Genomic DNA, 127,500 nt, shown 5'->3' with positions numbered 1-127,500 from the left:
CTCTTAATGTGTGACTCAAACGAGAGAGTTGTTTTAGTAACACTCTTAATGTGTGACTCAAAGGAGAGAGTTGTTTTAGTAACACTCTTAATGTGTGACTCAAACGAGAGAGTTGTTTTAGTAACACTCTTAATGTGTGACTCAAACGAGAGAGTTGTTTTAGTAACACTCGTAATGTGTGACTCAAATGAGAGAGTTGTTTTAGTAACACTCTTAATGTGTGACTCAAACGAGAGAGTTGTTTTAGTAACACTCTTAATGTGTGACTCAAACGAGAGAGTTGTTTTAGTAACACTCGTAATGTGTGACTCAAACGAGAGAGTTGTTTTAGTAACACTCTTAATGTGTGACTCAAACGAGAGAGTTGTTTTAGTAACACTCGTAATGTGTGACTCAAACGAGAGAGTTGTTTTAGTAACACTCGTAATGTGTGACTCAAATGAGAGAGTTGTTTTAGTAACACTCTTAATGTGTGACTCAAACGAGAGAGTTGTTTTAGTAACACTCTTAATGTGTGACTCAAACGAGAGAGTTGTTTTAGTAACACTCTTAATGTGTGACTCAAAGGAGAGAGTTGTTTTAGTAACACTCTTAATGTGTGACTCAAACGAGAGAGTTCTTTTAGTAACACTCTTAATGTGTGACTCAAACGAGAGAGTTCTTTTAGTAACACTCTTAATGTGTGACTCAAACGAGAGAGTTGTTTTGGTAACACTCTTAATGTGTGACTCAAACGAGAGAGTTGTTTTAGTAACACTCGTAATGTGTGACTCAAAGGAGAGAGTTGTTTTAGTAACACTCTTAATGTGTGACTCAAACGAGAGAGTTGTTTTAGTAGCACTCTTAATGTGTGACTCAAACGAGAGAGTTGTTTTAGTAACACTCGTAATGTGTGACTCAAACGAGAGAGTTGTTTTAGTAACACTCTTAATGTGTGACTCAAACGAGAGAGTTGTTTTAGTAACACTCTTAATGTGTGACTCAAACGAGAGAGTTGTTTTAGTAACACTCTTAATGTGTGACTCAAACGAGAGAGTTCTTTTAGTAACACTCTTAATGTGTGACTCAAACGAGAGAGTTCTTTTAGTAACACTCTTAATGTGTGACTCAAACGAGAGAGTTCTTTTAGTAACACTCTTAATGTGTGACTCAAACGAGAGAGTTGTTTTAGTAACACTCTTAATGTGTGACTCAAACGAGAGAGTTGTTTTAGTAACACTCTTAATGTGTGACTCAAACGAGAGAGTTCTTTTAGTAACACTCTTAATGTGTGACTCAAACGAGAGAGTTCTTTTAGTAACACTCTTAATGTGTGACTCAAACGAGAGAGTTCTTTTAGTAACACTCTTAATGTGTGACTCAAACGAGAGAGTTCTTTTAGTAACACTCTTAATGTGTGACTCAAACGAGAGAGTTCTTTTAGTAACACTCTTAATGTGTGACTCAAACGAGGGAGTTGGGTGGAAGATGATACCCAGATTCTTCAGTCGCCTTGTGTAATTGTTTGGTTGTCAAATGTTAAGGTGGTATTATTAAATAGGTGTATAATTGTTTGGTTGTCAAATGTTAAGGTGGTATTATTAAATAGGTGTGTAATTGTTTGGTTGTCAAATGTTAAGGTGGTATTATTAAATAGGTGTTTAATTGTTTGGTTGTCAAATGTTAAGGTGGTATTATTAAATAGGTGTGTAATTGTTTGGTTGTCAAATGTTAAGGTGGTATTATTAAATAGGTGTGTAATTGTTTGGTTGTCAAATGTTAAGGTGGTATTATTAAATAAGTGTATAATTGTTTGGTTGTCAAATGTTAAGGTGGTATTATTAAATAGATGTATAATTGTTTGGTTGTCAAATGTTAAGGTGGTATTATTAAATAGATGTATAATTGTTTGGTTGTCAAATGTTAAGGTGGTATTATTAAATAAGTGTATAATTGTTTGGTTGTCAAATGTTAAGGTGGTATTATTAAATAAGTGTATAATTGTTTGGTTGTCAAATGTTAAGGTGGTATTATTAAATAAGTGTATAATTGTTTGGTTGTCAAATGTTAAGGTGGTATTATTAAATAAGTGTATAATTGTTTGGTTGTCAAATGTTAAGGTGGTATTATTAAATAGATGTATAATTGTTTGGTTGTCAAATGTTAAGGTGGTATTATTAAATAGATGTATAATTGTTTGGTTGTCAAATGTTAAGGTGGTATTATTAAATAGGTGTGTAATTGTTTGGTTGTCAAATGTTAAAGTGGTATTATTAAATAGGTGTGTAATTGTTTGGTTGTCAAATGTTAAGGTGGTATTATTAAATAGATGTATAATTGTTTGGTTGTCAAATGTTAAGGTGGTATTATTAAATAGGTGTGTAATTGTTTGGTTGTCAAATGTTAAGGTGGTATTATTAAATAAATGTATAATTGTTTGGTTGTCAAATGTTAAGGTGGTATTATTAAATAGGTGTATAATTGTTTGGTTGTCAAATGTTAAGGTGGTATTATTAAATAGGTGTGTAATTGTTTGGTTGTCAAATGTTAAGGTGGTATTATTAAATAAATGTATAATTGTTTGGTTGTCAAATGTTAAGGTGGTATTATTAAATAGGTGTATAATTGTTTGGTTGTCAAATGTTAAGGTGGTATTATTAAATAGGTGTGTAATTGTTTGGTTGTCAAATGTTAAAGTGGTATTATTAAATAGGTGTGTAATTGTTTGGTTGTCAAATGTTAAGGTGGTATTATTAAATAGATGTATAATTGTTTGGTTGTCAAATGTTAAGGTGGTATTATTAAATAGGTGTGTAATTGTTTGGTTGTCAAATGTTAAGGTGGTATTATTAAATAAATGTATAATTGTTTGGTTGTCAAATGTTAAGGTGGTATTATTAAATAGGTGTGTAATTGTTTGGTTGTCAAATGTTAAGGTGGTATTATTAAATAGGTGTGTAATTGTTTGGTTGTCAAATGTTAAAGTGGTATTATTAAATAGGTGTGTAATTGTTTGGTTGTCAAATGTTAAGGTGGTATTATTAAATAGATGTATAATTGTTTGGTTGTCAAATGTTAAGGTGGTATTATTAAATAGGTGTGTAATTGTTTGGTTGTCAAATGTTAAGGTGGTATTATTAAATAAATGTATAATTGTTTGGTTGTCAAATGTTAAGGTGGTATTATTAAATAGGTGTGTAATTGTTTGGTTGTCAAATGTTAAAGTGGTATTATTAAATAGGTGTGTAATTGTTTGGTTGTCAAATGTTAAGGTGGTATTATTAAATAGATGTATAATTGTTTGGTTGTCAAATGTTAAGGTGGTATTATTAAATAGGTGTGTAATTGTTTGGTTGTCAAATGTTAAGGTGGTATTATTAAATAAATGTATAATTGTTTGGTTGTCAAATGTTAAGGTGGTATTATTAAATAGGTGTATAATTGTTTGGTTGTCAAATGTTAAGGTGGTATTATTAAATAGGTGTGTAATTGTTTGGTTGTCAAATGTTAAGGTGGTATTATTAAATAGGTGTGTAATTGTTTGGTTGTCAAATGTTAAGGTGGTATTATTAAATAGGTGTGTAATTGTTTGGTTGTCAAATGTTAAGGTGGTATTATTAAATAGGTGTGTAATTGTTTGGTTGTCAAATGTTAAGGTGGTATTATTAAATAGGTGTGTAATTGTTTGGTTGTCAAATGTTAAGGTGGTATTATTAAATAGGTGTATAATTGTTTGGTTGTCAAATGTTAAGGTGGTATTATTAAATAGGTGTTTAATTGTTTTGTTGTCAAATGTTAAGGTGGTATTATTAAATAGGTGTGTAATTGTTTGGTTGTCAAATGTTAAGGTGGTATTATTAAATAGGTGTGTAATTGTTTGGTTGTCAAATGTTAAGGTGGTATTATTAAATAGGTGTGTAATTGTTTGGTTGTCAAATGTTAAGGTGGTATTATTAAATAGATGTATAATTGTTTGGTTGTCAAATGTTAAGGTGGTATTATTAAATAGGTGTATAATTGTTTGGTTGTCAAATGTTAAGGTGGTATTATTAAATAGATGTATAATTGTTTGGTTGTCAAATGTTAAGGTGGTATTATTAAATAGGTGTTTAATTGTTTGGTTGTCAAATGTTAAGGTGGTATTATTAAATAGGTGTTTAATTGTTTGGTTGTCAAATGTTAAGGTGGTATTATTAAATAAATGTCGGTGTCTAGCAGGACCGATAATCAGCATTTCCGTTTTCTTGGCGTTGAGTTGCAAGAAGTTAGCGGACATCCATTGTTTGATGTCATTAAGACACGCCTCCAGCTGACTACAATCCGGCGTGTTGGTCATGTTTAGGGGCATGTAGAGTTGGCTGTCATCAGCATAACAATGAAAGCTAACACGTATGATGTCACCTATACCCGGATGAAATGACGGACTATACCCACTTGTCCTTGTTAATGTCATGTCTGTGTAATCATGTTTTGTTTTAAGTCATGTTTTGTTTAGTTTCTGGCTTTTCACTCCCTTGTCTTGTTTGCATGATTACCCATTAGTTTCACCTGTTCCACGTTTGGACTCATTGTGCACTCTTGATTGTCACCATAGCAACCCATTAGTTTTCACCTGTCACGTCACGCACCTGTTTCACGTTTTGAGTCACGCACCTGCTTTCACTAATCATGTCCATAGTATTTAAGTTCATTCATTTTCTGTTGTTCGTCCTGACGACATCCCCGCATTTATGCCCCCTGTCACACTCTGTCCACCGTTGCGCACTTCATGTCCATGCCAAGTAGTGACGGGTTGTTGAGGCGTCATGAAGCGTTTCGACACATTGCAAAACTGTATTGATACTGTGTCGATACTGTGTCACTAAATACTGACATCTGCTGGACATTAAAAATCCCTACAGGCAACCTATGGACCGACTCAACTGACACTGATTTGATGCCCTAGTACAGGGGTCACCAACCTTTTTGAAACCAAAAACTACTTCTTGGGTACTGATTAATGCGAAGGGCTACCAGTTTGATACACACTTAAATAAATAAATATATTGTCATTTGTAAGTTACACGTAAGTGTGATTTAAACAAGAATAGCTAAATAAATACATTTATATATATAAAAAAATGGGTATTTCTGTCTGTCATTTTTTTTCCCCTTTTACGGAAGGTTTTTTGTAGAGAATAAATGCTGAAAAAAAACACTTAATTGAACGGTTTAAAAGAGGAGAAAACACGAAAAAAAATTAAAATAAAATTTAGAAACATAGTTTATCTTCAATTTCGACTCTTTAAAATTCAAAATTCAACCGACAAAAAGAAGAGAAAAACTAGCTTATTTGAATCTTTTTGAAAAAAATTAAAAAAATAATTTATGGAACATCATTAGTAATTTTTCCTGATTAAGATACATTTTAGAATTTTGATGACATGTTTTAAATTGGTTCAAATCCAATCTGCACTTTGTCAGAATATTTAACAAATTGGACCAAGCTATATTTCTAACAAAGACAAATCAGTATTTCTTCTAGATTTTCCAGAACAAAAATGTTAAAAGAAATTCAAAATACTTTGAAATAAGATTTAAATTTGATTTTACAGATTTTCTAGATTTGCCAGAATAATTTTTTTTGAATTTTAATCATAGTAAGTTTGAAGAAATATTTCACAAATATTCTTCGTCGAAAAAACAGAAGCTAAAATATTTATTATTCTTTACAATAAAAAAATTAATAAATTTACTTGAACATTGATTTAAATTGTCAGGAAAGAAGAGGAAGACATTTAAAAGGTAAAAAGGTATATTTGTTTAAAAATCCTAAAATCATTTTTAAGGTTGTATTTTTTCTCTAAAATTGTATTTCTAAAAGTAATAAGAAGCAAAGTAAAAAAATAAATGAATTTATTTAAACAAGTGAAGACCCATCCATCCATCCATTTTCTACCGCTTATTCCAAGTCTTTAAAATATTTTCTTGGATTTTCAAATTCTATTTGAGTTTTGTCTCTTTTAGAATTAAAAATGACGAGCAAAGCGAGACCAGCTTGCTAGTAAATAAATACAATTTAAAAAATAGAGGCAGCTCACTGGTAAGTGCTGCTCTTTGAGCTATTTTTAGAACAGGCCAGCGGGCGACTGATCTGGTCCTTACGGGCTACCTGGTGACCGCGGGCACCGCGTTGGTGACCCCTGCCCTAGTATATACAATAATATAAACCAAGTCACTTAGGATTATTTCATATCTTCATTTAAATACAAATATATTTGTATCTTTTTTAGATACAGTCAATAAATAATGTGAACATGTATCATAACATGGAAATCTAAGAGAACGTGTTGTGGATGATTGTGGACTGGGAATTTTTTTAATATTATTTTTTTACACATTTTTATAAATTAAAAAAAAAAAGTTTTTCCGACGTATTACATTTTAGACAATTTCTCTTCTTAGTTATTATTTCTCCGGCTGTAGAAAAGAGCCGCTCACAGGGCACAGAGGAGGCGACACAGTTCGCGTATCGGTCACGTGACCAAAACAGCTCATGATCGGTCACGTGACTTTCTAAAACCGACACAGGGTTTCGCTCTATGAGCTCGACGCATGCGCCGATGCATCGGTGTTGCCGGACCCATCACTAATGCCAAGTAAGTTTGTTTATTAAGCCACAGTTAGTGTTTTGTTTCATTGTTCATAGTTTCTGCCAATGTGCAAGTTTTGTGTTTATAGTCTAGTTTTGTACCTCCGCCCCTGTGAGCGCTTTTTGTTTGATCCTTTCTTTGTAGTTATAGTGTTGAATAAATCATGTACCCACCTTCAAGCCTTGACCAGTCCAATTCACTTGCACCTCGGGAGAACAAACCAAGTAGAGACGCGCGGTTTGCGGGCACAACCGCGGAGTCCGCGGATTATCCGCGGATCGGGCGGATGAAATTAAAAAAAATAAGATTTTATCCGCGCGCGGGTCGGGTCGGGCGGATTAATTAGATTTTTTTTTTTTTTTTTTTTTTTGCGGGTGGCAGTTAAACCAATTGGGAAATATATACACATAGTTAAATGTTGTTACCCACATACGAAAAACGAGCAGGCACCTGCAGCATATGCCACAACAGAAGAAAAAAAAAGAAAAGAGATGGACACTTTTACGGAGCGGAGAAGGGACGCCTCGCCGGGGTCCGGGACCGAGGCCCCTTCCCCCGAGAGGGCCCCACCGGGAGCCGTAGCTGAGGCGATCCGCGAGAAGGGCCCGACGCACGTCCAGGGTCACCACCGCGCCCACCGCACCGACACCCCGCCTCGTCCGCCTTCGCCGCGGCCGGCGTCACGCGCAGCAGGTAAGCAGCTTACCTGCCCGCCACCCCCGTGGCCGGGGGCTCGTAACAGGGGTCACTCCGCGCGCTCCGCCCGCGCAGCTTACCTGCCCGCCACCCCTGTTGCCGGGGGCGCGTAACAGGGGTCACTCCGCGCGCAGTGCGCTCACGAAAGGGGTGGGGCTCACCCTGGTTTATATAGAGAGCAGGACGGTGGCCATGGAAGTCGGAACCCGCTAAGGAGTGTGTAACAACCCACCTGCCGAATCAACTAGCCCTGAAAATGGATGGCGCTGGAGCGTGGGCCCATACCTGGCCGTCGCCGGCAGCGAGACGCGCTTGGAGGTGCGCTCAGCGCGGCTCCCATATGATTGCGCACTGGTGTGCGTCTGGGTCGTGACAGCGTGGCACGCGAAAGTCTGTGCTGCATTGGATCAGTCTCCTTTCTTTAACAGGCAAAAGCTTTATAACCTCACCATACCTGCCAACTTTTGAAATCAGAAAAACCTAGTAGCCAGGGTCCAGGGGCCGCAGGCCCCGGTAGGTCCAGGACAAAGTCCTGGTGGAGGGTTCAGGCTTCGCCCCCCGACGCAAAATGATTATTAGCATTCAGACAGGTTAAAATGTTGCTAAAACCATCACTTTTCTATCAGTCACAGTGACTTTTCAAAAGAAAAATATTACAGCAAAAATCATATGGGTTGATTGACATGTTTATTCTGTAAGCTAACTTCAATAGTTTGAAATTATTTTGACAGTTAATGCCAGTTATCCTGTCAACCTTTCACAAGACTTCAATTTGTTAATTGAAAGTATAAACAGTATAAACACTTTTTACAGTAAACAAATGGTAAAACAGTACTAAACAATTCCATTGGTGTCATTAACTTTCTGTCCAAGCTTGTATAATCTACTGCCTTGTTCAATTGTAAAAAATATTCTGTGCCTAAAATTCACATTTCTATCACAATTATCATACTGTAAACATGGTAAGCTAACTTCATTAAAATTAATAGTCCTGTCAATAGCATGGAATTACAATTCAAATGTAGTTTTTTTGTAAGCCTTTCAAAAGAATTCAAAATATGAAAAATTAATGAAAATTAATTGAAGCCATCAGACACTTGAAAAGTGGCACATCACATCTCTAATGTAATCATTTGAACTTTTCAACAGAAATAGCACTGCAAAAATATTAAGGACATACTTCTGTATTTTGGTAGTTATGCTGTCAACATTTAACAAGATTTCTTCAACTTGGACTTGAAAGCATAAATAGTATAAACACTTTTAACAGTATGTCGTGCTGTGAAATACAGCCGACAGGATTGCGCACCAAACACGAAGCAAGGCCAAAGCGCACGCGCGCATGGTGCAGGAGACATTTAAGGTTTGTGATTAAACCATCAAACTCATTCGTTAAAAGGACTCTATAGTAATATAAAGCGAATTTTTCTGGACATTATCATGCAAGAAAAGTTTATTTTTGGGACCGCGATCACCGCGTAATGATTTTTAAAGGTTGCATTACAAACATTTAACTGTCCCATGTGATCAGCCAGTGCGATTGGAAGTCCATGCTCAATTATTGCCTCCGTAAATAAAACTTCGGCATTTATCACATCCAAAGAATCTGTTTGGGCGACGAAAAACGTTGAAAGTTTTCCACTTGTATCGCTAGCAACGGCATTAGACTTGTGTTTTTTTGTCCCAACGTGGTCTTTTACATCGCTAATTCCTCCGTGTCCGATCGAAAAATCTTGTCTGCACAAGGTGCAATTCGCGTAGTTTTCACCCTTTTTTTTTTTTTTAATTAATGAAAAACCGTATTTTTTATCACTGCAACCGTAACCCGGAATAGGTTGATGAAAACCGTACGAATTACGGGGAAACCGGAGTAGTTGGCAGGTATGCCTCACTAATGCCTTGCATCGTCTATATTAGATATATAACAACGGGCGGATGGCGGGCGGGTGCAGTTCTGATCAAACGTTACATCGGGTGGATGGCGGGTGGTTGACGACTTTCTGACGCGGTTGCGGATGAAATAAATTGCCTATCCGCGCATCTCTAAAACCAAGCCAAAGTCCAAGTCATGACAGTTGAAAAGTGCCCAGAAGAAGACCAGTGAGGCATGTTGAAGTCAAACAAGTACAACTTTATTGAAGTGTAAACAAAAAAACTGCATAGGAAATGTTTAAAGTCAAAAAGAGCGCGGCGCGAGCAGAAAGTGGCCAACGATATTTTCGTCTCCTTTGCCTCATTTAGACTGAAGACCTGACATCTGCACTTGACACACACACACACACACACACACACAAGTACACGCAGGTACACACAAGCACACACTCTCACGCGCAGGCCTGACTCGTCTAAAGTCAGCAGGCCACGCCCACCGCGCCGCCTCCTGGACTGTTGGGAGGTTTTGTTGTTGTTGTTGATTTTTGTTTACATTCAGTGGATTCTGCTTGCCGGACCAACACGGACGCTAAATATTGCTGGCGTGACGACACTTGGTGTTGCGTCCGGCAGCAGGCCACGGACAAGACGCCGCCGTACCCTCCTCTTCACAAAATACATTCTAGAAGGGCAAACGAGGCCTCCAGCCACGTGTTCTACTTGTCGGGGGAAGCTAACTATTTCACACACAAGGGAACTACTTCTCTCTAGGGGACACATTTGGATGAGACTACTACCTGAGATATATCTACCTCTTCACCGAGCATTTCTTTACAGCACACAATCATTCCAAAGGACGTTTACAACCGTGCACGCTTGACTTTTTCTTTGCCGCGTAAATGGGAGGAGGATGATGAGTCACGTGCTGGGCAGCAAACAGGAAGTGCTCCTGCTGGTCACGTGACACAAGGCGCGTCAACTTAAAGCCAGGGTGTCCAAACTCAAATCTAAGAATGTCAAGTTAAAAGATGGCAAAAAGACAGAAAAATGCAAGCCCGTGGGACTTGCTAACATGGCCACAGTTTGAACTATAATAACTATTTATATATTTTTGACATTGTTTTCCTTCCATTTGTGCATGTTTTCTCAATGCAGACTGTGCAGTCTATTGCGTGTGCTGCAATCAATCAATATGATGCTCTTATTCTTGCCTACAATGGATTGCTTTGAACAAAATGAGTGCTATGCTTTTATTTTGAAGACTATTTTTGCACTTAAAGAGGACGTTCATATTCTGCATCCCCGGACATGAGTTATTGGCACAACGCATGACGGACAATTTGTGGTAGAAAGGACTCGATGTGAATTTTGAAGGATTTGGACATCTTTGACAACAGTACCATCCTCTCGTAAAGGACAAAAAGACGTTATTTAGGGTTACAATTGAACAATATAGGTCATCGGGTCATGTGAAGATGCTGAAGAGCAAGTGCCACAAGGCATTCTGGGAGCACTTTGGCTTTCAATAAATCATAAGTGTCATGTGAAAGATGGATTTGAAATGACAAATCTAACATGATTTACATGCTTTTCATTGAGGGCCACATGGCGGCCCTCAGTGAGGAATACAAACTGCCTCATGATAGTACTACACCATTATTAAACTGCCTCATGATAGTACTACACCATTATTAAACTGCCTCATGATAGCACTACACCATTATTAAACTGCCTCATGATAGTACTACACCATTATTAAACTGCCTCATGATAGTACTACACCATTATTAAACTGCCTCATAGTACTACACCATTATTAAACTGCCTCATGATACTACTACACCATTATTAAACTGCCTCATGATAGTACTACACCATTATTAAACTGCCTCATGATACTACTACACCATTATTAAACTGCCTCATAGTACTACACCAATATTAAACTGCCTCATGATAGTACTACACCATTATTAAACTGCCTTACCATTATTAAACTGCCTCATGATAGTACTACACCATTATTAAACTGCCTCATGATAGTACTACACCATTATTAAACTGCCTTACCATTATTAAACTGCCTCATGATAGTACTACACCATTATTAAACTGCCTCATGATAGTACTACACCATTATTAAACTGCCTCATAGTACTACTACACCATTATTAAACTGCCTCATGATAGCACTACACCATTATTAAACTGCCTCATGATAGCACTACACCATTATTAAACTGCCTCATAGTACTACACCATTATTAAACTGCCTCATGATACTACTACACCATTATTAAACTGCCTCATGATAGTACTACACCATTATTAAACTGCCTCATGATAGTACTACACCATTATTAAACTGCCTCATGATAGTACTACACCATTATTAAACTGCCTCATGATAGTACTACACCATTATTAAACTGCCTTACCATTATTAAACTGCCTCATGATAGTACTACACCATTATTAAACTGCCTCATGATAGTACTACACCATTATTAAACTGCCTTACCATTATTAAACTGCCTCATGATACTACTACACCATTATTAAACTGCCTCATGATAGTACTACACCATTATTAAACTGCCTCATAGTACTACACCATTATTAAACTGCCTCATAGTACTACACCATTATTAAACTGCCTCATGATACTACTACACCATTATTAAACTGCCTCATGATAGTACTACACCATTATTAAGCTGCCTCATGATAGTAGTACACCATTATTAAACTGCCTCATGATAGTACTACACCATTATTAAGCTGCCTCATGATAGTACTACACCATTATTAAACTGCCTCATGATAGTACTACACCATTATTAAAAATGCATTGTTTACGTAAACTGTAAAAATTATGTAACAAAAAAAAATGTAGCTTTTACAATAAAAAAAACTGACAGCTTAGTTGCCAAAATCTGACCGGTATATTCATTTTTATACAGTATATCAGTGAAAAACGGAAAACCAGTACCATCATTTTTACTGTAAAATCTATGGTGTATTACTGTGTAGCAACATTAACTACCACTTTTTACTGTAAAATCATTTTTACTGTGCTCATTTTTATAGATCATTTGCTTTAAAATCAAGAGTCAATCCGATATTTAAGTTTAGCCCAAAAATGTTTGGAATTTAATGTGCTTCAGGGTCCGTGACACCTGTGCTTCAGGGTCCATGACACCTGTGCTTCAGGGTACGTGACACCTGTGCTTCAGGTAACGATTGAACTCCCGTGAAAGATTTACAGGACTTTTCGTCCTCTCTATGATTCACAGCCATGTTGTCTAAATGGTCCCCGGGCCACACTTTGGACACCAATGCTTTAGTTTTGCGACAATTGAGAGGCGTGGCCGACAATTGAGAGGCGTGGCCGACAATTGAGAGGCGTGGCCGACAAGGTCAAAGGTCAGTTGCCGTCGGGGTTAATATCCAAAGCGGCCAAAAAGTCAAGCTGCTCGCTCGTGTCTTCTTTCTTTCTTTCTTTCTTTCAAAGAAAAGAGGCCAGACCTTTTAAAGCATGCAAGAAAAGTAAAGTTCCTCTTAAAGAGTGAAGGAGTTAATACTAACAACGACACTGCTGCAGCCTCCATCATGAAGGATGAAGGAGTTAATATTAACAACAACACTGCTGCAGCCTCCATCATGAAGAATGAAGGAGTTAATACTAACCATCATGAAGGATGAAGGAGTTAATACTAACCATCATGAAAGATGAAGGAGTTAATACTAACCATCATGAAAGATGAAGGAGTTAATACTAACCATCATGAAAGATGAAGGAGTTAATACTAACCATCATGCAGGATGAAGGAGTTAATATTAACAACAACACTGCTGCAGCCTCCATCATGCAAGATGAAGGAGTTAATACTAACCATCATGAAGGATGAAGGAGTTAATACTAACCATCATGAAAGATGAAGGAGTTAATACTAACCATCATGAAAGATGAAGGAGTTAATACTAACCATCATGCAGGATGAAGGAGTTAATATTAACAACAACACTGCTGCAGCCTCCATCATGCAAGATGAAGGAGTTAATACTAACCATCATGAAGGATGAAGGAGTTAATATTAACAACAACACTGCTGCAGCCTCCATCATGAAGGATGAAGGAGTTAATACTAACCATCATGCAGGATGAAGGAGTTAATACTAACCATCATGCAGGATGAAGGAGTTAATATTAACCATCATGCAGGATGAAGGAGTTAATACTAACCATCATGCAGGATGAAGGAGTTAATACTAACCATCATGCAGGATGAAGGAGTTAATATTAACAACAACACTGCTGCAGCCTCCATCATGAAGGATGAAGGAGTTAATACTAACCATCATGAAGGATGAAGGGGTTAATATTAACAACAACACTGCTGCAGCCTCCATCATGAAGGATGAAGGAGTTAATATTAACAACAACACTGCTGCAGCCTCCATCATGAAGGATGAAGGAGTTAATACTAACCATCATGAAGGATGAAGGGGTTAATATTAACAACAACACTGCTGCAGCCTCCATCATGCAGGATGAAGGAGTTAATATTAACAACAACACTGCTGCAGCCTCCATCATGAAGGATGAAGGAGTTAATATTAACAACAACACTGCTGCAGCCTCCATCATGCAGGATGAAGGAGTTAATATTAACAACAACACTGCTGCAGCCTCCATCATGAAGGATGAAGGAGTTAATATTAACAACAACACTGCTGCAGCCTCCATCATGCAGGATGAAGGAGTTAATATTAACAACAACACTGCTGCAGCCTCCATCATGAAGGATGAAGGAGTTAATACTAACCATCATGAAGGATGAAGGAGTTAATATTAACAACAACACTGCTGCAGCCTCCATCATGAAGGATGAAGGAGTTAATACTAACCATCATGAAAGATGAAGGAGTTAATACTAACCATCATGAAGTATGAAGGAGTTAATACTAACCATCATGAAGGATGAAGGAGTTAATACTACAAATATGAGGTGATAGTTGCCAGGTGGGCTCAGTAAGTGCATCATCACCCCTCCCAGCTGCAGCACATGACAACATTTGGCACTCGCTAATATTTCACTATTCTTCTTCAAACAACAACAAAAAAAACACACACAAAAAAACAAGGCAATTAATGGCGGGGGATCAAAAAAAAAACTGCTGATGGACCACAACACCGCCTTTTTAAAACGCTGCCACCATCTTTGGTCCTGCACGGTGAAAAGAATGAGGTATATCAACTTGTGATGTATGATGTAATGAGGTATATCAACTTATGTATGATGTAATGAGGTATATCAACTTGTGATGTATGATGTAATGAGGTATATCAACTTATGTATGATGTAATGAGGTATATCAACTTGTGATGTATGATGTAATGAGGTATATCAACTTATGTATGATGTAATGAGGTATATCAACTTATGTATGATGAAATGAGGTATATCAACTTATGTATGATGTAATGAGGTATATCAACTTATGTATGATGTAATGAGGTATATCAACTTATGTATGATGTAATGAGGTATATCAACTTATGTATGATGTAATGAGGTATATCTGTGATGTGTAAACATCCGATGAGGTATGTGAACATAGGAAACAACACTCAAGTCAAAATGAGGTATTCGAAAGTGGTTTGAGGTAAATGTTGAGGTAATTTGAGGTGAAGACCCACTGATCAGGTGAAGGTAAAAATTGAGGTAAAGACCCGCTGATCAGGTGAAGGTAAATGTTGAGGTAAAGACCCACTGATCAGGTGAAGGTAAAAGTTGAGGTAAAGACCCACTGATCAGGTGAAGGTAAATGTTGAGGTAAAGACCCACTGATCAGGTGAAGGTAAATGTTGAGGTAAAGACCCGCTGATCAGGTGAAGGTAAAAGTTGAGGTAAAGACCCACTGATCAGGTGAAGGTAAAAGTTGAGGTAAAGACCCACTGATCAGGTGAAGGTAAAAGTTGAGGTAAAGACCCACTGATCAGGCGAAGGTAAATGTTGAGGTAAAGACCCACTGATCGGGTGGACACTATTGGAGTGGCCTTCAAAGGTGAACTCTCAAATGGAGAAAGTGGGCCGCATGAGAGGACACACCTCCAAGAGGCAGAGGAAGGGTGAGCACCTGTGTGGTGTCCTCAGGCAGCAGTCATGTGACCACAGAGGTAGTGGAAGATACACTGAAGGAAGTGCTAGGTAACACTGCTGCAGAGACACTGAAGGCAGTGCTAGGTAACACTACTGCAGATACACTGAAGGCAGTGCTAGGTAACACTACTGCAGAGACACTGAAGGCAGTGCTAGGTAACACTACTGCAGTGATACTGAAGGCAGTGCTAGGTAACACTACTGCAGAGACACTGAAGGCAGTGCTAGGTAACAGTTTCATTCCTAGCTGATGGAGAATGTAGGTCCAGATGGTTCCTTCTCGGAGGAGAGGAATATTTCCACATTTTCTTTTGCTGGAACTTCACTTGTCCAGTGCCTTCAAGTGGGGTGCAGATTGAAGCCCACGTTTATGGGCTACTACAATTATGGGCTACTGCTGTTTAAGGGGCTACTACAATTATGGGCTACTACAATTATGAGCTACTACAATTATGGGTTACAACAGTTATTGGCTACTTTAATTATGGGCTACTACAATTATGGGCTACTACAATTATGGGCTACTACAGTTATTGGCTACTTTAATTATGGGCTACTACAATTATGGGCTACTACAATTATGGGCTACTGCTGTTAAGGGGCTACTACAGTTATGGGCTACTACAGTTATGGATTACTGCTGTTAAGGGGTTACTACAATTATGGGCCACTACAATTATGGGCTACTACAATTATGGGCTACTACAGTTATGGGCTACTACAGTTTTGGGCTACTACAGTTTTGGGCTACTACAGTTTTGGGTTACTACAGTTATGGGTTGCTACAGTTTTGGGTTGCTAAAGCCATTCTGGGCTACTGCCGTTCTGGGTTACAGTTCTGGATTGTTGTACAAAAGACGGGGCAGTGAGCTCGGCGGATACTGCAATGGGCTTCTCTTTGGTTCTCTAGGTGGAGAGAAAAAAGGATCTTATTTTCTCCAACAGCACTATCAACTCCATGAGTTATGCCAGCAATGATTATTTAACTACCTGACTTTTCTCTTTAGATATATATTCATATATATATATAGTTGGCCTGTGCAGATATTCTAACTTTGGTTGACTCTATAGACCTCCATCTTTAGAGGATCGGTCTACTAGCGCCGGGTGCGATAACCCGAGCGTTTATAATAAATTGGGGTGGGCGTGGCTTTGCGGTCAGGTCCAATCGCCCTATAGGGGTGGCTATTCCACCACGCCATCCAAAGGATTGCAAAGTGGTGGTGTTCTTTTTGTCCTCCGGACCGTGGACTTGAGGCTTTTGTCACACAGCATGCCTCAGGGGGGACATGGACTCTACGATTAAATCTCTACGTTAAGATCACTAATAGATCTCCACAAATGCATCACATGGCTCCTCACTTTTCCGAGGAGACCCTTGCATACTAATCTTTGCATCCTTGTGGTTCAGAACTGCATCTTTAGGCCTCATGGGTCCAGTCTGACCAGATGCAACGGGGTGGTGAGGACAATAAAAGTGATTGGTCCTCCAAGAACGCATCTAATCAGCGAGGCGGTAAAGCTAAATAGGAGGGCCTGAAAAGCCTTCCTCGGTTCTTATCAGCCCAACTATAACCTGAGCTATGGATTTTTCTGGCTGGGCAACAACAAGAAAAGGACGAGTGTACGTGTCCGAGCAAAGCCTTCTACTGAGAATGAATAATGCAGCGGTCTCAGCAACAACATTCAGGAGGTTCACTTAACTCAGAGTCAAACAATAGCACAGCAAGAATTCCATTAATCCTGTGCAAGAAGAAAAAACAAAGAATCTTTTTGTGTCTCTCTTAAATAAAGTATAGAGGTAGACTTCTTGACTAATAAACCTCTGCTCAGTGACATTCATAAAGAGCTACATGAGGTAGGTGTGGAGCAGAGAGCTTACCAGCGTTCAAGAAAAGTGAGAAATTCCCTGAGAAGGATTCTTGAGGAGAGCTTCCAGAGAATTGAGAGCAGCTGAGAAAGAGGAAAGGAAAATGTTATGGTAGATTCCCTTTGGTCAATCAATCAGAATGTGAGCTCATTTCCTTCTCATCGACCTGCTCTCAAGTCCTCCTTCAGCTCTCCTCCAGTTTTCTGATTCATTCTCTGGCCTCCGTTTCCTTCAGAAAACGGTGAAACAGAGGGAGAGAACCTTGGGTTTGTTCCCCCTAGAATTTGAGGATCCGATTGTTCCCAAAGTCAACAACCACGATGACTCCGTCCGGCGTCACGGCTACGCCAGAAGGGCGGTCCATCTGTCCAAAGCCACTCCCCTGCGTTCCAAATTTGCATAAAAAGTTGCCATTGGGCTCAAAGACTTGCACGCGGTGATTGCGCGAGTCTGCCACAATGATGCGGTTCTCCTGGTCCACAGCCACGCCCTGAGGCCTCAGGAACTGACCGCTACCAATGCCCTCGGAGCCCAGAAAGCGAGCCGATTGGCAGTCCGGCCGGATGACCAGAAGCCGGTGGTTGTTGAAGTCGGTCACCACCAGGTGGTCCTCGTGGTTGAAGGCCACGCCTCTCGGGGAGTCAAAGTGTTTCCACAGAGCCCCCTCAAAGCCGTACTTGTTGAGGAAAGAGCCGTCGGGGGAAAAGAGCTGCACGCGGTGGTTCCTGGTGTCTGAGACCAAGATCTTACCCTCAGAGTTGACAGCCACGTCCCAGGGGTAGTTGAACTGCCCGTTCTTGGTCCCCTTCTCCCCAAACTTTAGAAGGAACTGGCCCTCAAACGTAAACACCTGTCAGGGAAAGCAAATGGCTGTTTATACGCAGCAAGATGTTTAGATGTCAGTCCAGAAGTACCTGCACACGGTGATTGTCCTTGTCGGCCACAATGACTCGTCTCTGGCTGTCACATGCCACCCCGGCCGGGCGGTCAAACTGACCCGGTCGGGACCCCAGCGAGCCAAACTTGTAGTGGAATGCGCCACAGGGCTTGAATATCTGAGCAGAGAAGTGGAAAACATGTCATTTATTCATCCATAGACGGAACACAAACCCAATAATGAAGTTCACTTTTACTACAATAAACCAGAGACTGTCCAGATATTTCAGACTTTAGCGCCATAATGACTGCAAGACTCGCTGCTACATAAATATTTCTCTTCACCTCTGCTGTTCATCTGTCAGGCTCTTCAGAAGACCTGTGAGGAGCATTTATGTAAAGAATTAAGCTTTTAAAAGACCTGGGCACCACAGAGGATCAAGTAACTCCATGCCTCCAGTCTTCAATGTGAGTCAACATCAACACGTTTGAAATAACCATACAGCACTTCACTTTGAACACTGTCTTATGTCACAGCCTTAACAACATTCATGGTTGTCCTTCTACTGCAGAGATGCTTCTTCTTCTGGAATGTTCTCCTCTCTCCACAGAGGAATGCTGTAGTTCAGTTCTGACAGAGTGACCATCCAGTTCTTGGTCACCTCCCTGACTAGGGCCCTTCCCCCCGGATCACTCAGTTCAGACGGCCGACCAGTTGGAGGAAGAGTCCTGGTGGTTCCAAACTTCTTCCACTAATGATGATGTAGGCCACTGTGCTCATTGGGACCTTCAAGTCAGCACATATTTGTCTGTACCTTCTCCACATTTCTACCTGAAGATCATCCTGTCTCAAAGGTCTAACAACAGTTCTTTCCACTTCATTCTTGCTTTGTGCTCTGCCATGCACTGTCAAGTGTGGACCTTCTATACATAGACGGGTGTGGACCTTCTATATATAGACGGGTGTGGACCTTCTATATATAGACGGATGTGGACCTTCTATATATAGACAGGTGTGGACCTTCTATATAGACAGGTGTGGACCTACTATATAAGGACAGGTGTGGACTTACTATATATAGACAGGTGTGGACCTTGTATACATAACGGGTGTGGACCTTCTATATATAGACAGGTGTGGACCTTCTATATATAGACGGGTGTGGACCTTCTATATATAGACAGGTGTGGACCTTCTATATAGACAGGTGTGGACCTTCTATATAGACAGGTGTGGACCTTCTATATAGACAGGTGTGGACCTTCTATATAGACAGGTGTTGACCTACTATATATAGACAGGTGTTGACCTTCTATATATAGACAGGTGTTGACCTTCTATATAGACAGGTGTGGACCTATATAAAGACAGGCGTGGACCTATTATATATAGACAGGTGTTGACCTTTATATATAGACAGGTGTTTACCTTCTATATATAGACAGGTGTTGACCTATATATAGACAGGCGTGGACCTATTATATATAGACAGGTGTTGACCTATATATAGACAGGTGTGGACCTTCTATATAGACAGGTGTTGACCTTCTATATAGACGGATGTGGACCTTCTATATAGACGGATGTGGACCTTCTATATAGACAGGTGTGGACCTATATATAGACAGTTGTGGACCTTCTATATATAGACAGGTGTGGACCTTCTATATAGACAGGTGTGGACCTATTATATATAGACAGGTGTGGACCTACTATATATAGACAGGTGTGGACCTATTATATATAGACAGGTGTGGACCTATTATATATAGACAGGTGTGGACCTATTATATATAGACAGGTGTGGACCTATTATATATAGACAGGTGTGGACCTACTATATATAGACAGGTGTGGACCTTCTATATATAGACAGGTGTGGACCTTCTATATAGACAGGTGTGGACCTTCTATATATAGACAGGTGTGGACCTACTATATATAGACAGGTGTGGACCTACTATATATAGACAGGTGTGGACCTACTATATATAGACAGGTGTGGACCTACTGTATATAGACAGGTGTGGACCTTCTATATAGACAGGTGTGGACCTTCTATATAGACAGGTGTGGACCTTCTATATAGACAGGTGTGGACCTTCTATATAGACAGGTGTGGACCTTCTATATAGACAGGTGTGGACCTTCTATATAGACAGGTGTGGACCTACTATATATAGACAGGTGTGGACCTACTATATATAGACAGGTGTGGACCTACTATATATAGACAGGTGTGGACCTACTATATATAGACAGGTGTGGACCTACTATATATAGACAGGTGTGGACCTTCTATATATAGACAGGTGTGGACCTATTATATATAGACAGGTGTGGACCTATTATATATAGACAGGTGTGGACCTATTATATATAGACAGGTGTGGACCTATAATATATAGACAGGTGTGGACCTATTATATATAGACAGGTGTGGACCTACTATATATAGACAGGTGTGGACCTTCTATATATAGACAGGTGTGGACCTTCTATATATAGACAGGTGTGGACCTTCTATATATAGACAGGTGTGGACCTACTATATATAGACAGGTGTGGACCTACTATATATAGACAGGTGTGGACCTACTATATATAGACAGGTGTGGACCTACTGTATATAGACAGGTGTGGACCTTCTATATAGACAGGTGTGGACCTTCTATATAGACAGGTGTGGACCTTCTATATAGACAGGTGTGGACCTTCTATATAGACAGGTGTGGACCTTCTATATAGACAGGTGTGGACCTACTATATATAGACAGGTGTGGACCTACTATATATAGACAGGTGTGGACCTACTATATATAGACAGGTGTGGACCTACTATATATAGACAGGTGTGGACCTACTATATATAGACAGGTGTGGACCTACTATATATAGACAGGTGTGGACCTACTATATATAGACAGGTGTGGACCTTCTATATAGACAGGTGTGGACCTTCCATATATAGACAGGTGTGGACCTTCTATATAGACAGGTGTGGACCTACTATATATAGACAGGTGTGGACCTACTATATATAGACAGGTGTGGACCTTCTATATAGACAGGTGTGGACCTACTATATATAGACAGGTGTGGACCTACTATATATAGACAGGTGTGGACCTACTATATATAGACAGGTGTGGACCTTCTATATATAGACAGGTGTGGACCTTCTATATAGACAGGTGTGGACCTTCTATATAGACAGGTGTGGACCTACTATATATAGACAGGTGTGGACCTATTATATATAGACAGGTGTGGACCTACTATATATAGACAGGTGTGGACCTACTATATATAACAGGTGTGGACCTTCTATATAGACAGGTGTGGACCTTCTATATATAGACAGGTGTGGACCTTCTATATATAGACAGGTGTGGACCTACTATATATAGACAGATGTGGACCTTCTATATAGACAGGTGTGGACCTACTATATATAGACAGGTGTGGACCTTCTATATATAGACAGGTGTGGACCTTCTATATAGACAGGTGTCGACCTATTATATATAGACAGGTGTGGACCTACTATATATAGACAGGTGTGGACCTACTATATATAGACAGGTGTGGACCTACTATATATAGACAGGTGTGGACCTACTATATATAGACAGGTGTGGACCTATTATATATAGACAGGTGTGGACCTATTATATATAGACAGGTGTGGACCTACTATATATAGACAGGTGTGGACCTACTATATATAACAGGTGTGGACCTTCTATATAGACAGGTGTGGACCTTCTATATATAGACAGTTGTGGACCTTCTATATATAGACAGGTGTGGACCTACTATATATAGACAGGTGTGGACCTTCTATATAGACAGGTGTGGACCTACTATATATAGACAGGTGTGGACCTACTATATATAGACAGGTGTGGACCTACTATATATAGACAGGTGTGGACCTTCTATATATAGACAGGTGTGGACCTTCTATATAGACAGGTGTGGACCTTCTATATAGACAGGTGTGGACCTACTATATATAGACAGGTGTGGACCTATTATATATAGACAGGTGTGGACCTACTATATATAGACAGGTGTGGACCTACTATATATAACAGGTGTGGACCTTCTATATAGACAGGTGTGGACCTTCTATATATAGACAGGTGTGGACCTTCTATATATAGACAGGTGTGGACCTACTATATATAGACAGATGTGGACCTTCTATATAGACAGGTGTGGACCTACTATATATAGACAGGTGTGGACCTTCTATATATAGACAGGTGTGGACCTTCTATATAGACAGGTGTCGACCTATTATATATAGACAGGTGTGGACCTACTATATATAGACAGGTGTGGACCTACTATATATAGACAGGTGTGGACCTACTATATATAGACAGGTGTGGACCTACTATATATAGACAGGTGTGGACCTATTATATATAGACAGGTGTGGACCTATTATATATAGACAGGTGTGGACCTACTATATATAGACAGGTGTGGACCTACTATATATAACAGGTGTGGACCTTCTATATAGACAGGTGTGGACCTTCTATATATAGACAGTTGTGGACCTTCTATATATAGACAGGTGTGGACCTACTATATATAGACAGATGTGGACCTTCTATATAGACAGGTGTGGACCTACTATATATAGACAGGTGTGGACCTTCTATATATAGACAGGTGTGGACCTTCTATATATAGACAGGTGTGGACCTATTATATATAGACAGGTGTTGTATGTTTGAAATAAACACCCTAACTATACCTGTATGTTTGAAATAAACATAAATACACCTGTATGTTTGAAATAAATACACACCATAACCATACCTGTATGTTTGATATAAATACACTATAACCATACCTGTATGTTTGATATAAATACACTATAACCATACCTGTATGTTTGATATAAATACACTATAACCATACCTGTATGTGTGATATAAATACACTATAACCATACCTGTATGTGTGATATAAATACACTATAACCATACCTGTATGTGTGATATAAATACACTATAACCATACCTGTATGCGGTTGTTGCTGCGGTCCGCCACCACCACATAACCCTCCTTGTCCACGCTGATTCCCCAGGGACGACACAGCTGACCGTCGCCTTCGCCCTCGGCGCCGAAGGAGGACACCTGTGCGCCGAGGGATCCGTAGCTGCGTCCTGACTTGACAAACACCTTGAAGGGGCTGCCCTGGATGTGCTGGTTGCACACCAGCACGGACACCAGGTGCTCGCCCTCACATTTGGCCACGTAGCTGACGGTGTACGAGCCGTTGTGGTGGTCGCTGATGTCGACGGTGGACACGGTGCTGTCGGAGACGGACATGACGACGGCGGACACGACGTCACCGCCGGACAGACGCGGCTCCCCGTCGTGGTCGTACCCCATCACAGTAAAGGAGGCGTGCTTGCCCTGAAGCGCACTTTTCAGACCGTCGCCGTGGGCTTTGGTGACCGGGGCGAAGGCGCCACTGCTGATCAGGCCCATGGACTGGATGGCTATGTAGAGCGCCTGTGGCAGAGGAAGCAACATAAGCATCTTTGCAGCAGGCACAGTGCTCACCTGAGAGGTCCTACCTGGTCCGGAGGTGTGAACATGAAGCGGTCGTCCTCCTGCGGCTGCATCAGGGCCCTCAGGGCCTTCAGCTCATGGATCTGAGTCAGCATTCTCTCCCGCGCCAGCAGCACGTCGATGTGGCGTCCCTCGTCCAGAACCTGGCTGACGGCGGCGATGGTGCTGTCCAACTTGCTGAGACTCTGGTGCAGTTTCTCCACCTGAAGATACAGCGACTTGGCCTTCACCTGCCGGATCTTCTCCAACTGCAGATGGACAATTATGCAACACTTTGAGAGCTTTGATCAGGGAAAACATCCTTCCTCGTGGACTGATCTAGCAGCCACCAAAAAGGGCTTCGCTACAGTAAAGCCTGAACTATCCGTCAATGTACCGTATTTTCCGCACTATTAGCCGCACCTAAAAACCACAAATTTTCTCAAAAGCTGACAGTGCGCCTTTTAACCCGGTGCGCTTTATATATGGATAAATATTAAGATTCATTTTCATAAAGTTTCCATCTCGCAACTTCGGTAAACAGCCGCCATCTTTTTTCCCGGTAGAACAGGAAGCGCTTCTTCTTCTACGCAAGCAACCGCCAAGGTAAGCACCCGCCCCCATAGAACAGGAAGCGCTTCTTCTTCTACTGTAAGCAACCACCCGCCCGCGTAGAAGAAGAAAAAGGGCGCGGATATCACCGTACGTTTCATTTCCTTTGTGTGTTTACATCTGTAAAGACCACAAAATGGCTCCTACTAAGCGTCAGGGATCCGGTTCATGAAAAGACGCAATCTCTCCATCCACACACGGATTACTATTTCACAGCAACTGATATTCCTGTGAACCGCACTGTGGATACAACGGGAGCACGTACGGTGAATATTCGCACCACAGGGAATGAGAAGTCATCCTTCACTGTGGTTCTAGCTTGCCATACTAATGGCCAGAAACTTCCACCCATGGTGATATTCAAAAGGAAGACCTTGCCAAAAGAGACCTTTCCAGCCGGCGTCATCATAAAAAGCTAACTCGAAGGGATGGATGAAGAAAAGATGAGCGAGTGGTTAAGGTAAGTTTAAGTTTACGCGAAGAGGCCGGGTGGCTTTTTTCACGCAGCTCTGTCCATGTTGATATACGTATGTTTGTGATTGCACATTTGCGTACATTTTGGGAGTGAACAGAGTTGTTAGAACGCTGGTTTTTAATATATTATTAAAGTTTGACTGACCTATCTGACTGTTTTTTTGACATTCCTTTAGCGCAGTTAGATGCGGCTTACAACACGGGGCGGCTTATAGGTGGACAAAGTTTTGAAATATGCCGTTCATTGAAGGCGCGGCTTTTAACCCAGGGCGCCTTATGGTGCGGAAAATACGGTAAGTTTGATCTTTTTTTGTTTAGCTGATAGGCTAAGCTAGCGTGTTGTTGCTGTAAAATGTGATTGTAATCAGAGGTGGGTAGTAACGCGCTACATTTACTCCGTTACATCTACTTGAGTAACTTTTGGGATACATTGTACTTCTAAGAGTAGTTTTAATGCAACATACTTTTACTTGAGTATATTTATAGAGAAGAAACGCTACTTTTACTCCGCTACTTTTATCTACATTCAGCTCGCTACTCGCTACTAATTTTTATCAATCTGTTAATGCACGCTTTGTTTGTTTTGGTCTGTCAGACAGACCTTCATAGTGTTTCAACAAATACAGTCGCTGGTGACGTTCACTCCGTTCCACCAATCAGATGCAGTCACTGGTGACGTTGGACCAATCAAACAGAGCCAGGCGGTCACATGACCCGACTTAAACAAGTTGAAAAACTTATTGGGGTGTTACCATTTAGTGGTCAATTGTACGGAATATGTACTGTACTGTGCAATCTACTAATAAAAGTTTCAATCAATCAATCAAAAGTGTGAAGGAAAAAAGACCCTTTTTTATTTCAACCGTACATCCCGTCAAAAGCCTAAAGACTGACTGCACAGTTCCTGTCTTCACAATAAAAGTGCCGCTCCATCGCGCCTGCGCTTTCAAAACAAGAGTCTCCGAAAGCCAAGGCCAACAAGCTAGCAAGCTACAGAGTTTGCCGCCAATGTATTTCTTGTAAAGTGTATAAAAACGAATATGGAAGCTGGACAAATAAGATGCCAAAAACCAACCACTTTCATGTGGTATTAGACAGAAAGGAGGAACTTTTTTTCTCCTCCATTTGAAAACGTGGACGCTATCATCACTACTGTCTGATTACAATCAATGCAAGTCATCAGAATCAGGTAATACACCAACTTATATTCTTGTCTTCATGAAAGAAAGGAATCTATATGTGTTAAACATGCATGTATATTCATTAAAACACCTTTAACATGTAAACAAAAACGGCAAAATAAATAAATATAAATTATATACTGTATATATATATATGTGTATATATATATATATATATATATATATATATATATATATATATATATATATGTATATATATATATATACATGTGTGTGTATATGTATATATATATATATGTGTGTGTATATATATAGATATGTGTGTATATATATATATATATATATATATATATATATATATATATATATATATATATGTATATATATATATATACATGTGTGTGTATATGTATATATATATATATGTGTGTGTATATATATAGATATGTGTGTATATATATATATATATATATATATATATATATATATATATATATATATATATATGTGTGTGTGTATATATATATATATATATATATATATATATAATAATAATAATAATAATAACTTGGATTTATATAGCGCTTTTCTAAGTACCCAAAGTCGCTTTACATGTAGAACCCATCATTCGTTCACACCTGGTGGTGGTAAGCTACTTTCATAGCCACAGCTGCCCTGGGGTAGACTGACGGAAGCGTGGCTGCAATTTGCGCCAACGGCCCCTCCGACCACCACCTATCATTCATCATTCAATTCACCGGTGTGAGTGGCACCGGGGGCAAAGGGTGAAGTGTCCCGCCCAAGAACACAACGGCAGCGATTTTTGGATGGTAAGAAGCGGGGAGCGAACCTGCAACCCTCAGGTTTCCGGCACGGTTGCTCTACCCACTACGCCATGCCGCCCTATATATATATATATATATATATATATATATATATATATATATATATATATATATATATATATATATATATATATATATATATATATATATATATATATATATATATATATGATATGTGTGTGTATGTTACTCATCAGTTACTCAGTACTTGAGTAGTTTTTTCACAACATACTTTTTACTTTTACTCAAGTAAATATTTGGGTGACTACTCCTTACTTTTACTTGAGTAATAAATCTCTAAAGTAACAGTACTCTTACTTGAGTACAATTTCTGGCTACTCTACCCACCTCTGATTGTAATGCATATAGCTATGCTAGTGTGGCTAGCTCATTAGCATAGAAAAGCATCTTTACATTTTCTAAATTCCAGCATCAAGGCTACATTTTGGCCAAGACTTCCCGATCTAGCCATTTCTCGCCACGGCACGCTACGGCTTCAATACTTAACACATTTTCTTAAAAGCATATTCTGTATATTTCGGTTAAAATGAGCTTTGATTTATTTCCTATGTGTGTAAGTGAAAGTAGCAATGATTGTCACACACACACACACACACACACACACACACTAGGTGTGGTGAAATGTGACCCATCACCCTTGATCAGGTGAGGGGAGCAGTGGGCAGTATTTGTCCTTTTTTCTTTGAATATTATGTTGTGTTATTATACTGGAGCCGTGGACAGATATTCATCAAGCAGGGCTTACACTTCCAGGGTTAAGGGTAAATAATGCTAACGACACAGCAGCTAATTTTCAGAATCAGAATCAGCAATATTTTTAAAATCCCCGAGGGGAAATTCAACAATCCCATTCAAGAGCAGAGAAACATTACAGGAGACTAGGGATGTCTGATAATGGCTTTTTTGCCGAAATCCCGATATTGTCCAACTCTTAATTACCGATACAAATATCAACCGATACCGATATATACAGTTGTGGAATTAACACATTATTATTACCAGAGGTGGGTAGTAACGCGCTACATTTACTCCGTTACATCTACTTGAGTAACTTTTGGGATAAATTGTACTTCTAAGAGTAGTTTTAATGCAACATACTTTTACTTTTACTTAAGTATATTTATAGAGAAGGAACGCTACTTTTACTCCGCTACTTTTATCTACATTCAGCTCGCTACTAATTTTTATCGATCTGTTAATGCACGCTTTGTTTGTTTTGGTCTGTCAGACAGACCTTCAAAGTGCCTGCCTTACTGGTGACGTTTCACTTCGTTCCACCAATCAGATGCAGTCACTGGTGACGTTGGACCAATCAAACAGAGCCAGGTGGTCACATGACCTGACTTAAACAAGTTGAAAAACTTATTCGGGTGTTACCATTTAGTGGTCAATTGTACGGAATGTGTACTGTACTGTGCAATCTACTAATAAAAGTTTCAATCAATCAATCAAAAGTGTGAAGGAAAAAAGATACTTTTTTATTTCAACCGTACATCCCGTCAAAAGCCTAAAGACTGACCGCACATGAGGACGTTCCTGTCTTCACAATAAAAGTGCCGCTCCATCGCGCCTGCGCTTTCAAAACAAGAGTCTCCGAAAGCCAGCGCCAACAAGCTAGCAAGCTACAGAGTTTGCCGCTAATGTATTTCTTGTAAAGTGTATAAAAACGAATATGGAAGCTGGACAAATAAGATGCCAAAAACCAACCACTTTCATGTGGTATTAGACAGAAAGGAGGAACTTTTTTTCTCCTCCATTTGAAAACGTGGACGCTATCAGCACTACTGTCTGATTACAATCAATGCAAGTCATCAGAATCAGGTAATACACCAACTTATATTCTTGTTTTCATGAAATAAAGGAATCTATATGTGTTAAACATGCATGTATATTCATTAAAACACCTTTAACATGTAAACAAAAACGGCAAAATAAATAAATATAAATTATATACTGTATATATATATATATGTGTGTATATATATATATATATATATATATATATATATATATATATATATATATACATGTGTGTGTATATGTATATATATATATATGTGTGTGTGTATATATATATATGTGTGTATGTATATACAGGTAAAAGCCAGTAAATTAGAATATTTTGAAAAACTTGGTTTATTTCAGTAATTGCATTCAAAAGGTGTAACTTGTACATTATATTTATTCATTGCACACAGACTGATGCATTCAAATGTTTATTTCATTTAATTTTGATGATTTGAAGTGGCAACAAATGAAAATCCAAAATTCCGTGTGTCACAAAATTAGAATATTACTTAAGGCTAATACAAAAAAGGGATTTTTAGAAATGTTGGCCAACTGAAAAGTATGAAAATGAAAAATATGAGCATGTACAATACTCAATACTTGGTTGGAGCTCCTTTTGCCTCAATTACTGCGTTAATGCGGCGTGGCATGGAGTCGATGAGTTTCTGGCACTGCTCAGGTGTTATGAGAGCCCAGGTTGCTCTGATAGTGGCCTTCAACTCTTCTGCGTTTTTGGGTCTGGCATTGTGCATCTTCTTTTTCACAATACCCCACAGATTTTCTATGGGGCTAAGGTCAGGGGAGTTGGCGGGCCAATTTAGAACAGAAATACCATGATCCGTAAACCAGGCACGGGTAGATTTTGCGCTGTGTGCAGGCGCCAAGTCCTGTTGGAACTTGAAATCTCCATCTCCATAGAGCAGGTCAGCAGCAGGAAGCATGAAGTGCTCTAAAACTTGCTGGTAGACGGCTGCGTTGACCCTGGATCTCAGGAAACAGAGTGGACCGACACCAGCAGATGACATGGCACCCCAAACCATCACTGATGGTGGAAACTTTACACTAGACTTCAGGCAACGTGGATCCTGTGCCTCTCCTGTCTTCCTCCAGACTCTGGGACCTCGATTTCCAAAGGAAATGCAAAATTTGCATGGTTGGGTGATGGTTTGGGGTGCCATGTCATCTGCTGGTGTCGGTCCACTCTGTTTCCTGAGATCCAGGGTCAACGCAGCAGTCTACCAGCAAGTTTTAGAGCACTTCATGCTTCCTGCTGCTGACCTGCTCTATGGAGATGGAGATTTCAAGTTCCAACAGGACTTGGCGCCTGCACACAGCGCAAAATCTACCCGTGCCTGGTTTACGGACCATGGTATTTCTGTTCTAAATTGGCCCGCCAACTCCCCTGACCTTAGCCCCATAGAAAATCTGTGGGGTATTGTGAAAAGGAAGACGCAGAATGGCAGACCCAAAAACGCAGAAGAGTTGAAGGCCACTATCAGAGCAACCTGGGCTCTCATAACACCTGAGCAGTGCCAGAAACTCATCGACTCCATGCCACGCCGCATTAACGCAGTAATTGAGGCAAAAGGAGCTCCAACCAAGTATTGAGTATTGTACATGCTCATATTTTTCATTTTCATACTTTTCAGTTGGCCAACATTTCTAAAAATCCCTTTTTTGTATTAGCCTTAAGTAATATTCTAATTTTGTGACACACGGAATTTTGGATTTTCATTTGTTGCCACTTCAAATCATCAAAATTAAATGAAATAAACATTTGAATGCATCAGTCTGTGTGCAATGAATAAATATAATGTACAAGTTACACCTTTTGAATGCAATTACTGAAATAAATCAAGTTTTTCAAAATATTCTAATTTACTGGCTTTTACCTGTATATATACACACACACACACACACACACACACGTATATATATATATATATATATATATATATATATATATATATATATATATATATATATATATATATATATATATATATATATATATATATATATATATATAACATTGATTGACATTGATTGATCCCATGATAGTTGGAACACACCCTCCGGTTCCCCTTCTTAAAGAGAGGAACCACCAACATGGTCTGCCAATCCAGAGGTACCGCCCCCGATGTCCAGGCGCTGCTGCAGAGTCCTGTCAACCAAGACAGCCCCACAACATCCAGAGCCTTAAGGAACTCAATGATTGTCTCACACACACACACACACACACACACACACACACACACACACACACACACACACACACACACACACACACACACACACACACTAGGTGTGGGGAAATGATTGTAAGGAAATGTCAATAAAAGTACAACACATAGGGGGCGCTACACATGCCATGTGCCCTCACTTCTTTTCAAGAGATTGTAAATGTGAACAAAGCTAATGTTGTTGTGTGGACTCTCGTTTCAAGTCCCAAATAGAAGACAGAACATCGACTAATAGAAAAGTCATCTTGAACACATCAGCAGAGCTCTCAGGTTTCACACACACTCACCACATTCCTCTCTTCTTTGGGAGAATATCTGAGAATTTACAGCGCCAAAGTGCCGCCTGACATCTTTTTCATGGCTAAAAGATGAAATTGAATTAAAAGTGACATTTACAGCCAGGGTGAAGACCATCAATACATCCATGTATCCAAATCTCTGCTTCACTGGATACTTCCAAACAACTAATCATCAGCATTATTAAAGAAGTACAAATGATGAGGATTATTAAAGAAGTACAAATGATGAGGATTATTAACGAAGTACAAATGATGAGGATTATTAAAGAAGTACAAATGATGAGGATTATTAAAGGCCTACTGAAAGCCACAACTAGCGACCACGCAGTCTGATAGTTTATGTATCAATGATGAAATCTTAACATTGCAACACATGCCAATACGGCCGGGTTAGTTTACTAAAGTGCAATTTTAAATTTCGCGCGACATATCCTGCTGAAAACGTCTCGGTATGATGACGTCAGCGCGTGACGTCACAGATTGTAGAGGACATTTTGGGACAGCATGGTGGCCAGCTATTAAGTCATACTTGCCAACCTTGAGACCTCCGATTTCGGGAGGTGGGGGGTGGGGGGCGTGGTCGGGGGTGGGGCGGGGCGTGGTTGGGGGCGTGGTTAAGAGGGGAGGAGTATATTGACAGCTAGAATTCACCAAGTCAAGTATTTAATACATATATATATATATATATATATATATATATATATATATATATATATATATATATATATATATATATATCTGTATTAAATGATGAAATCTTAACATTGCAACACATGCCAATACGGCCGGGTTAGTTTACTAAAGTGCAATTTTAAATTTCGCGCGACATATCCTGCTGAAAACGTCTCGGTATGATGACGTCAGCGCGTGACGTCACAGATTGTAGAGGACATTTTGGGACTTGCATATTTATTTATGCAAGTTTGAAGTATCAATTATCTAAACACAGTTTTGTTTGCATATTTTCAGGATATATATATATATATATATATATATATATATATATATATATATATATGTATGTGTGGGAAAAAAATCACAAGACTACTTCAAAATTACTTCAAAATTATCTCAAACCACAACAAAACAATTGCAAATGAGCCGCCGGCCCCCGGACAGAGCGACCCCAAAACCAACAAAGGCTGCAACTGCCGCAAGAAACCTGATTGCCCTCTCAACGGGGGGTGCTTACAAACATCAGTTGTTTACCAATCTAAGGTAACACGCAAGGACATTAACACATCCGACACATATGTAGGATTAACCGAGGGAGAGTTTAAAACCAGATGGAACAATCACAAGGCTTCTTTCAGGAACCAAAACCTGCGGAATACCACAGAACTCAGCAAACACATTTGGGACCTCAAAGACAATAATGTTGAATATTCAATAACATGGCAAATTCTTGCATCCAGCACACCTTACAATAGTGGTAATAAAAGATGCAACCTATGCTTGAAAGAGAAACTGTTTATTATATACCGTCCAGACCTGTCATCCCTCAACAAGCGCAGCGAAATTGTATCAGCATGCCGCCACAGACGGAAACACCTCCTAGGTAACACATGAGCCAATCACCACGCCCCTACGCCAGCCTGTACCCACCCACTCTGTGCCCTATATAAACCATGGTATGTGAATGCTCCCATTAAAATCTCCTGATGATTGAGGGAACCCCTCATGAAACAGGCCTGTAGAGATGAAGTAATCTTGTGATTTTTTTCCCACACATACATATATTGTGCTCTACTACGGTATCGAGCACTATTTTTTGGATAACCTTATTAAGACATATATATATATATATATATATATATATATATATATATATATATATATATATATATATATATATATATATATATATATATATCCTGAAAATATGCAAACAAAACTGTGTTTACATAATTGATACTTCAAACTTGCATAAATAAATATTAAGGAATATAACATAACATGTTTCTGAGAGCTTCAAAATGTAATGAATAAAATGCTAAAGTTGTTGATAAACAAGCAATTATTTTAATAATTAAATATGGTCATTTTAAATGAATTATTATGATAATTTAAAATTAATTATTTCAAATATGTTTATTTTAATGTATAATTCTATGGCTGGATGTAATAAGGAGTCATAAAAAATAAAAATAAAAATACAATTAATTTGGATGTTTTTAACAAAATATAGTAAAAATGTATTTAGTTATTTTTTTTAAAATTAATAAATATATTTATTTTTAGGTAAGATAAACATAATAATACAATTTGTCTCTAGTCTGGATGATTTAGTTCTTGTCACCCTGTTGTCCTCCCGTCATGAAAAAAGGCTGTCCTCACTCAGGTCCTCATGGAGCTGGAGGGGGCGTGGCCTCCAGCTCCGGCTGAAAATCGGGAGATTTTCGGGAGAATATTTGTCCCAGGAGGTTTTCGGGAGAGGCGCTGAATTTCGGGAGTCTCCCGGAAAATTCGGGAGGGTTGGCAAGTATGTATTAAGTCATCTGTTTCATCGCAAAATGCCACAGTATTCTGGACATCTGTGTTGGTGAATCTTTTGCAATTTGTTCAATGAACAATGGAGACAGCAAAGAAGAAAGCTGTAGGTGGGAAGCGGTGTATTGCGGCCGACTTCAGCAACACAAACACAGCCAGTGTTTCATTGTTTACATTCCCGAAAGATGACAGTCAATCTTTACCATTGGTCTGTGGAGAACTGGGACAACAGAGACTCTTACCAGGAGGACTTTGAGTTGGATACGCAGACGCGGTACCGTGAGTACGCATGCATGCAGCTGCGGCTTCCAAACATTTGATCGCTTGCCCGTACGTGCGTGCCGCTATGTGCATGTCACGTACGTAACTTTGGGGACTTTGGGGAAATATATGTGCTGTATGAACTTTGGGGAGGTGAACGGTACTTTGGGCTGTGGGATTGAGTGTGTTGTGCAGGTGTTTGAGTTGTATTGGCGGGTTATATGGACGGGAGGGGGGGAGGTGTTTGTTATGCGGGATTAATTTGTGGCATATTAAATATAAGCCTGGTTGTGTTGTGGCTAATAGAGTGTACAGGTAAAAGCCAGTAAATTAGAATATTTTGAAAAACTTGATTTATTTCAGTCATTGCATTCAAAAGGTGTAACTTGTACATTATATTTATTCATTGCACACAGACTGATGCATTCAAATGTTTATTTCATTTAATTTTGATGATTTGAAGTGGCAACAAATGAAAATCCAAAATTCCGTGTGTCACAAAATTAGAATATTACTTAAGGCTAATACAAAAAAGGGATTTTTAGAAATGTTGGCCAACTGAAAAGTATGAAAATGAAAAATATGAGCATGTACAATACTCAATACTTGGTTGGAGCTCTTTTTGCCTCAATTACTGCGTTAATGCGGCGTGGCATGGAGTCGATGAGTTTCTGGCACTGCTCAGGTGTTATGAGAGCCCAGGTTGCTCTGATAGTGGCCTTCAACTCTTCTGCGTTTTTGGGTCTGGCATTCTGCATCTTCCTTTTCACAATACCCCACAGATTTTCTATGGGGCTAAGGTCAGGGGAGTTGGCGGGCCAATTTAGAACAGAAATCACATGGTCCGTAAACCAGGCACGGGTAGATTTTGCGCTGTGTGCAGGCGCCAAGTCCTGTTGGAACTTGAAATCTCCATCTCCATAGAGCAGGTCAGCAGCAGGAAGCATGAAGTGCTCTAAAACTTGCCGGTAGACGGCTGCGTTGACCCTGGATCTCAGGAAACAGAGTGGATCGACACCAGCAGATGACATGGCACCCCAAACCATCACTGATGGTGGAAACTTTACACTAGACTTCAGGCAACGTGGATCCTGTGCCTCTCCTGTCTTCCTCCAGACTCTGGGACCTCGATTTCCAAAGGAAATGCAAAATTTGCATGGTTGGGTGATGGTTTGGGGTGCCATGTCATCTGCTGGTGTCGGTCCACTCTGTTTCCTGAGATCCAGGGTCAACGCAGCCGTCTACCAGCAAGTTTTAGAGCACTTCATGCTTCCTGCTGCTGACCTGCTCTATGGAGATGGAGATTTCAAGTTCCAACAGGACTTGGCGCCTGCACACAGCGCAAAATCTACCCGTGCCTGGTTTACGGACCATGGTATTTCTGTTCTAAATTGGCCCGCCAACTCCCCTGACCTTAGCCCCATAGAAAATCTGTGGGGTATTGTGAAAAGAAAGATGCAGAATGCCAGACCCAAAAACGCAGAAGAGTTGAAGGCCACTATCAGAGCAACCTGGGCTCTCATAACACCTGAGCAGTGCCAGAAACTCATCGACTCCATGCCACGCCGCATTAACGCAGTAATTGAGGCAAAAGGAGCTCCAACCAAGTATTGAGTATTGTACATGCTCATATTTTTCATTTTCATACTTTTCAGTTGGCCAACATTTCTAAAAATCCCTTTTTTTGTATTAGCCTTAAGTAATATTCTAATTTTGTGACACACGGAATTTTGGATTTTCATTTGTTGCCACTTCAAATCATCAAAATTAAATGAAATAAACATTTGAATGCATCAGTCTGTGTGCAATGAATAAATATAATGTACAAGTTACACCTTTTGAATGCAATTACTGAAATAAATCAAGTTTTTCAAAATATTCTAATTTACTGGCTTTTACCTGTATGTGCTGTATGAACTTTGGGGAGGTGAACGGTACTTTGGGCTGTGGGATTGAGTGTGTTGTGCAGGTGTTTGAGTTGTATTGGCGGGTTATATGGACGGGAGGGGGGAGGTGTTTGTTATGCGGGATTAATTTGTGGCATATTAAATATAAGCCTGGTTGTGTTGTGGCTAATAGAGTATATATATGTCTTGTGTTTATTTACTGTTTTAGTCATTCCCAGCTGAATATCAGGTCCCACCCGCCTCTCACAGCATCTTCCCTATCTGAATCGCTCCCACTGCCCTCTAGTCCTTATTAAAGAAGTACAAATCATGAGGGTTATTGAAGTACAAATCATGAGGATTATTAAAGAAGTACAAATGATGAGGATTATTGAAGGTTATTAAAGAAGTACAAACCATGAGGATTATTAAGGGTTATTAAGGAAACGATGTAATCTACCACAGAGTTACTGAGGTCCTCATCTACACCTTTCTGCTTTGCATCTGGCCTGACTGGTTGGTGTTCTCACCGCCATTCCTCAAAGTTGAGTAAGCATCACAAATCTCCCCTGACAGATGCAAAGTTGACAATCACTTCCACTCCTGTCACAGTCACCTCAGTGGATGATGATGATGATGCCAAGAAGAGTGGGGGGGGGGGGAATCAACTCATGAAAGAAAGAGTGAAAGGCTGTGAGATTGAAGAGGAGACATGGCAGCGTGAGAAAATGTCACTCAATATTCCACTTCCACATTCAAACTACCATCTGCTGCTGGATTAACACTTTTCTTTCCTCAAGGACACAAAGGAGTCTCCTATCTGGACCTCAGAACATGTGTGCTGTTTCTCTCTGCACACAAACAAGATCTGGACCTCTAATCCTCAGAACCTGTGTGGTGTTTCTCTCTGCACACAAACAAGATCTGGACCTCTAATCCTCAGAACCTGTGTGGTGTTTCTCTCTGCACACAAACAAGATCTGGACCTCTAATCCTCAGAACCTGTGTGGTGTTTCTCTCTGCACACAAACAAGATCTGGACCTCTAATCCTCAGAACCTGTGTGCTGTTTCTCTCTGCATACAAACAAGATCTGGACTTCTAATCCTCAGAACCTGTGTGGTGTTTCTCTCTGCACACAAACAAGATCTGGACCTCTAATCCTCAGAACCTGTGTGCTGTTTCTCTCTGCACACAAACAAGATCTGGACCTCTAATCCTCAGAACCTGTGTGGTGTTTCTCTCTGCACACAAACAAGATCTGGACCTCTAATCCTCAGAACCTGTGTGCTGTTTCTCTCTGCATACAAACAAGATCTGGACCTCTAATCCTCAGAACCTGTGTGGTGTTTCTCTCTGCATACAAACAAGATCTGGACCTCTGCACACAAACAAGATCTGGACCTCTAATCCTCAGAACCTGTGTGGTGTTTCTCTCTGCACACAAACAAGATCTGGACTTCTAATCCTCAGAACCTGTGTGCTGTTTCTCTCTGCACACAAACAAGATCTGGACCTCTAATCCTCAGAACCTGTGTGGTGTTTCTCTCTGCACACAAACAAGATCTGGACCTCTAATCCTCAGAACCTGTGTGCTGTTTCTCTCTGCACACAAACAAGATCTGGACCTCTAATCCTCAGAACCTGTGTGCTGTTTCTCTCTGCACACAAACAAGATCTGGACCTCTAATCCTCAGAACCTGTGTGCTGTTTCTCTCTGCACACAAACAAGATCTGGACCTCTAATCCTCAGAACCTGTGTGCTGTTTCTCTCTGCACACAAACAAGATCTGGACCTCTAATCCTCAGAACCTGTGTCCTGTTTCTCTCTGCACACAAACAAGATCTGGACCTCTAATCCTCAGAACCTGTGTGATGTTTCTCTCTGCACACAAACAAGATCTGGACCTCCATGCTCAGGTATGCAGATTTGATTGGACTCAAACAGCAAGACAACAAACTACTTTGTAGGCCCACATTCACATCATCACTTCTGAACCACCTCCATCACACATTCCTGCCCACTCAAATCTCCCATGGAAACTCCACCCTGATCACATCTCATACCTGCCAACTTTTGAAATCAGAAAAACCTAGTAGCCAGGGTCCAGGGGCCGCAGGCCCTGGTAGGTCCAGGACAAAGTCCTGGTGGGGGGTTCACTTCGCCCCCCGACGCAAAATGATTATTAGCATTCAGACAGGTTAAAATGTTGCTAAAACCATCACTTTTCTATCAGTCACAGTGACTTTTCAAAACAAAAATCATATGGGTTGATTGACATGTTTATTCTGTAAGCTAACTTCAATAGTTTGAAATTATTTTGACAGTTAATGCCAGTTATCCTGTCAACCTTTCACAAGACTTCAATTTGTTAATTGAAAGTATAAACACTTTTTACAGTAAACAAATGGTAAAACAGTACTAAACAATTCCATTAAAAAAAAAATTGGTGTCATTATTAACTTTCTGTCCAAGCTTGTATAATCTACTGCCTTGTTCAATTGTAAGGCTGAAACGACGCGTCGACGTAGTCGACGTCATCGGTTACGTAAATACGTCGACGCCGTTTTTGTGCGTCGGCGCGTCGCATATTTACGTCACACTACTGTCATGGCGGAGCGCAAAGCAGACGATGCGAGCGAGGGGGAAAAAGCACGCCAAAAGTCGTCAAAAGTGTCGGAGTATTTCAATAAACGGCCTAATAATGTTGTTGTATGCACACTGTGTCGAGCGGAAATGGCCTATCATAGCAGCACAACGGCTATGAACGAACATTTGAAAAGAAAACCCCCGACAGCGTTCTTGCCATCACCATCAACAAGTCAATCGTCCGCGTGCGTATACGTTGTCATTATTACACAAAAACATGAATGTGTCATTTGCATCTGCGTTGTAAATTCATAAACTAAAGCACCGTTTGCTCTGAGAGGCGCGTTTGGCGTGCCTGTTCAGTGTTTACAAAGACGCGCTCCTCTTTAACGCTGTGGAGAGGCGGGGCCGGCGAGCGAGCGGCGAGGCGGGGCGCGCCGGGAGCGACGCCGCAAGAGACAGGGGACGACGAGCGAGCGAGCAAGAGGAGCTGAAAAGCGAGGAAAGAAAGAGAAAAGAGTTGGAAGAGAAAAGACTTTGTGTAAAATTAAAAGATTGTAAACCTGGCAAAGCCGTCTGGCGTTCAGTCTGTCGGTCCTGAAAGAACCCCACGGCACAAGACGTGTCACAAACGCTAACGTTAATTAGTTGTGCAAATACCTTTTACAACATTAACAGTTACATATACTATGTACAAACCAACAATTAACTTTCACTTTAATCATACTATCATTGTTGTGTTATTAAGCAAAATAAGCAATACTTTTACTTTTGTTGAAATGTTTACACTGTACACTTTTTTGTATTGGATGTTTAGCTTTATTTTTGCACATTTTAGCAAATAAGCAATACTTTTACTTTTGTTGAAATGTTTACACTTGTTACAGAATATTTCCGTTTTGCACTTTTTTGTATTGGATGTTTACCTTTATTTTTGCACATTTTAAAGCAAAATAAGCAATACTTTTACTTTTGAAATGCTTATACTATTCCAGAATATTAAGATTTGCACTGGATGTTTACTTTTATATTTGCACATTAAAAAGCAAATAAGCTACTTTTAATTTTGTTAAATGTTAAAAGTTTTAAATGTTTACATTGTTACAGAATATTTTGTCATGTTGTTGTCAATGTTGACTGAGTGGCCATACTTTTTTTTTTGTAAATAAAAGCCATGCCTTTTGAAAAAATTGGCCTACATTTATTTTTTCCTCTTCATTTTAAATAAAAAAAATAATCGGTAAAAGGAAAAATAATCTATAGATTAATCGAAAAAAATAATCTATAGATTAACCGATTAATCGAAAAAATAATCTATAGATTAATCGATAGAAAAATAATCGTTAGCTGCAGCCCTATTCAATTGTAAAAAATATTCTGTGCCTAAAATTCACATTACTATCACAATGATCATACTGTAAACATGGTAAGCTAACTTCATTAAAATTAATAGTCCTGTCAATAGCATGGAATTACAATTCAAATGTAGTTTTTTTGTAAGCCTTTCAAAAGAATTCAAAATATGAAAAATTAATGACAATTAATTTAAGCCATCAGACACTTGAAAAGTGGCACATCACATCTCTAATGTAATCATTTGAACTTTTCAACAGAAATAGCACTGCAAAAATATTAAGGACATACTTCTGTATTTTGGTAGTTATGCTGTCAACATTTAACAAGATTTCTTCAACTTGGACTTGAAAGCATAAATAGTATAAACACTTTTAACAGTATGTCGTGCTGTGAAATACAGCCGACAGGATTGCGCACCAAACACGAAGCAAGGCCAAAGTGCACGCGCGCATGGTGCAGGAGAACAAAGGACTTCTTTCATTTAAGGTTTGTGATAAACCATCAAACTCATTCGTTAAAAGGACTCTATAGTAATATAAAGCGAATTTTTCTGGACATTATCATGCAAGAAAAGTTTATTTTTGGGACCGCGATCACCGTGTAATGATTTTTAAAGGTTGCATTACAAACATTTAACTGTCCCATGTGATCAGCCAGTGCGATTGGAAGTCCATGCTCAATTATTGCCTCCGTAAATAAAACTTCGGCATTTATCACATCCAAAGAATCTGTTTGGGCGACGAAAAACGTTGAAAGTTTTCCACTTGTATCGCTAGCAACGGCATTAGACTTGTGTTTTTTTGTCCCAACGTGGTCTTTTACATCGCTAATTCCTCCGTGTCCGATCGAAAAAATCTTGTCTGCACAAGGTGCAATTCGCGTAGTTTTCACCCTTTTTGGAACGGATAATTATTCCCGGATAGGCTTTTGAATATTCTTCACGGAATGACTGCAGTTTTCTTTTCGGTTTAAGACTCGTTTGCCATTTTTCTGCGGCTGATTCCATGATCGTTCGCTCGTTTGGAAACAATGGCAACTGCTTGGCAGCGGTGCTATAAATAGCCTCGCTCATGGCATACGGAATGGCTCGATAGGAAGTTACGGGAAGCAGTGTCGATTGTCATTGTTACGCGATTTCGTGAATAAAACTTTAAAAAAATTTAAAAAATAATTAATGAAAAACCGTATTTTTTATCACTGCAACCGTAACCCGGAATAGGTTGATGAAAACCGTACTAATTACGGGAAAACCGGAGTAGTTGGCAGGTATGACATCTACAAAAAAGCTCATCAGCGGCTATTTTTCCTTTGCCAGCTCAGAAAAAGTCAGACCCGACCTCCTGTAGACCTTCTCAAGAACTTTTTTGCTTTGGTCATTTGGACTCACATTCTGGCTAAAAACTACAGTTGATAAATGCAGATGTATCAAGCCCTATGTACCAATACAGCATCACCCAAAGATGACCTCTGACCCCCTGAGCTACGTCCAGATGCTCTCTGTGGACTATAGCTCTGCCTTCAATACAATAATCCCGGACAGACTCTGCAATAAACTGGACACTCTTGGCCTCCCCCCTCTCACAAACGCCTGGATAAGGGACTTCCTAACGGACCGACCCCAGAATGTGAGACTTGGCCCGCACCTCTCATCCTCCCGCACGCTGAGCATCGGCTCCCCACAGGGCTGTGTGCTGAGCCCCCTCCTCTACTGCCTTTACACCCATGACTGCAGTCCGGCCCACAGTGACAACCTTACCGTCAAGTTTGCCGACGATACCACAGTGGTCGGGCTCATCTCCAGGGGTGACGAGGCTGCCTACAGAGAGGTCCTGAAGCTGACGGCCTGGTCTTCGGAGAACAACCTCGCTCTCAACACCAGCAAGACCAGAGAGATCATCGTCGACTTCAGGAGGAGCAGCACCGACCCTGCCCCCCTCTACATCAACGGCGAGCGTGTAGAGAGGGTCCACACCTTCAGGTACCTTGGAGTCCACATCTCTAATGACTTCTCCTGGACAGTCAACACCACATCAATCATCAAGAAGGCTCAGCAGCGGCTACACTTCCTTAGAGTCCTCGGGAAGTACAACCTGAAGCCTGACCTGCTGCTGACCTTCTACCGCTCGTCCATCGAGAGCCTGCTGACCTACTGTATTACGGTATGGTACGGCAGCTGCACTGCAGCAGACAGGGAGAGGCTGCAAAGAGTGGTCAAGACGGCTCAGAAGATCATCGGCCGCCCTCTCCCCTCTCTGACGGACATCTACACCTCCCGCTGCCTCAACAGAGCCAGTGCCATCATCAAGGACAGCACCCACCCTGGCTCTGACCTGTTCCACCTGCTGCCCTCTGGGAAGCGCTACAGGTGCATTAAAACCAAAACAAACAGGCTAAAGAACAGCTTCTTCCCCAGGGCCATAACCATCCTGAACGGACTGCCCCATTGTCCCTCATAACTGCCTTCTCTTCGGTGCAATAACCCATTCCACCAACCACCCTGTTTTTGTTTTGTTTTTCTTCATGTATATATTCATTTTTTCTAGCATGCACACATCGCACTGTATGGAATGGCCTCAATCTCGTTACCTTGCGTAATGACAATAAAGCTGATTCTGATTCTGATTCTGATTCACATCCACTACACCTGCTCTCATGGACATCACTGCCATCTTCTCTGAACACAATGCCTTTGTTGCTATTGTCTGTTTATGTCTTACCTACAATGACTTGGCGCTCCACATAAAATGACTTGGCGCTCCACATAAAATGACTTGGCGCTCCACATAAAATGACTTGGCGCTCCACATAAAATGACTTGGCGCTCCACATAAAATGACTTGGCGCTCCACATGTGGCCCCTGGGCCTTGAGTGTGACACAGTTGCTGATAGGAGGGAGCAAGTGAAAAGTGAAGAGGTTTACCTTCCACAGTAGTTGACACTCTCTCTCCTCCAGTGCTTTCTTGTGTCTGAGGACCAGGGCCTTCACCTCGCTCTGCACCACCTTAGCCTTCATCTCCACCTGCTCCGCCATGGCCTGGACCTTCTCCATGCTCAGCTGGAGGGGACAACAACACACTGATGTGAGTGTGACCTCACTTGTAAGAAACAACACACTGATGTGACCTCACTTGAAAGAAGAAAACACACTGATGTGACCTCACTTGTAAGAAAACAACACACTGATGTGACCTCACTTGTAAGAAAACAACACACTGATGTGACCTCATTTGTAAGAAAACAACACACTGATGTGACCTCACTTGTAAGAAATACACTGATGTGACCTCACTTGTAAGAAAACACACTGATGTGACCTCACTTGTAAGAAAACAACCCACTGATGTGACCTCACTTGTAAGAAAACAACCCACTGATGTGACCTCAGTTGTAAGAAAACAACACACTGATGTGACCTCACTTGTAAGAAAACAACACACTGATGTGACCTCATTTGTAAGAAAACAACACACTGATGTGACCTCACTTGTAAGAAACATACTGATGTGACCTCACTTGTAAGAAAACAACATACTGATGTGACGTCACTTGTAAGAAGAAAACACACTGACGTGACCTCACTTGTAAGAAATATACTGATGTGACCTCACTTGTAAGAAAACACACTGATGTGACCTCACTTGTAAGAAAACACACTGATGTGACCTCACTTGTAAGAAATATACTGATGTGACCTCACTTGTAAGAAAACACACTAATGTGACCTCACTTATAAGAAATACACTGATGTGACCTCACTTGTAAGAAAACACACTGATGTGACCTCACTTGTAAGAAAACACACTGATGTGACCTCACTTGTAAAAAAACAACACACTGATGTGACCTCACTTGTAAGAAAACAACACACTGATGTGACCTCACTTGTAAGAAAACAACACACTGATGTGACCTCACTTGAAAGAAGAAAACACACTGATGTGACCTCACTTGTAAGAAAACAACACACTGATGTGACCTCACTTGTAAGAAACAACACACTGATGTGACCTCACTTGTAAGAAAACAACACATTGATGTGACCTCACTTGTAAGAAAACAACACACTGATGTGACCTCACTTGTAAGAAACAACACACTGATGTGACCTCACTTGTAAGAAAACAACACACTGATGTGACCTCACTTGTAAGAAAACACACTGATGTGACCTCACTTGTAAGAAATATACTGATGTGACCTCACTTGTAAGAAAACACACTGATGTGACCTCACTTATAAGAAATACACTGATGTGACCTCACTTGTAAGAAAACACACTGATGTGACCTCACTTGTAAGAAAACACACTGATGTGACCTCACTTGTAAAAAAAACAACACACTGATGTGACCTCACTTGTAAGAAAACAACACACTGATGTGACCTCACTTGTAAGAAAACAACACACTGATGTGACCTCACTTGAAAGAAGAAAACACACTGATGTGACCTCACTTGTAAGAAAACAACACACTGATGTGACCTCACTTGTAAGAAACAACACACTGATGTGACCTCACTTGTAAGAAAACAACACATTGATGTGACCTCACTTGTAAGAAAACAACACACTGATGTGACCTAATTTGTAAGAAAACAACACACTGATGTGACCTCACTTGTAAGAAACAACACACTGATGTGACCTCACTTGTAAGAAAACAACACACTGATGTGACCTCACTTGTAAGAAACAACACACTGATGTGACCTCACTTGTAAGAAAACAACACACTGATGTGACCTCACTTGTAAGAAACACACTGATGTGACCTCACTTGTAAGAAGAAAACACACTGATGTGACCTCACTTGTAAGAAATATACTGATGTGACCTCACTTGTAAGAAAACACACTGATGTGACCTCACTTGTAAGAAATATACTGATGTGACCTCACTTGTAAGAAAACACACTGATGTGACCTCACTTGTAAAAAAACACACTGATGTGACCTCACTTGTAAGAAATATACTGATGTGACCTCACTTGTAAGAAAACACACTGATGTGACCTCACTTGTAAGAAAACAACACACTGATGTGACCTCACTTGTAAGAAAACACACTGATGTGACCTCACTTGTAAGAAAACAACCCACTGATGTGACCTCACTTGTAAGAAAACAACACACTGATGTGACCTCACTTGTAAGAAATATACTGATGTGACCTCACTTGTAAGAAAACACACTGATGTGACCTCACTTGTAAGAAAACACACTGATGTGACCTCACTTGTAAGAAAACACACTGATGTGACCTCACTTGTAAGAAAACACACTGATGTGACCTCACTTGTAAGAAATATACTGATGTGACCTCACTTGTAAGAAAACACACTGATGTGACCTCACTTGTAAGAAATACACTGATGTGACCTCACTTGTAAGAAAACACACTGATGTGACCTCACTTGTAAGAAAACAACACACTGATGTGACCTTACTTGAAAAAAAACAACACACTGATGTGACCTCACTTGTAAGAAAACAACACACTGATGTGCCCTCACTTGTAAGAAACAACACACTGATGTGACCTCACTTGTAAGAAAACACTCTGATGTGACCTCACTTGTAAGAAACAACACACTGATGTGACCTCACTTGTAAGAAAACAACATACTGATGTGACCTCACTTGTAAGAAGAAAACACACTGATGTGACCTCACTTGTAAGAAATATACTGATGTGACCTCACTTGTAAGAAAACAACACACTGATGTGACCTCACTTGTAAGAAAACAACACACTGATGTGACCTCACTTGTAAGAAAACAACACACTGATGTGACCTCACTTGTAAGAAACAACACACTGATGTGACCTCACTTGTAAGAAAACAACACACTGATGTGACCTTACTTGTAAAAAAACAACACACTGATGTGACCTCACTTGTAAGAAAACAACACACTGATGTGACCTCACTTGTAAGAAAACAACACACTGATGTGACCTCACTTGTAAGAAAACAACACACTGATGTGACCTCACTTGTAAGAAACAACACACTGATGTGACCTCACCTGTAAAAAAACAACACACTGATGTGACCTCACTTGTAAGAAAACAACACACTGATGTGACCTCACTTGTAAGAAAACAACACACTGATGTGACCTCACTTGTAAGAAAACAACACACTGATGTGACCTCACTTGTAAGAAAACATACTGATGTGACCTCACTTGTAAGAAAACAACATACTGATGTGACCTCACTTGTAAGAAGAAAACACACTGATGTGACCTCACTTGTAAGACAACACACTGATGTGACCTCACTTGTAAGAAATATACTGATGTGACCTCACTTGTAAGAAAACACACTGATGTGACCTCACTTGTAAGAAATACACTGATGTGACCTCACTTGTAAGAAAACACACTGATGTGACCTCACTTGTAAGAAAACAACCCACTGATGTGACCTCACTTGTAAGAAAACAACACACTGATGTGACCTCACTTGTAAGAAAACAACACACTGATGTGACCTCACTTGTAAGAAAACAACACACTGATGTGACCTCACTTGTAAGAAACAACACACTGATGTGACCTCACCTGTAAAAAAACAACACACTGATGTGACCTCACTTGTAAGAAAACAACACACTGATGTGACCTCACTTGTAAGAAAACAACACACTGATGTGACCTCACTTGTAAGAAAACAACACACTGATGTGACCTCACTTGTAAGAAAACATACTGATGTGACCTCACTTGTAAGAAAACAACATACTGATGTGACCTCACTTGTAAGAAGAAAACACACTGATGTGACCTCACTTGTAAGACAACACACTGATGTGACCTCACTTGTAAGAAATATACTGATGTGACCTCACTTGTAAGAAAACACACTGATGTGACCTCACTTGTAAGAAATACACTGATGTGACCTCACTTGTAAGAAAACACACTGATGTGACCTCACTTGTAAGAAAACAACCCACTGATGTGACCTCACTTGTAAGAAAACAACACACTGATGTGACCTCACTTGTAAGAAATACACTGATGTGACCTCACTTGTAAGAAAACACACTGATGTTACCTCACTTGTAAGAAAACAACCCACTGATGTGACCTCACTTGTAAGAAAACAACACACTGATGTGACCTCACTTGTAAGAAACAACACACTGATGTGACCTCACCTGTAAAAAAACAACACACTGATGTGACCTCACTTGTAAGAAAACAACACACTGATGTGACCTCACTTGTAAGAAAACAACACACTGATGTGACCTCACTTGTAAGAAAACAACACACTGATGTGACCTCACTTGTAAGAAACAACACACTGATGTGACCTCACTTGTAAGAAACAACACACTGATGTGACCTCACTTGTAAGAAAACAACACACTGATGTGACCTCATTTGTAAGAAAACAACACACTGATGTGACCTCACTTGTAAGAAATATACTGATGTGACCTCCCTTGTAAGAAAACACACTGATGTGACCTCACTTATAAGAAATATACTGATGTGACCTCACTTGTAAGAAAACAACACACTGATGTGACCTCACTTGTAAGAAACAACACACTGATGTGACCTCACTTGTAAGAAACAACACACTGATGTGACCTCACTTGTAAGAAAACACACTGATGTGACCTCACTTGTAAGAAAACAACCCACTGATGTGACCTCACTTGTAAGAAAACAACACACTGATGTGACCTCACTTGTAAGAAAACAACCCACTGATGTGACCTCACTTGTAAGAAAACAACACACTGATGTGACCTCACTTGTAAAAAAACAACACACTGATGTGACCTCACTTGTAAGAAAACAACACACTGATGTGACCTTACTTGTAAAAAAAACAACACACTGATGTGACCTCACTTGTAAGAAACAACACACTGATGTGACCTCACTTGTAAGAAACATACTGATGTGACCTCACTTGTAAGAAGAAAACACACTGATGTGACCTCACTTGTAAGAAATATACTGATGTGACCTCACTTGTAAGAAAACACACTGATGTGACCTCACTTGTAAGAAATATACTGATGTGACCTCACTTGTAAAAAAACACACTGATGTGACCTCACTTGTAAGAAAACACACTGATGTGACCTCACTTGTAAGAAAACAACACACTGATGTGACCTCACTTGTAAGAAAACAACACACTGATGTGACCTCACTTGTAAGAAAACAACACACTGATGTGACCTCACTTGTAAGACACAACACACTGATGTGACCTCACTTGTAAGAAAACAACACACTGATATGACCTCACTTGTAAGAAAACAACACACTGATGTGACCTCACTTGTAAGAAAACAACACACTGATGTGACCTCACTTGTAAGAAACAACACACTGATGTGACCTCACTTGTAAGAAAACAACACACTGATGTGACCTCACTTGTAAGAAACAACACACTGATGTGACCTCACTTGTAAGAAACAACACACTGATGTGACCTCACTTGTAAGAAAACAACACATTGATGTGACCTCAGTTGTAAGAAACAACACTGATGTGACCTCACTTGTAAGAAATATACTGATGTGACCTCACTTGTAAGAAAACACACTGATGTGACCTCACTTGTAAGAAAACAACACACTGATGTGACCTCACTTGTAAGAAAACAACACACTGATGTGAGCTCACTTGTAAGAAACAACACACTGATGTGACCTCACTTGTAAGAAAACAACACACTGATGTGACCTCACTTGTAAGAAACAACACACTGATGTGACCTCACTTGTAAGACACAACACACTGATGTGACCTCACTTGTAAGAAAACAACACACTGATATGACCTCACTTGTAAGAAAACAACACACTGATGTGACCTCACTTGTAAGAAAACAACACACTGATGTGACCTCACTTGTAAGAAACAACACACTGATGTGACCTCACTTGTAAGAAAACAACACACTGATGTGACCTCACTTGTAAGAAACAACACACTGATGTGACCTCACTTGTAAGAAACAACACACTGATGTGACCTCACTTGTAAGAAAACAACACATTGATGTGACCTCAGTTGTAAGAAACAACACTGATGTGACCTCACTTGTAAGAAATATACTGATGTGACCTCACTTGTAAGAAAACACACTGATGTGACCTCACTTGTAAGAAAACAACACACTGATGTGACCTCACTTGTAAGAAAACAACACACTGATGTGAGCTCACTTGTAAGAAACAACACACTGATGTGACCTCACTTGTAAGAAAACAACACACTGATGTGACCTCACTTGTAAGAAACAACACACTGATGTGACCTCACTTGTAAGAAAACAACACACTGATGTGACCTCACTTGTAAGAAAACAACACACTGATGTGACCTCACTTGTAAGAAACAACACACTGATGTGACCTTACTTGTAAAAAAACAACACACTGATGTGACCTCACTTGTAAGAAAACAACACACTGATGTGACCTCACTTGTAAGAAAACAACACACTGATGTGACCTCACTTGTAAGAAAACAACACACTGATGTGACCTCACTTGTAAGAAACAACACACTGATGTGACCTCACCTGTAAAAAAACAACACACTGATGTGACCTCACTTGTAAGAAAACAACACACTGATGTGACCTCACTTGTAAGAAAACAACACACTGATGTGACCTCACTTGTAAGAAAACAACACACTGATGTGACCTCACTTGTAAGAAAACATACTGATGTGACCTCACTTGTAAGAAGAAAACACACTGATGTGACCTCACTTGTAAGAAAACACACTGATGTGACCTCACTTGTAAGAAAACAACATACTGATGTGACCTCACTTGTAAGAAGAAAACACACTGATGTGACCTCACTTGTAAGAAAACAACACACTGATGTGACCTCACTTGTAAGAAACAACACACTGATGTGACCTCACTTGTAAGAAAACAACACACTGATGTGACCTCACTTGTAAGAAACAACACACTGATGTGACCTCACTTGTAAGAAAACAACACACTGATGTGACCTCATTTGTAAGAAAACAACACACTGATGTGACCTCACTTGTAAGAAATATACTGATGTGACCTCACTTGTAAGAAAACACACTGATGTGACCTCACTTGTAAGAAAACAACACACTGATGTGACCTCACTTGTAAGAAAACAACACACTGATGTGACCTCACTTGTAAGAAAACAACACACTGATGTGACCTCACTTGTAAGAAAACAACACATTGATGTGACCTCACTTGTAAGAAACAACACACTGATGTGACCTCACTTGTAAGAAACAACACACTGATGTGACCTCACTTGTAAGAAACAACACACTGATGTGACCTCACTTGTAAGAAAACAACACACTGATGTGACCTCACTTGTAAGAAACAACACACTGATGTGACCTCACTTGTAAGAAACAACACACTGATGTGACCTCACTTGTAAGAAAACAACACACTGATGTGACCTCACTTGTAAGAAACAACACACTGATGTGACCTCACTTGTAAGAAAACAACACACTGATGTGACCTCACTTGTAAGAAACAACACACGGATGTGACCTCACTTGTAAGAAAACAACACACTGATGTGACCTCATTTGTAAGAAAACAACACACTGATGTGTCCTCACTTGTAAGAAATATACTGATGTGACCTCAATTGTAAGAAAACACACTGATGTGACCTCACTTGTAAGAAAACAACACACTGATGTGACCTCACTTGTAAGAAAACAACACACTGATGTGACCTCACTTGTAAGAAAACAACACATTGATGTGACCTCACTTGTAAGAAACAACACACTGATGTGACCTCACTTGTAAGAAAACAACACACTGATGTGACCTCACTTGTAAGAAACAACACACTGATGTGACCTCACTTGTAAGAAAACAACACACTGATGTGACCTCACTTGTAAGAAACAACACACTGATGTGACCTCACTTGTAAGAAACAACACACTGATGTGACCTCACTTGTAAGAAAACAACACACTGATGTGACCTCACTTGTAAGAAACAACACACTGTGACCTCACTTGTAAGAAAACAACACACTGATGTGACCTCACTTGTAAGAAAACAACACACTGATGTGACCTCATTTGTAAGAAAACAACACACTGATGTGACCTCACTTGTAAGAAATATACTGATGTGACCTCACTTGTAAGAAAACACACTGATGTGACCTCACTTGTAAGAAATATACTGATGTGACCTCACTTGTAAGAAAACAACACACTGATGTGACCTCACTTGTAAGAAAACAACACACTGATGTGACCTCACTTGTAAGAAACAACACACTGATGTGACCTCACTTGTAAGAAAACAACACACTGATGTGACCTCACCTGTAAAAAAACAACACACTGATGTGACCTCACCTGTAAAAAAACAACACACTGATGTGACCTCACTTGTAAGAAAACAACACACTGATGTGACCTCACTTGTAAGAAACAACACACTGATGTGACCTCACTTGTAAGAAAACAACACACTGATGTGACCTCACCTGTAAAAAAACAACACACTGATGTGACCTCACTTGTAAGAAACAACACACTGATGTGACCTCACTTGTAAGAAAACAACACACTGATGTGACCTCACTTGTAAGAAAACAACACACTGATGTGACCTCACCTGTAAAAAAACAACACACTGATGTGACCTCACTTGTAAGAAACAACACACTGATGTGACCTCACTTGTAAGAAAACAACACACTGATGTGACCTCACTTGTAAGAAACAACACACTGTGACCTCACTTGTAAGAAAACAACACACTGATGTGACCTCACTTGTAAGAAAACAACACACTGATGTGACCTCATTTGTAAGAAAACAACACACTGATGTGACCTCACTTGTAAGAAAACAACACACTTATGTGACCTCATTTGTAAGAAAACAACACACTGATGTGACCTCACTTGTAAGAAAACAACACACTTATGTGACCTCACTTGTAAGAAAACAACACACTGATGTGACCTCACTTGTAAGAAATATACTGATGTGACCTCACTTGTAAGAAAACAACACACTGATGTGACCTCACTTGTAAGAAATATACTGATGTGACCTCACTTGTAAGAAAACACACTGATGTGACCTCACTTGTAAGAAATATACTGATGTGACCTCACTTGTAAGAAAACACACTGATGTGACCTCACTTGTAAGAAAACAACACACTGATGTGACCTCACTTGTAAGAAAACAACACACTGATGTGACCTCACCTGTAAAAAAACAACACACTGATGTGACCTCACTTGTAAGAAAACAACACACTGATGTGACCTCACTTGTAAGAAACAACACACTGATGTGACCTCACTTGTAAGAAAACAACACACTGATGTGACCTCACCTGTAAAAAAACAACACACTGATGTGACCTCACTTGTAAGAAACAACACACTGATGTGACCTCACTTGTAAGAAAACAACACACTGATGTGACCTCACTTGTAAGAAAACAACACACTGATGTGACCTCACCTGTAAAAAAACAACACACTGATGTGACCTCACTTGTAAGAAACAACACACTGATGTGACCTCACTTGTAAGAAAACAACACACTGATGTGACCTCACTTGTAAGAAACAACACAATGTGACCTCACTTGTAAGAAAACAACACACTGATGTGGTCCTCACTTGTAAGAAAACAACACACTGATGTGACCTCATTTGTAAGAAAACAACACACTGATGTGACCTCACTTGTAAGAAAACAACACACTTATGTGACCTCACTTGTAAGAAAACAACACACTGATGTGACCTCACTTGTAAGAAACAACACACTGATGTGACCTCACTTGTAAGAAAACAACACACTGATGTGACCTCACCTGTAAAAAAACAACACACTGATGTGACCTCACTTGTAAGAAACAACACACTGATGTGACCTCACTTGTAAGAAAACAACACACTGATGTGACCTCACTTGTAAGAAAACAACACACTGATGTGACCTCACCTGTAAAAAAACAACACACTGATGTGACCTCACTTGTAAGAAACAACACACTGATGTGACCTCACTTGTAAGAAAACAACACACTGATGTGACCTCACTTGTAAGACACAACACACTGATGTGACCTCACTTGTAAGAAAACAACACACTGATGTGACCTCACTTGTAAGAAAACAACACACTGATGTGACCTCACTTGTAAGAAAACAACACACTGATGTGACCTCACTTGTAAGAAACAACACACTGATGTGACCTCACTTGTAAGAAAACAACACACTGATGTGACCTCACTTGTAAGAAACAACACACTGATGTGACCTCACTTGTAAGAAACAACACACTGATGTGACCTCACTTGTAAGAAAACAACACATTGATGTGACCTCAGTTGTAAGAAACAACACTGATGTGACCTCACTTGTAAGAAATATACTGATGTGACCTCACTTGTAAGAAAACACACTGATGTGACCTCACTTGTAAGAAAACAACACACTGATGTGACCTCACTTGTAAGAAAACAACACACTGATGTGACCTCACTTGTAAGAAACAACACACTGATGTGACCTCACTTGTAAGAAAACAACACACTGATGTGACCTCACTTGTAAGAAACAACACACTGATGTGACCTCACTTGTAAGAAAACAACACACTTATGTGACCTCACTTGTAAGAAAACACACTGATGTGACCTCACTTGTAAGAAAACAACACACTTATGTGACCTCACTTGTAAGAAAACACACTGATGGGACCTCACTTGTAAGAAAACAACACACTGATGTGACCTCACTTGTAAGAAAACAACACACTGATGTGACCTCACTTGTAAGAAAACAACACACTGATGTGACCTCATTTGTAAGAAAACAACACACTGATGTGACCTCACCTGTAAAAAAAACAACACACTGATGTGACCTCACTTGTAAGAAAACAACACACTGATGTGACCTTACTTGTAAAAAAACAACACACTGATGTGACCTCACTTGTAAGAAACAACACACTGATGTGACCTCACTTGTAAGAAACAACACACTGATGTGACCTCACTTGTAAGAAAATGTTCCAAATAAGTGTTTGATGAGCATTCCTCAACTTTATCAGTATTTATTGCCACCTTTCCCAACTTCTTTGTCACGTGTTGCTGGCATCAAATTCTAAAGTTAATGATTATTTGCAAAAAAAAAAAAAAATGTTTATGAGTTTGAACATCAAATATGTTGTCTTTGTAGCATATTCAACTGAATATGGCTTGAAAATGATTTGCAAATCATTGTATTCCGTTTATATTTACATCTAACACAATTTCCCAACTCATATGGAAACGGGGTTTGTATAATGTGTATATATATATATATATATATATATATATATATATATATATATATATATATATATATATATATATATATATATATATATATATATATATATTAGAGATGCGCGGATAGGCAATTTATTTCATCCGCAACCGCGTCAGAAAGTCGTCAACCATCCGCCATCCACCCGATGTAACGTTTGATCAGAACTGCACCCGCCCGCCATCCGCACCCGCCCGAAGTTTTATTTACGGAGGCAATAATTGAGCATGGATTTCCAATCGCACTGGCTGATCACATGGGACAGTTAAATGTTTGTAATGCAACCTTTAAAAATCATTACACGGTGATCGCGGTCCCAAAAATAAACTTTTCTTGCATGATAATGTCCAAAAAAATTCGCTTTATATTACTATAGAGTCCTTTTAACGAATGAGTTTGATGGTTTAATCACAAACCTTAAATGTCTCCTGCACCATGCGTGCGTGCGCTTTGGCCTTGCTTCGTGTTTGGTGCGCAATCCTGTCGGCTGTATTTCACAGCACGACATACTGTTAAAAGTGTTTATACTATTTATGCTTTCAAGTCCAAGTTGAAGAAATCTTGTTAAATGTTGACAGCATAACTACCAAAATACAGAAGTATGTCCTTAATATTTTTGCAGTGCTATTTCTGTTGAAAAGTTCAAATGATTACATTAGAGATGTGATGTGCCACTTTTCAAGTGTCTGATGGCTTCAATTAATTTTCATTAATTTTTCATATTTTGAATTCTTTTGAAAGGCTTACAAAAAAACTACATTTGAATTGTAATTCCATGCTATTGACAGGACTATTAATTTTAATGAAGTTAGCTTACCATGTTTACAGTATGATAATTGTGATAGAAATGTGAATTTTAGGCACAGAATATTTTTTACAATTGAACAAGGCAGTAGATTATACAAGCTTGGACAGAAAGTTAATAATGACACCAATTTTTTTTTTTAATGGAATTGTTTAGTAATGTTTTACCATTTGTTTACTGTAAAAAGTGTTTATACTGTTTATACTTTTAATGAACAAATTGAAGTCTTGTGAAAGGTTGACAGGATAACTGGCATTAACTGTCAAAATAATTTCAAACTATTGAAGTTAGCTTACAGAATAAACATGCCAATCAACCCATATGATTTTTGCTGTAATATTTTTGTTTTGAAAAGTCACTGTGACTGATAGAAAAGTGATGGTTTTAGCAACATTTTAACCTGTCTGAATGCTAATAATCATTTTGCGTCGGGGGGCGAAGCCCTGAACCCTCCACCAGGACTTTGTCCTGGACCTACCGGGGCCTGCGGCCCTTGGACCCTGGCTATAGGTTTTTCTGATTTCAAAAGTTGGCAGGTATGGTGAGGTTATAAAGCTTTTGCCTGTTAAAGAAAGGAGACTGATCCAATGCAGCACAGACTTTCGCGTGCCACGCTGTCACGACCCAGACGCACACCAGTGCGCAATCATATGGGAGCCGCGCTGAGCGCACCTCCAAGCACGTCTCGCTGCCGGCGACGGCCAGGTATGGGCCCAACGCTCCAGCGCCATCCATTTTCAGGGCTAGTTGATTCGGCAGGTGGGTTGTTACACACTCCTTAGCGGGTTCCGACTTCCATGGCCACCGTCCTGCTGTCTATATCAACCAGGGTGAGCCCCACCCCTTTCGTGAGCGCACTGCGCACGGAGTGACCCCTGTTACGCGCCCCCGGCAACGGGGGTGGCGGGCAGGTAAGCTGCGCGGGCGGAGCGCGCGGAGTGACCCATGTTACGCGCCCCCGGCAACAGGGGTGGCGGGCAGGTAAGCTGCGCGGGCGGAGCGCGCGGAGTGACCCATGTTACGAGCCCCCGGCCACGGGGGTGGCGGGCAGGTAAGCTGCTTACCTGCTGCGCGTGACGCCGGCCGCGGCGAAGGCGGACGAGGCGGGGTGTCGGTGCGGTGGGCGCGGTAGTGACCCTGGACGTGCGTCGGGCCCTTCTCGCGGATCGCCTCAGCTACGGCTCCCGGTGGGGCCCTCTCGGGGGAAGTGGCCTCGGTCCCGGACCCTGGCGAGGTGTCCCTTCTCCGCTCCGTAAAAGTGTCCATCTCTTTTCTTTTTTTTCTTCTGTTGTGGCATATGCTGCAGGTGCCTGCTCGTTTTTCGTATGTGGGTAACAACATTTAACTATGTATATATATTTCCGAATTGGTTTAACTGCCACCCGCAAAAAAAAATAAAATAAAATAAAAAAAAAAAAATATATAATTAATCCGCCCGACCCGACCCGCGCGCGGATAAAATCTTTTTTTTTTTTATTTCATCTGCCCGATCCGCGGATAATCCGCGGACTCCGCGGTTGTGCCCGCAAACCGCGCATCTCTAATATATATATATATATATATATATATATATATATATATATATATATATATATATATATATATATATATATATATATATATATATATATATATATTAGGGCTGCAACAACTAATCGATTAAAATCGATTATAAAAATAGTTGGCGATTAATTTAGTCATCGATTCGTTGGATCTATGCTATGCGCAGAGGCTACGTTTTTGTTTTTTTAAACCTTTATTTATAAACTGCAACATTTACAAACAGCTGAGAAACAATAATCCAAATAATAGGGGTGTAACAGTACGCGTATTTGTATAGAACCGTTTCAGTACGGGGGTTTCGTTTTGGTGCGGAAGTGTACCGAACGAGTTTCCACACGGACATATTAAGTAGCGTACTGCACGTTGTGTAAACAATACTCAAAATGCCGGACATTTGAGGCATTTAAGAAACTCCGCCCTGACCGCTCCGCAAAAGAAGACATGTTCGGTGAAAAGAGGACGTATGGTCAGTCTATCCTAGCCCGTTAGCTGCTAGCATGCTAGCAAAAGAGGACTAGCATGATCGGTTTCACCGGACGTGAAACCGATCATGCTAGCAGCGACCGGGCTAGGATAGACTGACCTAGTCCTCTTTTCACCGGACATGTCCTCTTTTGCGGAGCTGTCGGGCGGTGTTTCTTAAATGCTTCAAATGTCCGGCATTTTGAGTTTGGGTTGCGTGTATTTTCAATGTACGTTGAGGGTTAAGAAGGGGTTAAAAACAAAACAAACAGCAGCATTGGTGAGGGAGGGGCAGAGACAGAGACAGAGAGAGCGAGAGAGTTGTGATAAACGTGCATGCGTCGCCAGGCTCTGCTTTTTATTCATAGATTTATATTTGGGGCGGTATAGCTCGGTTGGTAGAGCGACTGTGCCAGCAACTTGAGGGTTGCAGGTTCGATCCCCGCTTCCGCCATCCTAGTCACTGCCGTTGTGTCCTTGGGCAAGACACTTTACCCACCTGCTCCCAGTGCCACCCACACTGGTTTAAATGTAACTTAGATATTGGGTTTCACTATGTAAAGCGCTTTGAGTCACTTGAGAAAAAGCGCTATATAAATGTAATTCACTTCACATCAAATATAATTTTTTATTATCTATAGCAGGGGTGTCAAAAGTGTGCATTTTTGTAACATTTTCCTTGAATGTATGACTTTTTTGTTTTGTTTTTAAATTGCATTACAGAAAATAAAGAACTTTATCACAATATTCTAATTTTCTGAGACAGTCCTGTGTGTGTGTGTATAGAGAGAGAGAGAGAGAGAGAGAGAGAGAGAGAGAGAGAGAGAGAGAGAGAGAGAGAGAGAGAGAGAGAGAGAGAGAGAGAGAGAGAGAGAGAGAGGGGGTTCGCCACCTCATCACTTGTCCAGGGTGTACCCCGCCTTCCGCCCAAATGCAGCTGAGATAGGCTCCAGCAACCCCCGCGATCCCAAAAGGGACAAGTGGTAGAAAATGAATGTATGGATGGAGTAGGGAAGGTTGTTTGGATTGGGTCATAGAAGTAAATACTGAGTCGTGTACAAGTCATGGTCATTGACTTCAATTACTCATTGTCCACAAGATGGCGGCAAATACGCAGCAATCAGATTGTCTGATAGTTACAATTCATTTTGTTCATTTTGTTGTCTTATCATACTGCTGGCATCACCTTTTTCACTCTTTGCAACAGAAAGAAGACCAGAACTCTTATCATACTGCTGGCATCACCTTTTTCACTCTTTGCAACAGAAAGAAGACCAGAACTCTTATCATACTGCTGGCATCACCTTTTTCACTCTTTACAACAGAAAGAAGACCAGAACTCTTATCATACTGCTGGCATCACCTTTTTTCACTCTTTGCAACAGAAATAAGACCAGAACTCTTATCATACTGCTGGCATCACCTTTTTCACTCTTTGCAACAGAAAGAAGACCAGAACTCTTATCATACTGCTGGCATCACCTTTTTCACTCTTTGCAACAGAAAGAAGACCAGAACTCTTATCATACTGCTGGCATCACCTTTTTCACTCTTTGCAACAGAAAGAAGTGCTATTTTTTACAAGCTCAACAACTTTTAGAGTAGTGTTATTAATAAAACCTTATTTGGGGCTGCTCCTTTTGGGAGGTCAGAGGGTGAGCAGACCTCACAGGGACAAAGGCTGCCTTTGTGGTATGGGTTGAAAGGTCAGCTAAACCTTAGCCTCCCCACTCTGTAAAGGTACAACTACATTAGGACATGCATCCAGCGCTGGGAATTTTCCACTTTGTACATTCCCCACTACTTTCATGTGTGCTCACAAAGAGGGTCAAACTGACCAATCAGGAACAGCGCTCTGGCCAACCGGCGAGACCAGGGTGAGGGGTCAGAGAGTGGGGGTGGGGTGGAAATTTCCTAGCCCAGGGGAGAGGAGTGTGTGTTTACTCCTGCGGCCACCTCCACAAAATGGACACCAAGCAACATTCTGCCAGATGGCTTTCTCAAAGCTCAGCTGCTGTTTTGGCTCCTGGGGGCCCCACCCTCTCTACAGGGTCTGCTTTCGCTTTCAAACTTTGCTACACGTGGCAAGCGCACTGATGCGGAACGGAGAGACGATCCGGGTCACGATGCCGGATCAGAACTGAGCCAAGTCATGTTGAGGAAGTAGAGTAGGTCATGTGAAGGTTTTGCAGCCTCCAGGTTCTGGAACAGCTTCTTCCCTCAGGCCGTAAGACTCTTGAACGCATCATAATTAAATTATCCCCTCAACTCCCCCCAAAAAGGATTAACTCGCTGGAATAAAAAAGACAATATAACATACATCCATAAACGTGGACGCATGTGAAAAAGTGCAATATATTTATCTGTACACTAATCTATTTATTTATTTATATATATTTATTTATTTTATATATATATATATATATATATATATTTATATATTATTTATATATATTTATTTATTTTATATATATATATATATATTTATATATTATTTATATATATTTATTTATTTTATATATATATATATATATTTATATATTATTTATATATATTTATTTATTTATATATGCACCTTATTGCTTTTTTATCCTGCACTACCATGAGTTTATGTAACGAAATGTGGTTCTTATCTGCTGTAAAGTTCAAATTTGAATGACAATAAAAAGGAAGTGTAAGTCTAGAGTAGGTCATGTGACATGGGTGCTAACAATAAAGCTTCAAATATCACAGAGCCAACTGGAATAGTCCTGCCTATGGTCACAAATCTAATTCAGGCATGTGATTTGAACTTAATGAAAAAGACTGAAAATAAACCGGGGAAAAATAGCACCAAAAACCCCCACCATTTAAAGATGTTTTAGTGTTTAAAGAATTGAAAAATGATCAACAGAGTTGACATAAATAACTAGCCCGCTCATTTCAGTCACGATGTTATTTACCGTATTTTCCGCACTATTAGCCGCACCTAAAAACCACAAATTTACTCAAAAGCTGACAGTGCGGCTTATAACCCGGTGCGCTTTATATATGGATTAATATTAAGATTCATTTTCATAAAGTTTCGGTCTCGCAACTACGGTAAACAGCCGCCATCTTTTTTCCCCGTAGAAGAGGAAGTGCTTCTTCTTCTACGCAAGCAACCGCCAAGGTAAGCACCCGCCCCCATAGAACAGGAAGCGCTTCTTCTTCTACTGTAAGCAACCACCCGCCCGCGTAGAAGAAGAAGAAGCGCGCGGATATTACGTTTCATTTCCTTTGTGTGTTTACATCTGTAAAGACCACAAAATGGCTCCTACTAAGCGACAGGTTTCCAAGACGCAATCTCTCCATCCGCACACGGACTACTATTTCACAGCAACTGCCTAAAGACTTTCAAGAAAAGTTGGCTACTTTCCGTGCATATTGTAAAAACAAGATAGCTGAAAAAAAGATCCGGCCAGAGAACATTATCAACATGGACGAGGTTCCACTGACTTTTGATATTCCTGTGAACCGCACTGTGGATACAACGGGAGCACGTACGGTGAATATTCGCACCACAGGGAATGAGAAGTCATCCTTCACTGTGGTTCTAGCTTGCCATGCTAATGGCCAGAAACTTCCACCCATGGTGATATTCAAAAGGAAGACCTTGCCAAAAGAGACCTTTCCAGCCGGCGTCATCATAAAAGCTAACTCGAAGGGATGGATGAAGAAAAGATGAGCGAGTGGTTAAGGTAAGTTTAAGTTTACGCGAAGAGGCCGGGTGGCTTTTTTCACGCAGCTCTGTCCATGTTGATATACGTATGTTTGTGATTGCACATTTGCGTACATTTTGGGAGTGAACAGAGTTGTTAGAACGCTGGTTTTTAATATATTATTAAAGTTTGACTGACCTATCTGACTGTTTTTTTGACATTCCTTTAGCGCAGTTAGATGCGGCTTACAACACGGGGCGGCTTATTGGTGGACAAAGTTTTGAAATATGCCGTTCATTGAAGGCGCGGCTTTTAACCCAGGGCGCCTTATGGTGCGGAAAATACGGTAACTCGCTGGAATAAAAAAGACAATATACCCAGTGTTGGGACTAACGCGTTACAAAGTAACGCATTACTGTAACGCCGTTAGTTTCGGCGGTAACTAGTAATCTAACGCGTTATTTTTTTTTATTCAGTAATTTAGTTACCGTTACTACATGATGCGTTACTGCGTTATTTTACGTTACTTTTGATGTAGTATCGGCTAGAAACAGAAGCGCTGCGGTGTCGTTCTTCTGAATCTTCCTCTGTCACAAGCCGGAGAGAAGAAAAGAGGCGCGGTCTATGTGTGGGGGGGGGGGGGGGGGGTTTGATCCGCGGTTTGATATATGAAACAAAAAAAAAAAAAGTTGTTGGCACGTTCAGTCCACACACAGCGTGGTCATGGCGAGCGGAGTAACGGAGGAGCTTGAACGCCCAGCGCCATTGAATCGGTGTGTTTATAAGTGCAGACTCGGTTGTGCAAAACGAGGGTTTTAAACACATGCTGAACGTGCTTGAACCACGTTACGACATCCCGTCGCGCACCCACTTCAGCGATAAGATTGTGCCAGATCTTTATGAGAAGGAGAAGAAAAAAGTTGTGGATGAACTATCCCGAGCATCATCTGTTGCGCTCATGACAGACGGGTGGACGTCCAGCGGAACTATAAGCGCTCACTTCATCACAGCAGACTGGGAGATGAGAAGACACGCCCCCTCTACGAGAGTCACCTTGCGCAGGTACTGACACAAGCAGTGGAGGACTGGAAGATAAAGATATCCCAGTCACACGTGATAATGCCAAAAATCTAATAATTACAGAGAATGAGGCAGGACTGGGACCACAGATAGGTGCTTTGCACATGTAGTGAATTTGGCATCACAGAAGGGAATCTCAGTCAATAGGATGGAGCGCCTCTTTGGGAGGATCAGGAAGGTTTCTTACTTCCACCCAAGCACAACAGCTGCTCATGTGCTTAAGACAAAGCAAGAAATGCTAAAGCTGCCTGCTCATACATGATGTCCCAACGAGGTGGAACTCCACTTATGATATGTTGGAGCAGCAGGCAGCTATATACTCTGCATTGACCCACAACACCCTGAAGACAAATGTCACCCTGTCTGATGATGATGTGAGAGTGGCAGATGAGGTCCTCCAGGTGCTTAAACCCCTCAAAAGTGTTCCATCTCTACTGAGCACTGAAACTTCACCATCTGTGTCAATGATCCTGCCACTGAAAACAAGGATTCTACAATCCATGGCTCCAAGTGTGGAAGACAGCAGCATCACTCCAGATGTCAGGCTTTATGTTTCAAGGAAGATGATGTTTCTTCTTATGTTGCACTTAAACTTGTTTTTTATTAATGGTCATTGGTCCAAGTTTAAAGAAAGGAGGAATGCCTTTTTATGTTGCACTGTTTTTCATTAATTATGTTAAAAGGAAAATAAAAATGCATGTCAAGTTGATCAACAGATTGTATTATTGTCCAGTGCAATAACAGTACTGAAATGAAGGCAAAAAGGGCATTAATGGGAGCTTTAAAAAAAAAAGAAGAAGAAAAGAAGTAACTAAATAGTTACTTTTCACAGTAACGCATTACTTTTTGGTGTAAGTAACTGAGTTAGTAACTGAGTTACTTTTGAAATAAAGTAACTAGTAACTGTAACTAGTTACTGGTTTTCAGTAACTAACCCAACACTGAATATAACATACATCCATAAACGTGGACGCATGTGAAAAAGTGCAATATATTTATCTGTACACTAATCTATTTATTTATTTATATATATTTATTTATTTTATATATATATATATTTATATATTATTTATATATATTTATTTATTTATTTTATATATATATATTTATACATTATTTATATATATTTATTTATTTATATATGCACCTTATTGCTTTTTTATCCTGCACTACCATGAGTTTATGTAACGAAATGTGGTTCTTATCTGCTGTAAAGTTCAAATTTGAATGACAATAAAAAGGAAGTGTAAGTCTAGAGTAGGTCATGTGACATGGGTGCTAACAATAAAGCTTCAAATATCACAGAGCCAACTGGAATAGTCACAAATCTAATTAGACTTAGACTAGACTTCCTTTTTATTGTCATTCAAATTTGAACTTTCCAGTACAGATGAGAACCAAATTTCGTTACATAAGCATATTATGTGTTGATTACCTCCACCAACGAGGTTCCTTTTATAGACACTTTTCAAAATGAGCGCCCAGGTCACAATATGAAGAAAAACATTTGTCAGCTTTTCCTCAATTTAGAAGCAATAACACATTTCTGAGCCAAATTAGGATAAAAGCCTCTCCTACTTGTCAGCCGGATGTGTATTATGTATTATTATAATATTATTATTATTATGTGCTGGGCCATAACAGATGCACTTAAATGATATTATTAACATGAAGAAACTGCAAAGACCTAATAAACATTTTGAGTGAACATTAGAAGATGCTAGGCCACAAAGATACTACAAATACTCTAAACTATCTGAACAAAGCATCCACATCTTGGCTTTGTGCTACATTTCTATTACCTTTTCTTACCCCCTTGAGATATTTCATTCTTCCTATTATTGAAATATATCATTACTATTCGCCAAATAAAACCTTTGAGGGCTTTAGCACACTCAGAAAGGTACACAACTTGCAAGAAATGTGTAGTGCACTTTTGTGCATGATGTCACACACGATATATTTCAATAAGTGTCAAATAAAAATGAGCTGCATAATAGGAAGTCAAATAGTGTATGTCCTTCACTATGTGGTAGGTTCCTGCCGACGTTATCTCCTTCTGGTGTTGATGTGGAAATGGTTGCTTGGGCATTTTGTGGGTGTGGCACTGAAAGGAAATGTTGACATGTGGAGTTTCAAGCACTCTTCATTCTCTAGCAGGTGACTTTTCAAATGATGCTACATATTAGCAGTAATTCTACTTTTTGTAGCAAGGCTTTTGCTGCATACTTGACATATTACAGTTGTCTGTTCAACATCTTCCCAAAGATGCACTTGTTTTATGTCTGTGAGAAGGAGAGACAAGAAAGAGTGAGAAGAGCCTGTAGTGTAATGCCTGCAGCTAAAAGCAACTGCCTGAGAAGGTATACTCCAATATCACCATATAGTCATTTTCTATATCGCACAGAGACAAACCCGCGATATATCGGGTATATTCCATATATCGCCCAGCCCTAGTACACGTGTCAAAGAACATGCAAGAAACATGTACATGTGTCAAAGAACATGCAAGAAACGTGTACACGTGTCAAAGAACATGCAAGAAACGTGTACATGTGTCAAAAAACATGCAAGAAACGTGTACACGTGTCAAAGAACATGCAAGAAACGTGTACACGTGTCAAAGAACATGCAAGAAACATGTATACGTGTCAAAGAACATGAAAGAAATGTGTACACGTGTCAAAGAACATGCAAGAAACGTGTACATGTGTCAAAGAACATGCAAGAAACGTGTACATGTGTCAAAGAACATGCAAGAAACGTGTACATGTGTCAAAGAACATGCAAGAAACGTGTAGACGTGTCAAAGAACATGCAAGAAACGTGTACACGTGTCAAAGAACATGCAAGAAACGTGTACACGTGTCAAAGAACATGAAAGAAACGTGTACACGTGTCAAAGAACGTGCAAGAAACGTGTATACGTGTCAAAGAACATGCAAGAAACATGTATACGTGTCAAAGAACATGAAAGAAATGTGTACACGTGTCAAAGAACATGAAAGAAACATGTACACGTGTCAAAGAACATGAAAGAAACGTGTACAGGTGTCAAGGAACATGCAAGAAACATGTATACGTGTCAAAGAACATGAAAGAAACGTGTACACGTGTCAAAGAACATGCAAGAAACGTGTACACGTGTCAGAGAACATGCAAGAAACGTGTACACGTGTCAAAGAACATGCAAGAAAAGTGTACACGTGTCACCGAACATGCAAGAAACATGTAACGTGTCAAAGAACATGCAAGAAACATGTACACGTGTCAAAGAACATGCAAGAAAGGTGTACACGTGTCAGAGAACATGCAAGAAACGTGTACACGTGTCAGAGAACATGCAAGAAACGTGTACACGTGTCAAAGAACATGCAAGAAACGTGTACACGTGTCAAAGAACACGCAAGAAACGTGTACACGTGTCAAAGAACATGCAAGAAACGTGTACACGTGTCTAAGAATACAAAAGAAACGTGTACACGTGTCAAAGAACATGCAAGAAACGTGTACACATGTCAGAGAACATGCAAGAAACGTGTACACGTGTCAAAGAACACGCAAGAAACGTGTACACGTGTCAGAGAACATGCAAGAAACGTGTACACGTGTCAAAGAACACGCAAGAAACGTGTACACGTGTCAAAGAACACGCAAGAAACGTGTCCACGTGTACACGTGTCAGAGAACATGCAAGAAACGTGTACACGTGTCAAAGAACACGCAAGAAACGTGTACACGTGTCAAAGAACACAAAAGAAACGTGTACACGTGTCAAAGAACATGCAAGAAACGTGTACATGTGTCAAAGAACATGCAAGAAACATGTACACGTGTCAAAGAACACGAAAGAAACGTGTACACGTGTCAAAGAACATGCAAGAAACGTGTACACGTGTCAAAGAACACGCAAGAAACGTGTACATGTGTCAAAGAACATGCAAGAAACGTGTACACGTGTCAAAGAACACGCAAGAAACGTGTACACGTGTCAAAGAACATGCAAGAAACGTGTACATGTGTCAAAGAACATGAAAGAAACATGTACACGTGTCAAAGAACACGAAAGAAACGTGTACACATGTCAAAGAACATGCAAGAAACGTGTACACGTGTCAGAGAACATGCAAGAAACGTGTACACGTGTCAAAGAACATGAAAGAAACGTGTACACGTGTCAAAGAACATGCAAGAAACGTGTACACGTGTCAAAGAACATGCAAGAAACATGTATACGTGTCAAAGAACATGAAAGAAACGTGTAAACGTGTCAAAGAACATGAAAGAAACATGTACACGTATCAAAGAACATGCAAGAAACGTGTACACGTGTCAAAGAACATGCAAGAAACGTGTACACGTGTCAAAGAACATGCAAAAAACGTGTGCACGTGTCAAAGAACATGAAAGAAACATGTACAGGTGTCAAAGAACAGGAAAGAAACGTGTACACGTGTCAGAGAACATGCAAGAAACGTGTACACCAGTGACGTGCGGTGAGGTTGATGGCTGGTGAGGCACTGACTTCATCACAGTCAGATTTACAAACATATGAACCCTAAAGAGTATCTTATTCACCATTTGATTGGCAGCAGTTAGCGGGTTATGTTTAAAAGCTCATAACTAGTTGATATCAGTTGATATGTATAGTTGCCATGGTAATGTGTCACTGTGAATGTACTAACTCATGTTCACTATTCATCACCCTTACACGTACTAGTTATTTTTTTTAGTTGATATGTATAGTTGCCAGTGAAGAAAGCAGCAAGTGTCAAAAGAGCTCTGGAAAGCCTTTAAATACCTCGTCTCCCCTCCCCCTTCATCCCCTCACCCATTTTCACCTTTATCCCCGCCCCCTTTGACCTTCATCCCCTCCCCCCTTTTCACCTTTATCCCCGCCCCTTTTCACCTTTATCCCCGCCCCCTTTGACTTTCATCCCCTCCCCTTTGACCTTCATCCCCGCCCCCTTTGACCTTCATCCCCTCCCCCCTTTTCACCTTTATCCCCGCCCCTTTTGACCTTTATCCCCGCCCCCTTTGACTTTCATCCCCTCCCCTTTGACCTTCATCCCCGCCCCCTTTGACCTTCATCCCCTCCCCTTTGACCTTCATCCCCGCCCCCTTCGACCTTGATCCCCACCCCCTTTTACCTTCGTCCCCAACCCCTTTGACCTTCATCCCCTCCTCCTTTGACCTTCATCCCCTCCCCCTTTTTCACCTTTATCCCCGCCCCTTTTCACCTTTATCCCCGCCCCCTTTGACTTTCATCCCCTCCCCCTTTGACCTTTATCCCCTCCCCTTTGACCTTCATCCCCGCCCCCTTTGACCTTCATCCCCGCCCCCTTCTACCTTGATCCCCACCCCCTTTGACCTTCATCCCCTCCTCCTTTGACCTTCACCCCCATCCCCTTTGACTTCATCCCCACCCCCTTTGACCTTCATCCCCGCCCCCTTCTACCTTGATCCCCACCCCCTTCTACCTTCATCCCCTCCCCCTTTGACCTTCATCCCCTCCTCCTTTGACCTTCATCCCCGCCCCCTTTGACCTTCATCCCCTCCCCCTTTGACCTTCATCTCCATCCCCTTTGACCTTCATCCCCGCCCCCTTTGACCTTCATCCCCGCCCCCACTAGCATGACTGCTGTCCAAGGATGCTACCTTCACTTATTTTTCAAAGGCTAAGTTTTAGCCAAAATGTTCACCATTTTTGACAGAATTTCCTGACATGCAAGTTGAAGAGAAAAAGTATTTGAAGAAGTAAGAAATAAATCACTTTTTGCTCATTTCCCTTCTGCTCAGAGACAATTCATCTTACACCTGCAACATACCTTCTTATTACATACATACATTTTCTACCGCTTGTCCCTTTCGGGGTGGCGGGGGGTTCTGAAGCCTATCCCAGCTGCATTCGGGCGGGAGGCGGGGTACACCCTGGACAAGTCACGCCCTCATCACAGATAGACAACATTCACACACTAGGGACCAATTAGTGTTGCCAATCAACCTATCCCCAGCTGCATGTCTTTGGAGGTGGGAGGGGCCTATCCCCAGGTGCATGTCTTTGGAGGTGGGAGGGGCCTATCCCCAGGTGCATGTCTTTGGAGGGGGGAGGGGCCTATCCCCAAGTGCATGTCTTTGGAGGGGGAAGGGGCCTATACCCAGGTGCATGTCTTTGGAGATGGGAGGGGCCTATCCCCAGGTGCATGTCTTTGGAGGGGGGAGGGGCCTATCCCCAGGTGCATGTCTTTGGAGGGGGGAGGGGCCTATCCCCAAGTGCATGTCTTTGGAGGTGGGAGGGGCCTATCCCCATGTGCATGTCTTTGGAGGGGGGAGGGGCCTATCCCCAAGTGCATGTCTTTCGAGGGGGGAGGGGCCTATCCCCAGGTGCATGTCTTTGGAAGGGGGAGGGGCCTATCCCCAGGTGCATGTCTTTGGAGGGGGGAGGGGCCTATCCCCAAGTGCATGTCTTTGGAGGGGGGAGGGGCCTATCCCCAAGTGCATGTCTTTGGAAGGGGGAGGGGCCTATCCCCAGGTGCATGTCTTTGGAGGTGGGAGGGGCCTATCCCCAGGTGCATGTCTTTGGAGGGGGGAGGGGCCTCTCCCCAAGTGCATGTCTTTGGAGGGGGGAGGGGCCTATCCCCAGGTACATGTCTTTGGAGGGGGGAGGGGCCTATCCCCAGGTACATGTCTTTGGAGGGGGGAGGGGCCTATCCCCAGGTGCATGTCTTTGGAGGGGGAGGGGCCTATCCCAAAGTGCATGTCTTTGGAGGGGGGAGGGGCCTTTCCCAAAGTGCATGTCTTTGGAGGGGGGGAGGGGCCTATCCCCAGGTGCATGTCTTTGGAGGTGGGAGGGGCCTATCCCCAGGTGCATGTCTTTCGAGGGGGGAGGGGCCTATCCCCAGGTGCATGTCTTTGGAGGGGGGAGGGGCCTATCCCCAGGTACATGTCTTTGGAGGGGGGAGGGGCCTATCCCCAGGTGCATGTCTTTGGAGGGGGGAGGGGCCTATCCCCAGGTGCATGTCTTTGGAGGTGGGAGGGGCCTATCCCCAGGTGCATGTCTTTGGAGGTGGGAGGGGCCTATCCCCAGGTGCATGTCTTTGGAGGGGGGAGGGGCCTATCCCCAAGTGCATGTCTTTGGAAGGGGGAGGGGCCTATCCCCAGGTGCATGTCTTTGGAGGTGGGAGGGGCCTATCCCCAGGTGCATGTCTTTGGAAAGGGGAGGGGCCTATCCCCAAGTGCATGTCTTTGGAGGGGGGAGGGGCCTATCCCCAGGTACATGTCTTTGGAGGTGGGAGGGGCCTATCCCCAGGTGCATGTCTTTGGAGGGGGAGGGGCCTATCCCAAAGTGCATGTCTTTGGAGGGGGGAGGGGCCTTTCCCAAAGTGCATGTCTTTGGAGGGGGGAGGGGCCTATCCCCAGGTGCATGTCTTTGGAGGTGGGAGAAAGCCAGAGTACCCGGAGGGCATTGTGGGGTATGTCACACCAACTGTTTCACCTGATGTTACCTGACCATTTAAAGGTATGTCACACCAACTGTTTCACCTGATGTTACCTGACCTTATAAAGGTATGTCACACTAACTGTTTCACCTGATGTTACCTGACCTTATAAAGGTATGTCACACCAACTGTTTCACCTGATGTTACCTGACCTTATAAATGTATGTCACACCAACTGTTTCACCTGATGTTACCTGACCTTATAAAGGTATGTCACACCAACTGTTTCACCTGATGTTACCTGACCATTTAAAGGTATGTCACACCAACTGTTTCACCTGATGTTACCTGACCTTATAAAGGTATGTCACACCAACTGTTTCACCTGATGTTACCTGACCTTATAAAGGTATGTCACACCAACTGTTTCACCTGATGTTACCTGACCTTATAAAGGTATGTCACACCAACTGTTTCACCTGATGTTACCTGACCTTATAAAGGTATGTCACACCAACTGTTTCACCTGAACATTTAAAGGTATGTCACACCAACTGTTTCACCTGATGTTACCTGACCTTATAAAGGTATGTCACACCAACTGTTTCATCTGATGTTACCTGACCATTTAAAGGTATGTCACACCAACTGTTTCATCTGATGTTACCTGACCATTTAAAGGTATGTCACACCAACTGTTTCACCTGATGTTACCTGACCTTATAAAGGTATGTCACACCAACTGTTTCACCTGATGTTACCTGACCATTTAAAGGTATGTCACACCAACTGTTTCACCTGAACATTTAAAGGTATGTCACACCAACTGTTTCACCTGATGTTACCTGACCTTATAAAGGTATGTCACACCAACTGTTTCATCTGATGTTACCTGACCATTTAAAGGTATGTCACACCAACTGTTTCACCTGATGTTACCTGACCTTATAAAGGTATGTCACACCAACTGTTTCACCTGATGTTACCTGACCTTATAAAGGTATGTCACACCAACTGTTTCACCTGATGTTACCTGACCATTTAAAGGTATGTCACACCAACTGTTTCACCTGATGTTACCTGACCTTATAAAGGTATGTCACACCAACTGTTTCACCTGATGTTACCTGACCTTATAAAGGTATGTCACACCAACTGTTTCACCTGATGTTACCTGACCATTTAAAGGTATGTCACACCAACTGTTTCACCTGAACATTTAAAGGTATGTCACACCAACTGTTTCACCTGATGTTACCTGACCTTATAAAGGTATGTCACACCAACTGTTTCACCTGATGTTACCTGACCATTTAAAGGTATGTCACACCAACTGTTTCACCTGATGTTACCTGACCTTTTAAAGGTATGTCACACCAACTGTTTCACCTGATGTTACCTGACCTTATAAAGGTATGTCACACCAACTGTTTCACCTGATGTTACCTGACCTTATAAAAGGTATGTCACACCAACTGTTTCACCTGATGTTACCTGACCTTATAAAGGTATGTCACACCAACTGTTTCACCTGATGTTACCTGACCATTTAAAGGTATATCACACCAACTGTTTCACCTGATGTTACCTGACCTTATAAAGGTATGTCACACCAACTGTTTCACCTGATGTTACCTGACCTTATAAAGGTATGTCACGCTAACTGTTTCACCTGATGTTACCTGACCTTATAAAGGTATGTCACACCAACTGTTTCACCTGATGTTACCTGACCTTATAAAGGTATGTCACACCAACTGTTTCACCTGATGTTACCTGACCTTATAAAGGTATGTCACACCAACTGTTTCACCTGATGTTACCTGACCATTTAAAGGTATGTCACACCAACTGTTTCACCTGATGTTACCTGACCTTATAAAGGTATGTCACACCAACTGTTTCACCTGATGTTACCTGAACATTTAAAGGTATGTCACACCAACTGTTTCACCTGATGTTACCTGAACATTTAAAGGTATGTCACACCAACTGTTTCACCTGATGTTACCTGACCATTTAAAGGTATGTCACACCAACTGTTTCACCTGAACATTTAAAGGTATGTCACACCAACTGTTTCACCTGATGTTACCTGACCTTATAAAGGTATGTCACACCAACTGTTTCACCTGATGTTACCTGACCATTTAAAGGTATGTCACACCAACTGTTTCACCTGATGTTACCTGACCTTATAAAGGTATGTCACACCAACTGTTTCACCTGATGTTACCTGACCATTTAAAGGTATGTCACACCAACTGTTTCACCTGATGTTACCTGACCTTATAAAGGTATGTCACACCAACTGTTTCACCTGATGTTATCTGACCATTTAAAGGTATGTCACACCAACTGTTTCACCTGATGTTACCTGACCATTTAAAGGTATGTCACACCAACTGTTTCACCTGATGTTACCTGACCTTATAAAGGTATGTCACACCAACTGTTTCACCTGATGTTACCTGACCTTATAAAGGTATGTCACACCAATTGTTTCACCTGATGTTACCTGACCATTTAAAGGTATGTCACACCAACTGTTTCACCTGATGTCACCTGACCATTTAAAGGTATGTCACACCAACTGTTTCACCTGATGTTACCTGACCTTATAAAGGTATGTCACACCAACTGTTTCACCTGATGTTACCTGACCATTTAAAGGTATGTCACACCAACTGTTTCACCTGATGTTACCTGACCTTATAAAGGTATGTCACACCAACTGTTTCACCTGATGTTACCTGACCATTTAAAGGTATGTCACACCAACTGTTTCACCTGAACATTTAAAGGTATGTCACACCAACTGTTTCACCTGATGTTACCTGACCTTATAAAGGTATGTCACACCAACTGTTTCACCTGATGTTACCTGACCATTTAAAGGTATGTCACACCAACTGTTTCACCTGATGTTACCTGACCATTTAAAGGTATGTCACACCAACTGTTTCACCTGATGTTACCTGACCTTATAAAGGTATGTCACACCAACTGTTTCACCTGATGTTACCTGACCTTATAAAGGTATGTCACACCAACTGTTTCACCTGATGTTACCTGACCTTATAAAGGTATGTCACACCAACTGTTTCACCTGATGTTACCTGACCTTATAAAGGTATGTCACACCAACTGTTTCACCTGATGTTACCTGACCATTTAAAGGTATGTCACACCAACTGTTTCACCTGATGTTACCTGACCTTATAAAGGTATGTCACACCAACTGTTTCACCTGATGTTACCTGACCTTATAAAGGTATGTCACACCAACTGTTTCACCTGAACATTTAAAGGTATGTCACACCAACTGTTTCACCTGATGTTACCTGACCATTTAAAGGTATGTCACACCAACTGTTTCACCTGATGTTACCTGACCTTATAAAGGTATGTCACACCAACTGTTTCACCTGATGTTACCTGACCTTATAAAGGTATGTCACACCAACTGTTTCACCTGAACATTTAAAGGTATGTCACACCAACTGTTTCACCTGATGTTACCTAACCATTTAAAGGTATGTCACACCAACTGTTTCACCTGATGTTACCTGACCATTTAAAGGTATGTCACACCAACAGTTTCACCTGATGTTACCTGACCTTATAAAGGTATGTCACACCCACAATGCATTGCGAGGTAGGATGCTTCCTCACCTGCACGGCCTGTCGTCCCTTCTGTGCGTCTGCCAGCAGCTGGATGGTGACGGCCCTGCAGTCCTGCACGGCATCTTGGAGGTAAACAAAGGTGTGGCCCAGGTGACGGCCCATGCTGCACTCCCTGCAGATGGGCATGGCGCAGCTCTCGCAGAAGAAGAGGAACACCTGGGGAGGAGGAAGGAGAGTTTGAGTTGTAAGTTCAAATATTTGATGTTTATTTCACTCTTCTACTCCTCAAACATCCAAACTGTGTGGCTGACAACCACATACTTAAGTCCCATTGACTTGAGATTTCTCACACAGCTCAATGCACTCGCTGTAAATTTAGGGTATAGGACGGCAACATTTTCATTGCTCAAAACATAATACTGAATCAAAATCAATGTTTTTATGAATTAATGACCTATCCACGGCTCCCATTACTTCACATCAAATATTACACTTTGAAAAATACTTTTTGTGGAAGATTTTGCATATTTTGTGTGTTTGCCATAAAAAAAAACAGTTAAGGGCAGAAAACAAAAAAACAACATAATATAATAAAACTTAGAAGTGAGCAGAGGTGGGTAGTAACGCGCTACATTTACTCCGTTACATCTACTTGAGTAACTTTTGGGATAAATTGTACTTCTAAGAGTAGTTTTAATGCAACTTACTTTTACTTTTACTTGAGTATATTTATAGAGAAGAAACGCTACTTTTACTCCGCTACTTTTATCTACATTCAGCTCGCTACTCGCTACTAATTTTTATCGATCTGTTAATGCACGCTTTGTTTGTTTTGGTCTGTCAGACAGACCTTCATAGTGCCTGCGTTTCAACAAATACAGTCACTGGTGACGTTCAGTCCGTTCCACCAATCAGATGCAGTCACTGGTGACGTTGGACCAATCAAACAGAGCCAGGTGGTCACATGACCTGACTTAAACAAGTGGAAAAACTTATTGGGGTGTTACCATTTAGTGGTCATTTGTACGGAATATGTACTGTACTGTGCAATCTACTAATAAAAGTTACAATCAATCAAAAGTGTGAAGGAAAAAAGACCCTTTTCCATTTCAACCGTACATCCCGTCAAAAGCCTAAAGACTGACTGCACAGTTCCTGTCTTCACAATAAAAGTGCCGCTCCATCGCGCTTGCACTTACAAAATAAGAGTCTCCGAAAGCCAGCGCAAACAAGCTAGCAAGCTACGGAATTTGCCGCCAATGTATTTCTTGTAAAGTGTGTGAAAACGAATATGGAAGCTGGACAAATAAGATACCAAAAACCAACCACTTTCATGTGGTATTAGACAGAAAGGAGGAACTTTTTTTCTCCTCCATTTGAAAACGTGGACGTTATCATCACTACTGTCTGATTACAATCAATGCAAGTCATCAGAATCAGGTAATACACCAACTTATATTCTTGTCTTCATGAAAGAAAGGAATCTATATGTGTTAAACATGCATGTATATTCATTAAAACACCTTTAACATGTGAACAAAAACGGCAAAATAAATAAATATAAATGATATACTGTATATATCAATGTATGTGTGTACCGTATTTTCCGCACTATAAGGCGCACCTAAAAACCACAAATTTTCTCAAAAGCTAACAGTGCGCCTTATAACCCGGTGCACTTTATTACGATTAATTTTCATAAAGTTTCGATCTCGCAACTTCGGTAAACAGCCGCCATCTTTTTTCCCGGTAGAACAGGAAGCGCTTCTTCTTCTACGCAAGCAACCGCCAAGGAAAGCACCCGCCCCCATAGAACAGGAAGCGCTTCACCCGCCCCCATAGAACAGGAAGCGCTTCACCCGCCCCCGGAAGAAGAAGAAAAAACGCGCGGATATCACCGTACGTTTCATTTCCTGTTTACATCTGTAAAGACCACAAAATGGCTCCTACTAAGTGATCCGGTTCATAAAAAGACGCAATCTCTCCATCCGCACACGGATTACTACCGTATTTCACAGCAACTGAACCGCACTGTGGAACGGGAGCACGTACGGTGAATATTCGCACCACAGGGAATGAGAAGTCATCCTTCACTGTGGTTCTAGCTTGCCATGCTAACTTCCACTCATGGTGATATTCAAAAGGAAGACCTTGCCAAAAGAGACCTTTCCAGCCGGCGTCATCATAAAAGCTAACTCGAAGGGATGGATGGATGAAGAAAAGATGAGCGAGTGGTTAAGGGAAGTTTACGCGAAGAGGCCGGGTGGCTTTTTTCACACAGCTCCGAAGGCGAACACACCTTCACTAAGACGGGCAGACAGCCTCGGTCGACATACGCCAACATTTGCCAGTGGATCGTAAATGCTTGGGCAGATATTTCGGTCACAACTGTGGTCCGAGCTTTCCGGAAGGCAGGATTCACAGAACAACAGCGACACTGACTCCCGATGACTTCTACGAGACGGAACCGGCCATTTTGGATACCACGCTTGCGCAACTTTTCAATTCGGACACCGAAGACGAAGAATTCGAAGGATTTACGAATGAAGAATAACTTCAGAAGGTGAGCGCTATGTTTATTTTGTGTGTTGTGACATTAACGTTCGAGCAACATTATGTTGCTATTTATTGCTCTACACCATTTTGAATTTTACTATGTTTGTGATTGCACATTTGCGTACATTTTGGGACAGAGTTGTTAGAACGCTGGTTTTCAATATATTATTAAAGTTTGACTGAACTATCTGACTGTTTTTTTGACATTCACTTTAGCGCAGCGTTTTTTTGACATTCACTTTAGCGCAGCGTAGGCGCGGCTTATAGTCCGGGGCGGCTTATTGGTGGACAAAATTACGAAATATGTAATTCATAGAAGGTGCGGCTAATAATCCGGTGCGCCTTATAGTGCGGAAAATACGGTATATATATATATATACCGTATATATATATATATATATATATATATATATATATATATATATGATATGTGTGTGTATGTTACTCATCAGTTACTCAGTACTTGAGTAGTTTTTTCACAACATACTTTTTACTTTTACTCAAGTAAATATTTGGGTGACTACTCCTTACTTTTACTTGAGTAATAAATCTCTAAAGTAACAGTACTCTTACTTGAGTACAATTTCTGGCTACTCTACCCACCTCTGGAAGTGAGGGATAGATGTCAGAGTGAAATAAATAACGTGTGTATGCTCTGGCACACCATTATCATCATTTCATGACCCAAGCAAAACACTTTTATACTGAAATAAATACAACTTATTAAATACAAATATAGAAAAAATTAGCGTCAGCGGTAAAGTTTAGATCCATGAGAGAAAGAAGAAAGTGAATGAATATTTATAAGTGAATACATTTACTTATGCATAACCATTTATTTTATTTTCTATTGTTTGTTTCATGAATGAAGTAACGTTTATGACAAAACACAAAATAGAATGTGAGATAAAACAGGATACATTTATCATTTGTTTTCAAAATGCTTACAAAAAAGTGGGACCCCAAAAATGTACTGTCGGACCGCATTATTATGACTTGATGGGGTCCTTGGGACATGTAAAGTTTAGTGCTGAGATAAAGCCTGGAGTGTTGGTTGCCGGGGGAACGCTTTAGGTTGAAGTGAGACAAGGAATGTGTCAATGTGAACATTTCTTATCACGGTTATTGGGAGCAAAATGATGACGGTTATTATACACCGGGATTTTAAACATTTTCCAAAACTACTTATACCGACAAGCCTTTAACCAAGTTTTATTTTTTTTAAACACAAACCCATTCAAGATGTACAGGTAAAAGCCAGTAAATTAGAATATTTTGAAAAACTTGATTTATTTCAGTAATTGCATTCAAAAGGTGTAACTTGTACATTATATTTATTCATTGCACACAGACTGATGCATTCAAATGTTTATTTCATTTAATTTTGATGATTTGAAGTGGCAACAAATGAAAATCCAAAATTCCGTGTGTCACAAAATTAGAATATTGTGTAAGGGTTCAATTTTGAAGACACCTGGTGCCACAAACTAATCAGCTGATTAACTCAAAACACCTGCAAAGGGCTTTAAATGGTCTCTCAGTCCAGTTCTGAAGCCTACACAAACATGGGGAAGACTTCAGATTTGACAGCTGTCCAAAAGGCAACCATCGACACATTGCACAAGGAGGGAAAGACACAAAAGGTTATTGCTGAAGAGGCTGGCTGTTCTCAGAGCTCTGTGTCCAAACACATTAATGGAGAGGCAAAGGGAAGGAAAAACTGTGGTCAGAAAAAGTGTACAAGCGATAGGGATCACCGCGCCCTGGTCAAGATTGTGAAAAAAAAACCATTCAAAAATGTTTGAGGAGATTCAGAAGGAGTGGACAGCTGCTGGAGTCAGTGCTTCAAGATCCACCACCAAGAGACGCTTGAAAGACATGGGTTTCAACTGCCGCATACCTCGTGTCAAGCCACTGTTGACCAAGAAACAGCGCGAAAAGCGTCTCACCTGGGCTAAGGAAAAAAAGAGCTGGACTGCTGCTGAGTGGTCCAAAGTCATGTTTTCTGACGAAAGCAAATTTTGCATTTCCTTTGGAAATCGAGGTCCCAGAGTCTGGAGGAAGACAGGAGAGGCACAGGATCCACGTTGCCTGAAGTCTAGTGTAAAGTTTCCACCATCAGTGATGGTTTGGGGTGCCATGTCATCTGCTGGTGTCGGTCCACTCTGTTTCCTGAGATCCAGGGTCAACGCAGCCGTCTACCAGCAAGTTTTAGAGCACTTCATGCTTCCTGCTGCTGACCTGCTCTATGGAGATGGAGATTTCAAGTTCCAACAGGACTTGGCGCCTGCACACAGCGCAAAATCTACCCGTGCCTGGTTTACGGACTATGGTATTTCTGTTCTAAATTGGCCCGCCAACTCCCCTGACCTTAGCCCCATAGAAAATCTGTGGGGTATTGTGAAAAGGAAGATGCAGAATGCCATACCCAAAAACGCAGAAGAGTTGAAGGCCACTATCAGAGCAACCTGGGCTCTCATAACACCTGAGCAGTGCCAGAAACTCATCGACTCCATGCCACGCCGCATTAACGCAGTAATTGAGGCAAAAGGAGCTCCAACCAAGTATTGAGTATTGTACATGCTCATATTTTTCATTTTCATACTTTTCAGTTGGCCAACATTTCTAAAAATCCCTTTTTTGTATTAGCCTTAAGTAATATTCTAATTTTGTGACACACGGAATTTTGGATTTTCATTTGTTGCCACTTCAAATCATCAAAATTAAATGAAATAAACATTTGAATGCATCAGTCTGTGTGCAATGAATAAATATAATGTACAAGTTACACCTTTTGAATGCAATTACTGAAATAAATCAAGTTTTTCAAAATATTCTAATTTACTGGCTTTTACCTGTATGTATGTACCTGAAGTAGAAAGTAGAATGTGCATATGAAAGCAACACAAGCATTAGAAACTAAGGAATATGGCAGAAACAAAATCATACTATAAATAAATAAAAACAAATGTGAGTGTGAATGTTGTCTATCTGTGATGAGGTGGTGACTTGTCCAGGGTGTACACTGCCTTCAGCACCCCCCGCCAACCTGAAAGGAACAAGCGGTAGAAAATGGATGGACAAATGTGAAAATGCACCTTATGGACATAAGACGTAACTGCACTTTTTGGGATAAATAATAAGCTCACTTATTTGTGGAGATCAATCTGCATTGGCTGTGATGTTTCAAAAGACAAAAACAACTTGATAGACTAGACTGCTGGTCCACTACCTGCAACATCTCAGCAATGATAGACTAGACTGCTGGTCCACTACCTGCAACATCTCAGCCATGAGAGACTAGACTGCTGGTCCACTACCTGCAACATCTCAGCCATGATAGACTAGACTGCTGGTCCACTACCTGCAACATCTCAGCCATGATAGACTGGACTGCTGGTCCACTACCTGCAACATCTCAGCCATGATAGACTAGACTGCTGGTCCACTACCTGCAACATCTCAGCCATGATAGACTAGACTGCTGGTCCACTACCTGCAACATCTCAGCAATCAGCTTTGCCAAAGTTAAAGTATGAGGAAGATATAGAGTAATTATCCACAAAGCTCACATCTTCACCTGCATCTGCATCTGCTTGAAGCTGGACCAGGAGAGTGACTGACACAATTCAAGTCATCCATGAGGCTGGACCAGGAGAGTGACTGACACAATTCAAGTCATCCATGAGGCTGGACCAGGAGAGTGACTGACACATTCAAATCATCCATGAGGCTGGACCAGGAGAGTGACTGACACATTTCAAGTCATCCATGAGGCTGGACCAGGAGAGTGACTGACACAATTCAAGTCATCCATGAGGCTGGACCAGGAGAGTGACTGACACAATTCAAGTCATCCATGAGGCTGGACCAGGAGAGTGACTGACACATTCAAATCATCCATGAGGCTGGACCAGGAGAGTGACTGACACATTTCAAGTCATCCATGAGGCTGGACCAGGAGAGTGACTGACACAATTCAAGTCATCCATGAGGCTGGACCAGGAGAGTGACTGACACATTTCAAGTCATCCATGAGGCTGGTCCAGGAGAGTGACTGACACATTTCAAATCATCCATGAGGCTGGTCCAGGAGAGTGACTGACACATTTCAAATCATCCATGAGGCTGGTCCAGGAGAGTGACTGACACATTCAAATCATCCATGAGGCTGGACCAGGAGAGTGACTGACACATTTCAAATCATCCATGAGGCTGGACCAGGAGAGTGACTGACACAATTCAAGTCATCCATGAGGCTGGACCAGGAGAGTGACTGACACATTTCAAATCATCCATGAGGCTGGTCCAGGAGAGTGACTGACACATTTCAAATCATCCATGAGGCTGGACCAGGAGAGTGACTGACACAATTCAAGTCATCCATGAGGCTGGACCAGGAGAGTGACTGACACATTTCAAATCATCCATGAGGCTGGTCCAGGAGAGTGACTGACACATTTCAAATCATCCATGAGGCTGGACCAGGAGAGTGACTGACACATTTCAAATCATCCATGAGGCTGGTCCAGGAGAGTGACTGACACATTCAAATCATCCATGAGGCTGGACCAGGAGAGTGACTGACACATTTCAAATCATCCATGAGGCTGGACCAGGAGAGTGACTGACACAATTCAAGTCATCCATGAGGCTGGACCAGGAGAGTGACTGACACATTTCAAATCATCCATGAGGCTGGTCCAGGAGAGTGACTGACACATTTCAAATCATCCATGAGGCTGGACCAGGAGAGTGACTGACAGATTTCAAGTCATCCATGAGGCTGGTCCAGGAGAGTGACTGACACATTTCAAGTCATCCATGAGGCTGGACCAGGAGAGTGACTGACACAATTCAAGTCATCCATGAGGCTGGACCAGGAGAGTGACTGACACATTTCAAATCATCCATGAGGCTGGACCAGGAGAGTGACTGACACAATTCAAGTCATCCATGAGGCTGGACCAGGAGAGTGACTGACACAATTCAAGTCATCCATGAGGCTGGTCCAGGAGAGTGACTGACACAATTCAAATCATCCATGAGGCTGGACCAGGAGAGTGACTGACACATTTCAAATCATCCATGAGGCTGGACCAGGAGAGTGACTGACACAATTCAAGTCATCCATGAGGCTGGACCAGGAGAGTGACTGACACAATTCAAATCATCCATGAGGCTGGACCAGGAGAGTGACTGACACATTTCAAATCATCCATGAGGCTGGTCCAGGAGAGTGACTGACACATTTCAAATCATCCATGAGGCTGGTCCAGGAGAGTGACTGACACATTTCAAATCATCCATGAGGCTGGTCCAGGAGAGTGACTGACACATTTCAAGTCATCCATGAAGCTGGACCAGGAGAGTGACTGACACATTTCAAATCATCCATGAGGCTGGTCCAGGAGAGTGACTGACACATTTCAAGTCATCCATGAAGCTGGACCAGGAGAGTGACTGACACATTTCAAGTCATCAATGAGGCTGGACCAGGAGAGTGACTGACACATTTCAAATCATCCATGAGGCTGGTCTAGGAGAGTGACTGACACATTTCAAGTCATCCATGAAGCTGGACCAGGAGAGTGACTGACACATTTCAAATCATCCATGAGGCTGGTCCAGGAGAGTGACTGACACATTTCAAGTCATCCATGAAGCTGGACCAGGAGAGTGACTGACACATTTCAAATCATCCATGAGGCTGGTCTAGGAGAGTGACTGACACATTTCAAGTCATCCATGAAGCTGGACCAGGAGAGTGACTGACACATTTCAAATCATCCATGAGGCTGGTCCAGGAGAGTGACTGACACATTTCAAGTCATCCATGAAGCTGGACCAGGAGAGTGACTGACACATTTCAAGTCATCAATGAGGCTGGACCAGGAGAGTGACTGACACATTTCAAATCATCCATGAGGCTGGACCAGGAGAGTGACTGACACATTTCAAGTCATCCATGAGGCTGGACCAGGAGAGTGACTGACACATTTCAAATAATCCATGAGTCTGGTCCAGGAGAGTGACTGACACAATTCAAGTCATCCATGAGGCTGGACCAGGAGAGTGACTGACACAATTCAAATCATCCATGAGGCTGGACCAGGAGAGTGACTGACAGAATTCAAGTCATCCATGAGGCTGGACCAGGAGAGTGACTGACACATTTCAAGTCATCCATGAGGCTGGACCAGGAGAGTGACTGACACATTTCAAATCATCCATGAGGCTGGTCCAGGAGAGTGACTGACACATTTCAAGTCATCCATGAAGCTGGACCAGGAGAGTGACTGACACATTTCAAATCATCCATGAGGCTGGTCCAGGAGAGTGACTGACACATTTCAAGTCATCCATGAAGCTGGACCAGGAGAGTGACTGACACAATTCAAGTCATCCATGAGGCTGGACCAGGAGAGTGACTGACACATTTCAAATCATCCATGAGGCTGGTCCAGGAGAGTGACTGACACATTTCAAGTCATCCATGAAGCTGGTCCAGGAGAGTGACTGACACATTCAAATCATCCATGAGGCTGGACCAGGAGAGTGACTGACATTTCAAATCATCCATGAGGCTGGACCAGGAGAGCGACTGACACATGTCAAGTCATCCATGGACTGACTCATAAAGAAAAAGCTCAAGTCCCTGGAGACAATGCCATTTAACCCTTTGTTGCCTAAACATAAGCCAAGCTTCAGAGCTGATCTGTGAATGCTGATTGGTCGTAATGAAAGACTAATTAAGAATGCGCTGACCATCACATCCTTGACAGATCAATGTAGCAGGAACCCGATGGGCCCCACAATCAATAACAACCTTCTCCATCATCTAATGAGACACACTTTTATCACACGTCCTCCTCCATCATTTAAGAAGCTCTCTTCTTCCTCATCCTTCACCCACTCACCCACTCACATCCCAAAGGGACAGCACACACAAAGATGTGGAGAATGGAGGCTGGGCCGTGAAATATATCAAGGCCTACACAAGATGTATACATGGGATAGTAAAAAAATGATATCTCATTCATTGTTTTGGTATCGAGAGGGACAAACTGTAAAAAATGGATGATTTAAATGGGCAGAGAATGACAAAACACTGTGGAAATGAAATGTAACAGAGTGTGTAAAGTTTATAGAATGGATTGTTGAGCCATATTGAGAGGCAAATATAGATGACAACACAAGCTGTACACAGACTACTTGCAAGTATATCCAAGTTTGGTTTCGACACAATTGTGTAATACATATAGTTCAACTTGTATTGTTTATGTAGGATTTGTTTACTACATAAACATAATGTTTAACAACATTTTATTTTATTTGTGCAAGCCAGTTGTATCAATCATACATTGTGTATCTACTACAATGTTTCATACATTGTGTATCTACTACAATGTTTCTTACATTGTGTATCTACTACAATGTTTCTTACATTGTGTATCTACTACAATGTTTCATACATTGTGTATCTACTTCAATGTTTCATACATTGTGTATCTACTACAATGTTTCATACATTGTGTATCTACTACAATGTTTCATACATTGTGTATCTACTACAATGTTTCATACATTGTGTATCTACTACAATGTTTCATACATTGTGTATCTACTACAATGTTTCTTACATTGTGTATCTACTACAATGTTTCTTACATTGTGTATCTACTACAATGTTTCATACATTGTGTATCTACTACAATGTTTCATACATTGTGTATCTACTTCAATGTTTCATATATTGTGTATCTACTACAATGTTTCATACATTGTGTATCTACTACAATGTTTCATACATTGTGTATCTACTACAATGTTTCATACATTGTGTATCTACTTCAATGTTTCATATATTGTGTATCTACTACAATGTTTCATACATTGTGTATCTACTACAATGTTTCATACATTGTGTATCTACTTCAATGTTTCATATATTGTGTATCTACTACAATGTTTCATACATTGTGTATCTACTACAATGTTTCATACATTGTGTATCTACTTCAATGTTTCATATATTGTGTATCTACTACAATGTTTCATACATTGTGTATCTACTACAATGTTTCTTACATTGTGTATCTACTACAATGTTTCTTACATTGTGTATCTACTTCAATGTTTCATATATTGTGTATCTACTACAATGTTTCATACATTGTGTATCTACTACAATGTTTCATACATTGTGTATCTACTTCAATGTTTCATATATTGTGTATCTACTACAATGTTTCATACATTGTGTATCTACTACAATGTTTCATACATTGTGTATCTACTACAATGTTTCATACATTGTGTATCTACTACAATGTTTCATACATTGTGTATCTACTACAATGTTTCATACATTGTGTATCTACTACAATGTTTCTTACATTGTGTATCTACTACAATGTTTCATACATTGTGTATCTACTTCAATGTTTCATATATTGTGTATCTACTACAATGTTTCATACATTGTGTATCTACTACAATGTTTCATACATTGTGTATCTACTTCAATGTTTCATATATTGTGTATCTACTACAATGTTTCATAGATTGTGTATCTACTACAATGTTTCATACATTGTGTATCTACTACAATGTTTCTTACATTCTGTATCTACTACAATGTTTCATACATTGTGTATCTACTACAATGTTTCTTACATTGTGTATCTACTACAATGTTCCATACATTGTGTATCTACTACAATGTTTCATACATTGTGTATCTACTACAATGTTTCATACATTGTGTATCTACTACAATGTTTCATACATTGTGTATCTACTACAATGTTTCATACATTGTGTATCTACTACAATGTTTCATACATTGTGTATCTACTACAATGTTTCTTACATTGTGTATCTACTACAATGTTTCATACATTGTGTATCTACTACAATGTTTCATACATTGTGTATCTACTACAATGTTTCATACATTGTGTATCTACTACAATGTTTCATATATTGTGTATCTACTACAATGTTTCATTCATTGTGTATCTACTTCAATGTTTCATATATTGTGTATCTACTACAATGTTTCATATATTGTGTATCTACTACAATGTTTCATATATTGTGTATCTACTACAATGTTTCATATATTGTGTATCTACTACAATGTTTCATACATTGTGTATCTACTACAATGTTTCATACATTGTGTATCTACTACAATGTTTCATACATTGTGTATCTACTACAATGTTTCTTACATTGTGTATCTACTACAATGTTTCATACATTGTGTATATACTACAATGTTTCATACATTGTGTATATACTACAATGTTTCATACATTGTGTATCTACTACAATGTTTCATACATTGTGTATCTACTACAATGTTTCATACATTGTGTATCTACTACAATGTTTCATACATTGTGTATCTACTTCAATGTTTCATATATTGTGTATCTACTACAATGTTTCATACATCGTGTATCTACTACAATGTTTCATATATTGTGTATCTACTACAATGTTTCATATATTGTGTATCTACTACAATGTTTCATACATTGTGTATCTACTACAATGTTTCATACATTGTGTATCTACTACAATGTTTCTTACATTGTGTATCTACTACAATGTTTCATACATTGTGTATCTACTACAATGTTTCTTACATTGTGTATCTACTACAATGTTTCTTACATTGTGTATCTACTACAATGTTTCATACATTGTGTATCTACTACAATGTTTCTTACATTGTGTATCTACTACAATGTTTCATACATTGTGTATCTACTTCAATGTTTCATATATTGTGTATCTACTACAATGTTTCATACATTGTGTATCTACTACAATGTTTCATACATTGTGTATCTACTACAATGTTTCATACATTGTGTATCTACTACAATGTTTCTTACATTGTGTATCTACTACAATGTTTCATACATTGTGTATCTACTACAATGTTTCATACATTGTGTATCTACTTCAATGTTTCATACATTGTGTATCTACTACAATGTTTCATACATTGTGTATCTACTTCAATGTTTCATATATTGTGTATCTACTACAATGTTTCATACATTGTGTATCTACTACAATGTTTCATACATTGTGTATCTACTTCAATGTTTCATACATTGTGTATCTACTACACTGTTTCATACATTGTGTATCTACTTCAATGTTTCATATATCGTGTATCTACTACAATGTTTCATACATTGTGTATCTACTACAATGTTTCATACATTGTGTATCTACTACAATGTTTCATACATTGTGTATCTACTACAATGTTTCATACATTGTGTATCTACTTCAATGTTTCATATATTGTGTATCTACTACAATGTTTCATACATTGTGTATCTACTACAATGTTTCATACATTGTGTATCTACTACAATGTTTCATACATTGTGTATCTACTACAATGTTTCATACATTGTGCATCTACTACAATGTTTCATACATTGTGTATCTACTTCAATGTTTCATATATTGTGTATCTACTACAATGTTTCATACATTGTGTATCTACTACAATGTTTCATACATTGTGTATCTACTACAATGTTTCATACATTGTGTATCTACAACAATTTTTCATACATTGTGTATCTACTTCAATGTTTCATATATTGTGTATCTACTACAATGTTTCAGGCCCTTCTAACAACTCTATTTATTCATTGTGTGTGTGTGTATATACACACACACACACACACACACACACACACACACACACACACACACACACACACACACACACACATATATATATATATATTCACACACACACAAACACAGAATATTCACATATATACACACACATATGTACTGTATGTATGTATGTATATATATATATATATATATATATATATATATATATATATATATATACATACATCAGTGTTTCCCCCAGGACAGGCATCTATTTGTGGTGGTGTGGTTGGGGGTCGGGGGGTGGCGGCGGCAGCGGCGATGACCAAGAAGAACGCGGAGTTGGAATATAATTACAACACTTTATGTACATATTTATATACAGATTTGAACAATTAGTTATTTACTGAAATATATTTATTAATTGTGGTTCTTACAAAAAATATATCTTATAAAATACCTCCTCTCCAAGTCGAGCCCTTTTCGGCCGTTGAAAATATTTTTCTATACTCATCTGTGTGAAGGAGTGAACATCCAACATTAGAATGTACAGTATTACTAACAATCAGAAGCGCTCTATGTACAGTGCCGTCTAACCTTAAGCGGCAGCAGCTCAACACATGCAGGGTTCAACGTTAAGATTTTTTTCTACTTGCCCGACTTCTCAAATCTACTTGCCCCAATATTTTTACTTGTCCTGCCTAGGTTTTTTTCTGGCTGTGTAGTGCTCATGGCTTATATCTTACTAAAATTATTATTATTATTTATAATTACATTTAAATGGCATTGCATACATGTCAAATGAAATGCTATTTGACATTATTTGACCAGTAGCAGTTACACCCATCTGAACAGGTCAGCCACCTGTTTAAAGCCCGATCACAGTTGAAATCTTTAATGGCCAAAACATTAACCTGGACAACATTTTAACAGCTGGTTGACTCAGATGTTATTCTTTTCATTGCATTCACATGCTGCAGTGGACAGTGGACAATTATCTTCAGTATTAATGCATACCTGCCAACGTTTGAAATCAGAAAAACCTAGTAGCCAGGGTCCAGGGGCCGCAGGCCCCGGTAGGTCCAGGACAAAGTCCTGGTGGGGGGTTCAGGCCCCCCGACGCAAAATGATTGATTGCATTCAGACAGGTTAAAATGTTGCTAAAACCATCACTTTTCTATCAGTCACAGTGACTTTTCAAAACAAAAATATTACAGCAAAAATCATATGGGTTGATTGACATGTTTATTCTGTAAGCTAACTTCAATAGTTTGAAATTATTTTGACAGTTAATGCCAGTTATCCTGTCAACCTTTCACAAGACTTCAATTTGTTCATTGAAAGTATAAACAGTATAAACACTTTTTACAGTAAACAAATGGTAAAACAGTACTAAACAATTCCATTAAAAAAAAAATTGGTGTCATTATTAACTTTCTGTCCAAGTTTGTATAATCTACTGCCTTGTTCAATTGTAAAAAATATTCTGTGCCTAAAATTCACATTTCTATCACAATTATCATACTGTAAACATGGTAAGCTAACTTCATTAAAATTAATAGTCCTGTCAATAGCATGGAATTACAATTCAAATGTAGTTTTTTTTGTAAGCCTTTCAAAAGAATTCAAAATATGAAAAATGAATGAAAATTAATTTAAGCCATCAGACACTTGAAAAGTGGCACATCACATCTCTAATGTAATCATTTGAACTTTTCAACAGAAATAGCACTGCAAAAATATTAAGGACATACTTCTGTATTTTGGTAGTTATGCTGTCAACATTTAACAAGATTTCTTCAACTTGGACTTGAAAGCATAAATAGTATAAACACTTTTAACAGTATAACAGTACTAAACAATTCCAATAGATAACATTGGTGTCATTACCTTTTTGTGGCTAAAATCCAAATTTAGCAACGGCATTAGACTTGTGTTTTTTTGTCCCAACGTGGTCTTTTACATCGCTAATTCCTCCGTGTCCGATCGAAAAATCTTGTCTGCACAAGGTGCAATTGGCGTAGTTTTCACCCTTTTTGGAACGGATAATTATTCCCGGATAGGCTTTTGAATATTCTTCACGGAATGACTGCAGTTTTCTTTTCGGTTTAAGACTCGTTTGCGATTTTTCTCCGGCTGATTCCATGATCGTTCGCTCGTTTGGAAACAATGGCCTCGTGCTTGGCATTCGGAATGGCTCGATAGGAAGTTACGGGAAGCAGTGTCGATTGTCATTGTTGTTACGCGATTTCGTGAATAAAACTTTAAAAAAAAATAAAAAATTTAATTAATGAAAAACCATATTTTTTATCACTGTAACCGTAACCCGGAATAGGTTGATGAAAACCATACTAATTACGGGAAAACCGGAGTAGTTGGCAGGTATGTTAATGCAGTATCTGAAGCACCGTCTCCACGTGTGTTTATTGACAACAGGGTTATAACCTGGACACGTTAGCTCGTCGGTATGGTAACAGGTGACTGTTACTGCGTGCGTCTGCCCCGGCCCCTGAGTCAAGCAGCGTCAGGCTGCTCACCGTCAGTGAAACGCTCGGTGAAATGGCGGATTAACGTTAAATATATGAGGAGCCGCGAGCGATGCAGCTATAACCTATCTCACCTGGTAGAGCACCCGCTGCGGCCACCCAGTTCGATCCCACCTGACAGTCGCTTTGCTCCGCTCAAGTATGTGCTCCCAAAAAGGCACATAGTCCGCTTGTGCATTCGGGAAAGCTCAGGGAAGCTGGGAGGCAATTCTCTCAAAAATTGTCCAAGTTTGTCTGCTTTTCCACTCACTTCCCTGAACTTGGCTTTGAGGTGAGAGTTGCACTGCAGGCCAATGAGCTCCATTTGAAGCACAGGAGGGGCATCTTGCACATCAATGGACAAAGGGTCTGCAAACATTTGCCGCTTTTCCTCTAACGCAGGGGTATTTTGGACCCAAATAACAAAAATGGTCTCTGTCTGGAGCCAACGGGAGGGGGACAGTCACGCTAGCACAATTAGCCCCGAACGGGCTAACATCACGACTAACGTGTTACACGTCCGATTCGCCCAGCGACTCTCTGTCGGAGTATCAGCGCTGGGGTCCAGTGCACCACACTTTTGTATTGTCGCTCAGTCCTTCGGAAGCTACCGGACCGCTCGTCTCCCCCGCCCGGACCGGCGGGAGCGAGAAAGACACACACAGTGACAGAGAGCGAGAGAGAAAGAGCGAGTGAGGGTGGGAGGTAGAGCGTGTGCGGGTCTCGTGGAAAAGCAGCAAAACGTTTCTCTGCTTGCATCACGCAAGTGACGTCAATGTTCGGCCCTCGAGAGCCATATACCACACCATGATTGGTAGATTCCTTGTAGCCCGGAAGAGTTAGGGCTACAAGGGATTCTGGGTATTTGTTCTGTTGTGTTTATGTTGTGTTACGTGTGGATTAGAGATGCGCGGTTTGCGGGCACAACCGCGGAGTCCGCGGATTATCCGCGGATCGGGCGGATGAAATTTTAAAAAATGAGATTTTATCCGCGGGTCGGGTCGGGTCGGGTGGTTGAAATAAAAAAAATTTGATTTTAAATAGATTCAGGCGGGTGGCAGTTAAACCAATTGGGAAATATATATACATAGTTAAATGTTGTTACCCACATACGAAAAACGAGCAGGCACCTGCAGCATATGCCACAACAGAAAAAAAAAAAAAAAAGAGATGGACACTTTTACAGAGCGGAGAAGGGACGCCTCGCCGGGTCCGGGACCGAGGCCCCTTCCCCCGAGAGGGCCCCACCGGGAGCCGTAGCTGAGGCGATACGCGAGAAGGGCCCGACGCACGTCCAGGGTCACCACCGCGCCCACCGCACCGACACCCCGCCTCGTCCGCCTTCGCCGCGGCCGGCGTCACGCGCAGCAGGTAAGCAGCTTACCTGCCCGCCACCCCCGTGGCCGGGGGCTCGTAACAGGGGTCACTCCGCGCGCTCCGCCCGCGCAGTTTACCTGCCCGCCACCCCTGTTGCCGGGGGCGCGTAACAGGGGTCACTCCGTGCGCAGTGCGCTCACGAAAGGGGTGGGGCTCACCCTGGTTGATATAGACAGCAGGACGGTGGCCATGGAAGTCGGAACCCGCTAAGGAGTGTGTAACAACCCACCTGCCGAATCAACTAGCCCTGAAAATGGATGGCGCTGGAGCGTCGGGCCCATACCCGGCCGTCGCCGGCAGCGAGACGCGCTTGGAGGTGCGCTCAGCGCGGCTCCCATATGATTGCGCACTGGTGTGCGTCTGGGTCGTGACAGCGTGGCACGCAAATGTCTGTGCTGCATTGGATCAGTCTCCTTTCTTTAACAGGCAAAAGCTTTATAACCTCACTAATGCCTTGCATCGTCTATATTAGATATATAACAACGGGCGGGTGCGGGCGGGTGCGGTTCTGATCAAATGTTACATCGGGTGGATGGCTGACGACTTTCTGATGCGGTTGCGGATGAAATAATTGCCTATCCGCGCATCTCTAGTTTGGATGTTCTCCCGAATTGTGTTTGTCATTCTTGTTTGGTGTGGGTTCACAGTGTGGCGCATATTTGTAACAGTGTTAAAGTTGTTAAAACGGCCACCCTCAGTGTGACCTGTATGGCTGTTGACCAAGTATGCCTTGCAGTCACTTATGTGTGTCTGTTGAAGCTACATTCAACATGTGACTGGGCCGGCGCTGTTTGTATGGAGAAAAAGCGGACGCTAAAGGCGTGCCATCACGGCACACCCACCCTCGATACGTGTCCTCAGTATTGTTGACGGGTGAAATTTGGGAGTGTTGGCAAGAATGATTCAGCTCCGCACACAACGCTGTCAAGTGCCATTCATATATAACGCGCGGGCCGCACCAACATTAAACGTTCATATTAAGGTGGGGGCCGCAATTGGCCCGCATGTTTGAGACCCCTGGTGTAGAGCTATGTAGTACATGTTTCTATCACAATGATTATTAGTGTAGGGCTATGTAGTACATGTTTCTATCACAATGATTATTAGTGTAGAGCTATGTAGTACATGTTTCTATCACAATGATTATTAGTGTAGAGCTATGTAGTACATGTTTCTATTACAATGATTATTTGTGTAGAGCTATGTAGTACATGTTTCTATCACAATGATTATTTGTGTAGAGCTATGTAGTACATGTTCCTATCACAATGATTATCAGTGTAGAGCTATGTAGTACATGTTTCTATCACAATGATTATTAGTGTAGAGCTATGTAGTACATGTTTCTATCACAATGATTATTAGTGTAGAGCTATGTAGTACATGTTTCTATCACAATGATTATTAGTGTAGAGCTATGTAGTACATGTTTCTATCACAATGATTATTAGTGTAGAGCTATGTAGTACATGTTTCTATCACAATGGAAAGAGCAAATAGAATGTACTTTATTCAACGACAAGGAGAGTTTGACAACTTGATGTCATTTCATCAGACACTAGCTTTAAAGGGATTTGTCGTAGAGGTACGGAACTACTAGAGGAAACAGTCCAATGGTGGTAGAGGTAAAAAACTACTAGAGGTAAAAAACTACTAGAGTGAACAGTCCAATGGTGGTAGAGGTAAAAAACTACTAGAGGGAACAGTCCAATGGTGGTAGAGGTAAAGAACTACTAGAGGGACCAGTCCCATGGTGGTAGAGGTAAAGAACTACTACCCCCCCCCCCCCCCCCCCCTCTCAGTGAGCTGTGGAGTCCCCCAAGGCAGTATATTAGGGCCTTTACTGTTCCTAATATACATAAAGGACTTGTCATCAGCATGCGACTGTGAATTGTTCTTGTTTGCGGATGACTCGGCCCTGCTGGTATCAGACAAGGACAAGTCACAGGTGGAGAAAATCCTCAGTGCTGAACTCTGTAGAACTTGCACCTGGCTGGCTGACAACAAGCTATCCATACACTTGGGTAAAACTGAATCCATCCTGTTTGGGTCCCACATCAACCTTAAGAAAGTCAATGACTTCACTATAAAAGTGGGTGACATTGTTATCACCAGGAAAGATGAGGTCACCTACCTAGGTTCCATTCTAGAGGCTAATCTTTCCTGTGATAAAATGGCAACCAAGGTCATCAAAAAGATCAACCAACGAACGAGATTTCTCTACAGAATCTCCTCTCTGGTCAACAAAAGCACCATGAGGATTCTCGCGGGAACTCTCGTTCAACCCTTTTTCCAATACGCATGCACCTCCTGGTACCCTAGCACCTCCAAAACCCTCAAATCTAGACTCCAAACATCCCAGAACAAGCCGATAGTGAGTGGCAGGCAGTGGGAGGTGGGGGGGTGTATGAGCCGATAGTGAGTGGCAGTCAGTGGGAGGTGGGGGGGTGTATGAGCCGATAGTGACTGGCAGGCAGTGGGAGGTGGGGGGGTGTATGAGCCGATAGTGAGTGGCAGGCAGTGGGAGGTGGGGGGGTGTATGAGCCGATAGTGAGTGGCAGGCAGTGGGAGGTGGGGGGGTGTATGAGCCGATAGTGAGTGGCAGTCAGTGGGAGGTGGGGGGGTGTATGAGCCGATAGTGACTGGCAGGCAGTGGGAGGTGGGGGGGTGTATGAGCCGATAGTGAGTGGCAGGCAGTGGGAGGTGGGGGGGTGTATGAGCCGATAGTGACTGGCAGGCAGTGGGAGGTGGGGGGGTGTATGAGCCGATAGTGAGTGGGAGGTGGAGAGGTGTATGAGCCGATAGTGAGTGGCAGGCAGTGGGAGGTGGGGGGGTGTATGAGCCGATAGTGAGTGGCAGGCAGTGGGAGGTGGGGGGGTGTATGAGCCGATAGTGACTGGCAGGCAGTGGGAGGTGGGGGGGTTTATGAGCCGATAGTGACTGGCAGGCAGTGGGAGGTGGGGGGTGTATGAGCCGATAGTGAGTGGCAGGCAGTGGGAGGTGGGGGGGTGTATGAGCCGATAGTGACTGGCAGGCAGTGGGAGGTGGGGGGGTGTATGAGCCGATAGTGAGTGGGAGGTGGAGAGGTGTATGAGCCGATAGTGAGTGGCAGGCAGTGGGAGGTGGGGGGGTGTATGAGCCGATAGTGAGTGGCAGGCAGTGGGAGGTGGGGGGGTGTATGAGCCGATAGTGACTGGCAGGCAGTGGGAGGTGGGGGGGTTTATGAGCCGATAGTGACTGGCAGGCAGTGGGAGGTGGGGGGGGGGTGTATGAGCCGATAGTGAGTGGCAGGCAGTGGGAGGTGGGGGGGTTTATGAGCCGATAGTGACTGGCAGGCAGTGGGAGATGGGGGGGTTTATGAGCCGATAGTGACTGGCAGGCAGTGGGAGGTGGGGGGGTGTATGAGCCGATAGTGACTGGCAGGCAGTGGGAGGTGGGGGGGTGTATGAGCCGATAGTGAGTGGCAGGCAGTGGGAGGTGGGGGGGTGTATGAGCCGATAGTGAGTGGCAGGCAGTGGGAGGTGGGGGGGTGTATGAGCCGATAGTGAGTGGGAGGTGGGGGGGAGGGGAGTAAAATGGCTGCAAACAAGCCCAGGCAAGTTGGGGGAGGGGCACACGCAGTCATGCCAGAGAAACTGGACTTTCTTCAAGCTGCTTTTTATCTTGTGTTTCCTCACTTTTCTGATGTCCTCATATTCTGGGCCTTTTTGCAGCATGTCAAATAAAACAGGATTTTAAAATGTTGTTTTTGCAAAACAATAAGTGCGAGCTTCTTTGCAAAATTGCCTCAATAACCATTTGCTTGTGCACTAAAAAATACCATTGGTAAAATCATACAGCAGCAAAAAAAATAAAAGATTGTTCCAGTAATTAGCACATTCTCATATACAAATAAATACTACTTGGGAGATATTTCACTAGAATTGTTCTTTGAACTCAAGTATTTGTATTTTAGCGAAAGGGGCCTGAGGCTTTTTAGTGAAATGTTTTTACGATGCGTCAGCAGACAAGAAAGTTGAGGTGTAGACATGGTGGCAGCTGCAGACAAACACAATTAGCAACTTCCTGTTCCAAAGTCTGGCTTTGGCACAAAGAATTGTCTGAAGGCACAAACAGGTTAGAAATGTGGACTTGGTCAACTGGTTAGAGTTGAAACATATACAGGTAAAAGCCAGTAAATTAGAATATTTTGAAAAACTTGATTTATTTCAGTAATTGCATTCAAAAGGTGTAACTTGTACATTATATTTATTCATTGCACACAGACTGATGCATTCAAATGTTTATTTCATTTAATTTTGATGATTTGAAGTGGCAACAAATGAAAATCCAAAATTCCGTGTGTCACAAAATTAGAATATTACTTAAGGCTAATACAAAAAAGGGATTTTTAGAAATGTTGGCCAACTGAAAATTATGAAAATGAAAAATATGAGCATGTACAATACTCAATACTTGGTTGGAGCTCCTTTTGCCTCAATTACTGCGTTAATGCGGCGTGGCATGGAGTCGATGAGTTTCTGGCACTGCTCAGGTGTTATGAGAGCCCAGGTTGCTCTGATAGTGGCCTTCAACTCTTCTGCGTTTTTGGGTCTGGCATTCTGCATCTTCCTTTTCACAATACCCCACAGATTTTCTATGGGGCTAAGGTCAGGGGAGTTGGCGGGCCAATTTAGAACAGAAATACCATGGTCCGTAAACCAGGCACGGGTAGATTTTGCGCTGTGTGCAGGCGCCAAGTCCTGTTGGAACTTGAAATCTCCATCTCCATAGAGCAGGTCAGCAGCAGGAAGCATGAAGTGCTCTAAAACTTGCTGGTAGACGGCTGCGTTGACCCTGGATCTCAGGAAACAGAGTGGACCGACACCAGCAGATGACATGGCACCCCAAACCATCACCCAACCATGCAAATTTTGCATTTCCTTTGGAAATCGAGGTCCCAGAGTCTGGAGGAAGACAGGAGAGGCACAGGATCCACGTTGCCTGAAGTCTAGTGTAAAGTTTCCACCATCAGTGATGGTTTGGGGTGCCATGTCATCTGCTGGTGTATTTCACACACGTATGATGTAATGGACACAGTATGATGTCATGGACTGTCACACACACACATGTATTATGTCATGGACTGTCACACACATATGATGTAATGGACTGTCACACATGTATGATGTCATGAACACAGTATGATGTAATGGACTGTCACACACATGTATGATGTCATGGACTGTCACACACATGTATGATGTCATGGACACATGTATGATGTCATGGACACATGTATGATGTCATGGACTGTCTCACACACACATGTATGATGTCATGGACACATGTATGATGTCATGGTCACATGTATGATGTCATGGACTGTCACACACATGTATGATGTCATGGACTGTCACACACATGTATGATGTCATGGACAAATGTATGATATCATGGACTGTCACACACATGTATGATGTCATGGACAAATGTATGATGTCATGGACTGTCACACACATGTATGATGTCATGGACTGTCAGACACATGTATGATGTCATGGACTGTCACACACATGTATGATGTCATGGACACATGTATGATGTCATGGACTGTCACACACACATGTATGATGTCATGGACACATGTATGATGTCATGGTCACATGTATGATGTCATGGACTGTCACACACATGTATGATGTCATGGACAAATGTATGATGTCATGGACTGTCACACACATGTATGATGTCATGGACAAATGTATGATGTCATGGACTGTCACACACATGTATGATGTCATGGACTGTCAGACACATGTATGATGTCATGGACTGTCACACACATGTATGATGTCATGGACACATGTATGATGTCATGGACACATGTATGATGTCATGGACTGTAACACACATGTATGATGTCATGGACACATGTATGATGTCATGGACTGTCACACACACATGTATGATGTCATGGACACATGTATGATGTCATGGTCACATGTATGATGTCATGGACTGTCACACACATGTATGATGTCATGGACACAGTATGATGTCATGGACACATGTATGATGTCATGGACTGTCACACACATGTATGATGTCATGGACACATGTATGATGTCATGGACAGATGTATGATGTCATGGACTGTAACACACATGTATGATGTCATGGACACATGTATGATAACATGGACAGTCACACACATGTATGATGTCATGGACACATGTATGATGTCATGGACACATGTATGATGTCATGGACACATGTATGATGTCATGGACACAGTATGATGTCATGGACACATGTATGATGTCATGGACTGTCTCACACACACACACACAGATGTAGGGTTGTGGTCAGCAGCAATTAACTTCATTGATCTTCTTCACTTCACATACATTTTGTCAGCATTTCTCCTGCCAAATATGCAACTGGAGAAGAGTTTAGATTTGGCAAACAAGTGAAATGAATGTTTTATCATACATGTGGCCAACATTGTGGGTTTCCTGCACATGGTCTACATGGCTAACAGAAAAGAATCCCTCTTCCACTAGTTGTTTTAAGATAGAAATCTTCTCTCCTCGTCATTTGGGATGTATGTTGTGATGTCACTTCCTGGTTCCATGACCCGCCCTATCCTGCCTCTGATTGGCCTAACCTCAAGCAATGGCGACTCATAATAATAACAATCATGGATGTTCTTCTACTCTTGGAAGGAAGAAGGGGAGGTTTCGCAGCCCATGGAGGGGGACAACAACAACAACAAAGCCGTGTTTGGTCATTTTAAGGTGAAATAAATGATATCCATATTACCATCATTTCTTAATTCATATCTTGTTGAAAAACATATATCCATATATCTTACAAACTCTATATTGCCCAGCCCTAATACACACACACACACACACACACACACCATTGAAATATGGTTGTCCTGTGGTTGTTAGAAGCTACATTCAGAGAACATTAGCATTAATGCTGCATTTTAAAAGAGTATATTTAGCAAATGTTTGGACAAATGTTCCCCTTCAGGAGTAGAAAAGCCAAATGAGCACAGCACATGTGTATGTGAGAGAGGCTGCACAGAAATGAATGAGTGAATGTCCCACCTTGTAATGCTTTATCAGCGTGACCAGCGGGCTAAAGAGTGACAGGATTATCATATCATTAGTGGCCGCTCCTTTGGTGTAATCCTATTTTCCATTTCAACTTACACAAGTCACTGGCACCCTGAATGAGAGACAACACGTCTTCATTTTAAAAAGCTACATATTCATTTTGATAGTCCAAAAAGTGACTATGTAAGCCAGTGGTTCTCAAACTTTTTTTGTCATCCCCCACTTTGGACAAGGGGGAGTTTTCAAGCCCCACCTGCCCCCATTGCCCCAACAGAGCGCTAATGCCAAGCTTTAACATTTTCAAATTTATTGAACATCAAGTTGTATGCATTCAAACTCAATAACATAAAATAACATTAAGTTCAATAATAAATAAAATAACTGTGCAGCTGTGGTATAACTTGCATCAAGTTCAATAATAAATAAAATAACTTCCATCAAGTTCAATAATAAAAAATAAAAAACTGTTATAACTTGCATCAAGTTCAATAATAAATCAAAAAAGTGTTATAACTTGCATCACGTTCAATAATAAATCAAATAAAAGTGTTATAACTTGCATCACGTTCAATAATAAATCAAAAAAAGTGTTATAACTTGCATCAAGTTCAATAATAAATCAAATAAGTGTTATAACTTGCATCACGTTCAATAATAAATCAAAAAAAGTGTTATAACTTGCATCAAGTTCAATAATAAATCAAAAAAAGTGTTAACTTGCATCAAGTTCAATAATAAATCAAAAAAAGTGTTATAACTTGCATCAAGTTCAATAATAAATCAAAAAAAGTGTTATAACTTGCATCAAGTTCAATAATAAATAAAACAAAAGTGTTATAACTTGCATCAAGTTCAATAATAAATCAAAAAAAGTGTTGTAACTTGCATCAAGTTCAATAATAAATCAAATAACTTGCATCAAGTTCAATAATAAATACAATAAAAGTGCCACTTTGCAATCTTTGCAAAAAAAAAAGGAGGAGCTATGCATTTGGCAAGACAGGGCAAGTGACAGCACTTTGCCCCGGGAGAGCCACCTTGCTTCACTGTGAAACAGCACGGCTGTATGATCAGCTCCCATTTCCTCACACAGTGCAGAGAACAGTCGCACTTTCAGTGGTCGTGTTTTGATCAAATTTACCGCGCTCACAACATGTTAAAACCTTATTGAGTTCGGGGCTGAGCTGCCTTGACGCGAGTGCTTCCCGGTGAATGACACAGTGTGTGCCCGTCACATTTTTGTTTCTCTGCAGGCGCTGGCTCTGGCTCAACGACCTTTGAGGTGCGAGTCACAAATGTATATATTTGTGTAATTGTGATCCACACATTAGCCTGCTACGCATCCGCGCGAAAGTTTGTTCCGCTTAGCCCCGCCCCCATTAGTTACTGTTGCTATGTCTGTCAAACTTTCGCTCGTACCGAGAAATATAAAGCCTACAGTAAAAATAAGTACCGGTAATTTCCATTTATTTATATAGCGGATTTCACAGACAGAATCACAAAGTGATTTACAGTGTGTATAGAAAATGAAAGCATAGTAAAAAAAATAATTAAGAATATAATAATTTAAAAAAATAATTTAAAGTGAAATTTCCTCCCGTTCCTCGCGCCCCACCTGTCATGTCTCTATTCCCCACCAGTGGGGCGCGCCCCACACTTTGAGAAACGCTGATGTAAGCACACATGTTTAATACATCTTTATCAGTTAATAGTTGACATGCTGTATCAGACACGTAAATCCAACATTAGTGTTCCAGACTAGGGATGAACATTTCTTATCACTGTTATTGGGAGCAAAATTATCATTATTATTATTACTGCAATTTGATATGTGCTCAACATTTACTTATACTGAAATCTTTTAACCAAGTTTTTTTTTTTTTTAAACACATTCAAAATGTATATACTGTATGTACCTGAAGTAGAAAGTAGAATGTGCATATGAAAGCAACACAAGCATTAGAACCAAAGGAATATGGCAGAAACAAAATCGTACTATAAATAAATAAAAACAAATGACAATTGACTTTATAGACATAGGACATAACTTCTCTTATTGTCCATATAAATATAAATAGTGTTCATTATGAAGTCTAGTCTTATACATACGACTACATGGTTATAGGTCAAATAATAATTACCATTATTAATGAGGATTATTCATTATGTGTGTCATTGGTGTGTGAACACCACATCATTTGTAATATCTCAAAAATGCTCTAGACAAACGTTATCTATATGTTTAAAGACAAATATTTGTGTTTTTGTTTATTAATAGTAACAGTGTGTCAGATATTTTATTACATGTCTTTATTTCTAGTTTTACACTTTCATAGAGAGGTATTTTTTAAGTTATGTAAATCCATGTACTAACGTGTGTACATGTACTAACGTATGCACTAACGTGTGTACATGTACTAACGTATGCACTAACGTGTGTACATGTAACGTATGCACTAACGTGTGTACATGTACTAACGTATGCACTAACGTGTGTACATGTACTAACGTATGCACTAACGTGTGTACATGTACTAACGTATGCACTAACGTGTGTACATGTACTAACGTATGCACTAACGTGTGTACATGTACTAACGTGTGTACATGTAACGTATGCACTAACGTGTGTACATGTACTAACGTATGCACTAACGTGTGTACATGTACTAACGTATGCACTAACGTGTGTACATGTAACGTATGCACTAACATGTGTACATGTACTAACGTATGCACTAACGTGTGTACATGTAACGTATGCACTAACGTGTGTACATGTACTAACGTATGCACTAACGTGTGTACATGTACTAACGTATGCACTAACGTGTGTACATGTACTAACGTATGCACTAACGTGTGTACATGTACTAACGTATGCACTAACGTGTGTACATGTACTAACGTGTGTACATGTAACGTATGCACTAACGTGTGTACATGTACTAACGTATGCACTAACGTGTGTACATGTACTAACGTATGCACTAACGTGTGTACATGTAACGTATGCACTAACGTGTGTACATGTACTAACGTATGCACTAATGTGTGTACATGTACTAACGTGTGTACATGTAACGTATGCACTAACGTGTGTACATGTACTAACGTATGCACTAACGTGTGTACATGTACTAACGTATGCACTAACGTGTGTACATGTACTAACGTATGCACTAACGTGTGTACATGTACTAACGTATGCACTAACGTGTGTACATGTACTAACGTATGCACTAACGTGTGTACATGTACTAACGTATGCACTAACGTGTGTACATGTACTAACGTGTGTACATGTAACGTATGCACTAACGTGTGTACATGTACTAACGTGTGTACATGTACTAACGTATGCACTAACGTGTGTACATGTAACGTATGCACTAACGTGTGTACATGTACTAACGTATGCACTAACGTGTGTACATGTACTAACGTATGCACTAACGTGTGTACATGTACTCACGTATGCACTAACGTGTGTACATATACTAACGTATGCACTAACGTGTGTACATGTACTAACGTATGCACTAACGTGTGTACATGTACTAACGTATGCACTAACGTGTGTACATGTACTCACGTATGCACTAACGTGTGTACATGTACTCACGTATGCACTAACGTGTGTACATGTACTAACGTATGCACTAACGTGTGTACATGTACTAACGTATGCACTAACGTGTGTACATGTACTAACGTATGCACTAACGTGTGTACATGTACTAACGTATGCACTAACGTGTGTACATGTACTAACGTGTGTACATGTAACGTATGCACTAACGTGTGTACATGTACTAACGTATGCACTAACGTGTGTACATGTACTAACGTATGCACTAACGTGTGTACATGTACTAACGTATGCACTAACGTGTGTACATGTACTAACGTATGCACTAACGTGTGTACATGTACTAACGTATGCACTAACGTGTGTACATGTACTAACGTATGCACTAACGTGTGTACATGTACTAACGTATGCACTAACGTGTGTACATGTACTAACGTATGCACTAACGTGTGTACATGTACTAACGTGTGTACATGTAACGTATGCACTAACGTGTGTACATGTACTAACGTGTGTACATGTACTAACGTATGCACTAACGTGTGTACATGTAACGTATGCACTAACGTGTGTACATGTACTCACGTATGCACTAACGTGTGTACATGTACTAACGTATGCACTAACGTGTGTACATGTACTAACGTATGCACTAACGTGTGTACATGTACTAACGTATGCACTAACGTGTGTACATGTACTAACGTGTGTACATGTAACGTATGCACTAACGTGTGTACATGTACTAACGTGTGTACATGTACTAACGTATGCACTAACGTGTGTACATGTAACGTATGCACTAACGTGTGTACATGTACTCACGTATGCACTAACGTGTGTACATGTACTAACGTATGCACTAACGTGTGTACATGTACTAACGTATGCACTAACGTGTGTACATGTACTCACGTATGCACTAACGTGTGTACATGTACTAACGTATGCACTAACGTGTGTACATGTACTAACGTATGCACTAACGTGTGTACATGTACTAACGTATGCACTAACGTGTGTACATGTACTCACGTATGCACTAACGTGTGTACATGTACTCACGTATGCACTAACGTGTGTACATGTACTCACGTATGCACTAACGTGTGTACATGTACTAACGTATGCACTAACGTGTGTACATGTACTAACGTATGCACTAACGTGTGTACATGTACTAACGTATGCACTAACGTGTGTACATGTACTAACGTATGCACTAACGTGTGTACATGTACTAACGTATGCACTAACGTGTGTACATGTACTAACGTATGCACTAACGTGTGTACATGTACTAACGTATGCACTAACGTGTGTACATGTAACGTATGCACTAACGTGTGTACATGTACTAACGTATGCACTAACGTGTGTACATGTAACGTATGCACTAACGTGTGTACATGTACTAACGTATGCACTAACGTGTGTACATGTACTAACGTATGCACTAACGTGTGTACATGTACTAACGTGTGTACATGTAACGTATGCACTAACGTGTGTACATGTACTAACGTATGCACTAACGTGTGTACATGTACTAACGTATGCACTAACGTGTGTAAATGTAACGTATGCACTAACGTGTGTACATGTACTAACGTATGCACTAATGTGTGTACATGTACTAACGTATGCACTAACGTGTGTACATGTACTAACGTATGCACTAACGTGTGTACATGTACTAACGTATGCACTAACTTGTGTACATGTACTAACGTGTGTACATGTACTAACGTATGCACTAACGTGTGTACATGTACTAACGTGTGTACATGTAACGTATGCACTAACGTGTGTACATGTACTAACGTATGCACTAACGTGTGTACATGTACTAACGTATGCACTAACTTGTGTACATGTACTAACGTGTGTACATGTACTAACGTATGCACTAACGTGTGTACATGTACTCACGTATGCACTAACGTGTGTACATGTACTAACGTATGCACTAACGTGTGTACATGTACTAACGTATGCACTAACGTGTGTACATGTACTAACGTATGCACTAACGTGTGTACATGTACTCACGTATGCACTAACGTGTGTACATGTACTCACGTATGCACTAACGTGTGTACATGTACTCACGTATGCACTAACGTGTGTACATGTACTAACGTATGCACTAACGTGTGTACATGTACTAACGTATGCACTAACGTGTGTACATGTACTAACGTATGCACTAACGTGTGTACATGTACTAACGTATGCACTAACGTGTGTACATGTACTAACGTATGCACTAACGTGTGTACATGTACTAACGTATGCACTAACGTGTGTACATGTAACGTATGCACTAACGTGTGTACATGTACTAACGTATGCACTAACGTGTGTACATGTAACGTATGCACTAACGTGTGTACATGTACTAACGTATGCACTAACGTGTGTACATGTACTAACGTATGCACTAACGTGTGTACATGTACTAACGTGTGTACATGTAACGTATGCACTAACGTGTGTACATGTACTAACGTATGCACTAACGTGTGTACATGTACTAACGTATGCACTAACGTGTGTACATGTACTAACGTATGCACTAACGTGTGTACATGTACTAACGTATGCACTAATGTGTGTACATGTACTAACGTATGCACTAACGTGTGTACATGTACTAACGTATGCACTAACGTGTGTACATGTACTAACGTATGCACTAACTTGTGTACATGTACTAACGTGTGTACATGTACTAACGTATGCACTAACGTGTGTACATGTACTAACGTGTGTACATGTAACGTATGCACTAACGTGTGTACATGTACTAACGTATGCACTAACGTGTGTACATGTACTAACGTATGCACTAACTTGTGTACATGTACTAACGTGTGTACATGTACTAACGTATGCACTACATGTGTACATGTACTAACGTGTGTACATGTAACGTATGCACTAACGTGTGTACATGTACTAACGTATGCACTAACGTGTGTACATGTACTAACGTATGCACTAACGTGTGTACATGTACTAAGGTATGTACTAGGGATGTCCCGATCCAGGTTTTTGCACTTCCGATCCGATACCGTTTTTGCACTTCCGATCCGATACCGATACTGACCGATACTGGCCTATCCGAGCATGTATTAAAGTTTAAAGTTATTTAGCCTACTTAGTTGTCAGAATCATGTTGAAAAGGGTTTTAGTACTCTTGATAACAACTAGCCAGCTGAATTAGGGGAGTTTGAATAATACACAATGGTTGGTAACAAGAAACTGACCTGTTTATTCAAGGATAAACACAAAATAGACAAAATTATACATGACAAACAGAAATGGCATCATTGAACTAGGGCTGGGCGATATGGCCTTTTTTTAATATTGCGATATTTTAAGGCCATATTGCGATACACAATATATATCTCGATATTTTGCCTTAGCCTTGAATGAACACTTGATGCATATAATCACAGCAGTATGATGATTATATGTGTCTACATTAAAACATTCTTCTTCATACTGCATTAATATATGCTACTTTTAAACTTTCATGCAGAGAAGGAAATCACAACTAAAAAAAAATCACTATTTTTTTCATACGGTTTTGATGTGGAAATGTTTGCCTCGGCATTTTGATGGTGTGGGCGTGTGGCACCGAATGGAGATAAGCGTCTCGACAGACGTTATAATATTTGAACAATGATGACAAAAACTGTTTTCTCTGTCGTGTCCGTGTGTCGAAAATTGTTATGCGCTTATTTTTTTATTTGATTTTGTGCGTGGCATAGATTTGCCGTGCGCAGAGGACGCTTGAGCAGGCGCGCACCTTAGCGGCTGCGCTAGCGTCACAGCTAACGTTAGCCATGCTGCTACCTCGCTTTCTGCTGGGAGAGGGCGTATACGTATGTGACGTATGTCGTGACAGTATGTGACGTATGACGTGACAGTATGTGACGTGTGTAAGAAGGTGCGCTCGCTGTCTGTGAGAGGGAGACACAGGAAAGAGTGAGAAGAGCCTGTCGTGTAATGCCAGCAGCTAAAAGCAACTGCGTGAGAATCCAAAGACCTGTGGATGTGTTGAAGGTGTGCTGGAAAATGCGGAACGGAAATTAGGGAGCAGCAGAAAAGTGGAATGTATTATTTAAATCGGTGCGTTGGAAAACACGGACTGGAGTTTTTTTCAAACTGGATCTGAATCAGCATTTTCCCATGCCTTGCCGATACGCATTTTTTTTGCAAATATCGGCGGCCGATCCGATCCAAATACCGGATCGGGACATCCCTAGTATGTACTAACGTGTGTACATGTATGATGTCATGGACACAGTATGATGTAATGGACTCTCACACACACGTATTATGTCATGGACTGTCACACACACATGTATGATGTCATGGACTGTCACACACATGTATGATGTCATGGACTGTCACACACATGTATGATGTCATGGACTGTCACACACATGTATGATGTCATGGACTGTCACACACATGTATGATGTCATGGGCTGTCACACACATGTATGATGTCATGGACTGTTTCTTTGTTGACTGCTGATGTCATGTTATCTGTAATGAAATAGGCTAATAGAAGGCTAAATAAACATTTCTGCAGCTTAGCTTGGAGGCGCAAGACATGATCATACAGAACCATTTTCTAGTTTCTGATCATCAGAATGAAATCAGATTACAATAAAAACATGGAGTCCTACTTCAGACATTGGGTTAAAAACAAAGAGTGACCAGGGACCAGCAAAGACACACAATGCAGAGAAAGAGTGACCAGGGACCAGCAAAGACACACAATGCAGAGAAAGAGTGACTAGGGACCAGCATGACTGGGAACTAGCAGCTCTTACTGGAAAGGCATTGCAAGCAGGGGGGAGGGTGGAGCCTGCAGGCCAGATACATTGGTCTCTGGAAACATATAATCAATAACTAATAATAACCTTGTGTAACAATTTACCAGTCAGAAAAACAAGATTGCTGCCCCTATTTCAATACTTATTTACATTAAAATGACGTTCTAGCATTATTACTGTGGATGGAGTTAAACATTTATAGTGCTTTTTGTAAGTAATCCCTCTCTTAAGAGGTCAGCTGAAGACAGAAAAACTGAAGCAATGTTTCCCCTAATACTAAATAATACATTATATAGTTCCATTGGCAGCAAAACAGGCCCAGAGCATAATACTACCACCACCATGCTTGACGGTATGCATGGTGTTCCTGGGATTAAATGTCTCACCAAACATATTGCTGGGTATTGTGGCCAAACAGCTCCATTTTTGTTTCATCTGACCACAGAACTTTCCTCCAGAAGGTCTTATCTTTGTCCATGTGATGTCAGATGAAAGAAAAATGGAGCTGTTTGGCCACAATACCCAGCAATATGTTTGGTGAGACATTTAATCCCAGGAACACCAAATAACTTCAACTATCATTTTAGCCAAAGCCAGCCAGACAAACTTAGTCTACATAGTCTTACTTAGTCTACAAAGCCAGCCAGATAAACTTAGTCTACATAGTCTTAGTCTACAAAGTCAGCCAGATAAACTTAGTCTACATAGTCTTACTTAGTCTACAAAGCCAGCCAGATAAACTTAGTCTACATAGTCTTACTTAGTCTACAAAGCCAGCCAGATAAACTTAGTCTACATAGTCTTAGTCTACAAAGTCAGCCAGATAACCTTAGTCTACATAGTCTTACTTAGTCTACAAAGATAGCCAGATAAACTTAGTCTACATAGTATTACTTAGTCTACTGAGCCAGCCAGATAAACTTAGTCTACATAGTCTTACTTAGTCTACAAAGCCAGCCAGATAAACTTAGTCTACATAGTCTTAGTCTACAAAGTCAGCCAGATAACCTTAGTCTACATAGTCTTACTTAGTCTACAAAGATAGCCAGATAAACTTAGTCTACATAGTATTACTTAGTCTACAAAGCCAGCCAGATAAACTTAGTCTACATAGTCTTACTTAGTCTACAAAGTCAGCCAGATAAACTTAGTCTACATAGTCTTACTTAGTCTACAAAGTCAGCCAGATAAACTTAGTCTACATAGTCTTACTTAGTCTACAAAGCCAGCCAGATAAACTTAGTCTACATAGTCTTACTTAGTCTACAAAGCCAGCCAGATAAACTTAGTCTACATAGTCTTACTTAGTCTACAAAGCCAGCCAGATAAACTTAGTCTACATAGTCTTAGTCTACAAAGTCAGCCAGATAACCTTAGTCTACATAGTCTTACTTAGTCTACAAAGCCAGCCAGATAAACTTAGTCTACATAGTCTTACTTAGTCTACAAAGTCAGCCAGATAAACTTAGTCTACATAGTCTTACTTAGTCTACAAAGTCAGCCAGATAAACTTAGTCTACATAGTCTTACTTAGTCTACAAAGTCAGCCAGATAAACTTAGTCTACATAGTCTTACTTAGTCTACAAAGCCAGCCAGATAAACTTAGTCTACAGTCTTACTTAGTCTACAAAGATAGCCAGATAAACTTAGTCTACATAGTCTTACTTAGTCTACAAAGCCAGCCAGATAAACTTAGTCTACATAGTCTTACTTAGTCTACAAAGCCAGCCAGATAAACTTAGTCTACAGTCTTACTTAGTCTACAAAGATAGCCAGATAAACTTAGTCTACATAGTCTTACTTAGTCTACAAAGCCAGCCAGATAAACTTAGTCTACATAGTATTACTTAGTCTACAAAGCCAGCCAGATAAACTTAGTCTACATAGTCTTACTTAGTCTACAAAGCCAGCCAGATAAACTTAGTCTACATAGTCTTACTTAGTCTACAAAGCCAGCCAGATAAACTTAGTCTACATAGTCTTACTTAGTCTACAAAGCCAGCCAGATAAACTTAGTCTACATAGTCTTACTTAGTCTACAAAGCCAGCCAGATAAACTTAGTCTACATAGTCTTACTTAGTCTACAAAGCCAGCCAGATAAACTTAGTCTACATAGTCTTACTTAGTCTACAAAGCCAGCCAGATAAACTTAGTCTACATAGTCTTAGTCTACAAAGTCAGCCAGATAACCTTAGTCTACATAGTCTTACTTAGTCTACAGAGATAGCCAGATAAACTTAGTCTACATAGTATTACTTAGTCTACAAAGTCAGCCAGATAAACTTAGTCTACATAGTCTTACTTAGTCTACAAAGATAGCCAGATAAACTTAGTCTACATAGTCTTACTTAGTCTACAAAGCCAGCCAGATAAACTTAGTCTACATAGTATTACTTGGTCTACAAAGCCAGCCAGATAACCTTAGTCTACATAGTCTTACTTATCTACAAAGCCAGCCAGATAAACTTAGTCTACATAGTCTTACTTAGTCTACAAAGCCAGCCAGATAAGTACATAGTCATACACCCATGCGCTCCATAGTCATACTCCCATGCGCTCCATAGTCATATACCCATGCGCTCCATAGTCATACACCCATGCTCTCCATAGTCATACTCCCATGCGCTCCATAGTCATATAACCATGCGCTCCATAGTCATATACCCATGCGCTCCATTGTCATATACCCATGCGCTCCATAGTCATACACCCATGCGCTCCATAGTCATATACCCATGCGCTCCATAGTCATACTCCCATGCGCTCCATAGTCATACACCCATGCGCTCCATAGTCATACACCCATGCGCTCCATAGTCATATACCCATGCGCTCCATAGTCATATACCCATGCGCTCCATAGTCATACACCCATGCGCTCCATGGTCATATACCCATGCGCTCCATAGTCATATTCCCATGCGCTCCATAGTCATATACCCATGCGCTCCATAGTCATATACCCATGCGCTCCATAGTCATATACCCATGCGCTCCATAGTCATACACCCATGCGCTCCATAGTCATATACCCATGCGCTCCATAGTCATACACCCATGCGCTCCATGGTCATATACCCATGCGCTCCATAGTCATACACCCATGCGCTCCATGGTCATATACCCATGCGCTCCATAGTCATATACCCATGCGCTCCATAGTCATACACCCATGCGCTCCATAGTCATACTCCCATGCGCTCCATAGTCATACACCCATGCGCTCCATAGTCATACACCCATGCGCTCCATAGTCATATACCCATGCGCTCCATAGTCATATACCCATGCGCTCCATAGTCATACACCCATGCGCTCCATGGTCATATACCCATGCGCTCCATAGTCATATACCCATGCGCTCCATAGTCATATACCCATGCGCTCCATTGTCATATACCCATGCGCTCCATAGTCATATACCCATGCGCTCCATAGTCATATACCCATGCGCTCCATAGTCATACACCCATGCGCTCCATGGTCATATACCCATGCGCTCCATAGTCATATACCCATGCGCTCCATAGTCATATACCCATGCGCTCCATTGTCATATACCCATGCGCTCCATAGTCATATACCCATGCGCTCCATAGTCATATACCCATGCGCTCCATAGTCATACACCCATGCGCTCCATAGTCATACACCCATGCGCTCCATAGTCATACACCCATGCGCTCCATAGTCATATAACCATGCGCTCCATAGTCATATACCCATGCGCTCCATTGTCATATACCCATGCGCTCCATAGTCATACACCCATGCGCTCCATAGTCATATACCCATGCGCTCCATAGTCATACTCCCATGCGCTCCATAGTCATACACCCATGCGCTCCATAGTCATACACCCATGCGCTCCATAGTCATATACCCATGCGCTCCATAGTCATATACCCATGCGCTCCATAGTCATACACCCATGCGCTCCATGGTCATATACCCATGCGCTCCATAGTCATATTCCCATGCGCTCCATAGTCATATACCCATGCGCTCCATAGTCATATACCCATGCGCTCCATAGTCATACACCCATGCGCTCCATAGTCATATACCCATGCGCTCCATAGTCATATACCCATGCGCTCCATAGTCATACACCCATGCGCTCCATAGTCATATACCCATGCGCTCCATGGTCATACACCCATGCGCTCCATGGTCATATACCCATGCGCTCCATAGTCATACACCCATGCGCTCCATGGTCATACACCCATGCGCTCCATAGTCATATACCCATGCGCTCCATAGTCATACACCCATGCGCTCCATAGTCATACTCCCATGCGCTCCATAGTCATACACCCATGCGCTCCATAGTCATACACCCATGCGCTCCATAGTCATATACCCATGCGCTCCATAGTCATATACCCATGCGCTCCATAGTCATACACCCATGCGCTCCATGGTCATATACCCATGCGCTCCATAGTCATATACCCATGCGCTCCATAGTCATATACCCATGCGCTCCATTGTCATATACCCATGCGCTCCATAGTCATATACCCATGCGCTCCATAGTCATATACCCATGCGCTCCATAGTCATACACCCATGCGCTCCATAGTCATACACCCATGCGCTCCATAGTCATACACCCATGCGCTCCATAGTCATACACCCATGCGCTCCATAGTCATACACCCATGCGCTCCATAGTCATACACCCATGCGCTCCATAGTCATATACCCATGCGCTCCATAGTCATATAACCATGCGCTCCATAGTCATATACCCATGCGCTCCATAGTCATATACCCATGCGCTCCATAGTCATATACCCATGCGCTCCATAGTCATATACCCATGCGCTCCATAGTCATATACCCATGCGCTCCATAGTCATACACCCATGCGCTCCATAGTCATACACCCATGCGCTGCATAGTCATACACCCATGCGCTCCATAGTCATACACCCATGCGCTGCATAGTCATACACCCATGCGCTCCATAGTCATACACCCATGCGCTCCATAGTCATACACCCATGCGCTCCATAGTCATACACCCATGCGCTGCATAGTCATATACCCATGCGCTCCATAGTCATACTCCCATGCGCTCCATAGTCATACACCCATGCGCTCCATAGTCATACACCCATGCGCTCCATAGTCATATACCCATGCGCTCCATAGTCATATACCCATGCGCTCCATAGTCATACACCCATGCGCTCCATGGTCATATACCCATGCGCTCCATAGTCATATACCCATGCGCTCCATAGTCATATACCCATGCGCTCCATTGTCATATACCCATGCGCTCCATAGTCATATACCCATGCGCTCCATAGTCATATACCCATGCGCTCCATAGTCATACACCCATGCGCTCCATAGTCATACACCCATGCGCTCCATAGTCATACACCTATGCGCTCCATAGTCATACACCCATGCGCTCCATTGTCATACACCCATGCGCTCCATAGTCATATACCCATGCGCTCCATAGTCATATACCCATGCGCTCCATAGTCATATAACCATGCGCTCCATAGTCATATAACCATGCGCTCCATAGTCATATACCCATGCGCTCCATAGTCATATACCCATGCGCTCCATAGTCATATACCCATGCGCTCCATAGTCATATACCCATGCGCTCCATAGTCATATACCCATGCGCTCCATAGTCATACACCCATGCGCTCCATAGTCATACACCCATGCGCTCCATAGTCATACACCCATGCGCTCCATAGTCATACACCCATGCGCTCCATAGTCATATACCCATGCGCTCCATAGTCATACACCCATGCGCTCCATTGTCATACACCCATGCGCTCCATAGTCATACACCCATGCGCTGCATAGTCATACACCCATGCGCTCCATAGTCATATACCCATGCGCTCCATAGTCATACACCCATGCGCTCCATAGTCATACACCCATGCGCTGCATAGTCATATACCCATGCGCTCCATAGTCATACACCCATGCGCTCCATAGTCATACACCCATGCGCTGCATAGTCATACACCCATGCGCTCCATAGTCATACACCCATGCGCTGCATAGTCATACACCCATGCGCTCCATAGTCATACACCCATGCGCTCCATAGTCATACACCCATGCGCTCCATAGTCATACACCCATGCGCTGCATAGTCATATACCCATGCGCTCCATAGTCATACACCCATGCGCTCCATAGTCATACACCCATGCGCTCCATAGTCATATACCCATGCGCTCCATAGTCTTATACCCATGCGCTCCATAGTCATACACCCATGCGCTCCATAGTCATATACCCATGAGCTCCATAGTCCAGAAAATATGCTAAATTAGCAAGTAGACGAACAATAGTTTTGAGAAATGAAATGATGCAACATTTGCAAACAACTCTTGTGGATGTACTTACTAGCAGTCTGTGATGTGTTCTACAAACCCCGTTTCCATATGAGTTGGGAAATTGTGTTAGATGTAAATATAAACGGAATACAATGATTTGCAAATCATTTTCAACCCATATTTAATTGAATGCACTACAAAGACAAGATATTTGATGTTCAAACTCATAAACTTTATTTTTTTTGGGAAATAATAATTAAATTAGAATTTCATGGGTGCAACACCCATGAAATTCCGAGGCGTTCCCGGCTGGCCTGGGAACGCCTCGGGATCCCCCGGGAAGAGCTGGACGAAGTGGCTGGGGAGAGGGAAGTCTGGGCTTCCCTGCTTAGGCTGCTGCCCCCGCGACCCGACCTCGGGAAAGCGGAAGAAGATGAATGGATGGATGGGTGCAACAATTGCCAACGTAGTTGGGAAAGGGCATGTTCACCACTGTGTTACATGGCCTTTTCTTTTAACAACACTCAATAAACAATTGGGAACTGAGGAAACTAATTGTTGAAGCTTTGAAAGTGGAATTCTTTCCCATTCTTGTTTTATGTAGAGCTTCAGTCGTTCAACAGTCCGGGGGTTTCCGCTGTCATATTTTAGGCTTCATAATACGCCACACATTTTCGATGGGAGACAGGTCTGGACTGCAGGCAGGCCAGGAAAGTACCCGCACTCTTTTTTTACAAAACCAAGCTGTTGTAACACGTGCTGAATGTGGCTTGGCATTGTCTTGCTGAAATAAGCAGGGGCGTCCATGAAAAAGACGGCGCTTAGACGGCAGCATATGTTCTTCCAAAACCTGTATGTATCTTTCAGCATTAATGGTGCCTTCACAGATGTGTAAGTTACCCATGTCTTGGCCACTAATGCACCCCCATACCATCACACATGCTGGCTTTTCAACTTTGCGTCAATAACAGTCTGGATGGTTCGCTTCCCCTTTGGTCCGGGTGACACGATGTTGAATATTTCCAAAAACAATTTGAAATGTGGACTCGTCAGACCACAGAACACTTTTCCACTTTGCATGAGTCCATCTTAGATGATCTCGGGCCCAGAGAAGCCGGCGGCGTTTCTGGGTGTTGTTGATAAATGGCTTTCGCTTTGCATAGTTGAGCTTTAACTTGCACTTACAGATGTAGCGACCAATTGTATTTAGTGACAGTGGTTTTCTGAAGAGTTCCTGAGCCCATGTGGTGATATCTTTTAGAGATTGATGTCGCTTTTTGATACAGTGCCGTCTGAGGGATGGAAGGTCACGGTCATTCAATGTTGGTTTCCGGCCATGCCGCTTACGTGGAGTGATTTCTCCACATTCTCTGAACCTTTTGATGATATTATGGACCGTAGATGTTGAAATCCCTCAATTTCTTGCAATTGCACTTTGAGAAACGTTGTTCTTAAACTGTTCAACAATTTGCTCACGCAGATGTGGACAAAGGGGTGTACCTCGCCCCGTCCTTTCTTGTGAAAGACTGAGCATTTTTTGGGAAGCTGTTTTTATACCCAATCATGGCACCCACCTGTTCCCAATTAGCCTGCACACCTGTGGGATGTTCCAAATAAGTGTTTGATGAGCATTCCTCAACTTTATCAGTATTTATTGCCACCTTTCCCAACTTCTTTGTCACGTGTTGCTGGCATCAAATTCTAAAGTTAATGATTATTTGCAAAAAAAAAAAAAGTTTATGAGTTTGAACATCAAATATGTTGTCTTTGTAGCATATTCAACTGAATATGGGTTGAAAAGGATTTGCAAATCATTGTATTCCGTTTATATTTACATCTAACACAATTTCCCAACTCATATGGAAACGGGGTTTGTACATGCTAGTGTGCTGTGGGGCAGTACAGCTCCAGACTGGAGGAAGTGATCAGAGAATACAAGTGGTGACGGTGGCAGATAAGAGGACTGTGGAAAAACTTGAGCATCACATAGCATTACCCTATCAAACTACCATATTTTCCGCACTATTAGCCGCACCTAAAAACCACAAATTTACTCAAAAGCTGACAGTGCGGCTTATAACCCGGTGCGCTTTATATATGGATTAATATTAAGATTCATTTTCATAAAGTTTCGGTCTCGCAACTACGGTAAACAGCCGCCATCTTTTTTCCCCCGTAGAAGAGGAAGTGCTTCTTCTTCTACGCAAGCAACCGCCAAGGTAAGCACCCGCCCCCATAGAACAGGAAGCGCTTCTTCTTCTACTGTAAGCAACCACCCGCCCCCATAGAAGAAGCGCGCGGATATTACGTTTCATTTCCTTTGTGTGTTTACATCTGTAAAGACCACAAAATGGCTCCTACTAAGCGACAGGTTTCCGGTTCATGAAAAGACGCAATCTCTCCATCCGCACACGGACTACTATTTCACAGCAACTGCCTAAAGACTTTCAAGAAAAGCTGGCTACTTTCCGTGCATATTGTAAAAACAAGATAGCTGAAAAAAAGATCCGGCCAGAGAACATTATCAACATGGACGAGGTTCCACTGACTTTTGATATTCCTGTGAACCGCACTGTGGATACAACGGGAGCACGTACGGTGAATATTCGCACCACAGGGAATGAGAAGTCATCCTTCACTGTGGTTCTAGCTTGCCATGCTAATGGCCAGAAACTTCCACCCATGGTGATATTCAAAAGGAAGACCTTGCCAAAAGAGACCTTTCCAGCCGGCGTCATCATAAAAGCTAACTCGAAGGGATGGATGGATGAAGAAAAGATGAGCGAGTGGTTAAGGGAAGTTTACGCGAAGAGGCCGGGTGGCTTTTTTCACGCAGCTCCGTCCATGTTGATATACGACTCCATGCGCGCCCACATCACGCTGGTTTTTAATATATTATTAAAGTTTGACTGACCTATCTGACTGTTTTTTTGACATTCCTTTAGCGCAGTTAGATGCGGCTTATAACACGGGGCGGCTTATAGGTGGACAAAGTTTTGAAATATGCCGTTCATTGAAGGCGCAGATTTTAACCCAGGGCGGCTTATGGTGCGGAAAATACGGTAAAAGTGTGGAAAAACTTGTGAGCATCACTTAGCATTACCCTGTCAAACTAAAGGTGTCGAAAAACCGTGATTGATAACCAAACCTTGATAAAATGACAGACTGACTACCATTAACTTGCTAACTTAAATGCTAACATAAAAAAAGAAATGAAGCACAAAGCTATTAAAAAGCATCATAAAGTTGCATAAACACATGAGTGTAAACAAACAGTATTCACATAAAGGCAGTTTAAACTTCAGTGTGGACTTGAAACAGACGCAGGACTTTGACAAGAAGTGAACTTGCGTGACATCACATAAACTGGAAGTGTAATCCATCCATCCATCCATCTTCTTCCGCTTATCTGAGTTGGGGGCCGCGGGGGCAGCAGCCTAAGCAGGGAAGCCCAGACTTTCCTCTCCCCAGCCACTTGGTCCAGCTCTTCCCGGGGGATCCTGAGGCGTTCCCAGGCCAGCCAGGAGACATAGTCTTTCCAACGTGTCCTGGGTCTTCCCCGTGGCCTCCCACCGGTCGGACGTGCCCTAAACACCTCCCTAGGGAGGCGTTCGGGTGGCATCCTGACCAGATGCCAGAACCACCTCATCTGGCTCCTCTCCATGTGGAGGAGCAGCGGCTTTACTTTGAGCTCCCCTCGGATGACAGAGCTTCTCACCCTATCTCTAAGGGAGAGCCCCGCCACCCGGCGGAGGAAACTCAGTTCGGCCGCTTGTACCCGTGATCTTGTCCTTTCGGTCATAACCCAAAGCTCATGACCATAGGTGAGGATGGGAACGTATATCGACCGGTAAATTGAGAGCTTTGCCTTCCGGCTCAGCTCCTTCTTCACCACAACGGATCGATACAGCGTCCGCATTACTGAAGACGCCGCACCAATCCGCCTGTCGATCTCACGATCCACTCTTCCCTCACTCGTGAACAAGACTCCGAGGTACTTGAACTCCTCCACTTGGGGCAAGATCTCCTCCCCAACCCGGAGATGGCACTCCACCCTTTTCCGGGCGAGAACCATGGACTCGGACTTGGAGGTGCTGATTCTCATCCCAGTCGCTTCACACTCAGCTGCGAACCGATCCAGTGAGAGCTGAAGATCCTGGCCAGATGAAGCCATCAGGACCACATCATCTGCAAAAAGCAGAGACCTAATCCTGCAGCCACCAAACCAGATCCCCTCAACGCATTGACTGCGCCTAGAAATACTGTCCATAAAAGTTATGAACAGAATCGGTGACAAAGGACAGCCTTGGCGGAGTCCAACCCTCACTGGAAACGTGTCCGACTTACTACCGGCAATGCGGACCAAGCTCTGGCACTGATCATACAGGGAGCGGACCGCCACAATCAGACAGTCCGATACCCCATACTCTCTGAGCACTCCCCACAGGACTTCCCGAGGGACACGGTCGAATGCCTTCTCCAAGTCCACAAAACACATGTAGACTGGTTGGGCAAACTCCCATGCACCCTCAAGGACCCTGCCGAGAGTATAGAGCTGGTCCACAGTTCCACGACCAGGACGAAAACCACACTGTTCCTCCTGAATCCGAGGTTCGACTATCCGGCGTAGCCTCCTCTCCAGTACACCTGAATAGACCTGACCGGGAAGGCTGAGGAGTGTGATCCCACGATAGTTAGAACACACCCTCCGGTTCCCCTTCTTAAAGAGAGGTACCGCCCCCGATGTTCACGCGATGCTGCAGAGTCTTGTCAACCAAGACAGCCCCACAGCATCCAGAGCCTTAAGGAACTCCGGGTGGATCTCATCCACCCCCGGGGCCTTGCCACCGAGGAGCTTTTTAACGACCTCAGCAACCTCAGCCCCAGAAATAGGAGAGCCCACCACAGACTCCCCAGGCACTGCTTCCTCATAGGAAGCAGCCAATATCTAAGTTACATTTAAAGCAGTGTGGGTGGCACTGGGAGCAGGTGGGTAAAGTGTCTTGCCCAAGGACACAACAGCAGTGACTAGGATGGCGGAAGCGGGGATCAAACCTGCAACCCTCAAGTTGCTGGCACGGCCGCTCTACCAACCGAGCTATACCGCCCACTTTGAGCTCCTCCCGGATGACAGAGCTTCTCACCCTATCTCTAAGAGAGAGCTCTGCCACCCGGCGGAGGAAACTCATTTGGGCCGCTTGTACTCGTGATCTTGTCCTTTCGCTCATAACCCGTAAACTGGAAGTGTATTTCTTAAAAAAAACATTCTAAAACATTTACAAATTAAAATGGGAGATAAACATATCCAAACACAAATAAAGTTAATTAAACAAAACAATATTAAATGTCTCCTCTGCCAGGAATGTATACTGTGTGTCTATTTTAGTTACTACAAAGAGAAAATATAACTTTGTTCAAAGATTTTAGTGTACTTTGAGAGCACATTCAACAATAACGTGGTCAAATAATAACCGTGAGCAGAATATTTGCTTCTGACTTTGAATCAAGTCAAACATTTTGCTAACAGAGTATACTTTATTTCAATTATTTGTTTCATTCCAATTACAATGTTAAAAAAATATATGAGGAATATAAGTGAAAGGGTATATTTGCATTATGATGAATTTCATCAGTGGCTAATTTGCTCTCCAAATCATGTTGACAATAGTATGGTTTATCATTTGTAGCTCAATATATGGTGAGGAAACATGTGTTAGTGCTGGAAGATGAGCAGATGTAAATGATCAATATACAGGTAAAAGCCAGTACCGTATTTTCCGCACTATAAGGCGCACCTAAAAACCACAATTTTTCTCAAAAGCTGACAGTGCGCCTAATAACCCGGTGCGCTTTATTACGATTCATTTTCATAAAGTTTCGGTCTCGCAACTTCGGTAAACAGCCGCCATCTTTTTTCCCGGTAGAACAGGAAGCGCTTCTTCTTCTACGCAAGCAACCGCCAATGAAAGCACTCGCCCCCATAGAACAGGAAGCGCTTCACCCGCCCCCATAGAACAGGAAGCGCTTCACCCGCCCCCGGAAGAAGAAGAAAAAACGCGCGGATATCACCGTACGTTTCATTTCCTGTTTACATCTGTAAAGACCACAAAATGGCTCCTACAAAACGATCCGGTTCATAAAAAGACGCAATCTCTCCATCCGCACACGGATTACTACCGTATTTCACAGCAACTGAACCGCACTGTGGAACGGGAGCACGTACGGTGAATATTCGCTCCACAGGGAATGAGAAGTCATCCTTCACTGTGGTTCTAGCTTGCCATGCTAACTTCCACCCATCCAAAAGAGACCTTTCCAGCCGGCGTCATCATAAAAGCTAACTCGAAGGGATGGATGGATGAAGAAAAGATGAGCGAGTGGTTAAGGGAAGTTTACGCGAAGAGGCCGGGTGGCTTTTTTCACACAGCTCCGAAGGCGAACACACCTTCACTAAGACGGGCAGATAGCGCCGGTCGACATACGCCAACATCTGCCAGTGGATCGTAAATGCCTGGGCAGATAGTTTCGGTCACAACTGTGGTCCGACCTTTCCGGAAGGCAGGATTCACAGAACTGCTGGACAACAGTGACACTGACTCCGGTGACTTCGACGAGACGGAACCGGCCATTTTGGATCCCGTATTCGCCCAACTTTTCAATTCGGACACCGAAGACGAAGAATTCGAAGGATTTACGAATGAAGAATAACTTCAGAAGGTGAGCGCTATGTTTATTTTGTGTGTTGTGACATTAACGTTCGAGCAACATTATGTTGCTATTGTTCTACACCATTTTGAATTTTACTATGTTTGTGATTGCACATTTGCGTACATTTTGGGACAGAGTTGTTAGAACGCTGGTTTTCAATATATTATTAAAGTTTGACTGAACTATCTGACTGTTTTTTTGACATTCACTTTAGCGCAGCGTTTTTTTGACATTCACTTTAGCGCAGCGTAGGCGCGGCTTTTAGTCCGGGGCGGCTTATTGGTGGACAAAATTATGAAATATGTAATTCATAGAAGGTGCGGCTAATAATCCGGTGCGCCTTATAGTGCGGAAAATACGGTAAATTAGAATATTTTGAAAAACTTGATTTATTTCAGTAATTGCATTCAAAAGGTGTAACTTGTACATTATATTTATTCATTGCACACAGACTGATGCATTCAAATGTTTATTTCATTTAATTTTGATGATTTGAAGTGGCAACAAATGAAAATCCAAAATTCCGTGTGTCACAAAATTAGAATATTACTTAAGGCTAATACAAAAAAGGGATTTTTAGAAATGTTGGCCAACTGAAAAGTATGAAAATGAAAAATATGAGCATGTACAATACTCAATACTTGGTTGGAGCTCCTTTTGCCTCAATTACTGCGTTAATGCGGCGTGGCATGGAGTCGATGAGTTTCTGGCACTGCTCAGGTGTTATGAGAGCCCAGGTTGCTCTGATAGTGGCCTTCAACTCTTCTGCCTTTTTGGGTCTGGCATTCTGCATCTTCCTTTTCACAATACCCCACAGATTTTCTATGGGGCTAAGGTCAGCGGAGTTGGCGGGCCAATTTAGAACAGAAATACCATGGTCCGTAAACCAGGCACGGGTAGATTTTGCGCTGTGTGCAGGCGCCAAGTCCTGTTGGAACTTGAAATCTCCATCTCCATAGAGCAGGTCAGCAGCAGGAAGCATGAAGTGCTCTAAAACTTGCTGGTAGACGGCTGCGTTGACCCTGGATCTCAGGAAACAGAGTGGACCGACACCAGCAGATGACATGGCACCCCAAACCATCACTGATGGTGGAAACTTTACACTAGACTTCAGGCAACGTGGATCCTGTGCCTCTCCTGTCTTCCTCCAGACTCTGGGACCTCGATTTCCAAAGGAAATGCAAAATTTGCATGGTTGGGTGATGGTTTGGGGTGCCATGTCATCTGCTGGTGTCGGTCCACTCTGTTTCCTGAGATCCAGGGTCAACGCAGCCGTCTACCAGCAAGTTTTAGAGCACTTCATGCTTCCTGCTGCTGACCTGCTCTATGGAGATGGAGATTTCAAGTTCCAACAGGACTTGGCGCCTGCACACAGCGCAAAATCTACCCGTGCCTGGCTTACGGACCATGGTATTTCTGTTCTAAATTGGCCCGCCAACTCCCCTGACCTTAGCCCCATAGAAAATCTGTGGGGTATTGTGAAAAGGAAGATGCAGAATGCCAGACCCAAAAAGGCAGAAGAGTTGAAGGCCACTATCAGAGCAACCTGGGCTCTCATAACACCTGAGCAGTGCCAGAAACTCATCGACTCCATGCCACGCCGCATTAACGCAGTAATTGAGGCAAAAGGAGCTCCAACCAAGTATTGAGTATTGTACATGCTCATATTTTTCATTTTCATACTTTTCAGTTGGCCAACATTTCTAAAAATCCCTTTTTTGTATTAGCCTTAAGTAATATTCTAATTTTGTGACACACGGAATTTTGGATTTTCATTTGTTGCCACTTCAAATCATCAAAATTAAATGAAATAAACATTTGAATGCATCAGTCTGTGTGCAATGAATAAATATAATGTACAAGTTACACCTTTTGAATGCAATTACTGAAATAAATCAAGTTTTTCAAAATATTCTAATTTACTGGCTTTTACCTGTATAACATGTGTTAGTGCTGGAAGATGAGCAGATGTAAATGATTAATATGGCAAATATCAAAGCCCAAGTCGGATTGCCTTGAAAACGTTCACAACTGATTGCATGCTACTAAATACTATAATGTTGTACCGGTAGTTGCATTTAGAGGATGGACTAAAACATGGTCACCATATGTATGCAAATCCATCCATCTTCTACTACTTGTCCCTCTCAGGGTGGAATATTTCGGCCCCATTTGGACTATAACAAAGTTGAGAAGGGGTCTGTTTGACGTAATAGCGTCACTAGTTCCAGACTGTTGACTCCCAACATGAATCACAAGTCTTCTGGTATTCATTGAGAACATGTGGCCCCCCGAGATGGTTTCCTGCCATGCATGGATCACATGATCAAACAAGCATGCATGGACCACATGATCAAACAAGCATGCATGGACCACATGATCAAACAAGCATGCATGGACTAGGGATGTACCGATCCAGGTTTTTGCACTTCCGATCCGATACCGATATTGTTTTTGCATTTCCGATCCGATACTGACCGATACTGGCCTATCCGAGCATGTATTAAAGTTTAAAGTTATTTAGCCTACTTAGTTGTCAGAATCATGTTGAAAAGGGTTTTAGTACTCTTGATAACAACTAGCCAGCTGAATTAGGGGAGTTTGAATAATACACAATGGTTGGTAACAAGAAACTGACCTGTTTATTCAAGGATAAACACAAAATAGACAAAATTATACATGACAAACAGAAATGGCATCATTGAACTAGGGCTGGGCGATATGGACTTTTTTTTAATATTGCGATGTTTTAAGGCCATATTGCGATACACCATATATATGTGGATATTTTGCCTTAGCCTTGAATGAACACTTGATGCATATAATCACAGCAGTATGATGATTCTATGTGTTTTGATTGATTGATTGAGACTTTTATTAGTAGGTTGCACAGTGAAGTACATATTCCGTATAATTGACCACTAAATGGTAACACCCCAATAAGTTTTTCAACTTGTCCACTTAAATTGATTCATGATACAGATATATACTATCATCATAATACAGTCATCACACAAGATAATCACATTGAATTATTTACATTATTTATAATCCAGGGTGTGGAGGGGGGCGCCGGATGTAAGTGTCAAAAAGACAGCCAAAAGAGTTTGATATGAGAATAAATCTAAAGTTAAAATATAGGGTAGAAATGCACCCATTTGCAGGAAATGTAGTCTTGATTTTCAAAATGTTCTTTTAAGACTTGCATGTCTACATTAAAACATTCTTCTTCATACTGCATTAATATATGCTACTTTTAAACTTTCATGCAGAGAAGGAAATCACAACTAAAAAAAATCACTAATTTTTTCATACGGTGTTGATGTGGACATTTTTGCCATTTTGATGGTGTGGACGTGTGGCACCGAATGGAGATAAGCGTCTCGACAGACGTCACAATATTTGAACAATGATGACGAAAACTGTTTTCTCTGTCGTGTCCGTGTGTCGAAAATTGTTATGCGCTTAATTTTTTATTTCATTTTGTGCGTGGCATAGATTTGCCGTGCGCAGAGGACGGCTTGAGCAGGCGCGCACCTTAGCGGCTGCGCTAGCATCACAGCTAACGTTAGCCATGCCGCTACCTCGCTCTCTGCTGGGAGAGGACGTATACGTATGCGACGTATGACGTGACAGTATGTGACGTGTGTAAGAAGGTGCGCTCGCTGTCTGTGAGAGGGAGACACAGGAAAGAGTGAGAAGACCCTGTCGTGTAATGCCAGCAGCTAAAAGCAACTGCGTGAGAATTGTGGATGTGTTGAAGGTGTGCTGGAAAATGCGGAACGGAAATTACGGAGCAGCAGAAAAGTGGAATGTATTATCTAAATAGGTGCGTTGGAAAACACGGACCGGTGTTTTTTTTAAAACTGGATCTGGACCGGCATTTTCCCATGCCTTGCCGATACGCATTTTTTGGCAAATATCGGCAGCCGATCCGATCCAAATATCGGATCGGGACATCCCTAGCATGGACCACATGATCAAACAAGCATGCATGGATCACATCAGGGCCGGCCCGTGGCATAGGCCGTATAGGCAAATGCTAAGGGCGCCGTCCATCAGGGGGCGCCACGCCAGTGCCACAAATGTTGGAGAAAAAAAAAAAAAAGTTGGTACTATTATTTCTAAATACAAAAAATAATCCCACGTTAATTAAAATGCAAAGTAAAGCCTATATAATAGAAATATTATTTGTTACAACATTAGGCCCCCCCCCGGCCCCCTCCCTTCCCGTATCATGACTCTTTTTGGACGTCACCACATCAAAAAATCAACACAAGATGTCAAAACGGCCAAAACCGTCAGAAGAAATAAGAGAAAATAAGAGGAGGAGAAACGAGAAAAAGACAAGAGGTAGCAGGTAGGTAACGTTAGCCTACATGAAATGATTTGTCTGTTACAGAATGTGATAGTAACCTGGCTTTTTAGCATTAAGCTAATGTTACATGATTCGGCAATTGCTAATCAATAAATAGCTAGTTCTGTTTTAACGTCGGGTTAATATTGTGGAGGGGGCTAAATTGTTATGGAAAATAATAATGTAACGTTAGGTAATTACAGTACTCCCACCTTACATTCCTCAGGGACATTTGTATTAGATCTTTTAAGCAGGTGTTTTTTTGTTTACATTGTTATTGCCTTCTGGTTAGCTAATGTTTGCCCTGCAGGTAATAGTCACTTTTCCACCCCTTTATATATTAGGTATAGTTGTAAGCCTAGTTGTTAAAGTGCACATCATTAATGTAAATTAAGCAATATGTATGTAAAAAATATTGTATTTCATATATTCATTTTTTATTTTTTGCATTCATTTATTTATTCATATTTTTTTTATCTTGTTAACTATTCTGATTGTTAATTTGCTTTCTTTAAGTAAAAAAAAAGGTCAAAGACAAAGCTATTCGGTTTCTTGTGAGTATATACACTTCACTGCCGATGTGGGGGGGGCGCCACCTAAAATCTTGCCTAGGGCGCCAGATTGGTTAGGGCCGGGGCCTGGATCACATGATCAAACAAATGCCCCCCAGACTCTGAAGTGTAGGTTGGGAGTTGAGTCAAGGAAGCTAAAGATTAGCATGTGTGTGCAACTAAGAGCAGTCTGGTCTGAGGGGAAGCAGGTGAAGAACCACTCAGCTTGGTCATATGGTGGTGAGTGTGCCATCTGACATGGACAAAGTAGGGAAATGGTCAAGTGTGTGTCTCACCTGGTTGTCGTGGTGTTGGCAGAAGTTCATGTGATCCTGGAAGAGGGACAGCAGTGCAAAGTTGTTCTGCAGGGACTGAGCGAGCGACACCGACTGGCTGGGGTTGCTGTTGACTCGGCTCAAGTGGAGGTTGTCTCCTAGTCTCTCCATGAAGTGGTCCTTGGTCAGCCTGACCCGCTGGTGGGCACGCACGCAGTTGTCGCACAGGTACTCCTGGCAGTCCAGGCAGTGGGAGGTGGCCAGGTTCTCCTCGTCGCAGGAGCTGCACTGAGGCTCTCCCATGAGGTGAGGGTGCAGGAGGCCTCCGGGGGTGTGATGGAAGCCAGCGGAGCCTAAGCCCACATTATGGTGGTGGCCGTTCTTGTTCTGGATCTGCTCCTCCGTGTTCACCACCACGTCCAACAGGTTGCTGAAGAGGAAGTTGGAGGAAGGCAGGGAGTCCACCCCGGCCTCGGAGATGGACGCCTTCTGGTCGCAGGTGGGGCAGCGCAGCTTGAGGGGGTCGCCGGGGCAACGCTGGCCCTCCAGGCACTGCCTGCAGAAGACGTGGAGGCACGGCAGGACGTGGAGTCTCCTGCTGGTCTGGCTGGAGGAGGAGGTGTGCGAGGAGGAGGAGGAGGTGGAGGAGCTGGAGGAAATGGGAGCGGAGGAGCCGCACAGCTCCTTGCAGAGGGGACACGTCTGCAGGTCCGAGTCCGGGAAGGAAGCCATCTGCGGTGTCAGCACAAACGCCTTACAGTGGAGGTGGACACACCTGTGTGGAGGTCACTTGCTTGGAGCATCAGCACCTTACAGTGGAGGTGGACACACCTGTGTGGAGGCCACTTGCTTGGAGCATCAGCACCTTACAGTGGACATCTGGACACACCTGTGTGGAGGCCACTTGCTTGGAGCATCAACACCTTACAGTGGAGGTGGAGGTGGAGGTCACTTGCTTGGAGCATCAGCACCTTCCAGTGGAGGTGGAGGCCACTTGCTTGAGGTAGATTGATGATTTGTACATAACTCCTGATGAGCTAGCAGGGAAAATGGAGGCAGTCATAAAAAAGAGTCGGTGGAGGGGGTCGCTCTCCAACTTCTCCTCCCCCAACATGAGCAGCACACAGCAGCTAAATGTTACTTGTCGCCCCGCTGCCAGGGGCGAAGCTCGGACCCCAGTGGTGGTCAATAATTCACCCAAGCCAACATAGTTTAGTCGACGAGGCAGCCCTCCCAGCCCTCCCAGCCCTCGCAGCCCCACTCGCCTGCTTCCTGTCGGCCTGGAGGAATTCCACGAGCCGCCGTCCTAAGAAGGCGTAAAGGACGTGGGGAAAGAAGTCGGTCGGTCGGTCGGTCACGTCCCGCGTCGCGTCGCCCCCTTCGCGTAATGTCCGAGTCAACACGCGGGCTTGAAGTTGTCGTCACTCCGCCATGAAGACACGCTCAGCCCCAATGACTGCTGACTACTGACTGAAGGGGGGAGGGGGGGCAGGGGGGAGGGGTTAGGAATGGATTCACTTCCGCTGCAGAGACAGGGAGGGGAGGGGCAGGAGGAGGAGGGGGGGAAGGGTTGTGCGCAGGCGTACAACAGCGCCAGCTTTAAATGGCTTTCAGTAAACTGTGGGCATTTTAGACGCCGGTTAAATACTGACTTTTAAATACGAACAATAAAACATATGTACAAATTATCAGGCCCGGCCCTAACCAATCTGGCGCCCTAGGCAAGATTTTAGGTGGCGCCCCCCCCCCCCCCCCCCCCCCACATCGGCAGTGAAGTGTATATATCAATCAATCAATCAATCAATGTTTATTTATATAGCCCTAAATCACAAGTGTCTCAAAGGGCTGCACAAGCCACAACGACATCCTCGGTATAGCCCACATAAGGGCAAGGAAAAACTCACCCCAGTGGGACGTCGATGTGAATGACTATGAGAAACCTTGGAGAGGACCGCATATGTGGGTAACCCCCCCCCTCTAGGGAGACCGAATGCAATGGATGTCGAGTGGGTCTAACATAATATTGTGAGAGTCCAGTCCATAGTGGATCCAGCATAACAGTAAGAGTCCAGTCCACAGTGGGGTCAGCAGGAAACCATCCCGAGCGGAGACGGGTCAGCAGCGCAGAGATGTTCCCAACCGATATACAGGCGAGCGGTTCACCCCGGGTCCCGACCCCGGACAGCCAGCACCCCATCCATGGCCACCGGATCTGTGTGTCTCCCCTTCCACAAGGGATAGGGGGGAACAGAGGAGAAAAGAAAAGAAACGGCAGATCAACTGGTCTAAAAAAGGGGGGCTATTCAAAGGCTAGAGTATACAAATGAGTTTTGAGATGGGACTTAAATGTTTCTACTGAGGTAGCATCTCTAACTGTTACCGGGAGGGCATTCCATAGTGCTGGAGCCCGAATAGAAAACGCTCTACAGCCCGCAGACTTTTTTTGGGCTCTGGGAATCACTAATAAGCCGGAGTTCTTTGAACGCAGATTTCTTGCCGGGACATATGGTACAATACAATCGGTAAGATAGGCTGGAGCTAGACCGTGTAGTATTTTATACGTAAGTAGTAAAACCTTAAAGTCATATACTCACAAGAAACCGAATAGCTTTGACCTTTTTTTACTAGCAAATTAACAATCAGAATAGTTAACAAGATTAAAAAAAAATATGAATAAATAAATGAATGCAAAAAATAACAAATGAATATATGAAATACAATATTTTTTTACATACATATTGCTTAATTTACATTAATGATGTGCACTTTAATAACTAGGCTTACAACTATACCTAATATATAAAGGGGTGGGAAAAGTGACTATTACCTGCAGGGCAAACATTAGCTAACCAGAAGGCAATAACAATGTAAACAAAAAAACACCTGCTTAAAAGATCTAATACAAATGTCCCTGAGGAATGTAAGGTGGGAGCAGTGCCGGCCCAAGCCTCCATGGGGCCCTAAGCAAAATTAGATTTTGGGGCCCTCTATTTCTGCCAATAATATATAAATAATATATAAACTCGTTGCGGCTCTGGCAGTGTTGTTTACATGATCCTATTGTCAGCCTGGCATGTCTTTACAAATGACATGTCATTTATAAAGATATGGGGGTGGCCCAGTTAAGAACATAAATAATACCAATGAATGAACGAATGATGTCCAGAGTGCCACATATGGTTCCTAATCTTAAAATGTAGAAAACATTCAGCTACAAGAGTGGCCTGGGGTTGAACAGTCCAAGTGATAAAGCTTTGTATTTACAGTAAAAGTGTCATCTTGTCTCATCAGTCTTGTACATATTAGTCTTTAATTACTAGTTTATATTTTTAGTTAATTGTTCATATTTAATGTTTACTTTGTACAAAGAGAGCGCAGTCTACTGAAGTTAAATTCCATGTGTGTTAAACATAACTGGACAATAAAGCTGATTCTGATTCACTTTATTATTTTTGGTAACAAAAACCTGAAACAGCAATGTGCAAAAATGTTGACCTAAAATTGTGTTTTTGTACAATAATATATCTTTGATCATTTAGAAATCATCAGTCAGACTCCTACATGCAAAAAATAAAAAATAATAATTTTTTGTTAATTGCTTTTGGGGGCCCCCTGGTGGCCGCGGGGCCCTAAGCAAGTGCTTAGTACGCTTATGCCTTGGGCTGGCTCTGGGTGGGAGTACTGTAATTACCTAATGTTACATTATTATTTTCCATAACAATTTAGCCCCCTCCACAATATTAACCCGACGTTAAAACAGAACTAGCTATTTATTGATTAGCAATTGCCGACTCATGTAACATTAGCTTAATGCTAAAAAGCCAGGTTACTATCACATTCTGTAACAGACAAATAAT

At 41.5% G+C, this 127,500-nt stretch overlaps 1 protein-coding gene across 3 annotated transcripts; it reads right to left on the bottom strand.

Moving 5' to 3' along the window:
- Positions 1-14,030: 14,030 nt before the first annotated feature.
- trim71 (tripartite motif containing 71, E3 ubiquitin protein ligase) lies at positions 14,031-125,109 on the bottom strand. Of its 3 annotated transcripts, none has more exons than XM_072915606.1 (8): positions 124,509-125,109; positions 123,665-124,396; positions 72,781-72,948; positions 42,601-42,735; positions 23,700-23,942; positions 23,137-23,634; positions 18,131-18,271; positions 14,031-18,066 (listed from the first exon to the last, which is right to left on the bottom strand). In XM_072915606.1, exons 2-8 carry the CDS (start codon positions 124,373-124,375, stop codon positions 17,494-17,496), a joined length of 2,469 nt encoding a protein of 822 aa, XP_072771707.1. In that variant the 5' UTR covers positions 124,376-124,396; positions 124,509-125,109; the 3' UTR covers positions 14,031-17,493. The 3 variants fall into 3 exon arrangements, with proteins under 3 accessions (XP_072771707.1, XP_072771705.1, XP_072771706.1); XM_072915604.1 differs by having other exon boundaries at positions 123,665-124,508; positions 124,567-125,109; XM_072915605.1 differs by having other exon boundaries at positions 123,665-125,109.
- Positions 125,110-127,500: the final 2,391 nt, after the last annotated feature.

The sequence above is a fragment of the Nerophis lumbriciformis genome, linkage group LG21, assembly GCF_033978685.3.
Source record: "Nerophis lumbriciformis linkage group LG21, RoL_Nlum_v2.1, whole genome shotgun sequence".
NCBI lineage: Eukaryota > Metazoa > Chordata > Actinopteri > Syngnathiformes > Syngnathidae > Nerophis > Nerophis lumbriciformis.
The sequence above is the reverse complement of the archived record's forward strand: the minus strand, read 5'-3'. Positions and strand labels throughout refer to the sequence as shown.

Excerpts from the sequence above, each read along its gene's own strand:
- trim71 (XM_072915605.1), bottom strand. The coding sequence starts at position 124,375 with ATGGCTTCCTTCCCGGACTCGGACCTGCAGACGTGTCCCCTCTGCAAG. Across the intron at positions 42,736-72,780 it reads AGGGACGACAGGCCGTGCAG|CTGAGCATGGAGAAGGTCCA; the intron begins GTGAGGAAGCAT and ends TGTCCCCTCCAG. Across the intron at positions 18,067-18,130 it reads AGGACAATCACCGTGTGCAG|GTGTTTACGTTTGAGGGCCA; the intron begins GTACTTCTGGAC and ends TTTCCCTGACAG.